Here is a 121,896-nt window from a genome sequence, read left to right on the forward strand (position 1 = left end):
CTCTTGATGGTGTTAATGCAGCACACATTTTTTGTAAAACAAATCTGATAGACATTAGCCAAATATATTAACATACACTATTAAACAGCTGATGTTAGCTTATAGTACCGAACTACACTGTTATGATACAAACTATTGTTTAGATCAGCTGATTGAGTAGAAGCATACAGTGCCTTCAGAAAGTAGTCACACCCTTGACTTTTCCCACATTTGGTTATATTATAGTAGGAATTTAAAGTAGATTACATTTAGAATTGTTGTCATTGGCCTATACACAATACCTCATAATGTCAAAGTGCAATTATGTTGTTTGACAATTTTACAAATTATAAAAAAATGAAAATCTTAAATGTCTTGAGTCAATCAGTAAAAATGTGCTTAACAAGTCACATAATAAGTTGCATGGACTCACACAGTTGTCAATAATAGTGTTTAATGTGATTTTTGAACGACTACCTCATCTCTGTACCCCACACATACAATTATCTTTAAGGTCCCTTGGTCAAACAGTGAATTTCAAACACAGATTCAACCACAAAACTATGAGGTTTTCCAATGCCTCACAAAGGGCACATATTGGTAGATGGGTTTAAAAAACGCAGACATTGAATATCCCTTTGAGGATGGAGAAGTTATTAATTACACTTTGGGTGGTGTATCAATACACCCAGTCACTACAAAGGCATCCTTCCTAACTCAGTTGCCGGAGAGGATTGAAACCACTCAGGGATTTCACCATGAGGCCAATGGTGACTTTAAAACGGTTACAGTTTAATGGCTGTGATAGGAGAAAACTACGGACGGATCAACAACATTGTAGTTACTCCACAATACTAACCTAATTGACAGAGTGAAAAGAAGGAAGCCTGTACAGAATAAAAATATTCCAAAACATTCATCCTGTTTGCAACGAGGCACTAAAGTAATACAGCAAAACATGTGGCAAAGAAATTACCTTTATGTCCTGAATATAAAGTGTTATGTTTGGGGCAAATCCAATACAGCACATTACTGAGTACCACTCTCCATATTTTCAAGCATAGTGGTGGAGTGTTTTTCAGGATAAAAAATAAACTTAATAGAGCTAAGCACAGGCAAAATCCTAGAGGAAAACTTGGTTCACTCTGCTTTCCACCAGACACTGGGAGATAAATTCACCTTTCAGCAGGACAATAACCTAAATCACAAGGCCAAATCTACATTGGAGTTGCTTACCAAGAAGACAGTGAATAGGTTGAGTGAATAGGGGCTGAGTTACAGTTTTGACATAAATCTACTTGAAAATCTATGGCAAGACCTGAAAATGGTTGTCTAGTAATGATCAACAATCAATTTGACAGAGCCTGAAGCATTTTGAAAATAATAATGGGAAAATGTTGCACAATCCAGGTGTGGAAAGCTCTTAAAGACTTACTCAGAAAGTCTCACAGCTGTAATCGCTGCCAAAGGTGCTTCAGTAAATTTGCAAAAATGTCTAAAGACATGTTTTCTGTCACACCCTGATCTGTTTCACCTGTCTTTGTGATTGTCTCCACCCTCCTCCAGGTGTCACCCATCTTCCCCATTATCCCCTGTGTATTTATACCTGTGTTCTCTGTTCCTCTGTTGCCAGTTTCATCTTGTTTGTCAAGTCAACCAGCGTTTTTTGCCTCAACACCTGCTTTTCCCAGTCTTTCTTTTTCTCGCCCTCCTGGTTTTGACCCTTGCCTGTCCTGAATCTGAGCCTGCCTGCCGACCTGTACCTTTGCTCACCTCTGGATTATTGACCTCTGCTGACTCTGAGCCTGCTTCCCGTCCGGTACCGTTGCCCCACCTCCGGTTTACTGACCCCTGCCTTTCTTGACCTGTCTATTGCCTGCCCCTGTTGGATTATTAAACCATTGTTAATTTGACGCTGTCTGCATCTGGGTCTTACCTTCATACCGGATAGTACGGATAGTACTAGTACGAACTCCACCTTCCCGGCAGCCCCGTTTACTTCCCCCGGAATGCTTTAATCGAGAGCCAAGCTACTGAGGGGTGTTTTTAGCTTAGTGTGCCCTCATTTGAGCTTCAGCAATCCTCCTTCCCCTCGAATTGCTCCAAGAGCCTACCTCCAAGAGCCTACCTCATCCTGCTGATGTCTGGGAGAGCTTTCACCTGGACTGCCGCCGTATGGGAACAGCCGGCCGTGTGCGTGAGTCTGCAGGGGTTCGGGGAAGAGGTGAAGGTTTTTGATGCCCCGTTCTCCGGGAGAGAAGCTGCCCGGAAGCAAATCCAGCTCCGGCAGGACTCCAACAGGGTGGCCGACGATGCGGTGGATTTCCACACATTGGCAGCAGAGTGTGTGGAACCAGGAAGCACTGTTCGACATGTTCCTGCATGGTGTCTCGGAGGAGGTTAAGGACGAGCTTGCTGCTCGGAGTTACCCACGGATCTTGACTCCCTCATCGCTTTGACCATCCGCATCGACGGGCGATTGTGGGAACGACGGATGGAGAGGAAATTCGATTTCGCTCGCACGTCCAGGGATTCCTCAGACATCCTCGATGGTCCGGTTGCCGAGAGCAACCAAGGTTTCCCGAACTTCCTTGAGGGTCACCGAAGACGGCTGAGGCATTGTTTCCCGAGCCTATGCAACTAGGCAGAGCCGGGCTATCACCAGCGGAACGGCAACACAGGATAAACACAAGGAGCTGTCTGTATTGCGGGACTTTTGGTCATTTTGTGTCCTCTTGCCCGGTAAAAGACCAGGCTCAACAGTAGGAGCGAGTACTCTGGTGGGACATATGGAGAACTTTTCTGCTTCCCTTACTCACACCCCTTCATGTCATTCTGCTGTGGGGAAACGAGCCCAAATCTCTCCGGGTCTTCATTGACTCTGGGGCCGATGAGAGCTTTGGACACCACACTGGCTTCCGAGCTGAACAGCCCCTCTCCATTCCCAATGGATGTTAGAGCACTGGATGGGTGCTCTATAGATCGGGTCACCCATAACACCACTCCCATCAACCTACGTGTGTCAGGGAATCACAGCGAGACCTTTCAATTCCTGCTCATCAAGTCCACCCATATTCCAGTGGTTTTGGGATTCTCCTGGCTCCAGCGACACAATCTCCTCATCAACTGGTCTATGGGTGCTATCATGGGCTGGAGTCCGTTCTGCCCCGCCCATTGTCTGAAGTCAGCGCAACCTGCCCCGGGATGTCTTCCTGGGGGCTCGGACCTCTCCACCATTACCGCAGAGTATCAGGTGTTCAGAAAGTCCCGGGCCACATCTCTTCCGCCGCACTGCCCCTATGACTGCGAAATTGACCTTCTCCTTAGCACCACGACACTAAAAGAGGTCTGTACTCTCTGTTGGGACCAGAGACCAAGGCTATATAGAGCTACATTGGGGACGCTGTCCACTCCGCGGGCCTGAAGTGGGCCCATTCCTCCAGGCTTGCCTGACACCCGGGCTTTTTGATGACCTACTATGATTCGGGATGTTGCCGTGCTTGTTGCCGTCTGCGCACAGAACAAGACTCTTCGTCACGCTCCGGCTGGTTTTCTCCAACCACTGCCTGTCCCTCACTGTCCCTGGTCCCATATATCCCTGGATTTCGTCACGGGTCTCCCCCTTGTCTGAGGGCAACACTGCCATCCTGACTGTGTTCGACCGGTTTTCCAAAGTCGCCCACTTCATTCCTCTCCCCAAACTACACTCGGCTAAGGAAACGACTCAGTTTATGGTGCAGCACGTCTTCCGGATCCACAAACTCCCGGTGGACATGGTCTTCGACCGAGGTCTGCAGTTCTCGTCCCGGTTCTGAAAGGCGTTCCAGATTCCAAACCCAGTCCAATGGCCCGTTGGAGCAAGCCAACCAGGACTTAGAGACGACTCTTCGCTGCCTAGTCTCCGCCAACCCTACCACCTGGAATCAGCAACTGGTATGAGTTGAGTACACCTACAACACCCTTCCTTGCTCTGCAATGGGTCTCTCGCCCTTCGAGTGTTCCTTGGGATATCAGCCTCCGCTCTTCCCCGAGCAAGAGGAGGAAGTCAGCAATCCCTCTGCCCAGATGTTCATCCACTGTTGTCGCCATACCTGGAAGAGAGCCCGGGCCGCTCTGTTGAAGATCACTTCCAGGTATAGGCGACAAGCGGATCACCACCGGGCTCCTGCTATCGGCTCTAGCAGAGGGTATAGCTCTCCACCCGGGACCTGCCCCCCATTTCATCGGCCTGTTCCCCATCTCTAGAGTTATTAGCCACACCGCTGTTTGTCTTTTGTTACTTCGTACCCTCCATATTCACCCTACTTTCCATGTGTCTAGGATTAAGCCCGTGTCTCACAGCCCTTTGTCTTCTGGGTTTCCAGTACCTGGTTGACTGGGAGGGTTATGGCCCGGAGGAGAGGTGCTGGGTCCCTGCTAGAGACATCGAATACCCAGCCCTCATCACCGACTTTCACCGCCGGCACACCGGTAAACCAGGTATGCGCCCAGGTAGGACGCCAGGTGGTGCCCCTAGAGGGGGGTGGGGGGTACTGTCACACCCTGATCTGTTTCACATGTCTTTGTGATTGTCTCCACCCCCTTCAGGTGTCGCCCATTTTCCCCATTATCCCCTGTGAATTCTCTGTTCATCTGCTGCCAGTTCGTCTTGTTTGTCAAGTCAACCAGCGTTTTTGCCTCAGCTCCTACTTTTCCCAGTCTCTTTTTCTCGCCCTCCTGGTTTTGACCATTGCCTGTCCTGACTTTGAGCCTGCCTGACAACTCTTCCTGACCACTCTGCCTGCCCCCGAGCCTGCCTGCTGACCTGTACCTTTGCCCCACCTCTGGATTATTGACCTCTGCATACCCTGAGCCTGCCTGCCGTCCGGTACCATTGACCCACCTCCGGTTTACTGACCCCTGTCTGCTTTGACCTGTCTATTGCCTGCCCCTTTTAGATTATTAAACCATTGTTAGTTCGACGTTGTCTGCATCTGGGTCGTACCTTCATACCTGATAGTTTTCACTTTGTCATTATGGGGTATTGTGTGTAGATGGGTGAGACCTTTTTTTGTAATCAATTATGAATTCAGGCTGTAACACAACAAAATGTGGAATAAGTCAAGGGGTATAAATACTTTCTGAAAGCACAGTATACCATTAGTAAACTAGTTTTTCCTGATTAACAACTTGTGTCATGACCATGTAAAGACAGCTGCCATAGTACCACACAAAGTACAGGCTACATTTCCTCTAAGAGTATATTTCCTGGTAGGACTATAGAAAACAGCCCAGTGGATCACTGCACCCACACACCGGAGGACAGGGCAAGCAGCGGCATCATTATTCAAGCAGTGCAATGCTGGGGCCGGGGCCTGAATAGTGATGAGTTCTCCTCTCACAGACACACAGCACACCTGAGAAGAGCAGGTTCAATAGGAGGATAGGATCGCAGCCTAAACTAAGGTCTCCACAAGTTAATATCCCATTAAACTGGAATGACGGCCAGTCACTTTAAATGTTACAGTGACTCGAGGACACTTAAATCAATTAAAATGTAAAGTATGGCTGTAAGGATATGCTCTGGTGTGCCAGCCTTTCATCATGGAAACGTTTTACTAAGTGAGTGCACGTGTATTTTATTTCCTAAAATTCTGAAAAGGGGCAAGTACACTTGCAACTTCAGTCTATTGTGGTATTCTCTGGACTGGACTTAAGCATTTTTCAAAGTAATAAATTAGGAACTTTGCGCCAAATTCAGCAGAAAAATTGAGCGTCTGTTAATTTGGTCTATTTGCTTTCTTGTCAAGGATGGAGGATGGGGAACGGACAATAAATAAATAAACCAAAAACATGTTTTGTTCTTCCTCCCTTTCATCCCACACAGTGTCTCGCTGTAGAACTGCGCTAGATAAGACGAGCTGAGTGGGATGGGAAAATGAAATGCCTTAGCAAAAATCGTGACCTTCGAAGAGAACTGTGCTTTTTAATCTTTAAACAACGTGGAGAGAAGGGGCAGGGCAATGCAGTGCAGGCTTCCTCTAAGAGGAGAGGAGATGCTAAAACTAGATCAGTACTGAATACAGCAGTAATTATTGTTCTAATGCTGCACAATGTGCCTGATATGAATGAACCCATAGGGCAGGTGTAATGGCCAAGGGTATGATGCTAATGATGCATAGTCCATTGGCTATTGTCGATGTAGATCGGCCTACTCAATTTTGTAGTATGAGCACTAACAGCACGTGGTCCTCAGAGATGTAAAGGCATACAGTAGTTCAACTATGGGCAAAGATATTGAAATATAATAGGCTCATGTGATCAGGTTCAATTGGATTATATGGTGTAACAAATCTCAAGTCTCCATCTGTCTGTCTCCACCTCTCCTTGTGAACTGATGTCATGTTTGATAAAGGAAGAGCCAATCAAAACCACTCAGACATTGGTGAAGTTATGTATCATGTAGGGTGTAACTTTGTGTTGGATATTGTGGGGTTCAGGGTCAGCAGCAATGGGTTCTCTAGAGTGGTTTAGGGCATCCCCCCCGTAATAAATACTGTATATATATTTTTAATAGCTTTGAAATGGTTGTTTCTGGTCAATTTTGAATGGAAAATGCATCAAAAAAGGTCCTAATAATTTGGTCAATACACCCCAATCACAACTGAAATACCAATATCTGTCTATATTACTTTAAACTGTGTTCTTAACAGTTCTGAAAGTCACCACCACACCCCTTTAAGTGCATTTAAATGTCAGAACACATTTTTCTATCTTTGTATCCTTTGTACCCTTGGCTCATACATAGTGTTGAATAACTCATTTCTTATTCCCAATAGTGTAGGTGCATAAAGATGGCGGCACCCATACACTTACCACAAATTCCTCGTTTTGCTCACCGTATTGTACATTGCTCTTTTTTTTTGTATGGTCATTAGCAGAGTATAAATGATCCCAATTTTAGATTCAAGATGGAGGCGATTTGAAAAGCATAAAAAGTAGACTGTGCTGATTTATTGGCACGTTGAACCATATCGTACACAATTTAATTGGAGTATTAATTCATGCATGTATTGCAACCTTATACAAAGGTGGGCATATAGTGGTACAGAGAGGGGTCAGATCTTCAGTCTCAATTCACTTAAATGCACCAAATACCTGTTTACGCCTGTCACTGCCAGCAATAACATTCTGGCATATTGTTTTCCTATCTATGGTATTCCGCTTCTCCTGGTGGATATGACAGACGGCAACATGGTTCAATCTGCTTTTTGTCATAGAGCGCAACCACGTCTTCAACCTACATGACAACCAAATGAAATCAGAATGTAGGCAACAACATTTGTAATAGCACTTGGGCTATAGTCAGCAAAGATGAGGAGCTGAAACGATAGATCCAATCTGTGTGCGATGTAAATAGCTGTGCAACGTACCCTATCAGACTGCCTTATAACTCAAATTCTCACCTGATGACCTTTTCATCCTCTCCCTGCTTCAATATGGCTGTGCCCTTTCTCTCTTTACTGTCTCTGACCCCTGCGGTGACAATCAATTAAATCAGAATGTAGGCAACAACATTTGTTATAGCACTTGGGCTACAGTCAGCAAAGATGAGGAGCTGAACTGATAGTGCCTTTATAAATCTAATTCTCAACTAATGACCTGTTCATCCTCTCCCTGCCTCTACATGGGCGGACTGGAACGAGAAATTGGCCCTGGCATTTCAAAAATACCGGCCCATTTTTTTCCTGTAGGTCTCCACAACGGCCCATTTTTTTCTTGAGCCCCGCATTATTAGCTAGATAATAATCATTTTGTGCAACAAAAAAAATAGTTAGACAGGACCACTGGGCTAAAAATGGACCAGCCCATCCATCCCTGATGGGCGGTGCCAGTGCTCTCTCTCTCACTCTCTCTATTGCCTGTCTTTGAACCCTGCCTTATTAATCATACTAATTTTCCCCTAACTTCGGACACCCCTGAACTTCGGACACAATTTTCATGGACTGGAAAATAATGGTACGTTTTAAATACACCCTTCAAGCTAGCTGACCACCAATTTATATTACAATTTATGTCAGTTAAGTTAGGTTATGAGAGTTTTTTTTAAAGTTTTGTGGGACACGCTGCAAAGCATAAAATTCGACTTGCGCAACAGACCCCAAATCATTTAATATCAAGCTTTTAACCTCTAAAAAATAGCTAACGGTTTTACTAAAAGTGATAGCTTATTTGCTCAATGTTGATAGGACTACTTAGTAATGAGAAATAAATCAATTGTAAGTGTTAGATAACACATATCATATCATGAAAACAGCTGAATGTTGTCAAGCTTTACCGTTTCAAATTTGAAGCGTTTTGCACAATCTGCAAGAATGAACTTTGAACCATTAACTTTTTTGACACCTATCACTGTGTTGGTTAAGTTTCATCTTACAACAGCTACATAGAGGAAGTATTTAGTAAAATGTTAGCTACAATGTGTGCATCAATATTAAACTATTTGTGACTGCAATTTTAATTACAGATAACAACATCAAACAAAAACGTGAGTATACTTTCAGTTTTTTGTGAGACCTATCATCTTCAAATTTCAATACCTTAGTTTTGAATTGTAAATGTTTATACATATTTAAATTATCTTTCTAAAATGAGTATATTATGCCAAGTTATTTAGCAAAATGTATTTCCCACCGGAGCATGGAGAAAGTAAAAAGGCAGCAGCCATGGAGGATTGCGGTGCACGGATGGCTATCCCCCGGGCTGCCAAGGTTAGTCATCTTTTGTTTCGATGAGATACCACGGGAATGGGAATTTCATCTGCTAATAACAGTTTTTCTTTTTTTATCCATGTACCTTGGCAGACCCTGGCAGGCTGAGCGGCTGGGTGACCCATGCTTGTTGTAGTGGACTATCCACATTGCTTACACCACAGAGAGGATGAAAATTCTCTGGTGCAGTACAGTATCTTCCCCATCACTAGACAGAGGCTGGCGAATTACGCAGACAAAATATGCAGGCATTTGGTGTTTTATGTGCTAGTGTATGCAGAATACTGGACTGACTGTTCTCAATGTGTGTGACCTTCAATGTGTATGTGTATGATGATGCCAAAAGACACATTTTCATTCTGGATGGACAATTAAGTTATATTATATTCTAGGTTTCGGTAACCAGGGGAGACAATTTCACCAGCGGGGAAGAGGTGTTGGAAAATGTTCAGGAGGAGGCACAAGAACCTGAGCATGAGGAGGCCGCACATTCTGGACAGGCCGAGAGCTGAGTGTGCCACAGTAGTTCTTGCAAGCGGGAGCGAAGGGCACTGTGTCACGTTGTTGTTGCCATTCATGCCCTCCCCATTGAGTAGTATGCAATGTATGTATCAAGGTCACATCTAGATGGTTATCAATATTAGTTATTTATTGTGTAGGCTCCTATCCTACTTGAAATAAAATCATGGGAGGGAATAAAATGGCCACATTAGCTATCGCCGGTGACACCCCCATGATACAGCTGCCCAATATGAAGCACCTCAGGTCAGCAGGCATGTCTATACACCAGTGCACTGGTCGCACTGGCATATCGACTTGTCATGCGGCCCAGTCAGCCACGCAAAACAGTCGAGTGGCAACAAATCAGCCCAATTAGCTGATTCTCTTTCCACACACCCACTCCTTTCGACACACCCACTCACCCATACGCCAGTCATCATATTGGGCTTCATGATCCCCTCCCACAGTCCCCCCACAAGTTATGCACCTTGTCTTTGTCTCTTATCAAGCATTTGTCCTGCAATGGTTTGTCGAGAAAGCACAGCGTTTTATTGCAGTAGATGATACTGCTGAAAGATGGCTCCCAAATAACATGGCTTGCTCACTAGTCTAAATATCTTTCCCTGTCACACAGTAAGTCATCCAGTTAAACTTGAGATTTGTCCTGCTTCCTCTGTGAAACCAATAAACTCAAACTGTAATCTAACATAGCAGGCATAGAAAGAAGCCTGAGCAGAGTAACCAGTTCCGATAGGAAGTTAGATTGAGAATACTGTTTCCCTGAAAACCAGAAACATCCGCTTTTTGCCAACGCAGCTAAGGTGCTGAAATCAAATTATATTTTATTAGTCATATGCTTCGTAAACAAACCTGTGAAGTGAGTAGTTCCATGTCATTGGCTAGATGTCATTGCCATGTTTCTTTACACACAGCATAGAGAAACAGAAAAGGGAATTGTCCACTATTCTCATACAAAATTTCTATTGCACAGCCTTGACTTATCCTGACTGTTGCCCATAGCACATGCACCAACTGAATCAACAAGTATAATGACCCCCTTTCCAATGGATATATTCTCCATTGGGTATTAACTTGAGCTTTACTAATGCTAACGCAATTATTGGTGATTTTCTCTTGGTAGACATCCAGAGCTGATAAAAGTGCTCTGCTTCTGATGTCTGACCACTTGTTTCTCTGAGAGGGGCATTGTCATGGTAGCCAGGGGTGTCACGCACCACAAAAATCTGAGGGGGCACAAAGTACGTGAGGATCATTATGCTTTGTTACGTTCCCCAGTTTCTGTTGTGATTGTGTTTGTTTGTATGGCTTCCTGAAATTCCCCAAGCAGCTGATTGGTCAGCCCATTGATGATTGGAGCTGACCCCGCCCTCTCGTCAGGAAACGGCTGTCTTCAGTTACCAACTCCTTCTCCAGCTATAAGCCAGTCTTCTGTTGCTCAGAAGACAGATGATTACTGAGAGAAGAGGGCAGATTCTTAGTATATCCTGTATTTTGGTTAGTGTTGTTGAGAGATTAGTGTGGCCTATGTTGGTTGTGGTTAAGAGAGCTGAGGGTTATATATTGTGTTGGTTGTTGAAGAAAGAGAGCCAATTATGTCCTTTGTATGAATTAGTTTGTATTCTGTTTCGTTTGTTCCCAGGGGGGAAGGCACCTAGGGAGTGTTTAGGCAAGAGGCCCACGGGCATACATAACCCGTAGTGTTCACTGTCTATGCACACTAGGTAAGACCTGGGCGGACCACCCCCTGTGTTTTGGTTAGTGCGCCAGGTGGTGCTAGTTAGGTAAGTAGTGGGTAGGCAGGTAAGGTAGGAGAGGGTAGGTTAGGTAAGTAGTGGGTAGGCAGGTAAGGTAGGAGAGGGTAGGTTAGGTAAGTAGTGGGTAGGCAGGTAAGGTAGGAGAGGGTAGGTTAGGTAAGTTGTGGGTAGGCAGGTGAGGTAGGAGAGGGTAGGTTAGGTAAGTTAGGAGAGGGTAGGTTAGGTAAGTAGGTTGACATTGACTTTCTTTGCTTTGATTCCGTCCAGCCCCTTTTCCCCCAAATTACCGTGTGATGGAATAAATTCCCAGTAAACAGTACATTTTCTGCCTATGACAACCTAGCTACTCTAACCTGTTAGCTTGAAATGGCTTCTTGGTACATAGTTACTCGGTTGGGAACCTATCCGGGCTAGCGAAAGCCAACTTCATAAAATTGCCAGGTGGCTAGTAGTATTAGAGAAACCACAAATGAAATAGTAAAATATTTTTTCAACAGGTCGGGTCAAATCTAATTGGGTGGGTGCCCCCTATCGCCATGACGCCTCTGATGGTAGCCATGGTTTGAGTGGAGCGTGCAGCAGGGGAAGAGATGATGAGACAGGACAGGGGGAAGAGAAGGCCACTGGCCAACAGGCTCTGGACTTTTGTTGTTGTCATTGTGTTGGAGTCCCCCTTGAAGTCACCCTGATAGAATTAGGAATTAGAATAATGGAATGGACATGAACCTTCCTATGATGGGGTAAAGGTTGGATATATTTGACAGGGAGTTGGTCAACCATGGTTTGCCAGTGCTGTGATAAGATATTGTGTCAAATAATTAATTTTGTCAGCTAGCTAGCCATCCAGTTTTAAAGGAATGATTCCATGTTTCAAATTAACTGCCAATATGACCACATTCCATTCAAACAATGCAGTCAATCCACTGCCGTACACTGGCTGAAGTCAGATAAGACTTTAGACAAGTTGTAAATGCAACAAGTACTGATATTGTATCATATAATAGCACTCTCAGCTTTTCAAGAACACTAAATTGAGACATTTATGGTCTGTTTACATATATTTTAGTGGCTATTTATACAGAAAATGTTTATAAAACCCAAATAAACTGTATTTATGATTATATGACAATATTTTAGTTTGACAATTATATTACACAATTCCTGAAATATCACAAGCCTTCGTTTTATTTGCCTGCATAAGTAAAACCAGGATTATCCCTACTGCCATTCATTCCAATTAGACTGGTTTGGATTTCTTCCTGACCTATATAGCTGCCATTTTAACCCCATTCTGGACATAGCCCCACCATTTATTTTACAGTACGTCACCTTGCTATAGTTACTCAGTGTACTGCAACACATCCGTCCTTTGTTTGGCGATCGCACAGTTGTAGGCCATCACTGTCAGGACAGATCCAGTCATATCCCAGCCTGACAATTAATATTTCAGGGCTAGTCGTCTCCCCCGTGTTCCCATCACCTCTGCTGTTGCCTCTGTGCCATTGGCAACCCCCTCTGCCCAAATAATCCCACTAGAATAAACAGAGGCACACCAGTCGCGTGTGTTTCAGACATGTTGAAAAGTAATCAGTTAGGAGGCTATTGTTTCCCAGGGAGGAAACTGTGGCTTATTTGTTACTTTTGTTTTGTATGTTGTTTTGGGGGCTTTTCTAGTTTGTTGTTTTAAAGAGCCAACAGAGACTCCGTAGAATCATATTGTCAATATCGTACAACCTGGAAAAGATCTATCTTATTTAAAGTCTCAGGCTGTTCCAACTTCCTCAACAGAGGCCTTTGTGGTTATAACTGAAAAGATTCAAGAGACGTACACTCACACAGAGCCAAATACAGTTAATGACTATGATGAGTATTCATTTTAAAAGAATAAGGATGAGTTCATGCTTCTTGAAAATGTAACATTTGAATGCCCCCTGATGCACATAATTAGGACAGTTTTTCCATCCACTATTTCTAAGACATGATTTTTAATCTGAACACATTGTTCAAAGGTAGAATAGGGAAAAAAGCCTTTAGAAAGAGCAAGAGAGTATTAGACACACTAACCTCAAAGCTGTTTCAGTTTTCATTATGCATTGACAAGCCACATCATTAAACCCCCCAAAAACATTGAATCGTTGTTGAGAAGCAATCAATATGGGTTATTCATTCATTGGAACAGGAGATATATATATATATAAAAAACCTTGTACTCTCTTAGAGGATAAGGGTAGATGGAGGCAGGTAGGGCTACAGTATACTAACAGTATAGTACGCGTGTGGTTGACTTGACCACCTCTGATGCATGGTCAACCTCTGCTCTCTATATCCCTTCCACATGAGCTATGTTCCTGGTCATGTCTAAGACCTACATCAGCTCAGCCAAGGTTACGCCTTATTGATGTGTTATTACACCATAAATTGCCAGGGCAAAAGCTCATATCAAGTTTCAACCTTGAGATGATTTATAATGGTGTGGTCCATGTTACTGATACCTGATGTTGCCGCCAGGATGCCCAAAATATGTTGCAGTTGAAAATGCATTGAAAATAGGACTTCTGCTGATGGTGTGTAGAGGGTCGATCTTACATAAAAACAGACTTGAATTGAAATGGGCATAAAATGGAGAGAGGGTAAAGAATTCAAATAGATTGAAGATGCAGCTCTTTTGACCTTAGAATCAACATTCAGGTGTTGCATTTACAAAAACTAATTTTAATGCAAGTGTGGGGAAGAAGCTTTTTAAAGCTTTTTTTTTTACATTCTTCGTGTAACACACCTGTACCATCTGTTTTTTATGTAAACATGAATCATTACTTTGTAATTCTATTGCATTTTCGTTTTGCAGAGTGATCACACTAACATTACCTCACAAAGCCTCCCTTGGACCAATTCATCTTCCAATGCAAAGAAGTGTATCAATTCTACCCGTTTGGGCCTTCTTGAAACCTTTATGGTGGATGTGTCCTCATCACTAGTCAGTTTATTGGGTTTGGGTAAAATAAATAGAATCCTAATCAGATTTTTTTAACCCTGGGCTTGGTTAATTTGACCCAGACATTTTCAGTAATGCTAAAGTAATATACAATCTTGCTGATAAAACTAACAGCTGCTGCACCATACAACCCTAGCAACCTGGCTAAGTTGCCAATTTAGTCTGCTCATCTAGAATGGTATGTTCTCAGACACAGGGAAAGTTCTAATTGTCCTAAGGGATCAGTCATTCTCTTGTTATCTCCTAATCTTCAATTACTCAATATCCAGAACAATTTGGCCCACAATCAATTGATCCAATGGAGCAGAGTCAGAGTTAAGCAGAAACAGATGACACTATGGGCCTCCAGGGCACATGCTGGTAACCCCCGTCTGGGGAAATTGAAGGAGGTAGAAGTAGGGGGACACTGGGGAACATTAAATCCCCACACTCTCCAAAAACACACAAACTAATAACTGAAAAATATATGATAGAGGAGTAGGAACACAGACACCCCACTGTTCTCCAGCCAGCAGACTTGTTTAATTTCTCATTCCTTAATATGTCTGCATGCTGTGTGAATGTTTACTTTCAGAAGGGTTGGTGATTATAAATGTAACCACAGAATTAATTTCACTTCAAACATGAACCAAAATGTAACTGCGGAAGCCATTCAGAGCATCTCTGATAGCAATATTAAAGTAATCTCTCTCTGCATTTTGGCCTAATAGCTGTGAAAATATAAAAAGGCAGATAATGAAAATTATAATGGGTCATATTTTATCGTGATTAGAATCTCCTAATGAAATGGAGGAGTTTTTGTGGAAATGGAATCCTGCATAACAAATAATGGTAATGGAAATGATTGTGCCTGGCATGCTGGGATAACATATTACCAGCCACCAGTAGCCGTGCGTGGGTAAAATCACTGGGGAAGCCAAGCCAGAAAAAAAACATATTACAATCTATGTGTTGTGATAATTGCATTGTTGGCTCTAAAACCTGTTAGTTCATATGCATTGAAACCGTGATATATAGGCCTAAGGCCGAGACAATGAGAAGACAGTGGCAGAATAAATTCAACCACACATTTGTTTCATCACAAAACCGGAGAGCAACCTCTGTCCAGTGAAGTCCACAAAGAATATTGCAATGTAACAAACAGTTACATGACCTACAGCAGGGTCAAGTAAGTTAATGTTTCTGACATCTTCTGACTATTAAACAAATATTGATTTAGAACCACGGCGAGTTACCACAAGTTGCAAAGAAAACAGCACCATTTCAACTTCAACATTTCAACATCATCAAATCACCTACTGTATGCTTAGTCTAATACAGTGACAACTAAAAGATAAAAACAATTTAGTCAGTCATTGTAAGCTAAATGGATATATATTTTTTAATTTAACCTTTATTTAACTAGGCAAGTCAGTTAAGAACAAATTATTTACAATAACCGCCTACTCTGGCCAAACCCGGACGATACTGGACCAATTGTGTGCTGCCCTATGGGACTCCTAATCACAGCCAGTTGTAATATATATTGAACCAGGGTCTGTAGTGACGTTTCTAGCACTGAGATGCAGTGCCTTAGACCACTGCGCCACTCGGGAGCTCCCAAATATGATGTGGCTGTCCGTGGTTCCGATTTGTGTGCTTGTGTTTGTGCAAGTAGAAAAACATGTTGACTCACCTTACTTGTAGAGAAATTCTAATGTGATCCTCCTCTCTATCATGTTGACAACAGTCTATGATTGTCATACAGTACACACTTTTATTTTTTGTTGTTCTAGGCTACCTGGCTAAATTGCTTGCTCGCTAGACTAACTTCCTTTCATGGGCAACGTTAGCTAGTTAACATTAGACTTCTACATCTAGCTACTGTTGAAGTCAAAAGTTTACATACAGTGCCTTGCAAAAGTATTCGGCCCCCTTGAACTTTGCGACCTTTTGCCACATTTCAGGTTTCAAACATAAACATATAAAACTGTATTTTTTTGTGAAGAATCAACAACAAGTGGGACACAATCATGAAGTGGAACGACATTTATTGGATATTTCAAACTTTTTTAACAAATCAAAATCTGAAAAATTGGGCGTGCAAAATTATTCAGCCCCCTTAAGTTAATACTTTGTAGCGCCACCTTTTGCTGCGATTACAGCTGTAAGTCGCTTGGGGTATGTCTCTATCAGTTTTGCACATCGAGAGACTGAAATGTTTTCCCATTCCTCCTTGCAAAACAGCTCGAGCTCAGTGAGGTTGGATGGAGAGCATTTGTGAACAGCAGTTTTCAGTTCTTTCCACAGATTCTCGATTGGATTCAGGTCTGGACTTTGACTTGGCCATTCTAACACCTGGATATGTTTATTTTTGAACCATTCCATTGTAGATTTTGCTTTATGTTTTGGATCATTGTCTTGTTGGAAGACAAATCTCCGTCCCAGTCTCAGGTCTTTTGCAGACTCCATCAGGTTTTCTTCCAGAATGGTCCTGTATTTGGCTCCACCCATCTTCCCATCAATTTTAACCATCTTCCCTGTCCCTGTTGAAGAAAAGCAGGCCCAAACCATGATGCTGCCACCACCATGTTTGACAGTGGGGATGGTGTGGTCAGCTGTGTTGCTTTTACGCCAAACATAACGTTTTGCATTGTTGCCAAAAAGTTCAATTTTGGTTTCATCTGATCAGAGCACCTTCTTCCACATGTTTGGTGTGTCTCCCAGGTGGCTTGTGGCAAACTTTAAACAACACTTTTTATGGATATCTTTAAGAAATGGCTTTCTTCTTGCCACTCTTCCATAAAGGCCAGATTTGTGCAATATACGACTGATTGTTGTCCTATGGACAGTCTCCCACCTCAGCTGTAGATCTCTGCAGTTCATCCAGAGTGATCATGGGCCTCTTGGCTGCATCTCTGATCAGTCTTCTCCTTGTATGAGCTGAAAGTTTAGAGGGACGGCCAGGTCTTGGTAGATTTGCAGTGGTCTGATACTCCTTCCATTTCAATATTATCGCTTGCACAGTGCTCCTTGGGATGTTTAAAGCTTGGGAAATCTTTTTGTATCCAAATCCGGCTTTAAACTTCTTCACAACAGTATCTCGGACCTGCCTGGTGTGTTCCTTGTTCTTCATGATGCTCTCTGCACTTTTGACGGACCGCTGAGACTATCACAGTGCAGGTGCATTTATACGGAGACTTGATTACACACAGGTGGATTGTATTTATCATCATTAGTCATTTAGGTCAACATTGCATCATTCAGAGATCCTCACTGAACTTCTGGAGAGAGTTTGCTGCACTGAAAGTAAAGGGGCTGAATCATTTTGCACACCCAATTTTTCAGTTTTTGATTTGTTAAAAAAGTTTGAAATATCCAATCAATGTCGTTCCACTTCATGATTGTGTCCCACTTGTTGTTGATTCTTCACAAAAAAGTACAGTTTTATATCTTTATGTTTGAAGCCTGAAATGTGGCAAAAGGTTGCAAAGTTCAAGGGGGCCGAATACTTTCGCAAGGCACTGTACACCTTAGCCAAATGCATTTGATCTCAGTTTTTCACAATTCCTGACATTTAATCCTAGCTTTGTGCTGGCCACCAGCTTTGCGCTGGCCACTCCAATAGCTTGACATTGTTGTCCATAAGCCATTTTGCCACAACTTTGGAAGTATGTTTGGGGGCCTTGTCCATTTGGAAGACCCATTTGCGACCAAGCTTCAACTTCCTGACTGAGGTCTTGAGATGTTGATTCAACATAGCCACAATTTTCCTCCCTCATGATGCCATCGGTTTTGTGAAGTACACCAGTCCCTCCTGCAGCAAAGGACCCCTACAACATGCCACCCCCATGCTTCACGGTTGGGATGGTGTTCTTTAGCTTGCAAGCCTCCCCCCTTTCCCTCCAAACATAACGATGGTCATCATGGCCAAACAGTTCCAGTTTTGTTTCATCAGACCAGAGGACATTTCTCCAAAAGGTATGATCTTTGTCCCCATGTGCAGTTGCAAACCGTAGTCTAGCTTTTTTATGGCGGGTTTGGAGCAGTGGCTTCTTTTTTTGCTGAGCGGCCTTTCAAGTTACAGTGCCTTGCGAAAGTATTCGGCCCCCTTGAACTTTGCGACCTTTTGCCACATTTCAGGCTTCAAACATAAAGATATAAAACTGTATTTTTTTGTGAAGAATCAACAACAAGTGGGACACAATCATGAAGTGGAACTACATTTATTGGATATTTCAAACTTTTTTAACAAATCAAAAACAGAAAAATTGGGCGTGCAAAATTATTCAGCCCCTTTACTTTCAGTGCAGCAAACTCTCTCCAGAAGTTCAGTGAGGATCTCTGAATGATCCAATGTTGACCTAAATGACTAATGATGATAAATACAATCCACCTGTGTGTAATCAAGTCTCCGTATAAATGCACCTGCACTGTGATAGTCTCAGAGGTCCGTTAAAAGCGCAGAGAGCATCATGAAGAACAAGGAACACACCAGGCAGGTCCGAGATACTGTTGTGAAGAAGTTTAAAGCCGGATTTGGATACAAAAAGATTTCCCAAGCTTTAAACATCCCAAGGAGCACTGTGCAAGCGATAATATTGAAATGGAAGGAGTATCAGACCACTGCAAATCTACCAAGACCTGGCCGTCCCTCTAAACTTTCAGCTCATACAAGGAGAAGACTGATCAGAGATGCAGCCAAGAGGCCCATGATCACTCTGGATGAACTGCAGAGATCTACAGCTGAGGTGGGAGACTCTGTCCATAGGACAACAATCAGTCATATATTGCACAAATCTGGCCTTTATGGAAGAGTGGCAAGAAGAAAGCCATTTCTTAAAGATATCCATAAAAAGTGGCGTTTAAAGTTTGCCACAAGCCACCTGGGAGACACACCAAACATGTGGAAGAAGGTGCTCTGGTCAGATGAAACCAAAATTGAACTTTTTGGCAACAATGCAAAACGTTATGTTTGGCGTAAAAGCAACACAGCTCATCACTCTGAACACACCATCCCCACTGTCAAACATGGTGGTGGCAGCATCATGGTTTGGGCCTGCTTTTCTTCAACAGGGACAGGGAAGATGGTTCAAATTGATGGGAAGATGGATGGAGCCAAATACAGGACCATTCTGGAAGAAAACCTGATGGAGTCTGCAAAAGACCTGAGACTGGGACGGAGATTTGTCTTCCAACAAGACAATGATCCAAAACATAAAGCAAAATCTACAATGGAATGGTTCAAAAATAAACATATCCAGGTGTTCGAATGGCCAAGTCAAAGTCCATACCTGAATCCAATCGAGAATCTGTGGAAAGAACTGAAAACTGCTGTTCACAAATGCTCTCCATCCAACGTCACTGAGCTCGAGCTGTTTTGCAAGGAAGAATGGGAAAAAATGTCAGTCTCTCGATGTGCAAAACTGATAGAGACATACCCCAAGCGACTTACAGCTGTAATCGCAGCAAAAGGTGGCGCTACAAAGTATTAACTTAAGGGGGCCGAATACTTTCGCAAGGCACTGTATGTCGATATAGGACTTGTTTTACTGTGGATATAGATACTTTTGTACCTGTTTCCCCCAGTATCTTCACAAGGTCCTTTGCTGTTGTTCTGGGATTGATTTGCAATTTTCGCACCAAAGTACGTTCATCTCTAGGAGATAGAACACGTCTCCTTCCTGAGCGGTATGACGGCTGTGTGGTCCCATGGTGTTTATACTTGCGTACCATTGTTTGTACAGATGAACGTGGTACCTTCAGGCGTTTGGAAATTGCTCCCAAGGATGAACCAGACTTGTGGAGGTCTACAATTTTTTTTCTGAGGTCTTGGCTGATTTCTTTTGATTTTCCAATGATGCCAAGCAAAGAGGCACTACTTTTGAAGGTAGGCCATGAAATACATCCACAGGTACACCTCCAATTGACTCAAATGATGTCAATTAGCCTATCAGAAGCTTCTAAAGCCATGACATTTTCTGGAATTTTCCAAGCTTTTTAAAGGCACAGTCAACTTAGTGTATGTAAACTTTTGACCCACTGGAATTGTGATAGTGAATTATAAGTAAAATAATCTGTCTGTAAACAATTGTTGGAAAAATTACTTGTGTCATGCACAAATAGATGTCCTAACCGAATTGCCAAAACTCGGCATTTGTGGAGTGGTTGAAAAACAAGTTTTAATGACTCCAACCTAAGTGTATATAAACTTCCGACTTCAACTGTACATGTTAAACGTCCATCCTCTCAATCCAGGGGCACAGTGTTTGAATTTATGGTTTGATCAGAATCGCTGTTATAATCATTGGCCAGTAAGGAGAATTAAGTAATTCCATTAAGGAGAATTAAGTCCAAATCCCTTATCTCCATCCATGGCTAATTTAGAAAAGGAACAATTTTAGCTAGCTAGCTAGCCACAGGAGAACAACAACACAACAAGGTGCAACAATTCAAGTTGTTTCTGTCAATTATATATTTATCTTTATATATTTCTCTTGATGCGATGTGATTGGAGTGAAGCCAAATCCAAACTGGCTTCCCTTGACACATTTTGTTGGTGAGCCAGGACTATTCACAGTTGAGCTCGCTCAGTTTAGTTCAACTCTGATTGGCTATTATTTTATATATATTTTTCTTATTAAGGCAGGCCAAATGCTCGCTGACTTCCCTTGCATTCAACGCTACAAGTGGCAACAATGTCATAATCTTTATGACCAGACAGCATCAGATGGATGGCCTACAAACACAGAAACAGAGGTGTGCTGTTTCTCTTGCTCGGATGCTTTCTCAAGTGAGATATTAAGCCTCTTGCGAATTGAAGAAAATTCTGAAAACACAGAGTGACGAAAGCTTAAAAAAAAAAAATTGGAAGCCTGGCTTCCCTTGGCATCCATGGATACACTCCACTGCCAGCCAAACAGAGAGACACATTGTTCTAGCGTTTAAAACAATGGGAAGAGCTTATATCATATGAACTCCACATGTCAGGGAATCATATCCTTTTTATCTACCTATGGACAATCCTCACTAGATATATTTTATAGAGATATGCTACATATGTATACCATACATTTTCTGTAAGCCTCACACTTGCATTTATAAATGCATCCACATGCCCTTCTCTTTCATCGGCTTCATAGTGGATTTACTCTCTGTTCTAAAATATAAAAATAAACTTGTAGTTAGAATTTGTTTAAAAGGATCCTCTCAACAAGTCTTCAATATGGGTGCCAAGCAGACTTGAAAGACCTTGCAGAGGTTCAGCCACATACAGCGAGTGAGGCTGCAGCACATTGGCCTCTCTTTGTGGGTAAAGAATGCCCTCTTCAGGTGTAGCTACCCATTGCAGTTAGTTACACTGCATTACACAGAAATAATGTACAAAGCCACTCTTGTTGCTGTAGTAATTATTACTTGCGTCACAGATAGAACAATGAGACAGATATTTCACCAGATGTATAAATGTGAAGCATCCGTTTCAACTCACTACCAAATTTGGTAGGAAAATGATGAAAGGAGATGGATTTTGGCCGACATTCTGAACATTTTCTCATCAATTAAATATTTGATCTCAATACAGTTTTCTGTTCACAAAACTAGAATCTGTTTTGAACAGAGTGGACTAAGTTTTGTAGACTTTGGCTCTTGACAAAGTTTTTAAAAATCGCGTTGTTTAGACGTGCAAAGGCGAATTGAGTTATTGCACACGCGCATTTCAGAGTAGGCGTTCCCTAACGGAAATATGCAAATGTTCACTAGAACAGGAAAATAGGATCTCGCTATTTCGTGCTTGGCTCTGCCCACCTCCTTACTTGTTCTGCCCACTATGACTCATTTGTTCCCACTGGAAACGACATGCTGTGGTCTATCTTGGTTTAGTTATACAAATCTTTGCTTGAATTTTAATCACGGCAACCCAGAAGCAAAATATCACCTTAACTACTAGATTAGGTTCTAGGCAGGGAAGAGGTGAGAAATACGAAACGTTGTCTACCACGTCAGACTTTCCACGATAGATTGTATTTATTTAGATTTTATTTAACCTTTATTTTATCAGGGAGTCATATTAAGATCACTGTCTTTTTTAAACTTTTTTTTAACAGATGAGTGCTGAATTACATACAATACTAAAAATACACACAATCAACATATAAATACAAAATATAAACAGAAAGAAAAACACGGTCATAAAAACAAATACTTAAGTTATTTACTTAATTACTAACATTACTTGCTAGTTAAAACTAGGAAGGTCGGATATTTCCGATTTACTAACTGCTTGCAGTTGTACAACAATTCAGGAAGTCCGAGTTTCCTTGTTCAGCCTATAATTTGAACGAGGCACTTAGTTTACCTGCAATGGCGATTTCCGTCATTGGTGTAGGTTGAAAGTTGTTCATGAGGCGTCAACATTAACCTAAATGTAGCAGGCGTAAAATAAACCGTCCCCATAGGCAATTGGCTTTCAAGACATAGGGTCACATATTTGACTGGCCGATGTTCGTATTTATTGCAGGTAGGCTATAAAACATAAATTATATATACAGCTACTTTGCATAGAACAAAATACCATATAACGTGAATTGAGGTAAGAATCACAACTGCAACGTTTGTAACAGTTTATGGGTCTTCAAGATGTAAATGATTAAATATTGCTAAGTCTAAATCATTTATTGACCCTTAAACCAGATTTCATTGAAGATGTGAGGCACCTGATTGCATTGAAGGGTAGGCCTAATAATCACAACAGATGTTCTGTGATTTTAACCGGCTTTATGAAATCAGTAAAACTCACGTTTGTGTGACATTTTTCAACACCTGATGATGCAATGTGAGGTTGTGTTCCCCATCTATTTATAATCTAAATGTATTAGCCTATACCAATAATTAGTCTCATCATCAATTATGACATGAACACAACACTAACATAAATAGAAATCCACAGACATTATAGATAACGCTGGATATTCCAAAATGTATAATCATACAGGCACAACTATTGATATCATAATTGTTAGGCTACATGGTTCCATGTAACCTAACTACATTCATTGGCTACTGTTCCGTATAGCTAGTTTCGTTTCAGTTTACAGTGATTGGTTAACTTTCAGGAACAATTTGACAACCCCGCCTTTGCTCTGCCCATGTTTTGCCAAGTGTGCTGTCAGGGTTTGGTCGGGTCACGGCTATCTGGGGTAAACTTCGCAGCCAAGTCAACGGAGGACAGGAGCATGCCAAATATATTATTTTTATTATCAGCGAGGTCAGTGACTAAATTGACAACCTGTCTGGAAACTAATATTTGGAAAAGCATGCGGAGCTGTATAATGCGGTAACATTAGAATAACAACTTGTAACCTTCTAGCTTCGTCTTTGACCAGGCTTGCTAACAAACTCTACTGTTATTCTAGATGTCTAAGTGCCTGTTTTAATGTATATTTAGATAGAAGTTAATCAAACTACTGTAGACTAGTTGCTCACGTTCTCTACCAGAGAAGCTATTCATTTTACGGTACAGGGAAAATCACTTTTGTGGGGTAAAGTTCAATTTTTCAAAACACTTAACGATGGCTTATTTTCAAATTGTCATTTGGGCACTCAGACCTCTTATTTGCTTATTTGTGAAGTAGTATTTTTTCACACTTTCACCTGTCATAATTGTAAATGATTTGACTGGAATTGGAACGTTGTAGGCTGCTGGGACCAATCATTTATATGACTGTGACCCAAGTCTTTCTTCATACAGTCAGTCATTGCTTGCATACCAACCTACTGCCACCTAGGCCTGCTCTACTGGCTTCAGGGGTCACACACAGGGGTAAATCCATTTGAATTCAATCACTTTTTGATAGAATTCCTTTTGATTTGAACGAAACCTCCCATACATACTTGCCCCTTGTAGAATTGTTCAGAATTTGTATATATGTATTTTTTTTTTTACCTGAATGGAAAAACATACAAGACACAAAGGTGTTCAAGGTTGACCCATATTTGGTGGGGTGTATGCATTTTTGCATACCCCACCATCCATGTCGAGTTTATTATTTAAAGTGGTGTTACCACCCTGCTTGCTGGTAGAAGGCTCCGCTACACTATCCTCAGCATGGCCAAGTGCAGGCAGCTGCATCAGTATGCACATGTAGAACTTCCTAGTGGAGAGCTCTGCTCATGTCCATGTAGTAGCATATCTGTTTCCACCTCCTCTGGCCAGACAGCTGCTGGTAGTACTGCATGCACCTCTGCCAGTACTCCTCCTGGCTATAGCACCCTGGGTGACTGAATGAAGGGGCCTGCCATGGACCAGGAGAGGGGCCTGCTGAGGTTATGAGCTGGGGATGTCCAACTGCTTCCTTCCCCTACGCCAGAAACGGCCTTGAGTGGGCTCAGCAGAGGGCTGTTCTTGGCCTGGTCAGGAGCCTGAGGGAGGTTTACGGTTCCCAGGTAGGTCAGTGTCAGAGGCTCATCCGGCTGGACCTTCAGACCCTGTAGAGAGCTCAGACGACTGATGAGAGAGAGGAGGCATGTGGAAGATCCTTCATGATGACCACATATCGAATATGGGTGTCTGGATGGGTCTCCTTTACCTTTGGGGCCTGCACTGAGGTGGGGGGCAGTTTGCCTGTCCCACGTAGGTCAGGGCATCCACCAGTGAGGCCTGGTGAACAGGGTCAGTACCAGAGCCACAGGGATGGTTGCTGCCACAGTATTGGTTTGACCTGAAAATGACAAATCCATATGGCTGTTGCTATAAAATAAAAAACACATCTAGACAGTAGGGATTTCAAATTGCTTTGAAGATCTAAGATTTTGGTGACATTAGAATATGTTTTTCAACTGTCCATTGGTGATATTTCCACCAAATGGATTTGTTGCGGATAAAAATCAGCTTGTAAATGTAGTGCACACAAAATATACTTTTCACTTAAGTTTTCATGTACCAAACAAATGTCTAAAGTTCAATGTGTTTCCATTGCATTTTTAACTTTACTGATAGATTTCTCACAAAAAATGCTGTTAACTGTTGTGCATACTCTGGTCTTGGCACATGCTCTCTAGCCAACAGCTTGCAGATACAGCAGGTAGTAGTCTACATGAGATTATAAAGAGTGAGAATATTTTTATTTGTCAAACGGCAGTCAAGCATCAATAATCATGTCACCAGAATAAGACCCCCGATATTTATTGTACAGGAGCATCAAGATTACCGTGCACTTTCACCACTTTATGAAGTCATAATTGAATCTGTAGCCTAAAACTGCGTGGTTTCCCGAGTCGCAGTAGAAGGACCACGCACCATATCATCACGTAACTCCCAAGTTTACTGCGATATGATGGTTATTATACACTATGTATACAAAAGTATGTGGATAACCGTTCAAATTAGTGGATTTGGCAATTTTAGCAACACCGTTGCTGATAGGTGTTAAAAATCAAGCACACAGCCATGCAATCTTCATTGACAAACATTGGCAGTAGAATGGCTTTACTGAAGAACTCAGTGACTTTCAGCGTGGCACTGTCATAGGATGCCACCTTTCCAACAAGTCAGTTTGTCAAATTTCTGCCCTGCTAGAGCTGCCCCGGTCAACTGTAAGTGATGTTACTGTGAAGTGGAAACGTCTAGGAGCATAAATTGTTCAGCCGCGAAGTGGTAGGCCACACAAGCTCACAGACTGGGACCGCTGAGTGCTGTAGCTGTTGTCTGTTCTTGGTTGCAACACTCACTACCGAGTTCCAAACTGCCTCTGGAAGCAACATCGGCACCAGAACTGTTCGTCGGGAGCTTCATGAAATGGTTTTCCATGGCTGAGCAGCCGCATATAAGCTTAAAATCACCATGCGCAATGCCAAGTGTCGGCTGGAGTGGTGTAAAGGTCGCCGCCATTGGACTCTGGGGCAGTGGAAACGAGTTCTCTGGAGTGATGAATCATGCTTCACCATCTGGCAGTCCGACGGACAAAGCTACCTTCCCAAATGCCTAGTGCCAACTATAAAGTTTGGTGGAGGAGGAATAATGGTTTGGAGCTGTTTTTCATGTTTCGGGCTAGGCCCTTTAGGTCCAGTGAATGGAAGTCGTAACGCTACAGCATACAATGACATTCTAGATCATTCTGTGCTTCCAACTTTGTGGCAACAGTTTGGGGAAGGCCCTTTCCTGTTTCAGCATGACAATGCCCCATGCACAACCAGGTCCATACAGAAATAGTTTGTTGAGATCAGTTTGGAAGAACTTGACTGGCCTGCACTGAACCCTGACCTCAACCCCATCTAACAACTTTGGGATTAGTTGACGCCAACTGCGAGCTAGGCCTATTTGCCCAACATCACTGGCCAACCTCACTAATGCGCTTGTCCCTGCAGCAATGTTCCAACATCTAGTGGAAAGCCTTCCCAGAAGAGTAGAGGCTGTTATAGCAGCATAGGGGGGACCAACTCCATATTAATGCCTGTGATTTTGGAATGAGATGTTCGATGAGCAGGTGTCCACATACTTTTGGTTATGTAGTGTATCAGTATTTGCTCATAAAGGCGTTTCCACTGCCATTTCTCGCATAATAAATTTACTGAGAAGATGCCAACACGTCAAACTAATTATCAGTCAGCATTTATAAAATTGTACCGAAACTTCCAGTTTCCATCATAGCAGTTTTTTTTACAGTATGACTTTACTCGCATAAAAACTGTGGATGGAAACGTAATTGGTACACAATAACCACGTCTCAAAGATCCTAAGACTAGACAAAGCAACAGCATCACCATACAATTTTTTACAGTGGCCCTGCCCTCCGGAGGAATAAAATGTTCTTAGCATTATGGATGAAAGTAGATGGTCTTGCTGGAAGATCTCCCTGTCCCATCAATGGTACAGACTGATCATATCCCTGAATATATATATATATATAAAAAAAATCGGTAATCTGTGTACCAGCAAGTTTGGTTTCATGTAGTTTCAAATTTGTTACCACCAAAACTGAGTTCAGAATCAAACAATCAGCACGTTCTTGGCCCAAACATTCAATTGTTATGTCATCCAATTTTACATTTGAATAATGATCACAATCAGAATTACCATGACATTAAGTTCTACAGGATTTAAATGTTCAATTGTGATGTCATCCAATTTACATTTTTGCCAACATTTTTCAGAATCTTCATAATAAAATACAATTTTGCCAAGCATTTAGTTTAAGGTACTGAAAAATCACATGATCAAAATGCCACATTATTATATAGACAAACATCAAATTGATGGCCTACATAAGCAAATTTGGTATGCAGTGAAACAGAGCCAGGGCCCAGACAAATGTGTAGTGGAGGAGCTCCTAGTGCTACTGTTTGTAATATTAGCAATTATTGTATCTGCCTCCATCATAATTATATATTTTGGCTATGTTTTTTTGTCCTTCCTATGGCATCAGGTGCTGTAGGTGTCCAGGATGGTGGGAAGTTTGCCCCCGGTAATGCGTTGGGCAGACCACCCACTGGAGAGCACCACCCACTGGAGAGCTTTGTGGTTGTGGGCGGTGCAGTTGCCATACCAGGCGGTGATACAGCCCGACAGGATGCTCTCAATTGTGCATCTGTAAAAGTTTGAGGGTTTTAGGTGTTAAGCCACATTTATTTAGCCTCCTGAGGTTGAAGAGGCACTGTTGTGCCTTCACCACACTATATGTGTGGGTGGACCATTTCAGTTTGTCAGTGATGTGTACGCCAAGGAACTTGAAGCTTTCCACCTTCTCCACTACGGTTCCATCAATGTGGATAGGGTGCTCCCTGTGCTGTTTCCTGAAGTTCCTGATCATCTCCTTAGTTTTGTTGATGTCAAGTGAGAGGTTATTTTCCTGGAACCACACTCCCAGAGCCCTCACCTCCTCCCTTTAGGCTGTCTCATCGTTGTTTGTAATCAAGCCTACTACTGTTGTGTCGTCTGCAAACTTGATGATTGAGTTGGAGGCGTGCTTGGTCACGCGGTCATGGGCCCCAGTGTTGAGGATCAGTGAAGAGGTGTTAGTTCCTACCTTCTCCACCTGGGGGCGACCAGTAAGGAAGTCCAGGACCCAGTTGCACAGGTTGGGGTTCAGACCCAGGGCCTCAAGGTTGATGAGCTATAGTCAATGAACAGCATTCTTACATAGCATTCTTTTCCAGATGGGACAGGGCGTCATTGTTCAGTCCTACTTCTGTCCAATGACGTGAATCATTCTATAATTCAGCCCTATCCAGTTCCATCCTGGCTGTATCCTGTTGCTTGACAAATGAAGCAGACGTGACTGGGTTGTCTACAAACGGATAGATGGAGGGACAGCGCAATAAATCCCCTCACTGCTGTTCAGCTGCATAATGAATATCTGTCTTATGAAGCAAGTAAAAGTTGTCTCATAAGCCAGGTAATTTGTGGTGAATCTCCTCTTTTTCATGTCAGAAATTTAAAGAGATATCCTTAAACACATCCTGCACAATGGCCGACAGCGGGAAGACTGATGAGCCCAGTACAGCCACAGCCCAGCCAACTAATGGAGACCAGCAGGTGAGGAGCACCATCACTACGACATTAGTTTACCCGACAACACAGCTCTGATGAAGGGTCTGATACACAAATAACATTGAAACCAGCATTCAGTATTTCACTCAAGTGGATAAATTGGATATATGCAAGCACTCAAGGATAATATGTGCAGATACACAAAAAAACTCCAGGTGCAGATTGAGTGATCAGTACAAATCAAACAAAATATGCAACATGCAATTGCAATAGTAACTCAGGCTAAATAATAACCATTGTGTTTTGTTTCCAGAGTGTTGTGTCCCGCGTGGGCAGCATCCCCCTGGTGAGCTCTGCGTGTGGTGTAGTGTCCAACGCCTACAGCAGCACTAAGGACAGCGTGCCCCTGCTGAAGGGGGTCATGGAGGCTGCCGAGAGCGGGGTGCGCACTCTTGGGGCAGCCGCCACAACCGGCTCCAAGCCACTCCTGGACAGACTGGAGCCACAGAGTGAGTTCTACTGCGTAGTGACCACAGAGGGACATCACAAAAAAACTATTTATTTATTTATTTTAGTGGATAACGTTTTTGTTCTGAGTTAATGAATGATTTGTTGCAGTTTCTGTGGTGAATCATTATGCTATGATGGGACTGGACAAGGTGGAAAAACTGCAAATCCTCCAGCAGCCAGCTGATAAGGTGAGTCTCCAAATCTAGTGTTGACTAGTCAACAATACTGCCTCGTGCATCCAATTCAACTAAAGTCCCCAATAAAACACTTTACTTGATTTAATACCTTGTATATTCATAACAGCTTTTTAATTGTTTCTCCCTCAGCTAGTTTCAGATACAATAGGCATAATGTACCAGTCTGTGAGTGGGACAAAGGAGGCCATGACTGGGGCTGTAACCGGGGCCAAGGAAACCATGACTGGGGCTGTAATGTCGGCAGTGTTCGGGGGTGTGGAGATGACCCAAGCAGCAGCCAGTGGATTGTTCAGCTCATTCATGGTGACCGGTGTGGGCCAGATGGTCAGCAGTGGGGTGGGCCTGGCCCTCAGCCATTCTGAGAACTGGGTGGACCATAACCTGCCTCTCAGCGACAGAGAGCTTGGTCAGTATGAATGAGAAAATAAAACTAATAACCTCTGAATGGACTGTACTTAAATGGAATTGAACCCATCCCTGGTGTGGATGCTGCTGAGTCGGGTCTAGAGCTGCAAGATGGTTAATTTATGTGTAGCTATGCACAGTTGGAAGTTTACATAAAATTAGGTTGGAGTCATTAACTCCTTTTTCAACCACTCCACAAATTTGTTAACAAACTATAGTTCTGGCAAGTCGGTTAGGACATCTACTTTGTGCATGACACAAGTCATTTTTCCAACAATTGTTTTAGACAGATTATTTCACTTATAATTCACTGTATCACAATTCCAGTGGGTCAGAAGTTGACATACACTTAAGTTGACTGTGCCCTTAAACAGCTTGGAAAATTCCAGAAAATTATGTCATGGCTTTAGAAGCTTCTGATAGGCTAATTGACATAATTTGAGTCAATTGGAGGTGTACCTGTGGATGCATTTCAAACCCTACCTTCAAACTTGGTGCCTCTTTGCTTGACATCATGGGAAAATCAAAATAAATCAGCCAAGACCACAGAAAAACAATTGTAGACCTCCACAAGTCTGGTTCATCCTTGGGAGAAATTTCCAAACACCTGAAGGTACCATGTTCATCTGTACAAACAATAGTATGGATAATTAGTATAAACACCATTGGACCACGCAGCCGTCATACCGCTCAGGAAGGAGGCGCGTTCTGTCTCCTAGAGATGAACATAATTAGGTTCAAAAAGTGCAAGTCAATCTTAGAACAACAGCAAAGGACCTTGTGAAGATGCTGGAGGAAACGGGTACAAAAATATCTATATCCACAGTAAAACGAGTCCTATATTAGCATAACCTGAAAGGCCACTTGGCAAGGAAGAAGCCATTGCTCCAAACCCGCCATAAAAAATCCAGACTACGGTTTTCAACTGTACATGGGGACAAAGATTGTACTCTTTGGAGAAATGTCCTCTGGTCTGATGAAACAAAACTGGAATTGTTTGGCCATGATGACTATTGTTATGTTTGGAGGAAAAAGGGGGAGGCTTGCAAGCCGAAGAACACCATCCCAACCGTGAAGCATGGGGTGGCAGCATCATGGTGTGGGGGTGCTTTGCTGCAGGAAGGACTGGTGCACTTCACAAAACCGATGGCATGAGGGAGGAAAATGATGTGGATATATTGAAGCAACATCAAGACATCAGTCAGGAAGTTAAAGCTTGGTCCGAAATGGGTCTTCCAAATGGACAATGACCCCAAGCATACTTCTAAAGTTCTGGTAAAATGGCTTAAGGACAACAAAGTCAAGGTATTGGAGTGGCCATCACAAAGCTCTGACCTCAATCCTATAGAAATGTTGTGGGCAGAAATTAAAAAGCGTGTGTGAGCAAGGAGGCCTACAAACCTGACTCAGTTACATCTGCTCTGTCAGGAGGAATGGGCCAAAATTCACCCAACTTATTGTGGGAAGCTTGTGGAAGGCTACCCAAAACTGTTTGACCCAGGTTAAACAATTTTAAAGGCAACGTTACCAAATACTAATTGAGTGTATGTAAACTTCTGACCCACTGGGAATGTGATGAAAGAAAGAAATCTCTACTATTATTCTGACATTTCACATTCTTGAAATAAAGTGGTGATCCTAACTGACCTAAGACGGAGAATCTTTACTAGGATTAAATGTCAGGAATTGTGAAAAACTTGAGTTTAAACATTTGTCTAAGGTGTATGTAAACTTCTGACTTAAACTGTATATGTAGACAAGGCGACACTAAAATCACTAGCTCTGATCTCAGACCGTGAATTATCGTTTATAGATTATCGTTATTTTTTTCTGCATACAGCTGCTTTGGCGGAGCCTGCAACAGGTGAGGTGACTACTGCACCAGTGGTGAGCTCTAGCTACTTTGTCCGTCTGGGCAAGCTGTCCTCCAAGGTGCAGGAGCGGGCCCTGGAGCAGTCCCTGGTGAGAGCCCGGCACGCCAGAGATGCCACATACGCAACTTTGGCACAGATCACCAGCACCCTGGACCTGCTGGAGAAAGCCCGCTCCACCCTGGCCACTGCCAACCACCAGCTGGGAGGGGCACCAGAGCAGCTGCTGCAGCGCTGGAAAGAGTGGCAGGAGAAACAACCTAAACATGGAGGGGTAGAGATGGGGGAGGTGGATGATCCCAAAGACCAGACTGAGGTAGGGAGTCCTGAGTTAGTATTTTCTGTCCAAGTAGCCATGTGAATGAAGGTACTTGAACTTTATAAACACTTATAGTTTCCACAGATACCTGTAAATGCCTATGTTTGTGTAGCAGTTGGAGTGGCGAACCCTCTCGATGGTGCGTGGTCTCAGTGACCAGTTGCGATCTGCATGCTCTGGGGTGGTGTCCAGCGCCCAGGGCTTACCCGGTGCTGTCCAGGACCAGCTGGCAAATGCACGGAAAGCGGCTGAAGAACTGCACTCCTCCCTGGGCAACACTAGCACCCTCACACCCCCCCTCTTGGAGCAGACCCGTCACCATCTAACACAGGTATACCAAACTTTGTTGCTCCATTTCTCCTGTGTGCATTCATTATGAATACACCAGCTGCTGGTTTCTCATTTAATATTCAGTTTCAATATTTCAACAAACGCATTGTATGTACATCACCTCAGAGTGATTCATAATTATCTGTTATTTGTGTTGATTGACACATTTTAAATGTTCACAGGTGCGACAGTCTCTGGATGGTGTCGTAGAGTATCTGCTCAATAACACTCCTCTCAACTGGCTGGTGGGACCCTTTGCACCCCAGATCACAGAGAAGGGGGAGGGTGGGTGGGCTGCGAATAAGGGGGCCCCCCAGAACTAGATTTAGACGAGGACCGAGAGGTTGGAGTAGATTACTCCAAAAAGGCATCTCTGAGGCCTGGCATGCCTGCATTTTTTGTACAGTGCAGTAAATGTGCTTTCTAAGAACTTACTGCCCGCATCCATAAGCTATACTGATTTTTTTTTAAACTTTATTTAACTAGGCAAGTCAGTTAAGAACAATTTCTTATTTATAATGACAGCCTAGGAACAGTGGGGTTGCCTTGTTCAGGGGCAGAACTACAGATTTTTTTTTTTACCTTGTCAGCTCGGGGATTTGATCTAGCAACCTTTTGGTTACTGGCCCAATGCTCTAAGCACTAAGCTACCTGATGCCCTGATGGTAACATATGGAAATCACAATACTGTGTTATAAGGGGAATCTACAACATAAAACTGCCATATTTGGCGTCTAGATCACACTCCAATCTGTGAATGTTGAGAAACGATTTAAAAACAAACAGTAATTTTGTTTCTGTAACTGAATGAAATACAGTATAAACCTCACATGCAACTGATCTTTAGTCCTCTGAAGTTTACAAATTGGTGTGTGACATTTGTATGTCCTCTCTGCTGTATGTGTAAGCTCCAGCAGGGTCTTGCTGTTGTTTCTGAGTACTGATACAGTAGGCTAAATAAAGTCATTTTGGCTCTGGTCCTGGGCTTCCATTCCATTATTTTAGTTATACAGGATTTAATTTACCTGCATCTTTAACTCATTATAGTTCATACTGCCTAGTGAATATTTTATAATTAATTGTTGTACTTTGCTGTCATTTTTCGTTATTCCTATAACTCAAACATGTTTCCAAGAACCTGTAACTTATTATAACCCTGTTGTCAATGCTGATATTGACACCAATGTTCAATGTCACAAGACTCATTAACAAGCATTTTGGATATAAGAAAGGGCCATTCCTTTATATATATTTTTTTGTGTGAAATCTCTATTTTATGTGATTTCGGGGGCCATTTATGTGAGGGAAAATAACGCTTAGAATGACGTCATGGTCGTTGTCTCGAATGTCGGGAGCTAGCGCTTGTTAAGAGGCCGCGCGCACAAAAAGGAAGGATTTATTACTACATTCTGGAGAGCAAGGTCGTCGGCATCTGCAGCACTTCGTATTTCAGGTACTGCTTTGCCGTCGTAAAAAATTGGAAGGTTTCGTTAATGTAAACCGATTCGATGCATTCTCCGACTAGCTTAGAGCTTCATGATAGCTAGCCAGCTAACGCAACGTTCGAAAGTCGTGTTATATTTTAAAGGTAATCTGTCTAATTAATTCCAGACATTACCCAGGTAAGCTAGGACAAATTACTTCGCTTGTCATTGTTTTCAATCAGCTAACGTTAGCAGGTCTCTAGGGCAGGCTAAAGTTATGTAGGCCGAAGTCCTTATGAGCTGAGAGGAAGGAATTGTTTTGAACGTAACCCGAACTGCGTTAATGAGTCAGCTGTAGTTACTAATTGAGCTAGCTAGTTAATTTTACTAGCCAGAGCTATTTGTATTGTCAGTTTATGGCAAGTCTAGCTAGCTAACTAGTTGGCAAGATAATGCAGACATCTTGTGTTTTCAATTTTGCTTGTCCAGACCTAGTTATGGACCGCTCAACTCCGTTCTATGGAGGAAGTGTTGTTTTGATAACTGGTCGCCGGAAGTCACCATTAGTCGATCCTTGTAAAAATTTCAATTCTGAAGACCCTTACCTATACCAATGTTTGTTCTGTAGAACTGGAGTCCTTCCGCGGTGTGCTGAAATTCATACTTTTAATAAACGTAGCGAATACAACCACCGACTTTTTCCTCATGTTTTGTTCATACAATGTAAACATATTCAATTTGCACATTCCAGTATGGAACGTTGTTTGGGTCTTTGAGTGTCAAAGATACACGTTAAATAACACCGTTTAGTTGTAGAATGTTGTAGAGAGTTAGCTTTAGCTTGGTACCTAGCTAGCACCAATACAACCAGCCTGAAAACAATGACCAGTAGAAACTGCAGTCATCATTATTCTTAACAATGGTTTAGGAATCCTTGTAAGTATTAGCCTGGTAGCCACTTGTTTTTCGCTTACTGAAATTAATTTTACTTAATGAAAATAAATAGCTAGCCAGCTACTAAACCGTGTTGCCCAAAGCTAACCTTATAAGCAGCCAGTTAGCTTCATGGGGCTCGACCAGACTGGGTTAATGTTTGTGAAGGTAGCGACAATAAGGATTTAGGCACCATAGTGGAATATGCGGTCTTGCTTCAAAATAAAAATATATATTTGAAAGTGAAGGATAGAATTGGTTGACTCATGCCATATTTAGAATAATGTTAAACAAGGTTGGAATGTGAGTCAATGAAATGGGGTATCGGTCTACTCGGTGACACCAACAGAACACAACTGTGAAGAGTATATGCAAATATAAGCGCTACAACACTAATCGCCTCCCCAGTCAGCCTATTGTGTGTCCACATTCATATTGCACTGTACAGCTTTACCTAAGGATTGGGTATCCGTCTACTCAATAACCAGTGTATTCCCCCCCCCCCCCCCCCCCTGTCCTCAGTTATCAGACTCCAAAACATCCACACAGTATTGTTTTTCCTTTGGAATAGTGTTCAATACATATAGGTTGACAGTAAATGTGGCTCATTTCAGTTGTTTGAGTCCCACAATAAGGGCTACGACGCTGATGTTTTCTGGGTGTCACGGAGTAGACCGATACCCCATATCATTGATCCACAATCCATGGGTAAGGTTGTACAGTGAAATAAGTATACCCCCAATGCAATTCTAGTCTAATACATCCAGCATGATTTGTCAAATTAACAAATTGTTTTATTTTGTGTAACATTCCAACCTCGTTTAGCATGATCTATTCAGTTATGGCATAGTTCTAGTATTCATTCGCATCACTGTCAATGACACTTATTTTGAAGGCTAACCTTCAAAGTCCATTTGTGGCTAATCCTTATTGTGGCTAGCTTCACATAGAATGGTCTGACCACCATTAAGAACTGTCTTATACATTATGGTTATTTTAGATGACACCTAGCTATATAGTTAGCTAGCTAACAATAGTTACTGAAACAGATTGTCGTTTTTTGGAAAGAACATCGTTTGCATCCATGAGCTAGCTAGCTTTTTTTTTATGACCAGCACTGTAGGTGCCGGAGACAACTTTACCAGCATCACAGCAATGAATCGTTGTGACATATGAAACTTGAGTGGTATTGTAATCAATGTGTAATATCTATGTCAAAAATCTATGAACTTGTTAAATTATGTGTATTCAGGTCCTGATTGGTCAACAAGCTTGTGACCAGTCAAATAGTGTTAATTGACATGTCAAATAGTCTTAATTGATGCATATCTTTTTGGACACGCAAAGACACAAATGAGGAAACCGTTGGTTGTATTCGATACAAGATGAAGAGGGGTATTGCGATATGTACAGTGCATTCGGAAAGTATTCAGACCCCTTCCCCTTTTCCACATTTTTTTACGTTACATCCTTGTTCTCAAATTGAGGAACATTTTAATTTCATCTACACACTATCACATAATGACGAAGCGAAAACAGGTTAATTTTTTGAAAATGTCTTAAATACAAAAAAAACATACACTGCTCAAAAAAATAACATCCTAGATCTGAATGAATGAAATATTCTTATTAAATACTTTTTTCTTTACATAGTTGAATGTGCTGACAACAAAATCACACACAAATTATCAATGGAAATCAAATTTATCAACCCATGGAGGTCTGGATTTGGAGTCACACTCTAAATGGAAAACCACACTACAGGCTGATCCAACTTTGATGTAATGTCCTTAAAATAAGTAAAAATGAGGCTCAGTAGTGCGTGTGGTCTCCACGTGCCTGTGTGACCTCCCTACAACGCCTGTGCATGCTCCTGATGAGGTGGCGGATGGTCTCCTGAGGGATCTCCTCCCAGACCTGGACTAAAGCATCCATGATGTCCCAGATGTGCTCAATTGGATTCAGGTCTGGGGAACGGGCGGCCCAGTCCATAGCATCAATGCCTTCCTCTTGCAGGAACTGCTGACACACTCCAGCCACATGAGGTCTAGCATTGTCTTGCATTAGGAGGAACCCAGGGCCAACCGCACCAGCATATGGTCTCACAAGGGGTCTGAGGCACTCATCTCGGTACCGAATGGCAGTCAGGCTACCTCTGGCGAGCACATGGAGGGCTGTGCGGCCCCCCCAAAGAAATGCCACCCCACACCATGACTGACCCACCGCCAAACCGGTCATGCTGGAGGATGTTGCAGGCAGCAGAACGTTCTCCACGGCGTCTCCAGACTCTGTCATGTGCTCAGTGTGAACCTGCTTTCATCTGTGAAGAGCGCAGGGTGCCAGTGGCGAATTTGCCAATCTTGTTGTTCTCTGGCAAATGCCAAACATTCTGCACGGTGTTGGGCTATAAGCCCAACCCCCTCCTGTGGACGTTGGGCCCTCATACCACCCTCATGGAGTCTGTTTCTGACCGTTTGAGCAGACACATGCACATTTGTGGCCTGCTGGAGGTAATTTAGCAGGGCTCTGGCAGTGCTCCTCCTTGCACAAATGCGGAGGTAGCGGTCCTGCTGCTGGGTTGTTGCCCTCCTACGACCTCTTCCACGTCTCCTGATGTACTGGCCTGTCTCCTGGTAGCGCCTCCATGCTCTGGACACTATGCTGACAGACACAGCAAACCTTCTTGCCACACCTCGCATTGATGTGCCATCCTGGATGAGCTGCACTACCTGAGCCACTTGTGTGGGTTGTAGACTCCGTCTCATGATACCACTAGAGTGAAAGCACCGCCAGCATTCAAAAGTGACCAAAACATCAGCCAGGAAGCATAGGAACTGAGAAGTGGTCTGTGGTCACCACCTGCAGAACCCCTCCTTTATTGGGGGTGTCTTGCTAATTGCCTATTTCCACCTGTTGTCTATTCCATTTGCACAACAGCATGTGACATTTATTGTCAATCAGTGTTGCTTCCTAAGTGGACAGTTTGATTTTACAGAAGTGTGATTGACTTGGAGTTACATTGTGTTGTTTAAGTGTTCCCTTTATTTTTTTGAGCAGTGTATTTACATAAGTATTCAGACCCTTCACTATGAGACTTGATATTGAGCTCAGGTGCATCTGTTTTTTTTTAATCATCCTTGAGATGTTTCTACAACATGATTGGAGTCTGTGGTAAATTCAATTGATTGGATATGATTTGGAAAGGCTGTCTATATAAGGTCCCACAGTTAACGGTGCATGCCAGAGCAAAAACCAAGCCATGAGGTCGAAGGAATTGTCCGTAGAGCACCGAGACAGGATTGTGTTGGGGCACAGATCTGGGGAAGGATACCAAAATATTTCTGCAGCATTGAAGGTCCCCAAGAACACCATGGCCTCCATCATTCTTAAATGGAAGAAGTTTGGAACCACCAGGACTCTTCCTAGGGCTGGCCAAACTGAGCAATCAGTGGCAGCATCATGCTGTGGGGATGTCAGTGGCAGGGACTGGGAGACTAGTCAGGATCAAGGGGAAAGATGAACAGAGCAAAGTACAGAGAGATCCTTGATGGAAACCTGCTCAGGACCTCAGACTGGGGGCGAAGGTTCACCTTCCAACAGGACAACGACCCTAAGCACAAAGCCAGACCAAGCAGGAGTGGCATTGGGACAAGTCTCAACGACCTTGGGGGGGTTATACATTTGCAAAAAAAATTAAAAGCCTGTTTTTGCTTTGTCATTATGGGGTATTGTGTGTAGATAAGAAAAACAATTTATTCAATTTTAGAATAAGGCTGTAACGTCAAAGTGGAAAAAGTTAAAGGTTCTGAATTCTTTCCAAATGCACTGTAGCTACTGGGTTTCCAACTGTCAATGATATCAGACCACTCAAGTGAAGTGAATAAGTTGATTTTGTGTTTTCAAAGTTAATGTATGTTATGGGTGTCAAATTCTAAACCTAATTTAACAGAATAAGTACAGCCTCTGGATTGGGTAGCCTCCCTGCTAGTAACAAGAAACGGTATTTGTATTGTATCTAACAAATTGATCACTCATATACTAAACCATTTATCAATCATTCTTAGCAGAACCGCTCCCCTGTTGGTCTCCAAGCTCCTTTAGCCTGTTAAGAATGTTAATGTACACAAATGGCCACTATTTTGACTAACTCTTCAACCTCATTTCAGGAATATCCTGTCCCCCCCCCCTCTCCCCTCCCTTTTTCAGAGAGCATGGCTCAGGAGACCAATCAGACGCAAGTGCCAATGCTTTGCACTATGGGCTGTGGTTTCTATGGTAATCCCCGCACCAACGGCATGTGCTCAGTCTGCTACAAGGAACACCTGCAGAGACAACAGGGCGTGGGCCGTTCCAGCCCCCCAGGTGAGAAAGGTAGGGAGAGGGACACAAAATGGGGGGGCTGGAGAAGGAGGTAGCAATCGCTACTAAAACCTTGGCATTATAAAGCAATAGTGATTTATCCGTTTGTGAAACTTTTTTTTTTTTTTCTTCATTGAAGCCATGATTCAACATAAGTAAAAGGTCAGTCATAGTCACAATCAACGAACATGTGGTTTGTCTACAGGCTCGGTTGCTTCATCGCCAGTGGGGTCCCTGGGAGCAGCTGGTGTGTCGGTGAAGCGCCAGACAGCGGAACCCAGCGCGGAAGGGGTCACTCTGCCCGAGGAAAGGACATCCAGGTATGCTGCCAGAGAATCAGCTTGTCTCTGCAAACAAACACAGACTGCTAAATGGAAGCCATTCAATTGACAGTAAGCTGTTGCTCAAGAGGCTTTGGTTTATCATCGTGTTTTGGAGTTCCCTAGTCTTCCTCCTGAGCTTAATATTAGATTATGGTTTCAGTTGATCAACTCATTATTGGTCTGAGTGTGTATGTGTGTCTTTAGTCCCAGCTCCCCCAGCCCAGTAACCCAGCAAATGACAGCCATGAGTATCTCCCAGGATACTGGAGCCACTGACTCAGACCAGGCTAATGGGGAAGAGGAGGGGACATCCAAAAACACAGGTTAGAACAACTGGGGGGGGGGGGGCTCAATACTTTCTTGGTTTCCAAACTGTTTCCCATGTCTATATCATCAGTAACATTATGTGGCATGCCTCCTGCCTTGTCTTGTAATACATAACTACACTGCAGCAACAGTCCTATATGGGTATCTTTGTTTGAAGTTCAGTCAGATGTTGTATTTTAACAGAGCCAGTGGGTGAGGCAGCCCAGACCTTGTCTGATGGTGATCAGACCCCTGACAAAAATAAGAAGAACCGATGCTTCACTTGCCGGAAGAAAGTGGGCCTCACGGGTAAGACTGAAGAGGGTTTTAAGCCAGGTGGACACTACACGTTTTTAGTCAGATCTACAGGCTCCTGATCGGCTACTGACACATTTTTCCAAATTGGAGTAAAACTTAGAGCTGCAGCCTGTAAAAGTGTAAGCACATACTTGATTTGCGTTTGATTGCTGTAATAGGCTCCCGGGTACCTGCGTGTTCCCAATAATTTAACATGTTGAATATATTCTACCTCAAATCGACTATTGTTTCCAAGTGTGAACAATGCTCAGAGCAGATGCGAGACATTTCTCACCACCAGCCAATAGCAGCTACTCGGGACAATAAATTGTTCTCTTCACCTACATTACAAGTTCATCTCTAACCATATTTCGTCCAACCTTTTTATGCAAGTAAAGTACATGTCGGATAAAAATAATGCTATGACAGCCCTGATGGAAACGGAACATTTTTCGCCAAACTTTGCAAATGTCAAAACAAAATACGCTGCCAGGGGCGTGCTAGAACTCTTAAAAAAAAAAAAATATATATATATATATATATATTATTACGTTAATGAAAGTTGGTGCCCAAATATAGCCTAAACCTATTGTTTGATAATTTGACAATGTACAGTACCATTCAAAAGTTTGGACATACTTAAACCCTGGAATGAGTTTCTTTATATTTACTATTTTCTACATTGTAGAATAATAGAGAAGACATCAACTATGAAATAACACATATGGAATCAAGTATCAAAATATATTTTGAGATTCTTCGAAGTAGCCACCATTTGCCTTGATGATAACTTTGCACACTCTTGGCATTCTCTCAACCAGCTTCATGAGGTAGTTAGCTGGAATGCATTAACAGTTGTGCCTTGTTAATTTGTATAATATTTTTCTTTAATGTGTTTGAGCCAATCCGTTGTGTTGAGACATGGTAGGGGTGGTATACAGAAGATGGCCCTATTTGGTAAAAGACCAAGTAATGGCAAGAACAGCTCAAATAAGCAAGGAGAAACGACAGTCCATCATTACTTTAAGACTTGAAGGCCAGCTAGTCCGGAACATTTCAATAACTTTTAAAGTTTCTTCATGTGCAGTTGCAAAAACCATAAAGGGTTATGATGAAATTGGCTCTCATGAGGCCCGCCACAGCAAAGGAAGACCCAAAGTTACCTCTGCTGCAACGGTTAAGTTCATTAGCATTAACTGCACCTCAGATTGCAGCCCAAATAAATGCTTAACAGAGAAAAGCAGCCAACAAATGCTCAGCATATGTGGGAACTCCTTCAAGACTGTTGGAAAAGCATTCTTCATGAAGCTGGTTGAGATAATGCCAGGAGTGCAAAGCTGTCAAGGCAAAGGGTAGTTACTTTGAAGAATCTAAAATGGAAAACATTATTTTGATCTGTTAAAAAAAAAAAAAACTACATGATTGTATGTGTTATTTCATAGTTTTGATGTCTTCACTATTTTACAATGTAGAAAATGGTAAATTGAGAATAACCCTTGAATGAGTAGGTGTGTCTAAACCTTTGATTGGTACTGTATTTCCACACTGAGGTTTGAATAATACTGTGAAAATTGTTATAATGCCCTTTTTAGTGTAAGAGCTGATTGAAAAGACCGCCTGAAGTTTCAGCCTGTTTTGGTGGGAGTGAGTTTTGGCCTTCCATGTTGACATCCTCATGTGGTGAATTAGTCAATAGACCAATAAAGAATTCCAAACCGCTCTACCAGTAACAGCTCATGTTCAGTTTTCCCCTTTCTACTCAAACAGGCAGTTAACCCACTGTTCCTAGGCCGTCATTGAAAATAAGAATTTGTTCTTAACTGACTTGCCTGGTTAAATAAAGGTAAAATAAAAAAAATAAAACCACTCCCAGAGAGTCCTAGCAAAATACTTGCTTGAGAAATTGCTCTTTTCTAAGAAGCCATTTTAATTTAACTTTGTCTATCTCCTCACTCACTAGGCTTCGCTTGTCGCTGTGGTAACCTGTTCTGCGCCATTCACCGCTACTCTGACAAACATGACTGTCCTTACGACTATCGAGGTGCTGCCGCAGCACGCATACGCAAGGAGAACCCTATCGTGGTGGCTGAGAAGATCCAGAAGCTATGAGGACTGAGTAGAAAGGTCTGATGTGCAAATTGTGGAACAATTGCGGCATGGAATAATACCAGATAAAATTGTTTCATGGTAGGATAAGGTGGGTGGGGTGGCGGTGTCACAGCCCCTGCCCAGCCACTTCCTTTAACATCTCCCTCTCTCTCCTAGGGTGACCGCTTGAGTGTGAATGCCTGTGGTGAGATGGTCTGTGTGTGTGCAGTAGGGTTTGGTGGGCATTAGAAGTCTACTGTGGGGAAGGAAGACATTTCATTTTTAACCTTTTTATTGTTTCTTAACTTGGGGGGGGACTTGAGTTAGTTTTTATATTACCCCCGTGTGGTGGTTAAAATGAGCCAGAAGTAACATGTTGAAGAGCATGCTACATCTCCGATAAGGACATCAGGGGGTCAAGTTAAGATCCATGCTAGGAGTTTCTGTGTATCAGCAATATCTTTTGAGGGCTAGAGATTAATTTACTCCCAGAGAAAAACCCTTGTCCAGTTTCTGACAAATGGGCCTTTTTGTTGTAACTTTTCTTTCCCTTCTAACCCTTAGATGAATAGTTCACAACATGGCAACATTTTTTCAAGAAATGTTCTTTGACTTACTGATATTGGGTGCATGAAAGAGCCTCGATATGAGTGATTGAGATTGTTTTTATGAGTGTATGACATCAGATCTATATTAATATATTGTCCTTAGTTTTTTTGAATATAGATTTTTTTTAAAAATATAATTTGGTTGGTTTGTACTGGAGGATTGGCAGTATGTCAGAAAATCACTTGTTTTGTACTGAACCTCTCAATGATATTTTAGCATTTCCATCTGATTTATGTAACCATTTAAAAAAATCAACTTCTGATATGTGATGGAGTAGAGTCCTGTTAATATGTTCAGATTAGGACGGTGCAGAAAATTCTATTTATTATGGAATCAAAGCACAACAATTAAAGTTAACTGCAGAGCATAAGGCATTGAATGTGCAAGTTAACTTACTCAGTTGTTTTCTTCAGCATCCGGGTCTTTATACACTGCTCAAAAAAATAAAGGGAACACTAAAATAACACATCCTAGATCTGAATGAATGAAATATTCTTATTAAATACTTTTTTCTTTACATAGTTGAATGTGCTGACAACAAAATCAAAAATTCAAAAACAAAAATTATCAATGGAAATCAAATGTATCAACCCATGGAGGTCTGGATTTGGAGTCACACTCAAAATTAAAGTGGAAAACCACACTACAGGCTGATCCAACTTTGATGTAATGTCCTTAAAACAAGTCAAAATAAGGCTCAGTAGTGTGTGTGTGGCCTCCACGTGCCTGTATGACCTCCCTACAACGCCTGGGCATGCTCCTGATGAGGTGGCGGATGGTCTCCTGAGGGATCTCCTCCCAGACCTGGACTAAAGCATCCGCCAACTCCTGGACAGTCTGTGGTGCAACTTGGTGGATGGAGCGAGACATGATGTCCCTAGCATTGTCTTGCATTAGGAGGAACCCAGGGCCAACCGCACCAGCATATGGTCTCACAAGGGGTCTGAGGATCTCATCTTGGTACTTAATGGCAGTCAGGCTACCTCTGGCGAGCACATGGAGGGCTGTGCGGCCCACCAAAGAAATGCCGCCCCACACCATGACTGACCCACTGCCAAACCGGTCATGCTGGAGGATGTTGCAGGCAGCAGAACGTTCTCCACGGCGTCTCCAGACTCTGTCACGTCTGTCACATGTGCTCATTGTGAACCTGCTTTCATCTGTGAAGAGCACAGGGCGCCAGTGGCGAATTTGCCAATCTTGGTGTTCTCTGGCAAATGCCAAACGTCCTGTACGGTGTTGGGCTGTAAGCACTACCCCCTCCTGTGGACGTCGGGACCTCATATCACCCTCATGGAGTCTGTTTCTGACCGTTTGAGCAGACACATGCACATTTGTGGCCTGCTGGAGGTCATTTAGCAGGGCTCTGGCAGTGCTCCTCCTGCTCCTCCTTGCACAAAGGCGGAGGTAGCGGTCCTGCTGCTGGGTTGTTGCCCTCCTACGGCCTCCTCCATGTCTCCTGATGTACTGGCCTGTCTCCTGGTAGCGCCTCCATGTTCTGGACACTACGCTGACAGATACAGCAAACCTTCTTGCCACAGCTCGCATTGTTGTGCCATCCTGGATGAGCTGCACTACCTGAGCCACTTGTGTGGGTTGTAGACTCCATCTCATGCTACCACTAGAGTGAAAGCACCGCCAGCATTCAAAAGTGACCAAAACATCAGCCAGGAAGCATAGGAACGGAGAAGTGGTCTGTGGTCCCCACCTGCAGAACCACTCCTTTATTGGGGGTGTCTTGCTAATTGCCTGTAATTTCCACCTGTTGTCTATTCCATTTGCACAACAGCATGTGAAATTTATTGTCAGTGTTGCTTCCTAAGTGGACAGTTTGATTTCACAGAAGAGTGATTGACTTGGAGTTACATTGTGTTGTTTAAGTGTTCCCTTTATTTTTTTTGAGGAGTGTAGTTTAGCTTGATCTCTCTCTCTCTGCAGGTTTGCTACTGAGAATAAAGCATGTTCTGCCAGTCCAGGCAGGACATAATGTAGTGTTCTCCTTGAACGCCCTCTTCTGTTCCATAAAGCCAACAGTGAACCACCTTGTTCCCTAACCACCAGCAGACCACTGATATATGCTGAATGATAACAGAACTGGTTGGCAATTAGTCCAAGAATTTGTATATGTGTGTGTAGTAATGTTTTCATAACTACCCTAAAGAAAACTGCCGTGGCACTGCTTTCTTTTCCTTGTATTTTCTTTCACCCACAGGTAATTCCTGTGTCTTTGAACAGGGGGTGGAATTTAGTCATAGGTCTAAAATCACTCTGGATGACATTTATTCAAAAGTGTCATTCTAGGTTGCTTTCCTGTTCCTCCTGACTGCCCACATTCGGTGAATCTATAGACAGACAAACACAACCCGTAGTACCAGTAATTTGGACATGTCTCAATCCTCGGCCAAGGGCCTTCGTGTCCCTGTGGTTGTTTTCAGGATTGGTCACACTAGTTTGGTTCCAAATAATTAGTGGCAGTTTTGCATTTTTAGGTGAATCAAACGTTTCAGAGCGAATGTCATTGAAAAAGAGTTGTGTGGAAAAAAGCAGATACTGAAAAACATCACGTGTGACACCTGGCAAAACAACGAGGCCCTTTTGAGAGAAAGTCTGAATTGAATGAGCTCTCTTATATGAACAGGAAAACATCGGGACTTGACGCCAGGCACCACAGGTTGAAATTACATTTTTGCATCTACTGATTGAGATTTGTTGGTATTTTTGGTCCATTTATTATTTGTATTTTCACAAAGTAAACCATTTCAAACTTGCTGAAAACTTATAATTTCTTTAGTTTGTTATACTACTGTCATCAAAATTGTTATTAATTTTAACCACTAAAATGAACACGCATCATTCATTTCTAAGCCCATTTCATAAGAGATTTACAAACTGGACTTTCAAGGGCTGTTCAATGGGTTTAAATAGACTTTTGGTGTTTGGTAGTCTTCAGTGTATTTGCCTTTAACTGTCATTTCCCAAAAGTCACTTTTCCCACACGCCAACAAATTTCTCAGCTTCAGAAGCATCTGCATTCACCAAATGTTTTGTGGTTATCCTTAGATACATTACATGACCAAAGATATGTGGGTACCTGCTCTGCGAATATCTCATTCCAAAATCATGTGCATTAATATGGAGTTGGTCCCCTCTTTGCTGCAATAACAGCCTCCACTCGTCTGGGAAGGCTTTCCACTAGATGTTGGAACATTGCTGCAGGGACTTGCTACCATTGTGAGGTCAGACACTGATGTTGGGCGATTAGGCCTGGCCCGCAGTTGGCATTCCAATTCATCCCAAAGGTGTTGGATGGGGTTGAGGTCAGGGCTCTTTGCAGTGAAGTTCTTCCACCCTGATCTTGACAAACCATTTCTGTATGGACCTCGCATTGTGCACAGGGGCATTGTCATGCAGAAACAGGAAAGGGTCTTCCCCAAACTGTTGCCACAAAGTTGGAAGCACAGAATTGTCTAGAATATAATTGTATGCTGTAGCATTAATTTCCCTTCACTGGGAAACATGAAAAACAGCCCCAGACAATTATTAATCCACCAACCATTCCTGTTGGCACTATACACTGGGGCAAGTAGTGTTCTCCTGGCATCTGTCAAACTTAGATTCGTCCATCGGACAGCCAGATGGTGAAGCATGATTCATCACGCCAGAGAACGCGCTTCCAATGGCGGCGAGCTTTACACCACTCTGGCCGACGCTTGGGATTGCACATGGTGATCTTAGGCTTGTGTTTGGTTGCTCGCCCATGGAAACCCATTTCATGAAGCTCCCGACTAACAGTTGTGCTGAAGTTGCTTCCAGAGGCAGTTTAGAATTCAGTATTGAGTTTCGCAACCGAGGACAGACGATTTTTATGAGCTTCAGCACTTGGCGGTCCTGTTCTGTGAGCTTGTGTGGCCTACCACTTCACGGCTGAGCAGTTGTTGCTCCTAGACATTTCCACTTCACAATGACAGCACTTACAGTTGACCAGGGCAGAAATTTGACGAGGGGTGCCACGTTGAAAGTCACCGAGCTCTTCAGTACGGATTGTTTGTCTATGGAGATTGCATGGCTATGTGCTTGATTTTATACGCCTGTCTGCAACAGGTGTGGCTGAAATAGCCGAATCCACTAATTTGAAGTGGTGTCCACATACTTTTGTGTAAATATAGTGCATATTCTCCAGACATGCCCAGAGGGAATTGTTTATATGCTGTCGTAAAAAAAACAAAAATCTAGTTAACATTTTAATTTGGAAGAATGTTCCAAAAATACATTTATCTACATGTCTTTATTTTACAGATAGAAAGATGGATAAAGTATTTATCCACAATCTTCTCTGGCCAAGTCCGGTCGTGGGTATCTTTAACAAAAATATTTATTCGGACTTTGTCCATTGTCCAGAAAAATGTATTTGTCTTATGCAAATATGAGCATATTTAATCATCTCACCTTTTTTTGCATATATATTTATATATATAATTTTTTTACTCAGACGAAAATGTAATAAAACAATTTTGTGTGTGTCTACATCCGACTGGTAAAAGGTGATTTGTGATATGATTGAGAGAGAAAAATCCCTATTGGGATGTGGTGCCTGGTCTGGATTTAGATGGACCTGTGATTGGAGCATTAGCCTGGGTTGTGTTGCCAGTTAAAGAACGGCTTAGTGAAGGAAAGGTCTAAAATGGCTCAGTCTTGGCATGCAAACACCAAGGTTGCCTGTTGCTGAGCCAAGCCAGGAGCTCAAAGCCCCTGTGGCAAGAGATGAGTCCTCTTGGTTCTCATTTGGAATTTAGGCACTTGGATCTTTAGGTTCCCACTATATAAAGTATCTGAGTGGAGATGGTGCAGTGCCTGTGATACCATGTAAGAAGGGCACGCGTATGATGGACTAGACTCCTGTCTGTGAGAAAAAGATATATACTTTGCTGTAGGTTTTATTCCCTATTGTGATGTTACTGTTTTAAGGGCATGCAGTAAACTGGCTTTAAAGTGGGCAGAGATGTGGCACCGGGGTTACCTGATGAGTATACCCTGTTTTAGGCCAAGGGAACAGAGTTGGTTTGTCCTTCAGTTTGGCTGATTTTGTCTTCTTTGCAATTATGTTTCGCAGGTTGATAGTTACCTTGACTACTCGAACTACCCCAGCATTTAAAAAGGTGAGCAATTTGAATGTTACCAACAGGGTTATCAAGCTATTTTTTATCAATGGAATTGACCAAACAAGATTTCTTTAAAATAAACCTGTATTTATATAGGCAAGCCAGTTAAGAACAAATTCTCATTTACAATGATGGCCAAACCCAGATGACACTGGGCTAATTGTGCGCCGCCCTATGGGACTCCCAATCATGGCCGGTTGTGATATAGTCTGGAATGGAACCAGGGTGTCTAGTGATGCCTCTAGCACTGAGATGCAGTGCCTTAGATGTGCTGCGCCACTTAGGAGCCCCTGTTGGATCATTGCAATTGTATGTAAATGAATCAACTTAACCAGCTCAGAATCAGCGCTTGATGTTATGAAAACATCCACTACAATTTCAATCTGTTATACTTTAACCTCTACAGGATCGGTGTCTCCCCGTTGGGAAATGTCCTTGTTACTTATGCTCAAGACAGACATTTCTTATATGGACAGAGAGCTTCAATTCTTGTTAATCTAACTGCACTGTCCAACTTATCAGTAGCTATTACAGTGAAAAAAGACCATGCTATTGTTTGAGGAGAGTGCAAAACAAAACTTATCACAGCAACTGATTTGATACATTCACCTCTGAAGGTAAATAATGTACTTACATTCAGTAATCTTCCTCTTTGTCATCCTGAGGGTCCCAAAGAGAAAATAGCTTAGTTTTGTTTGCTCAAAACAATTTTTATATTAAAATGTAGGAACTGGGTTCTACAGTTTGAACCCTAAAGTGTTTCCATTCAAATGGTATCAAGAATATGCATATCCTTGCTTCAGGTCCTGAGCTACCCAAATCTAACTGCCTGTATGTCATTTTAGGCTAAAGGGTCCGACCCTTTTAACAATGTCATTAAGCTTGTTTGTAGCACAACATAATCATTGTCTGCATTTTGAGGCCATTACTACAAAGCATTTGATCCATGATGATGAGTGACCAAATCTGGCAATATTTCTCTGTCACTGCAGAACTGATTTATTATAACTGACAGTGAAGTACTTTACTCATTTCACTGATGTATGAGAAATGATAGCGTGGACAATAATTGTGTTCCAGAATGTTCAAAGTAGTAGATCTGTCCTGCAGGAAATTGCAGAAGTGCAGTCAAGTCCTTTGGCTCAGAAACACCACCAGATATTTTTTGTTTTTAAAATGTAGGACTGTATGAGTAAGTATAAAAAATAAAAGTTTATTTTAAATTGACACCTGACTTTTGTATTTATTTGTACAACTGAGGTTAAGCAGTACAAATCTGGTAAAGCAGAGGCAGCCCTGGGATGCCAAAAGCAATTTTCCCGCATGGGTTCAGACTTTCCTCTCGAGACAGGTTAATCCTATAAAAAGTCAAACATTACATCACTACCTCCCAATGTACTGCAGTACATTCAATGGACAACACTTAATACAGTAACCTATTGTTTTACAGCTGTACCTTAACTTTTTTCTGCTGTGTTTCTCTGACTCAGCCAAATGCTTAGATGTAAGGTCTCCAGCTGCGTGGTTCTGGCACCGGTTCTGACTGACATGTTCTTATAAATTGATCTGTGGATACCGTACATCGGAATGGCTTGAATTGAGCGACAGCCCTGGTTCTCACAGAAAGTTTTTTTTTTTTCTGAGCCTGTGTGATGTAGGACGTTAGACCTAAAACCACTTCATGCTGGGATGTCCCTCCTACCACTCAATTCGCTCTTCCGACTGTCCATAAACTCCTGGCTGAACCCTACATCACAGGCAAATCATATGCCTGCAATCCTTATATCGTAGTGGTTTGATCATGGTAGCACATTCAGAGATCGATTTTATAGTCATTAACCTAAACTAGATTATATTTTAAACAAAACACTTTCCGTTTGTCATATATGAACAAGGTTAATGAGTGGTGCAGCGGTCTAAGGCACTAAATCTCAGTGCTAGAGGTGTCACTAAAGACACCCTGGTTCGAATCCAGGCTGTATCGCAACCGGTCGTGATTGGGAGTCCCATAGGGCGATGCACAATTGGCCCAGCGGTTTCCCGGTTTGGCCGGTGTAGGCCATCATTGTAAATAAGAATTTGTTCGTAACCGACTTGCCTAGTTAAATAAAGGTTAAATGAGATGAAAGGTGAGTTCAGGAACATATGCCATGTTTTTCTTGTGTGGGCCTCCCCTCTCTCTACGTACTCACTTGGTCCTGTCTGCTCCCCTCTCTTCCTTGCTGTCTGAAGTTCTGCTTTCCTGGATCTCCTACATTATTACAGAGATGGCATACTATCTGCAGTAGCAATATGGAGTATTCTGAACTGACCAACACACACACTTTGAACAACAGGCATCATTTTTAGCTAAATTGAGCTAAAGGTTAAATCCGGGATAATTTCCCCTATTCCTTAATTATAAGCAGTTCTCTCAATCTTAAACTTGATTAACATTCAACTGTCTTACCCGCCACATATTTTGTCTCCAATGTTTATTGAAAACATACATTTGCACAATGACCACTTGTATTTGAAACATTGTTCGTTTTTGGTTAGCTATCTAGCGAATTTTAGCAATAGTGGCATTGACATGAAATTAATCAAAACACCTCAAAACAAGACATGGTATCAATAACATGATGAAACAAGCCATTTATGAGTCCCCACATGGCAGTGTCATTCTTGCTAGCAATCTGGCCATCCAGAATCACAACAGGCTGACTTATGCCCCATAGAACAGCGCACATCGTTTTCGTGACATCAGCCAAACATCTGTTAGCTAGATGCTAAATAATTGTATTGTAAAAAAAACAATCTACTCACGTTAAATGTATTGAGCCATTTATTTAACTAAGCAAGTCAGATAAGAACAAATTCTTATTTACAATGACTGCCTACCAAAAGGAAAAAGACCTGTGAGAATGGGGGCTGCGATTAAAAATACAAAAATGTTAAAATATGTAGGACAACACACAAATCACGATAAGAGAAACACTACATAAAGAGAGACCTAAGACAACATAACAAGGCAGCAACACAACATGGTAGCAACATTGGGCACAGACAACAGCACAAAGGGCAAGAAGGTAGAGACAATACATCAGGCGAAGCAGCCACAACTGTCAGTAAGAGTGTCCATGATTGAGTCTTTGAATGAAGAGATTGAGAACTGTCCAGTTTGAGTGTTTGTTGCAGCTCGTTCCAGGCGCTAGCTGCAGCGAACTGAAAAGATAAGCAACACATGGTTGTGTTCTTTGGGGACCTTTAACAGAATGTGACTGGCAGAATGGGTGTTGTATGTGGAGGATGAGGGCTGCAGTAGATATCTCAGCTAGGGGGGAATGAGGCCGAAGAGGGTTTTATAAATAAGTATCAACCAGTGGGTCTAGCGATGAGTATAGAGGTGACCAGTTTACAGAAGAGTATAGAGTGCAGTGATGTGTCCTATAAGGAGCATTGGTGGCAAATCTGATGGCCGAATGGTAAAGCACATCTAGCCGCTCGAGAGCACCCTTACTATAAATTATGTCTTCGTAATCTAGCATTGGTAGGATGGTCATCTGAATCAGGCTTAGTTTGGCAGCTGGGGTGAAAGAGAGTGATTACAATAGAGGAAACCAAGTCTAGATTTAATTAAGAATGGAATGGTCTACTGTATCAAAAGCTTTGGCCAAGTCAATAAAAATAGCAGCACAACATTGCTTAGAATCAAGGGCAATGGTGACATCATCATTCAGGTCTCTGCTATTTGTTTGCTTGACCACCCTCCGTATAGCTTGGAAAAAGGAATCCTTGGTAGCAGTAATCCCTCCAGGTAATTTTGGGCAAAATTAAGTTGTAGGTTTGGAGTTTTGATCTGGAATGAAGGCCATGCTGTGGAGAGTAGCATCATTTATTTTTATTTAACTAGGCAAGTCAGTTAAGAACAAATTCTTATTTTCAATGACGGCCTAGGAACAGTGGGTTAACTGCCTGTTCAGGGGCAGAACGACAGATTTTGTACCTTGTCAGCTACCTTCCGGTTACTAGTCCAACGCTCTAACCACTAGGCTACCCTGCCGTCCCTGCTGAAAATGCAAGTTTATCTAACTCCAAATCTATAATTTTCTAAAAAACATGTTGAAAATATGAAAGCTCACATGCATCTGTTTCTCTCTCTCTTTCTTCAGTTTGCTATATCTTAATGTGTGGCCATGAACACACGTTTCCATAGTTGTCAGTCACCCAACATTGATCCCTCAGCAGCATTTCACACTACACACAAAGAGTTAGCAAATACACAGAGGCCAAAGAAAAATATTGGAGCCCAAAGACAATATCTTGCGCTGAGAGCTGTCTCACAGCATCAGTTCCCCAAAACATTATCCTGAAAAAACATTATTCTGTGCCAGGAATATTTCATTATGGAATTCTCCTAGAACAACAGTTTGCTGTTCCCCCGTTTGTGTGTGTGTGAGGTTGAAGAGACAAAATTTGGAATGTATGTCCATCTTCTATAAATTAATTTGAGAAAAAATTTACTCAGCTATCCAGCTTTGTTTTTTCAACAGATAGCTAGCTAATTGAGTTGCCTTTACCAAAAGTAGCTAACGTTATGTTAGCCTTAAGTTAACTAGATAGGTTATTAGCAATTTTTAGCATATTTGGACAGTTTTTGATTAGACAATAATTGTTAAGTTAATGATACTTTGTCGGGTGGTGAACAGAGTTCCAGCAGTTTGTTTCAGTGTCCAGATATCTAATCAATAACTGTACTGTCAAAACCCTACTCATAAAATGTGCTAGGTTGCTAATGAAGCAGCACTGCTAATGTTAGCTAGACTGGGTAGTCCCTCACGTAAATTACACTGCTCAAAAAAATACAGGGAACACTTAAACAACACAATGTAACCCCAAGTCAATCACACTTCTGTGAAATCAAACTGTCCACTTAGGAAGCAACACTGATTGACAATAAATTTCACATGCTATTGTGCAAATGGAATAGACAACAGGTGGAAATTATAGGCAATTAGCAAGACACCCCCAATAAAGGAGTGGTTCTGCAGGTGATAACCACAGACCACTTCTCAGTTCCTATGCTTCCTGGCTGATGTTTTTGGTCACTTTTGAATGTTGGCGGTGCTTTCACTCTAGTGGTAGCATGAGACGGAGTCTACAACCCACACAAGTGGCTCAGGTAGTGCAGCTCATCCAGGATGGCACATCAATGCGAGGTGTAGCAAGAAGGTTTGCTGTGTCTGTCAGCGTAGTGTCCAGAGCATGGAGGCGCTACCAGGAGACAGGCCAGTACATCAGGAGACGTGGAGGAGGCCGTAGGAGGGCAACAACCCAGCAGCAGGACCGCTACCTCCGCCTTTGTGCAAGGAGGAGCAGGAGGAGCACTGCCAGAGCCCTGCAAAATGACCTCCAGCAGGCCACAAATGTGCATGTGTCTGCTCAAACGGTCAGAAACAGACTCCATGAGGGTGGTATGAGGGCCCGACGCACACAGGTGGGGGTTGTGCTTATAGCCCAACACCGTGCAGGAAGTTTGGCATTTGCCAGAGAACACCAAGATTGGCAAATTCGCCACTGGCGCCCTGTGCTCTTCACAGATGAAAGCAGGTTCACACTGAGCAGGTGACAGACGTGACAGAGTCTGGAGATGCCGTGGAGAACGTTCTGCTGCCTGCAACATCCTCCAGCATGACCAGTTTGGCGGTGGGTCAGTCATGGTGTGGGGTGGCATTTCTTTGGGGGGGCCGCACAGTGCTCGCCAGAGGTAGCCTGACCTCCATTAGGTACCGAGATGAGATCCTCAGACCCCTTGTGAGACCATATGCTGGTGCGGTTGGCCCTGGGTTCCTCCTAATGCAAGACAATGCTAGACCTCATGTGGCTGGAGTGTGTCAGCAGTTCCTGCAAGAGGAAGGCATTGATGCTATGGACTGGCCCGCCCGTTCCCCAGAACTGAATCCAATTGAGCACATCTGGGACATCATGTCTCGCTCCATCCACCAACGCCACGTTGCACCACAGACTGTCCAGGAGTTGGCGGATGCTTTAGTCCAGGTCTGGGAGGAGATCCCTCAGGAGACCATCCGCCACCTCATCAGGAGCATGCCCAGGCATTGTAGGGAGGTCATACAGGCACGTGGAGGCCACACACACTACTGGGGCTCATTTTGACTTGTTTGAAGGACATTACATCAAAGTTGGATCGGCCAGTAGTGTGGTTTTCCACTTTAATTTTGAGCGTGACTCCAAATCCAGACCTCCATGGGTTGATACATTTCCATTGATAATTTTTGTGTGATTTTGTTGTCAGCACATTCAACTATGTAAAGGAAAACATATTTAATAAGAATATTTCATTCATTCAGATCTAGGATGTGTTATTTTAGTGTTCCCTTTATTTTTTTGAGCAGTGTAGTTAGCTTATCGTCACTGCAGCTTTTGAGTCAACATCTTGAAATGTAAATGACAAATATTGCTTACTGTGAGGTCAATAACTCTGAATAACATCCTCATGGGCTATAATAGTAGCAAGCTAACAAAGTTTACCTCCGGTTCTCCTTCTCATTTTTGTCTCTCTCCCCCAGAGAATGAACAGTCGCCCGCGTGCGTCAAAATATTATTTATTTGGACGAATTAAAATTCACTTTGGAAAATCACTTTGACTCCGCCTCCTAAAGTACACAGTAAAACTGGCTTCAGGCACCACTAAAAGGGCATGGCAGGCCGGCGCTTATGTTTGGAGTGTAGCCTAGCTTGTTTTACACCACCCCAGCAGGGCAAAAGACTCAGGGCTGAGACCAAAGCCTGGTCTGGTGACTTCAGTTCTTGCCACTCCTGTCATTTACCCCATAGCTGTGACTTCGGTTTTGGAGATGGAACACTCAACCATTAATGGTGATTGTATATCTTGCCTTTCATCTGTTTTATGTGTGTTGAGTTGCATTTACTATACATATATCGCCTATGAGACATAGCTTCTAATTTCTATGTGCTGGAAGAGGTCCATGCAACAACAACAGATAGTGAACATATGCTGACAACTATTTTCCAGAGAAGTAGTAAAACTCCAGAAATTATACTGTACATTGTAATCTGTTTGATAACATTACGAAGTTCCCCCTGCTTATCATTGGAAGCTGCCCTCTCCGTCACGTCCTGTACCTGTCATTTCCGGAGATGAAAGAACACTGCACGTCCAATGGATTAATAAATGACAGTAGCTGCTAATCATTTCAACCACTAAAAACCGATTTGATTATCAAAACGGATATTCGTGACGCTTGTTTTTTTTGTTTGTTCCCAGGCTATATATTTGCGTCGGTGTCCACAAATGACTGTCCTCCTAAAATGTGTGTTTTCAGGTCTGAATAACTTAACTAGCTAGCTAGTTTGCTAGCTACCCAATGCTAGCTGCTTAGCTAATATATTTCTGTGACCTAATTTAGCTAACGTTAGCTGGCTACTTAGCCATACAAAAGGTGTTGAAAATTAAGCTTTGATTTGGTTTCTGTGGTTAAAAATCATATTGTTTTTGTGTGTCGTCATTAGCATTGCCGGGATGTGTTTACTTATTCCTTTGCAGGCACGACTTTACGCTTTGAATCATTTGGCTGTACTAACGTTAGCAGTAGAAGGTCAATATTGTTGATGCCAGCTCCAGCTAGCTATAGTGGAATACTTCTCAACAAACCGTTAGGCCTATGCGCAATGAGATGTAAAGCTACTGTTAGGCTATTCGATATGAGATGTAAACAGAGTGGGGGCTTCAGCTATCCAGATTCACAGTTGCTCATTAGTTAGCTAGCTAGTCATTAGCTAACAGGGAAAGTAGCCATACCCAGTGTTGGCTGAAGTTAACCTTACTCGAACACTTGAAAACACCTCAATAATAACAGCCAATACTTGGAATATGGATTTCATGTGGACTTCAGCCATACTACAAAATCACCTGATTCTACTTTCAAAATAACATTTTCAGACGACCGTCTTAATTTCAGATTTTTGCTGACAGGAAAACTTTCATGTAGGGGTTGGCTTTGGATCAATTGTTGATTTTTGCATGTGTTATAGCTTAATATTTTTGCAAATAGTATCCTCTCACAGGTAGGCATAATTTTTTAAAATTCTTTAACATAAAATGTGTTTTATTGTTAGTTTGAGTTGACGATAACTACTTAAAGTATTTCTGAACAATTTTAACAGTAGTGTAATTGTAAAAACAACTTTGCGTGTCACATTTTTTTTGTACTCCTTTGTTTTGAAATCAGATCAACATACAATGTCGTCTTTGCCCCCACAGTAGAAAATGAATGGCCTATCAGTCAGTGAGCTATGCTGCCTGTTCTGCTGCCCTCCCTGTCCGAGCCGTATTGCCGCCAAGCTTGCCTTCCTGCCTCCTGAGCCTACATATTCCCTCTTGCCGGACCTCGATGGGTCTGCGGCCCCAGGGACAGCAGGGTCAGCGGGGTTGAGATCCAGGGGAGGGGTACCTGGAACAGCTGTAGGGGGTTCAGGCAGCACTGGTCCTGCAGAGGGAAAATGGAAGCTCCACCTGACAGAGCGAGCTGAGTTTCAGTACTCCCAGAGAGAGCTGGATGCTACAGAGGTGTTCTTCACCCGCTCCAGCCGTGGCAATCGAGTGGGCTGCATGTACATCCGCTGTGCGCCCACCGCCAGGTTAGTCGCGCAGAACAGTGTGTGTGCACGTGCGTGTACCTTTGCTCATTTAGGTCCTTTTGTCTGACCATGTGTCCCACTTCCTCTGAACTCGCCCCTTTTTCTCTCGTCTTCGTTTTGTAAAGCCATTATTTTTCCACTCCCTTGTGTCCTATTTCCTTTCTTCCTGTACTGGCATCCTCATTGTGTGTGGCTATCTCAAATCTGTTCTCTTCCTGCTTCTGGCTTTAATTTGTTTAGGCCATCTCTTTTGACCTACAAATACCATTCTACTTATTCTTACCCCAATTGATGCTAAAATGTTTGCCTGTGGTTCTGTCAGATTTGTCAATTTGTCTTTGATAATCTGGTTGGCTGAGTTTATACCTCAGTATGTCTTCATATTGTATGACTTCAGGTAGCAACATTTGTTTCTCTTGTTGTTGTGTTCAGTAATCAACTAAATTGCTTTTCGAAGACATGGACTGGGTCTTGTTACACTTGAGTAATATCAGTGTCACGCATGCAATGTAATATGTATTCCTTGTTCAGGGTCACATTTTGAGCAAAACACCCAAGAGCAAAGATATAACTTACTGTATGGGAGAGGCCCAGTCTATTTAAAGAATAGAGAGTATCCAGTTGCTTTAGGGAGCACAGTTCACATTCATGAATATAAAGCACATGGATGATGCCTGGGGTATAGCAACCCTGTTATTCGTGTAGTACAGGACAAGCAAAAAGACCTGATTCAAACTTAGTGAACTAGTCCTCTCTTGAGTCTGTGGCCATAACCAATTTACCTTATACAGCATATTCATGTCCCATGCAAAGAGGTCATTCCTGAGGTTTCAATGGAAATCTGCTGTTCACACAATGCAGGTTAGGATAGGTAAAATACCAGGTAGAGTCCATAGCCGCAGGAAATAGGGGTGTTGGTGGTGCTGCAGCGCCCTCTGATAAATTTGAAATACATTTGCCAAAATTATATAGTCTAATTACTCCTGTCTGTAGCCTACAGACATCAACAAAATCATTCAAAACACCAGAGATGCAATTTGGGCAGACAGCGCCTAGTACTTGTTGCTATGCAGCCATAGAAATATAATCTATAGAATGGCTTTGGAATCTCTAACCCTGGCAATTTGACTGGTAAACTCATGGGCACACTCACAATGGTTGCCAGTCATGACTTGAATCCGAACCTCCATTCTATGGATTCTATTTTTGTGGCTGTAAGTGAACAGCTATAATCTGCCTTTTGCACATTTCTAAATACAATCGTGGGAAAAACAACGTTTATAAAGCAAATGCCTGCTGCTGAAAATAGACTAATCTGTCTATAGAAACTACCAAATGTTTTCGCAACAACTCTACATCTTAGGCATAAGGCTACTCACCGGTGATGGCTAATGCTCCATCTTCATTATTGGGTGAGTCGGTGCCACTCGATAGTTTATTAAGTAGCCTGTACTGTAGCTTATTTATATTTCATCCTAATATTGTTCAATCTTTGTCTCCCCTCTTTTCATTGGCTTGGACTTTTGGTTGCACCCCCAACTCAAAACATCTTCCCCGCGGCTATGGTAGCGTCCATCTTTTTAACCTAGTCGTTGCTCTGTGGCCTCTCACCAGGTTTACAGTGCTGTTCTCCCATGGTAACGCGGTGGACTTGGGCCAGATGAGCAGCTTCTATATCGGCCTGGGCACACGCATCAACTGCAACATCTTCTCCTACGACTACTCCGGCTACGGTGTCAGCACGGGCAAGCCTTCCGAGAAGAACCTCTACGCTGACATTGAAGCCGCCTGGCAGGCCCTGCGCACACGGTACATACGGCACCGCCACTTCGCAGTCAGTGTGGGAGACCTTACAGAGAGAGGAGGAGGAGGGGAGGTGTGGGTGGAGTAATTTCACACAATAAGCTAATGGACTGTCATTAGATTGATGGGATGCTGTGCTATCAGCGGCTGCCCTTGGATGGATGTTAGAGTTATGGAGCTACAGCTGGTTTTTGTATTAGGCGTGCCATGTTCACAGACATGTGTTACCTGTCAACTCCTGAATCTATGTGATAATATGGAATGATAATATATATTTTTATCACAGTTTAGGTTTCATAGGAGTGATTTAGGTTCAAATTGTTTGCCACTACAAGCTTTTCCTTGACATTATTGTATTTTATTCCACTCTCTTCCTGGTTGTGATCAGATATGGCATCAGCCCAGAGAACATAATCCTGTATGGGCAAAGCATTGGCACCGTTCCCACTGTTGACCTGGCATCACGGTATGAGTGTGCTGCTGTGGTGCTCCACTCCCCCCTCACCTCTGGCATGCGGGTGGCCTTCCCAGACACCAAAAAGACATACTGCTTTGATGCTTTTCCCAAGTGAGTCATCTACCACACCTTCCTCTTATCTCCATCTTCACATTATTGCAGACTTGTCAAGATTAGCAGATCATTATAGAACTATAAATGTCAGTGAAAAAATATTTCTGTCCAACTGAAAGAAGAGCTGCAATCTCTTTCATAGCTTCCATGTATTTTATTATTCAGCCTCTCTCCCTCCTCCCTCCCTCCCTGGGGAATCAGCCTTAGTACATAACGAAGTCATCTCTCACTCTGCATCAGATCATAAGCAGATGTCAAACACTGACTCCTCCAGTCATTTGTTGTATCATCGCCCGTTATTATGTCAAATGGGGTTGTGTGGTATCTGAACCATTAAGATCACATGCTGGTTCACTGAATAGGATTCCATTACAGTCCAGTTCCAGTACCAGGCAGTGCAGTGTGGGAGTAGAGTAGGTGGTGGGGAGGGAGCTGGGGATGCCTCTTATCTGTGGTGAAAGCCTCTGGTGTTCTCCTCCACGATCCTGAATTCTCCCGCGCCTGTTGCCCAGTTGGCACTCCCCAGCCCACACAACACTCAACTCCTATACTCAATACTCCATCTAGTCAGAGTGGACTCCAAGTGAAGTGATACTAGCTTGGTTCAGATCTGAATTTGCTGTTATGTGGGGGATGGAGGACTCTCTTCCATCTGAACTAGCAGATGGAGCTGATCTGAGAGAGGCATTTACATGCAGTAGGATTGTGTTCTCATTATTCTCCCCTTCCTGTCCTGTTTGTCCCTCTACCTGTTAGAGAACAGTTGCTGCTCAGTGCTCAAGGCTGCAGGGCATTTTGCACTAACTGGCCATGCTAGAACAGACTGTACAATGCTTTCTATCCACGGTTATCCTTTAAGAACATACTTGCCCATTAGTTATAACAATGTTGTTACATAATTCCTACCGTACATTGCCGTCTAGGGACTACCTTTGCTTCCCTTATCCCCAGTCACTAACTCCTTTGCCCATTGTGTCTCTGTCAGCATTGAGAAGGTGTCTAAGATCACGTCACCGGTGCTGATCATCCACGGGACTGAGGACGAGGTGATCGACTTCTCCCACGGTATGGCTCTGTTCGAGCGCTGTCCCAAGGCCGTGGAGCCACTTTGGGTGGAGGGGGCGGGACACAACGACATCGAACTGTACAGCCAGTATCTGGAGCGCCTGCGCCGCTTCATTGGCCAGGAGCTGGCCGCACAGCACGCCTGAACACCCCCACACCGCCTCCAGGCTCCAACCCTCCTCTGGCTCTCCTCTGTTCCTCTGGGTCTCCTCTGTTCCCCTGGGTCTAAGTGGGTCAGGAGGAGTGGATGGCTGGGCTCTCAGAATGAATGATCCTTCACCTTTTGGGGCGACTTTGTCTGGATGTTCGGCAGCCCTGTCTTTTAGTTGTTTTCCTATTTTTCTGTCTCTGTCACCTGTCATTAATCCTGGTCAGAGAATCTATTCCACCTCCCGCCCCTTGGACAGTGCAAGAATGCACCCAGGCATGGAGGACTCTACCTTCTGCCTGTTTTATTTCTATCTGTCTAAAGCCCCTCTCTATTACCCCAGGCATGGAGGGCTCTCTACCTTCTACCTGTTTTATTTCTGCCTGTCTAAAGCCCCTCTCTATTACCCCAGGCATGGAGGGCGCTCTACCTTCTGCCTGTTTTATTTCTGCCTGTCTAAAGCCCCTCTCTATTACCCCAGGCAAAAACAACCTCAAACAGGTTAGGTGTTCTAAACACATGTACTGTATATCATCTTCTGAGACGTTTACACATGATTCAATTTTAACTAACAACCCTAACATGGGCAAATCCTTGAGTAATGAAAGTCTGTTTTGAGCACTGACATTTTGGTATTTAATTTGAATGGGGAATGTGTGTATTTCTCTTTTCTAACACAACGATGACACTGAGCCACTACTTTACAAATCCTGTGGTGTTGACGTATGAGTATAACTGTCCTATTTGAAAGCAGGTTTGTTGCTAATGTTTCTTGTGGAATCTTTTTTCTTTGCTCTCCTCTTGTCTCATCCTCTCCTCCTCTGTCTCATTTACAATTAAGCTGTCAGATTAATAGTCCGTGTCTATGAATAATTTCTTTCATAGACAAATCTTAAGTTTTTATAATTATTAAGCATGGTTTAATTCTAATCTAAAAAGTGATTAGAGCATAAGTCATTTTTAAAAAGTTGCTGAATATTGCTTTGGCTAAAGTCCAAAATCTCTCTGCCAAATGAATTGTTTCAAAAGCATCATTAAGTCGCTAACATCCCTCTAAGACGTGATTGATTTCTAACTCGGCAACCACTCTCATGTTTCACTCCCTGATTCATATTCTACAGTAGTTGTACTACAATTGATGTTATGGACATGTGAGTTTACCTTTAGAACACAAACTAAGTCCTGCCATGTTCTCTGAGTTAAGGAGGCATTAGTTGGCCTTTACTCACACAGAACTCAATTCACATCTTACTGGGTTTCTATATGGGATGTTTTCCAATGGATTTTTAAAATCTTTGTAAGTGATTTAAAGTTGTACATATTCAATTTCACTTGAGTTATTTCATCCCTCTAAAAACACAAAATCATTGTAAATTACTAGGCTTATGCTGGCAATGGCCATTCGCATAGTAAATTGGGTCAGGTCAGTTGAGATTAAGCTGGTTGGGTGGATGGAGTATTAACTGAACTTGCTGCTAAAGATGAGGATAAATGGATTGAAAAGGGTCAAACCCTCCACATCCATTGTATACATTAATGCTGCTTAGTTTGAGGGGAAATGTAACAGTCATACATGTTATTTTACACTGTACAGTGGAATGGATCCAGTGATGTACAGTAAGTATTCTTTGCTGGTGTCATGTTGCATGTTTGATTGGTTGCTCTTTTGCTTCATGTTAGGGGTAATAACACTTCATTATAACACTAGTAGAGCTATGGAATAAGATGTGCTCTAATTTATTATTCACTAGGTTTATTTCCAGCAGGCTCCCTTTTCAGCTCCAACTAGCCCTTTTCACTGACTTCCTACTGTTGCCACTCTATTTCAGACAGACTTAAGATTCCACAATTTCTGACTGACTGTGTGAAAGTCGACCAAATGCCCAACTTCCCTGGCATACAGGGTCCACCACAAGATAGTGGAGGTCCTTTTGTTTGGGTTGAGTTTTGGGGGAGTCAGGATTACTTGTACACAGCAATCAAATTTTAACAGTAAATGTTCTGTCTTGAACAAAGCATACCTCTTATATAGTTATGTTCATCAGAACCAAAGAAAGTCCTTCATCACCCATAGTACTTGGGTTTATTGTCCATCACCACATAAACATTTAGGGAACAAAAGTTGTGCGCCCTGAATCAGCCAGGATATGCTCTTGTTCAAGCTGCTAATAGTTTGGTTTGGGACAGCTTAAGCGTGTTTACTCTGGACAATTGTATGGAGAATACAAGCAATACAGCAGATTTGTGTGTGTCTGGGTGGCCTGAGAGAGGAGTGTGTGTAGCAGATGATGGACTGTACTTTGAGTGTGAGGAGTTCCAGACACACATTCAGAGCTTTTGTTTAAAGAAACTAAGTTATAGAAATGTATTTTTTATTCAAATGTGTTTACTATATTACATTGTTTGCAGATTGTTTATTTTTTTGCTGAGGGTTAGGATCCAAGTGGATGATGGAGTTTGGTATGTTATTGTATCCAGTTATGCATTGTTTATTATTTACAACTTTGTTATATTTAGTTTAAAATGTCCCCCCCCCCCCCCCCCCCCCCCAAAAAAAACATCTCCGAAAATAAAATAATGAATTGATAAAATTTGACTTCCATGTCTGACTTAATTTCTAGGATGTTAACCCCATTTGGTGTAGCACAGCTCTCTGTACATTTAAGGTTAAGTCCACTCTATTCACCAGTTTCCCTTTCATCTCTGTGATTCAGCTTTGGCATGCTGTAAAGAAAGAACAGAATGAGTGTTGGATCAGGTTTCAGAGGACTAGTCTACCAGATGCTATACATATACTGCTGGTTGGTGACCAGGTGACAGGGCATTGTATTGGGGAATGGGGAGCGCATCAAAATGGGCTTAGCTACTTATCTGTGACAAAAAGATTCAAATAATCTGTCTGTTTTTATTTTTGTAGTACAAGCCCTTCCAGTCTGTCCAACCTCTCTTCGCAGGCTAGGATGAAGAGTAGGGGGATGTAGCACTGCCAGATAGGATTTAAGCGCTGCTCCCCCTTCCCGCAAACACACACACACACACACATACACTTCTCCCAACTCTTCTCAATGGGCTACATACATGAGCACACAGTCTCTCTCACACAAATGTGCTTATCGCTTTGCACAGAGATTAAGGCAGATGCAACAGCACTCCCCTTCTGCCAGGCTGCAAACAGCACAATAGGAAGTTAGAGACTGAATGACCCACTGTAGCAGTACAATCACATCCACTGTCACCGCCTTGCACTTATACAGTCTACATGGACCATTCATGCATCCATGTTAACTTAGACATGCAACTAGCAGGTTGCTACTAGTAATAGTACTGCTACTACTATTGCAAATAGCAAGTGTGTCCTTTTTGCTAGACAGAGCAGTCAGAACTGTTCATACATTCTTTACATAAATTAATGGAAGATTTTGCAATTTATTAAGTCTATATAGGCTGTGTCTCCAATATTTTCCCTTAATGTCACTGATACAGATGGCTGAATAAACCATCTTGCTGCCACCTGGCAGCAAAATTATTGAGCCACAGCCGACCCTGTTGCAGGGCACATCAGATGTATATATTAAAGTGAAGTGTCATTTTCCAGGAAATAACCTTGTAGTTTTTTAACTTTTGTAAGCTTTTTGAATGGTATACAATGGGGAAAAAGTGGCAGAAGTAAATTCCTCAAACAGGAATATAATTGTATATATCTTAAATTACCTTGTTTTCACAAGTCTGATGACATAATCGTCAAGCCAATTCAAAAGATTAGGGGACAGGACCCGGAAGTATGACTTAGGACAACATTGTATACAGTGACCTCTGTAATTATTCAGACAGTGACAATTTTGTTGTTGTTCTGCCTCTGTACTCCAGCACTTTGGATTTCAAATTCTACAATTATTATGAGGCTAAACTGCAGACTGACAGCTTTAATTTAGAATTTACAACACTTTTTGTGCATAGTCCCCCCATTTTAGGGGACCAAAAGTATTGGGACAAATTCACTTGTGTAATAAAGTGGTCACAAGTTTAGTATTTGCTCACATATTCCTAGCACTCAATGATTACATCAAGCTTGTGACATTTGCTGTTTGTTTTGGTTGTGTTTCAGATTATTTTGTGGCCAATAGAAATGAATGATAAATAATGTATTGTGTCATTTTAGAGTCACTTTTATTGTATATAAGAATAGAATATGTTTCTAAACATTTCCATGATTACAGATAGTCCTGAATGAATCGCGAATAATGATGAGTGAGAAAGTTAGACGCACAAATATCATACCCCAATACATGCTAACCTCTCACCATTACAATAACAGGAGATTAGCATTTTGGGGTGGGAGGGGGGATGATATTTGTGCATCTGTAACTTTATCACTCATCATCATTCAAATCAAGACCTGTAAGTGCCTTACTAGTTGAGGCCGGTGAAATGCCTTTGGACATGTCATAGAATATTGGGCATGTCACTAGCATATTGGGTAAGAGGGTGTGATTCTGCAACCACAGAATGTCCTCGGGTCAATTTTGGGGATTTTATAAAAAATAAAACAAATACAAATATTTGTATGATAAGTTCACACTGGAATCACCCCATACATTTTAAAACACCTCTCTATCAAGTATTTTAGCTACTTTTCAGATGCATTTTACACCTCAATTTCACTATTTTGCCCTTGTCCCAGACCCAGACTTTTAAGCTTCTGCTATGTTTTTCTATGAGAAAACAATAATTACACATTATATAATGTTATGTACTACAGAAAGAGTCAATTAAATAAAATCTATATCAATATTTATTGTGAGTATGCCCTTTATATTTTTTTTACACAAAATATACCTGTCCTTTGGGAGTGGTGTTATTTCCACCACTGATGACAAATTCCTTATTAATAAAGTTTTTTCAAGAGAATGTTAATTTAGTTACCATGGAAACATATTGTGACACTGAAGCACATGGCTGCAGTGGAGAGTTGTTCCAGATGTGATGTCCAGAAGTTGAATCGAGGTAAATATTTATTGTGTAGAGAATATTTTAATTGTCAGTCATTTATTTTCTTTAATATGTGGTAGAACTTTTGAATTTGTAAAAATATTTTATATATTTAGTGTAAACGATATGCTATCTGTAATACTAACCAAAGCATGCTATGCAGTCTGTCAATTTCCAGAAACTGTAGAAGTGTCATTTCCATCACAAACATTTCCATCACAAACTTACAGTGCCTTGCGAAAGTATTCGGCCCCCTTGAACTTTGCGACCTTTTGCCACATTTCAGGCTTCAAACATAAAGATATAAAACTGTATTTTTTTGTGAAGAATCAACAACAAGTGGGACACAATCATGAAGTGGAACGACATTTATTGGATATTTCAAACTCTTTTAACAAATCAAAAACTGAAAAATTGGGCGTGCAAAATTATTCAGCCCCCTTAAGTTAATACTTTGTAGTGCCACCTTTTGCTGCGATTACAGCTGTAAGTCGCTTGGGGTATGTCTCTATCAGTTTTGCACATCGAGAGACTGAAATTTTTTCCCATTCCTCCTTGCAAAACAGCTCGAGCTCAGTGAGGTTGGATGGAGAGCATTTGTGAACAGCAGTTTTCAGTTCTTTCCACAGATTCTCGATTGGATTCAGGTCTGGACTTTGACTTGGCCATTCTAACACCTGGATATGTTTATTTTTGAACCATTCCATTGTAGATTTTGCTTTATGTTTTGGATCATTGCCTTGTTGGAAGACAAATCTCCGTCCCAGTCTCAGGTCTTTTGCAGACTCCATCAGGTTTTCTTCCAGAATGGTCCTGTATTTGGCTCCATCCATCTTCCCATCAATTTGTTGTCCTATGGACAGAGTCTCCCACCTCAGCTGTAGATCTCTGCAGTTCATCCAGAGTGATCATGGGCCTCTTGGCTGCATCTCTGATCAGTCTTCTCCTTGTATGAGCTGAAAGTTTAGAGGGACGGCCAGGTCTTGGTAGATTTGCAGTGGTCTGATACTCCTTCCATTTCAATATTATCGCTTGCACAGTGCTCCTTGGGATGTTTAAAGCTTGGGAAATCTTTTTGTATCCAAATCCGGCTTTAAACTTCTTCACAACAGCATCTCGGACCTGCCTGGTGTGTTCCTTGTTCTTCATGATGCTCTCTGCGCTTTTAACGGACCTCTGAGACTATCACAGTGCAGGTGCATTTATACGGAGACTTGATTACACACAGGTGGATTGTATTTATCATCATTAGTCATTTAGGTCAACATTGGATCATTCAGAGATCCTCACTGAACTTCTGGAGAGAGTTTGCTGCACTGAAAGTAAAGGGGCTGAATAATTTTGCACGTCCAATTTTTCAGTTTTTGATTTGTTAAAAAAGTTTGAAATATCCAATAAATGTCGTTCCACTTCATGATTGTGTCCCACTTGTTGTTGATTCTATAAAATACAGTTTTATATCTTTATGTTTGAAGCCTGAAATGTGGCAAAAGGTCGCAAAGTTCAAGGGGGCCGAATACTTTCGCAAGGCACTGTAAGTGTGGTGGAAATAACAGAAAGTGGTGGAAATGACACAAATCCATTATCTTATTTGTTTTTACTTGACTTTTTAAAAAACTTTAGGCTTATTAAATCATGTTTTAAATCAATTGAATCTAGAAAATTCTCCAAGGTGTGCGTGCACAAGTTGAAAACTAAGTAGTATTTGTCAGCACAGAGGTCACAGACATATATACACTGCTCAAAGAAATAAAGGGAACACTAAAATAACACATCCTAGATCTGAAAGAATTAAATATTCTTATGAAATACTTCTTTACATAGTTGAATGTGCTGACAACAAAATCACACAAAAATGATCAATGGAAATCAAATTTATCAACCCATGGAGGTCTGGATTTGGAGTCACACTCAATATTAAAGTGGAAAACCACACTACAGGCTGATCCAACTTTGATGTAATGTCCTTAAAACAAGTCTAAATGAGGCTCAGTAGTGCCTGTATGACCTCCCTACAACGCCTGGGCATGCTCCTGATGAGGTGGCGAATAGTCTCCTGAGGGATCTCCTCCCAGACCTGGACTAAAGCATCCGCCAACTCCTGGACAGTCTGTGGTGCAACGTGGCGTTGGTGGATGGAGCGAGACGTGATGTTCCAGATGTGCTCAATTGGATTCAAGTCTGGGGAACGGGCGGGCCAGTCCATAGCATCAATGCCTTCCTCTTGCAGGAACTGCTGACACACTCCAGCCACATGAGGTCTAGCATTGTCTTGCATTAGGAGGAACCCAGGGCCAACCACACCAGCATATGGTCTCACAAGGGGTCTGAGGATCTCATCTCGGTACCTAATGGCAGTCAGGCTACCTCTGGTGAGCACATGGAGGGCTGTGCGCCCCCCCAAAGAAATGCCACCCCACACCATGACTGACCCACCGCCAAACCGGTCATGCTGGAGGATGTTGCAGGCAGCAGAACGTTCTCCACAGCGTCTCCAGACTGTCACGTCTGTCACATGTGCTCAGTGTGAACCTGCTTTCATCTGTGAAGAGCACAGGGCACCAGTGGCGAATTTCCCACTCTTGGTGTTCTCTGGCAAATGCCAACGTCCTGCACGGTGTTGAGCTGTAAGCACAACCCCCACCTGTGGAGTCTGTTTCTGACCGTTTGAGCAGACACATGCACATTTGTGGCCTGCTGGAGGTCATTTTGCAGGGCTCTGGCAGTGCTCCTCCTTGCACAAAGGTGGAGGTAGCGGTCCTGCTGCTGGGTTGTTGCCCTCCTACGGCCTCCTTCACGTCTCCTGATGTAATGGCCTGTCTCCTTGTAGCGCCTCCATGCTCTGGACACTACGCTGACAGACACAGCAAACCTTCTTGCCACATCTCGCATTGATGTGCCATCCTGGATGAGCTGCACTACCTGAGCCACTTGTGTGGGATGTAGACTCCGTCTCATGCTACCACTAGAGTGAAAGCACCGCCAGCATTCAAAAGGGACCAAAACATCAGCCAGGAAGCATAGGAACTGAGAAGTGGTCTGTGGTCCCCACCTGCAGAACCACTCCTTTATTGGGGGTGTCTTGCTAAATGCGTATAATTTCCACCTGTTGTCTATTCCATTTGCACAACAGCATGTGAAATTTATTGTCAATCAGTGTTGCTTCCTAAGTGGACAGTTTGATTTCACAGACGTGTGATTGACTTGGAGTTACATTGTGTTGTTTAAGTGTTCCCTTTATTTTTTTGAGCAGTGTATGTATATATGTACAACATTTAAAAAAATATCCTATACGATACCAGGAACATCTGCAAAAAGACAGGGAGAGATACAAAGAAAAAAGAGAAGGGAGAAGTGAAATCTATCTCTGAGCTTACAAAGCGAGATCAAAGAAGCAAGAGATGGCAATGGAAATGCAACCAACGGAATAGAAGACAGACTTTAAAGAGAACAGTTGCAATGGAGACCTACCTGTCAGGCAACACATCACCTCAGTCACCAGATGACCTGCAGCCAGAACATGAGGCCAACATACCTGCCCCTAACTTACCTGCCCCTGATGCACACCCTGATACCCCTTCCTCATCGTCTGCAACAGGAAGGAGAAGTCGAATACTTGCTGGAAGGAAAAAGGTTGGAAGAGGTCGCTCAAAAGCATACAGAGATCTTAGTATGACAAATGTCAAACTTGATAAATCTTTACAGAAAGCTGAGAAATACAAAAAAAGGTCTGATCGACGGATGAATAAAATGGAGAGACAAGATTCCCCAAAGACAAAGACAAAACAGCAAATGAAGGGAACTCCGAAGAACCTGAGAAGGATTTTATTGTTTCAAAATGTCATCATTGCAGAGTTAAAACAAAAGTATAAAACAATTTGCAGTGACAAGGACAAACAAGTGGCTTCAAAAATGCTCAAAGGCAACATCCTGAGAAAGTATGGCCTGGTCAAAGCCGCAAAAAGAGAATTTGGATTTTCAGCAAAAGAAATGAGGGCAAATGAAAACAGGCCATCTAGTCTTCAATACTCCAGGAAAAATCAGTGTAACATAATTAGCACTGCCACAGAAGAGAAAATCACTAGATTCTATGAACGGGATGTCAACAGTAGAGCAAACAGGGAAAAAGGACACACTAACGAGGAACAAGAAATAAAAGCAGAAGCGCTTCTTGATTGGCACAATTCAGAACCTTGATCTGAATTTTAAGAGGGAATATTCAGAAATGTAAAAGTCCTACTGTGAATTCTGCAAAAGACGTCATTTTGGGTTGTCAAGCCAACAGTCCAGGATAGGGACACATGGCTCTGCAAAACCCACGCCAACCTCCAGTTCATGGAGGACAAACTACAGCATCACAAAGTGATCAGCTGCAGCAACAATGACAACCTTATTGAGTCTTTGTGCTATGAGAACCTGAAGAAAGAGTGCATGTAGACAGAGTTCTCCCTAAAACAAAGCTGAAGAGAGAGAGAAGAACAACAAAGAGGGAAACATGGAGAAGTTCACTGTACATTTGACAGTAAAACTGCAGATTCTATTGGAGTACTTCTCCAAAGGATTGAAAGAGAAGTTGGGGAAACAAGTGTACAACATTCAACACCAATACTCCAAACAGAGAATTAAAAGAGAATCTAGGGAAAGAGGAGATCATTGTGCATATTGACTTTGCAGAGAACTACATGTGTAAATACACCAGTGAATTCTAGCCAGTTCACTTTGTTTCCATGTTTTTTTTTTTTTTTTTTACATAGATGTCATTTCCACCACAACCCATATTTTTGAGGTACATTTGTATATTATGTATAATTTACATCCATTTATTTGTTTTAGATATGGAAATCATACAGTTGTTATCATAATCTCACAAAAAGGTTGGATGGAATATATTATTTTTCATGATAAATAAATGTTTTCAGCTGTCACCAAGGCAAGTTTATACATTCAGGCGTTGTGTTGAATTATGAATGTTAGGAAAACCTTAAAAATCACTTAAAATAATATTCAATACAAGTTCATGTACAAATGTATAAGAAATCCATTATAAATCAATTGTATGACATTTCATTGAACTAAAATGGATGTTTAATGACGTGATGGAAATGACATTTGTCTATGGCTGTCTAGGAAAAATGACAAAAATATATACATTCCTGAATAGTACGATAGCAGCCATTATCAGATTTAGTTTCTAGACAAATCAAAGACAAGTACAATACTGGTAAAATGGTGTTTGAATAAGTTTTAATTTCTGAAAGACAAAGTGCTCGAAGTTGCAGAATCACCCAAGACTGAAAGGCTGTGAGATTGGCCATCCCACTGCTATTGTTCAAGATCAGTGCTATTCCAACTTTTTCAGCAGAATTTCTGGGGACCCCATTTTCTCACAAGAATATCTCGTGACCCCTCCCCAAATCTAACAACACAACCTTAAAATCGGTGCATTTCGATTTTTGCATCAACAAATAACCTATTCATTACGTTTTCAAAATGAAAAGGAACCAATAAATATATTTACTCAATAAAATGTTATTTTCAATTATCTTTCTAAAAAACATTTGTATATTGTCCCATACAAGAATCTTACTCTTATTTATTTTTGGACGATCCCACTGTCGTTACCCCGCGATCCCAACTGAATACCACTGTTCTAGACAAACGTTAGGAGTATGCTAGTTGACCAGGCAGTGGATTTGGTTGGATAGTTGAAAAGCTTGCTGAGGAGAGCGGAATGAGGGAGTTGGAGGTGGGGCCGTCTGTGGTTATAGGGAATGTCCCTCTGTGGTTACTCCTGGCACCTTTCATTGATTTAACCTTGGTGGAAAAGAGAAAAGATTGGGAACCACTGATTTCTGACCAAACTTTTTATAGTCCTGTACCCCTTCAAACATTCAACCTCCAGCTGTGTACCCCCTCTAGCACCAGGGTCAACGCACTCTCAAATGTAGTTTTTTTGCCATCATTGTAAGCCTGCCACACACACACACTATACGATACATTTCTTAAACATAAGGAGTGTGAGTTGTCGTCACAACCCGGCTCATGGGAAGTGACAAAGAGCTCTTATAGGACCAGGGCACAAATAATAATATAATCAATAATTTTGCTCATTATTTAACCATCTTACATATAAAACCTTATTTGTTAATCAAAAATTGTGAATAACTCACCACAGGTTAATGAGAAGGGTGTGCTTGAAAGGATGCATATAACTCTGAAATGTTGGGTTGTATTGGCGTGAGTCTCAGTCTTAAATCATTTTCCAAACACAGTCTGTGCCTGTATTTAGTTTTCATGCTACTGAGTGCCGAGAATCCACACTTACATAGGTACATGGTTGCACAGGACATCAGTGTCGTAACAGCGCGATTTGCCAAGGCAGGATACTCTGAGCGCAGCCCAATCCAGAAATCTGTCAGTGGCTTCTGATTAAATTCAATTTTCACAGAACCACTTGTTGCAATTTCGATGCATCTCTCCTGTTCAGATATCGGTAAGTGGACTGGAGGCAGAGCATGAAAGGGATAACAAATCCAGTTGTTTGTGTCATCCGTTTCGGGAAAGTACCTGCGTAATTACACACCCAACTCACTCAGGTGCTTCGCTATATCACATTTGACATTGTCCGTAAGCTTGAGTTCATTTGCACACAAAATAATCATACAACGATGGAAAGACCTGTGTGTTGTCCTTGTAGACAGAGAAGAGCTCCAACTTCTTAATCATAGCCTCAATTTTGTCCCGCACATTGAATTTAGTTGCGGAGAGTCCCTGTAATCCTAGATACAGATCATTCAGGCGAGAAAAAAACATCCCCCAGATAGGCCAGTCCTGTGAGAAACTCGTCATCATGCAAACGGTCAAACAAGTGAAAATTCTGGTCAGTAAAGAAAACTTTAAGCTCGTCTCGCAATTTTTAAAAACATGTCAATACTTTACCCCTTGATAACCAGCGCACTTCTGTATGTTGTAAAAGCGTTACATGGTCGCTGCCCATATCATTGCATAGTGCAGAAAATACACGAGAGGTCAGGGGTCTTGCTTTAATTAAGTTAACCATTTTCACTGTAGTGTCCAAAACGTCTTTCAAGCAGTCAGGCATTCCCTTGACAGCAAGAGCCTCGGTGGATGCTGCAGTGTACCCAAGTGGCGTTGGGAGCAACTGCTTGCACGCGCATTACCACTCCACTATGTCTCCCTGTCATGGCTTTTGCGCCATCAGTACAGATACCAACACATCTTGACCACCAAAGTCCATTCGATGTCACAAAGCTGTCCATTACTTTAAAAATATCCTCTCCTCTTGTCCTGGTTTCCAGTGGTTTGTAGAAGAGGATATCTTCCTTAATTGACCCCCCATAAACGTAACGGACATATACCAGGAGCTGTGCCAGGCACACCTAGTCTGTTGACTAATCCGGCTGTAACGCATAGAATTCACTTGTATGCGAAGCAGTAATTGTTTCAAAACATCTCCTGCCATGGCACTGAAGCGTCGTGAAACAGTGTTGTTTGGTGAAGGAATTATCTGTATAGTTTTTGGGGCCTTTTCCCCCAGCATTGTCCCAGCTATATCCGTGGCAGCAGGAATAATTAAGTCCTCCACAATTGTAGGGGGCTTGCCTGTCCTAGCCACTCAGTAGCTCACCATATAAGACACTTCTAACCCCTTCTTATTAATGGTATCTGTTGCTTATATACGTCTTACTACTTGAAAGTCATTTTAAATCTCACTCAAAAAAGTCCTGTGGCTTATTTGTCAAATTGCCATGTTTTGTTTCTAAATGTCTGCGCACGAGTGAAGGTTTCATCAAGTTGTGAGATAATACTTTTTGCACATATAACACTGTGGCTGAGGAAAGGCACTACTCCCAATATAAGTGAACCCCAAATCAATGTAGTTCTCATATTTGCACCTCTTCGATGGTCCAATGTCCCTGTCTGCTGTTCGGTGCTTCCCGGGTAAGGGGGCAGTAGCTCTTCTGCTATGGAGAATTGAGAGACTGGGTGTAGTAGTGCATTTCTACTGGGTCCCAGCCCATTCAGGTGTGGGAGGACATTTAATTGAAGATCAAGTAGCCAAGAGGGCTTTAAAACAAGATACAATTTATATTCGTGCCCCTTTGGTAGAGGTGAGGCCAAAGGTTATAAGTTAGTAGGGATCTTTTTTATCGTCTTAGTAGCACATGATTAGGTAAATGTTTAAATGTTTGTTTTCTTTTATTGGAAAGTCTACAGGCTGTGATTGACCACAAACCCCAGTACACTAGGTGGCCGCATGCACCTCTAACGTTTGTTTTGCAGATCACCATTATTTACATAGGAGTCATTTAGCAGACACTCTAATCCAGGGTGACATACAGGAGCAATTAGGGTTAAGTGTCTTGCTCAAGTGCACATCTGCAAATTTCTCACTTTTTACTGTTGCAAAACCATGAATTAACACATATGGAATCATGTAGTAAAAGTGTTAAATAAAAATATATTTTAGATTATTCGAAGTAGCCTCCCTTTGCCTTGATGACAGCTTTGCACACACTATAAAATATAGATTACATTTTTTATTTTTTTTTGGTTACTGTGTTATTACATAGTTTTGATGTCTTCACTTATTTTACAATGTAGAAAATAGTCCAAATAAAGAAAAACCCTTGAAATCATTAGGTGTGTCCATACGTTTGACTGGTATTGTATTTCTGAACATATCCAACTGATTTCAAAATAAACCATCTATATTTTTCATGGAGGTGATCTCAACAATGAAAATATGTTCACCGAATTGTCTTATTAGCTGATGACAAACAAAAATATTGCTTATAAGATTTCCATGTATATTCTTTATCGACTTGGCTCTAGGATATTTATGTATATTTTCTTAGGGTTAAATAAATAACTCAAAATGCTTTAAAACACATTTGTCAATTCATTTCTATGAAATTGCACATGAATAGGATGTAGCTTCGAGAGGAGAGGTCATAACTGCATTGAAATCAGTTGAAATGCCTTAAACAATTTACAAAGCCCACAAATGATACGGTGCACTAGCTTTACAGGACTTCATAGTTACTTGTCATCTCATTGTAACATTTTATGGTGAAGAAATGACCAAGCATATTGTTAAATGGTAATTACAGAGTAATAATTTGAACTATCGTTCAACTCTGGAAATCTTTTTTGTTCAAGGTCAAACAAAAAGACAAATCATAGTAATGATAATAATTTATTTAGGTAGAGAATTCTTTGGCAGTGAAGAAGTACACAAAGTTCATGAGAGAAAAATCACAAGTGCTGAATGAGAATCAAGATAGGAGGAAATCGACCACAGAGTAAACCTTGCCCAGCCTTTAGTATGACCAATAACAGATCAGTACACTGCGTTCAGTGAGATGGCCAGAATGTCAGTATTAGCGAACGAGTGTTATAACCATAACCACAGTGTGCAAGGAGAGAATAGGTATTTATGGCACAGGAGGGACAGCATTCAGTGTGTGTGTGTGTGTGACCGATGGGGTGATGGTGTTAATGCTGGTTAGGCAGTGTGTGGGAGCCAGTAAGGGTTTCTGTTAAAGTAGGAGGTGTGTGTGTGTAGTGTGTGTAGAGGCCTGGGCACAGGAGGAACTGAGTTAGTGTCATAGTGTGGGCTGGTGTGATTTCTTTTCTTCATATCGTCTGTGACTCAAACTATTGGGAGTGAGTGATTGGCTGTGGCTCGGTGCACAGGTGGCTGCAATGTTGAGACTGTTGTAAGAGCAGACATGACTGCCTATTCCGAATGACAATTTCCATCTGAAAGTTTACGCAAACGCAGTACTTGAATGTCATTTTTCACCACAAAATGGGCGGCTCCTTGTAGTACGTAAGCCTACCTAGTCGCTTGCTATGCGGATTTTCTCCACAAAAACGTTGAAATGCAGCATATTATTCCTTTTGTGAGGGTGGGGGCACTGTTGTGTAGATAATGAGGCTGTATTTTACCACCAAACTCACTTGGTTGAAATTGAACCCAAAAAATGTGATTTTGTTCCTCTCTCTTTTGGCACAAAGCTGTTTCACACACTGATGTAGTGGTAGAAAAAAGTGGGGTTGCGGTGAAAAAAGTCAAGTTCCTTATACGTTGAATTAATTTTCCCGCAAAACATTTACTCTTCACTAAATCATTAACTCTACATCTATCAATTTGCTTTAAAAATAAGCACCAGTGTTGCTATAAATCCGTGAAAACAAAAGTGATCTGATGCTAAGAACTAAAGTAGCCTATTTTGCATTGATAACTAAATGTAATCTCAGCGACTGTTCGAACCATAAACATTATAGCCTTATTAGAATCCCCCCACAAACCATAAACATTATAGCCTTATTAGAATCCCCCCACAAACCATAAACATTATAGCCTTATTAGAATCCCCCCACAAACCATAAACATTATAGCCTTATTAGAATCCCCCCACAAACCATAAACATTATAGCCTTATTAGAATCCCCCCACAAACCATAAACATTATAGCCTTATTAGAATCCCCCCACAAACCATAAACATTATAGCCTTATTAGAATCCCCCCACAAAACATATTTTGTTTAGAAGTAATTACTTGATTTTAGGCTACTTCTAAATGGTAAAACAGCTGCTAGCCATGTGCTTTTTCTCCATGAGCAAAAATGACCACTTTCTATTTTTAGCTGATATGGGAGCGAATACATTCAAGCAGCAGATTAAACTGGAATAATGTCGTAGGTTACACTGGCAAGTAGAAGAATATTTGCCAGGGCATTTATTTAATTATAAATTGGGAAGATGTGGGAAGATGGAAAGGCTAGCTTGCTGTTTTTAGCCTACAGCCAACTGGCAGGCACAAAATGAGGTAATGTAAAACAAACTGAAACTTTCATTAGATTTAGCTATTATTCAAAAATGCAGTTGGTTTTCTTTTAAATTAGCCAACAGTGGTAGTTTTCAATGTGGTTCTTCGTTTTATCACAAATGGGAAGAAAATCTCTGCCATTGCAGCCTTGTGAATGTTTATAAAATCGGGGGTCTAGGAACACATGGACCGGCGAGGGTATCATGTTGCCATACGGCGCTGGTCTAAAAAATTCGACTCCACCCAAGTGCACATGATAAGTGACGGAGTGTTCAGCAGATAGACCTTAACCCTGCACCCTCCTGAATAAGCCCCAGTACTCATTAATGTAATGTGCACCCACTGAGCACTGGAGTGAGAGTCTGTCCCTCTGTCACGATTCCAAATGAAGCACAGCAAATCTGGCACTGTCTTCTTTCTGACAATCTGAATTCACATATAATTTAAGAACATCATCCTTTGGAACCCTCTCCAAGTTTGATACATATACTTTTTTCTTCTGCCCTGTAAAAAACAGAGGAAAACAAAACTATACTTCATTTTGTGCAGAGGTGAAAAGAAGAAGAGCAGGTCACTCATTCCACCCATTTCCCACCTCCTGACGTCACCTAGCCACCAACAAGTGCATCTCTATCAGGACTGCTAATCAGCGCGGCAGGCCGCTCAATCCGGGCCTCACATAGAGACCCATCCTATGTGTCACTACACCCTACAGATGAGATAGGACAGCTAAGCAATTTCAAAAGGAAAGGACTTGTTAAAACCAAGTAGGAACCTATCAGAATGCCTCTATAATGGTATTCGTCACACAGCTCAGAATATTAGAAGCGCAGTCCGGTGTGTTACACACAGTGCACACAATGAGGTGAAGGAAACAAAGAAGAAAGATAGTGACATCACACAGCTCCTGTCAATCAATCACCCAGATTAATACTGACACAGGAGTTCATCATCATTAATAAAGGCAACAGGACTGGACATCACAGTCTCACTCTCCTTCCCATCTCCCTCTGAATGGGAAACATAACAGGCATCACAGGAAAGAAGAGAGTTGATTAAAAAAAAGCTGAATACTGATGGAGGGCAGGAATCACTCCTCCTGCATGTGCAAAACCTCTTCATGTGGAGAGCGGAAGGTTGCGGGGAGGGGGGCACTGTCTCGCTCTGCCAAAGGCATCTATATTCTATATGGCACTGAAGTCCCACTACACATCCATAATAGTCCATAGGGGTTGGGGGGTGGTAGGGACAGGGATTGGAAGGCCACAGGCTGCTTCTGGAGTTGGGGGATGTACGTGGGCACTGAGAGGTGGGGGTCCGATTGGGGACAGGGGTTTTGGGAATAGGGTATTCAGAGTCTCATTGACTTCAACTCACTCCCCCATGCTTCCTTCTCAGTCTCCCACCCCCTCAAGTCTGTGGTCCCTCCAGTCCTTGTGCCCCTGTCCTGGGAGTCACAGTGTGACCTTGCTGAGGCGCAGAGACAGGCTGGAGCGCTGCTGGGCGCGGGGGAGTGTGGAGGCGCAGCGACTTCTCAGCTGGACCGGCCTCCCCGCGGTGCCTCGCACACGCAGCAGGAAGTCAAAATTGGCTGAGGTGTTCATGGCGTAAAAGACGTTGGCGTTGTCTGGAATCACCAGCTCTGAAAAAGGAAGTTTTTTTAAGTGACATCATCACAACTCAGAAGCTAAAGAGTGTCAGGGAGAATGTTGTACCTCTCTCGTCAGAGATGACCTGCACCAGCTCATATCCCTCCCCAGGCTCACTCTCCAGGTTGTGTTTGGCCACAGCTCTAGAAATCACTGCTGGAGTCTTATCCTGACTCGTCAACTGGGGAGGAAACAACATATTTTAATATCAAAATTAAATCAAAATCAGGATGAATCATCACTTCTGAAACACCTTTAGAAGACATTTTTTATAATCTCACATCTTAACATGAGACGTACCAGGATGCTCTTGTAGAGGTTGCCATTGCCCTGCTCCAGGCTGACTCTGATGATGCAGGCGTCCTGGGCCTGGGTGTTGTAGGCCGGGGGCAGGGGGGAGGAGGGGGACATGGGTGTCAGGGAGACAGAGCGACGGTGCATGCAGGGTGGCCCGGGGAGAGAGGGAGAGGCTGGGGTCATTGGAACACTGGCTGATGATGAGGTGGTGTCCATGGAGTGGAGAGAAGTACAGGAAGAAGACTCAGACAACTGGAGAGACAGATGAAGCACAGTAATTAGCACATATACGACCTTCATATTGCCAACCTTTTGGAAAGAATTATAACTTTATTTGCACACATTGGTAAACAAAACACAGAATAGAAAGAAAATAAAACAATAGGGCTTGTGCAAAACCAATCAACTAAATACAACAAAAATGTATCAAGGCAAAAAAAGTGAAGTATCTTAGTGCCATACCTTGTTCTGCTGAGTGTCGGAGGTGTGTATAGGGGTCATGGCCATGCCATCGCTTTCTGAAGGGCTGGAGTCACTAGACGACACACTTACTGAGTCCATGCTCTCCCCAGAGCTGCCAGTAGGGGGCGACCGAGGTGTTTCCCTCAACGGGGAACTCGCTGCCGAGGAGTCTACACCCAGAAACAGTCTGACAGAAAAAAGTCAACAAAAAAAACATCACAAAACAAAAAAGGACCAATATGTGTCAGATAGATCTAATATAAACAATGATTTAATGGAATTCTGTTAAAACTTTAATATTATGGCAAAGGCTCCACAACTGATAGTAGAATTCTACACCATTACAATAATGTCTATATTATTCAGGGTAGATTTATTGTAAATCAAAATATCAAGTACAGTATATGTTATAATTCCTCTAGAGTGTGCTTACAGGCTAAGTCTCTTGACCATGCTCTTGCGGGGTTTGGGTGAAGTAGGACTGCTGTCTCCCACTCCTTCAATGTCACAAGACATAGCATAGCTGCAAGAGAAACCGAAAAGAATCATGACATCACTGCTATCAGTCCACTTAGCCTGAGAAACAATCAGAAAGAGAGGATAGCAAGAGCTGATCTAGTGATATATATATAGTGTGAATGATTGATGATGTTTGTACCTCTCCTCCTCACTGTGCTGGGGCTGGCTCTTGAACCAGCGCAGGAAGGCAGCGTCAGCACTCAGACAGTAGCTGTTACACGCAGACTGCAGCAGCTTGATCTGAGCAATCACCTCAAACTCCTGCAAGAGAGAGGTCAATGTCAATCATGTCAATTGAGCTGACACTACCAACATTAATGACTTTTCCTAATCACCTAATTAGTGGTTTAGAAACAGGTTGAAAATGACACTCACCCTCCGTCTCTTCTCAAAGTTGATGAGCCCACCCTGCAGAAGACACAGAGGACACTGAAAGACTGAACTCTCATCCCACGCTGGGCTGGCTAGACAAAGAGCAGTGGACTTCTCTAAAAACTGCCAAACTAATTCCTCACATACTCATGGAAACTCATGCTCTAGTTGCAAACAGTGGTCACAACACACAAGTCTCTACAACCAGAGTCTCTACACCCAAACAGAAGGAGTGAGTAGGATGATAGTAAGGCTCACCTCTACTAGGTCTGGTAGAGCAGTATCTAGCATGGTCAGGTCTGTCAGGAAGGTGCCCAGGTAAGGTATCGTCCCCTGCATGGCACCCTGGGAGGAGAGACAAAGCATAGGTTAAAACATACCAATCAGCAAGCACAGCTAAGCTACTCACTTTTACCCCCTTCCTGAAAAGGAAACAAACAGGGCCGCGAACCCATAGTGGCTTGTAGCTTGTTCCATCGCTCACCATTTCCTTCTGCAGCTGGAGTCGTTTGTGAATGCGTTTCTGGTGCTCCTTAGCACAGCCTTCCAGATTGGCAAACTTAGAGGTGCCCTCCTGTAGGGGAAATATCAAATCACTACTAAAATCAATCAATTCATCATCAATTAACCACTTCCTCAACATCCACAATGTCTGGTATGCAGGCATTCCCAGAGCAGTCTCACCCTCATCAGCAGCTCTCGGCTGGTCAGGTAGTTGTTGTGATCTGAGAAGATGTCTGATAGTTCCTCGAACGTAGAGATGCCGTCTCTGTGGAAATGACAGAGAAAGGTTAGAATTAAATTGGGAATGCATAAGAACTCTATCACATGAGTTGTGAGTGACTGATCAGTTCATATGCATTCAGCTTGTGAAACACCCACTTGTGCACGCAGGACCAGGCCCTCTTCAGTCTGTAGAGTGGGTTGGACTGCAGTGCAGATACGATGGCGTGCAACGAGGAGAAGTTCTTACGCATGCGACACTCCTGAGCGACGTCTATCCAGCGCTGGATGACCCGTGCCCTGAGGTGCGGGCGGATCTGGCGTCGGTGCAGTATGGTGCTGACCACACATGCTGCCACAGCATTGAACTGGGTGATGGTGGCACGGATGGTGGAAGCACTGTGCTTGTTTTGCTTCTTATCCCTCTGGGACCAGATGGAACCCAGACAGTGGTGAGGAACCACCTTCTTGAACAACAACTTGAAACAGACAAACAATGACACTATTAGTATTCAATATTTTAAAGTAACTGTCCAGTGAAAATATTACTTAAAAAAAGTGATTATTCTGCTAACGCATACCAAAAAATATTGTGGCCAAAGCATAAATTGGCAAAAAAATATATATATTTTTTAAACACACCTCAAAAAATTGTATCATAAAAATGCTTGCTATTTCCTCATAGAACATGAAGTCATGTTGGCTCATTGGCTGAGCTCGCCAAATCAGCGGTCTACTCGCATTAATATTTTGTTGGGGTCCGCACACACCCTAACAACACAGAAATGCTTATTTATAACCTACTTATCATTTTTAAAAAGGAAAACTACTCCACTCGTATTATAATTATTTATAGGTCGTATTTCATAGAAATATGGTAATACTGGACAGTTCCTTTATAATGTATATTTATCCTATATTGTTCAAATACATTGGAAACCCATACTCCCACCCAGCCTCCCTCAGCCTCTCTTACCGCATCCATATAGGTTAGCTGCTCGGCCACCAAATCTGCATCAAATGACAGGAAGTCTTCCTGGACCTCGATCTCCACTTCCTCATCCTCACCCAGGCAGAAGGAGCTGTTGCCATGGAAACCGCCAGAGAAACCTAGGAAGAGGAGAAATGATCAGATTAATGATTTCATTCATGATGGCATGGTTGCCAACTTTTGAAGATAGCTTGGAGTTCAATCTTCTTTCGTGAAATCTTTCGTGAATGTCATTGGCTCAAACCCCTAGCCTGGGTTAAAGTTCATTTTCTGCATTTCTACATATGGCTTAGGCCCATGACCAGGGTGGAATATATATGGTTTTCATTATTATTATTCAAGATTCTCTTACAGTTTGCAAAAAAATTGAAACAAAATCATTGTCACATGCACCAAATACAACAGGTGTAGAACTGACTGAAATGCTTACTAGCAAAGTACTTAACTCTTATGTTTCTTAACTGCATTGTTGGTTAAGAAAATATTTACTAAATAAAGGAAATAAAAAGTAACAAAATAATGAGGCATATACACACATACATACACACACACACACAGGGGGTACCGAGTCAATGTGCGGGGGTACAGGTTAGTCGAGGTCATTGAGGTAATAAACTCAGCAAAAAAAAGAAAACGTCCTCTCACTGTCAACTGCGTTTATTTTCAGAAAAGTTAACATGTGTAAATATTTGTATGAACATAAGATTCAACAACTGAGACAAACTGAACAAGTTCCACAGACATGTGACTAACAGAAGTGGAATAATGTGTCCCTGAACAAAGAGGGGGTCAAAATCAAAAGTAGCCACAAGCTGCATTAATTATCGTAGTGCACCTCCTCCTCATGGACTGCACCATATTTGCCAGTTCTTGCTGTGAGATGTTACCCCACTCTTCCACCAAGGCACCCTGGCCCTCCCCCTCCGATCCAACAGGTCCCAGGCGTGCTCAATGATATTGAGATACGGGCTCTTCGCCGGCCATGGCAGAACACTGACATTCCTGTCTTGCAGGAAATCAGGCACAGAACGAGCAGTATGGCTGGTGGCATTGCAATGCTGGAGGGTCATGTCAGGATGAGCGTGCAGGAAGGGTACCACATGAGGGAGGAGGTTGTCTTCCCTGTAACACACAGCGATGAGATTGCCTGCAAGGACAACAAGCTCAGTCCGATGATGCTGTGACACACCGCCCCAGACCATGACGGACCCTCCACCTCCAAATCGATCCCGCTCCAGAGTACAGGCCTCAGTGTAGCGCTCATTCCTTCCACGATAAAAGCGATTCCGTCCATCACCCCTGGTGAGACAAAACCACGACTCATCAGCGAAGAGCACTTTTTGCCAGTCCTGTCTGGTCCAGTGACGGTGAGTTTGTGCCCATAAGCGACGTTGTTGCCAGTGATGTAAGGCAGGTCCTCACCAGACAACAGGCCTCCACCACTCAGTCCAGCCTCTCTCAGCCTATTGCAGACAGTCTGAGCACTGATGGAGGGATTGTGCGCCTGGTCAAAATCAAATCAAATCAAATTTTGACCAGGCGCACAATCCCTCCATCAGTGCTCAGACTGTCTGCAATAGGCTGAGAGAGGCTGGACTGAGTGGTGGAGGCCTGTTGTCTGGTGAGGACCTGCCTTACATCACTGGCAACAACGTCGCTTATGGGCACAAACTCCCCGTCACTGGACCAGACAGGACTGGCAAAAGGTCCTGATTTGATTTGAGACAGTCTGAGAACTGATGGAGGGATTGTGCGCCTGGTGTAACTCAGGCAGTTGTTGTTGCCATCCTGTACATCCTCTGTACCATCCTGTACTGTCCCGCAGGTGTGATGTTGGGATATACCGATCCTGTGCAGGTGTTACATGTGGTCTGCCACTGCGAGGACAATTAGTTGTCTCCCTGTAGCGCTGTCTTAGGCGTCTCACAGTACGGACATTGCAATTTATTGCCCTGGCCACATCTGCAGTCCTCATGCCTCCTTGCAGCATGTTTAAGGCAAATTCACACAAATGAGCAGGGACCCAGGGCTTCTTTCTTTTGGTGTTTTTCAGAGTCAGTAGAAAGGCCTCTTTAGTGTCCTAAGTTTTCATAACTGTGACCTTAATTGCTTAAGCTGTTAGCTGTTAGTGTCTTAATGAGCGTTCCACAGGTGCATGCTCATTGTTTATGGTTCATTGAACAAGCATGGGAAACAGTGTTTAAACCCTTTACAATGAAGATCTGTGAAGTTGAGTTTTTACAAATTATCTTTGAAAGACACAGTCCTGAAAAAGGGACGTTTATTTTTTGCCGCGTTGATGTACATGTCGGTAGAGGTAAAATGACTATGCATAGATAATAAACAGCAAGTAGCAGCAGCATAAAAAAACAAAACAAAAAAGGCAAATAGACCCGGGTAACCATTTGATTAGCTGTCAAGTAGTCTTATGGCTTGGGAGTAGAAGCCGTTAAGGAGCCTTTTTGCCCTAGACTTGGCGCTCTGGTACTGCTTGCCATGCAGTAGCAGAGAGAACAGTCTATGACTAGTGTGGTTGGAGTCTTTGGCAATTTTTAGTGCCTTCCTCTGACACCGCCTGGTATAAAGGTCCTGGATGGCAGGAAGCTTGGCCCCAGTGATGTACTGAGACGTAAGCAATACCTTTTGTAGCGCCTTCCGGTCAGATGTTGAGCAGTTGCCATACCAGGCGGTGATGCAACCAGTCAGAATGCTCTCGATGGTGCAGCTGTAGAACTTTGAGTATCTGAGGAGCCATGACAAATCTTTTCTGTGTCCTGAGGAGGAATAGGGGTTGTCGTGCCTGCTTCAAGACTGTCTTGGCGTGTTTGCACCATGATAGTTTGTTGTTGATGTGACACCAAGGAACTTGAAGCTCTTGACCTTCTCCACTACAGCCCCGTCGATGAGAATGGGGGCATGCTTGACCCTCCTTTTCCTGTAGTCCGCAAATACACACTCAAAATGACTTGGTTTGAAGTTACTCTGAAATTATTTGGGCACGAAATTTAGAGTATGCTAGCTAGGTAACATTGAATTACATTGGTTTTTGGTTAGAAAATGCTAATATTAGCCTCCTGAGTGGCGCAGTGGTCTAAGGCACTGCATCGCAGTGCTAGCTGTGCCACTAGAGATTCTGGGTTCAAGTCCAGGCTCTGTCGCAGCCAGCCACGACCGGGAGTCCCATAGGGCGGCGCACAATTGGCCCAGCGTCGTCCGGGTTAGGACGGCAGGGTTATCCTTGTCTCATCGCGCACTAGTGACTCCTGTGGCGGGCTCCGTGCACGCTGACACAGTCGCCAGGTGTAGTGTGTTTCCTCCGACACATTGGTGTGGCTGGCTTGTGTCAAGAAGGAGTGCGGCGTGTTTGGGTTGTGTTTCGGAGGACGCATGGCTCTCGACCTTCGCCTCTCCCAAGTCTGTACGGGAGTTGCAGCGATGAGACAAGACTGTAACTACCAATTGGATACCATGAAATTGGGGAGAAAAAAGGGGTGGAAATACAAAGAAAAAGAGCTAATATTAATGGTTGGTGGCAGTGGCTAACCATAGGATGGATTGCAGACTCTCCTTGTCCCTAAGAAACAAACATGTAAATATGTAATTCATTTGTGTGAACTATCCCTTTAAAATAGGACCGTAGAAAATCCTGCCTAGAAGTAGCACTCCAAAAGGGTTGGCCACCCCTGATCTGGGGGTTTCAATATATTAATGTGACTTCCTTTGATTTCTGCACAGTAGCCCACATTCAAGAAAAATCTCATGAATATCAATCTTCAGGTGTTTTGAGGCTGATTTGCAAAACATTGCCATCATCTTACTCTACATTAGGCAAGATATTTTCCATTTGTGTCTACCATCTTGGGCACAATACTAAAATGACAAAACAGAATATTTGAGGCAAGGGGCATTTCAACATAGCACATTTTCCTTTTTTAGCCCATTGTAGGGGATGGCAATTGTTCTAATGACTTACAGCAGCTATTGTAAAATACAAAATAAATTAAAAACAGAGATTCAAATATCCTGAAGACAAGAGGACATGGCTTAAATCTGCCCCTACACCAAACCCAAATTATCTTTCAATGTATTGTTGTCCCCCCACAACAATCATAAACACATTTGGGTTCACAATTTGTTTGTGCAAAATAATGTTTATAATACATACAAATCAAGTCACCTTACCAAGATTCCTGCTGAACGCTGCCTTTTCGTTGTTGCAGCCAAACAAAGTAAATAATGTAGCATATGGATCTGCGCTCATGCAAGTGGTGGATTCAATCACTATAGTAGGCTAGGCTATATTATCACATGCTGTCAAAAGCATTCTGCGACAGGAGTGACAGAAAATTCACTTGTTGACAATTATGCGTAGAAAACAGTTGCCGTGCTACTCTTCTGAAAATGTTGTTCCCCAACTTTGATCAGCGGAGAACAAAAGTGCCAGTCCAGTCTGCCGTGGTGCTCCCATAGAAATGCTGCTCCACGCTAATTGTGAGGGAATTTTTTTTTTTTTACCAACGGGCATCCATTCGCCTTGGTCCTGGACCCTTACTAAACTAATCACAGGCGTCAATCTACTGCGGTTCACAATGTGGAGGTAGGAAAATGATGGATCTCCCGGGTGAAGGTGCTGCAGCTACAACGCTTATGATATACAGTTGAAGTCGGAAGTTTACATACACTTAGGTTGGAGTCATAAAAACTTTGTTTTTCAACAACTCCACACATTTCTTGTTAACAAACTATAGTTCTGGCAAGTCGGTTAGGACATCTACTTTGTGCATGACACAAGCCATTTTTCCAACAATTGTTTACAGACAGATTATTTAACTTATAATTCACTATCACAATTCCAGTGGGTCAGAAGTTGACATACACTAAGTGCCTTTAAACAGCTTGGAAAATTCCAAAAAATGATGTCATGCCTTTAGAAGCTTCTGATAGGCTAATTGACATCATTTGAGTCAATTGGAGATGTACCTGTGGATGTATTTCAAGGCCTACCTTCAAACTCAGTGCCTCTTTGCTTGGCATCATGGGAAATGCCGATTTGGAGGCACAATTGAAAAGTTAACGCACGGAACAGGCACTGTATTAAATCAGAAAATGAAAGCAGCAATCCTACTTTTTTAAATGCATGAGAAATAAGGTGTGGCGTGTGAAGAGGGGCAAATGTGTCTCACACACACCCAATGGAGAGAAAGAGATGGGGAGAGGGATAGAGACATAGAAAAAAAGACTAAAGAATTGAGGGAGGATAGAGTACTAATTAACTAGATATCTTAGACTGTTCACCCACCCTCGGAGTCTGGATCCAGACTGGCCTCGGCTTGTAGCTGCCCCAATAGACTCTGGGCTCTACGAATGGGCTCCGATCCAGGCAGGGCCCTCTGTAGATAGGCCATGACTCTGTGGAGGCAGGGGTAAGATGGAGGCTCCTGGAAGTCCTCTGGACACTGGTCCAGCCAGACTCGAAGGATGGAGGCCAGGGCACTGAGGGTGAGGAGGGAAGGGGGGCAGAGATAAAGTCAAGGAAGCCTGCTGGGAGCAAGCTTCTGCTGACAGAGGGAAAGGCAGACTGAGGAGCTACACAGTAACAACCCAGCAGCAACTTGGCTTGAATCCATATGGAAAGCAATTAAAGACAGACAGACTAAGAAAGCAGGAGATGTTGAGAAATCGTACGTTCGAACGGCTCCTTTGGTTTCAGAGGGTCTACATCGCTCCATCGGTCCTTCACTATCCTCTGGAATTCCATATCTGAGAAAAAGAACAAGATAAAATAACATTTCAGCATCAATGTCTACCATCAGTCTGTAAAAGAAGTGAGACCAATAGGTTTCCTTAGCCTCTCAATGTAGAGCGGCAGTGTTCTTCAGTCACAGTGTGTCACAGCCCAACACTTATACATAAAATTGACCTCATAAAAATCATGTTGATTAGCTAAATTATTTTGAACCAGGTCTTATAGCACTATGGCTGGGAGAAAAGCCTGAACACACTTGGGCCCACTAGGACCAGGAGTTGCCAGCCTCTGCTGTACACTACAGCCCCCAGACCCAGACGTACTTGTCCAACAGCAGCTGCAGCACGGTGTGTGTGCTGGCGAAGGCGCGGTACGTGGACAGGAAGATGCTGGTGTAAGTGAGGTCATTGTCCCCGAACGCCGTCAACAGGGTCTCCACCAGCCGTTCCAGCGTTCCTGCACGGATACTCCGGATCTTACAGGTTTCCAGCTGGCTCACTGTGTGGCCAGGGGGCAGCCGGTCCCCCTCAGCCTGTGATCAGACAAGATTGAAAGAACCAAGGATATTAGAACGGGGAGAGAAATGGAGGGAGAGAGAGGTGTTGAGACAAAGGTACCCTATATTTAATTCTTAAGCAGATGTGTCCGAGTATTGTGTCTGCTGGGAGAACAATTAGAAGAGAGGAGAGAGATATTTGGTGCTGCTAGCACACTAAAACAGGAAACTCTCCAATCTGCTTCTAATCACAGTGGAGCACCCCTCCTCCACCCTGTCCTCTGGCTGAGAGGGAGGCAAAGAGGACAGCAGACTCAGTCCAACTCACAGTAGCTCTCCACTCTCAAAGTCAGTACTGCTCTCTGGCAAAAATCTCACCACAAATGTACTGACTGTCAAGTACCAAACACATACATTCACATTTGTATAGCATTTCTTCAGATAGCACTCTATGGGCAGTGCCACAACAGTAAACAAAGCACCAGTGTGGCACTGTGGCTCGCTGTTTACATTATCTTGCTTTTCCACTAAAGAAATGAAGGGATTACAATCACCAACAACCAAGACACAATCAACAGAACAGACAATCGTCTTGTTTTCACTAGCTTACTCATACAGTCACATATACAGAACTCCCACTCCCTCCCACTCAGGGGCTACAATAAACAAGCACTCCAAATGTATACTGCCATATGATAATGTGGGGTAGTTGTTCTCATCCATATGCTTTGCTTTAACAGGATGCAACATGCAGGGAAAGAAGAATTATGGTGGCAGTTGGGTCGTTCCACTTCAAAAAGCACAAGAAAGACGATTTCAACACACACCATCTCAGATTGTTCTGAAATCGTTTCGGTTGTTAGAAACAGATAAGATTAGCATTCCTGCAAAAAAAATATATATCTATAATTTTTTCCCCTGAGAAATTAAGCTGATTGATTGCACACAAATTGACCATTTTCATTTCTAGGATTCATATAACATTCAATATTCAACAATTATAGTACCCAACATCCTATTTGGACCTAACTTTTTTCTAACAATGTGTAAGACATGAGGACTCCAAAAAAGTGGTCAATAACCATCCACAGACACACCAACAACGAGTGTATTGGATCAATTCTCTATGTTTGACAAGTAGTATGCCGCTGCAGCTCAGAGTATTGTTTCTTAATCCTATGTCATGATTTCTCAGTGAATTTGGTGATGGTTTCTTTCCCCTGTTCAGAGAAATTAGTAATTGAAGTTGTTGGGTGTATGTCCCATCCTACATCCTGATAATACCAGGTTCTGACCACTAGATGGCACTGTTCTTGCCATTAGACATTTTTTTAAAGAATCCCCCATTGTTAAAGGGATAGTTCACCCAAATCACAACATTCATTTTTTTTTCTTCTTCTTTTTCTTACCCTGTAAGCAGTCTATGGGCCAGGTATGACAGCAACCCATGCTTTGGGTTTGTTTACCTGGCCACAATTTAAAATGCTTTTTGGCATTTGTGGCACAAATCCAATGCAAGTCAATGGTAACTATATTAGCATTTCCGCACTTCTTATCCCAAAAAAATCTATAAGTAATATCCTTGAGTTACACAATCAATTTCTAGATACTTTAGGATGATTTGCAAGAAAATGCTAGCATTAAGTACCATTGACTTGCATTGAATTTGTGACAAAAAATGCAAAAAAGTTTGCATTTTAAACAGTGACTTTAAATGACTCATTTGTCTGACCAGGTGGGGGGGGACAAGTTCACTGAGAATACATTACATAGGATGAAAAAAAACAATAAACAATACTCTGAGCTCCATACTAGTCATCAAACAGAGGACTGATACTATATACACTTGTTGTTGGGGTGAGATTGGTGTGGGGTGTTGGATGTCCGTGGATGGCTTTTGACCACTTCTTTGGATTCCTCATGTCTTAGTCATTGTTAGAAAAAGGTTTGGTCCAAATCAGATGTTAGGTACTATAATTATTGAATATTACATTAATCCTATAAATTAAAATGGACAATTTAGGTGCAATCAATTAGCTTAATTTTATCAGAGATCAAATTATATTTCAACAAAACAATGTTTCCGGAATGCTTATCTTATCGAACTACAGAAACAATTTCAGAATAAATCAGACGGTGGGTGTCAAGGCTTGCTGAAATGACATGGAATGACCTAATTAGAACCAGACCGAGATCATCAGAGGACGCTCCATTGCACCCGTCTCATTGTGGCATCTGTACGAGCATGGGCAGTGCCATAGTGGCCATCTCCATTTTGAAGTAGTACATTTTCTTATTCTGCTGCTACTTCTATGAGTTGGTAAACAAACTGAAAGGGTGCATACTGCCACCTGGAATGTGCTGTTTGAACAGGTATAAAGCCAAGGTCTGGCATTTGACTGCCACCTGCAGTTATGGAATGTGAGTATAATTGACTATAATTCATGAGTATAATTCATTGGCTGATCCCTCTTGACGATATGGATGGAATTTTGTGATTCTTCCTTAACCCATAGGAAGTCCCTCCCAGTTGACTACTTCAAAATTGTAAAAGTCCTCAATGGCGCTGCCAGTGCTAAAACAGGCTTTTGGGCACTAGAGTACTCTCTCTCTATGGAACTGGCAAATCAGGAAATCACATGACTTTGACAAACAGTTGAGTAGGCTATTTGTGTAAAAGTTTTTATATGGCCTGCGCAGGGTGTTGGCAAAAATGGGAGAATTCAACAGTTTAAATGTTAAAACACCCTGTGATTGCAAATTGACACTACTGCATATCTTACAATGAAACAGACAAGCTCTATCCACAAAACTACTTATTGTACCCCTCTCCTTTCAAAGAACTATAGACTTATCTAATTGCAAAGTGATTCAATCTGTCCAATGTTGCCATGTTAACTAGTGATTATATCATCAATTCTCCAATGGAAAGATTCAATCTGTCTATAGATATAATGCATTGATCAGGGTTATTGTTTGAGCCTGATAAAGTCTCTCACAAGTTTGCGTGCTTTCAACCAGTGTGTTGTAGTGAAAGAGCAGTGGTCCACTCACCCCCAGCCATCTTGCTCCCTTGTTGGCAGCCTGCTGAATCTGGACCCTCTTCAGTGTCACGTTGTATATTGCTCCCTCCTCCACTTCCTCCCCCCAGTCCTGCACCGAGCTCTGTGGGAGAGACATAATGAGCTGTTGACACACAGACAAACCATCTTCTAGAACACAGGACCACAACAAAGCTGAACAAACCAAAACTGTAGTAAAATGTATCACATTTAAAAAATATGTGAAGTGTGTCTAGAAACAAAAGAGGAGTAATTTTGTTGTGACTCAAGGACAGCGTGAAAGAGATAGAGAATGAAACCCATACTGAGCAGAGTGCCACTGAGTAGGAGAGCCTGTCTCCCTCACCGCCATACCTTTCACCCTCTCTGAGAGCTGAGGTCAGAGCTGGAGCGGGCCACTGGAGCGCAGGAGATGAGAGCTAAAGCTAAGAACTGTCTGTAGACTAAAGACAATCAAAAATCCCCTGCCTGTCTGAGACTGGCTCAACCTGAAACCTCCCTCCCAGAGCCTGGAACTGGTGGAAATATAGTACATGTCCTGCTCACTGCTCCACACACACACACAATATAGTCTACTCTCTGGCTCTGAATCCATATTGGCAACATATTGCCTCTCAGCTTTGCAGTTCACTCAAATCAAAAATCTGCCCAGTCAAGGAGGAAGGCAGCCACATGCAGTGTAACAGTGACCAGAGCTAATTTCAATCCCATAAAGAGGAGCTGTTTAGAGGACAGAAGCACTCCAGCAAGTCCAAACTCTCACTTTCCACCACTGCCATAACAGGACAATGGCAAAGTCCACTCCCTCCCCAGACAGAGTGGTGGCAGCTAGAGTCAAAGGTTACAGCTAGCCGTTAACAGGCTTAAAATGCCAGCTCTTAAGGCCAGTGGCACTTAGCCCGGGACTGTTGTGGGTAGATGTTTGGGTTCTAACAAAAACACAGCACAGAGGGCCATGCAGGGAACCCACCCCAAACAATCACAGTCAGGCACTAATAAACAGTGTGTGGTGGCAATGGGCTCTGGTGGAGAGAGAGAAAGTGTGCCACAGAGGAGTAACCGAGTGCAGGAGATAAAACAGGCCAGAAGGTCTGTATTTTCCATCCGTTTCCTGTACAGTGCTGCCGCTCTGCCTGCGAGATAAATACTTCACTCAGTGAGTTATGCAGTCCAGTCCACTCCAAAACAATAGCAGGAGGTATTTCTGCTCTGTGGCCCAGCCTGCTGAGTCCACAGTCTGCACAGAGCCTGCTCTTTGTGCCAGGCATAAATGTTTTTCAGACTGGGGTTTAAAGGCCTGCCTGCTTTGTGGACCAAGTTGGGGCTTATGGTGTACCAAAGGCCTCGGGCGGGAGTTATAAAAAGAGAGACCAAACAAGTTATTCTGTCACAGGGGACATTTTAGCTCTGTTGTCATCTAATAGGCCTATAATACAAAAGCTGAGATAAACACGGTTCTGAATAGGAATGAGTTTAGAGACTACATGGCATATAAATGACCCCAGGATATAAACAGAAGATGGCTTGTTTACTAACTCCAATTTCATAATTGCTGAACAGCCTTCAGTTTGGAAGGATGCTCCAATTCAGCGGAGAAGGATGCCGACTACAGAATAGACTATTTGCTCGGGCAAATAACAGTAGTCTGTCTCCGACCCGCTTCTGCTGACATCACAGAACACGGGTGTTGAGCCAAGTGAAAACAATACGCTCAAGATAACAACAACGGTGTCAAGTCTTTGGGCTGATCCGTAGGCTTTGTGCTTGCTCCAGACGCAGCTGCAGGGACCCGTGAAAGGAGCTCACGCCCCAGGGCCAAGGCAATTGTTCTACCATTTCACTCTCCGCTCAGAGACAAAAGTTTTTCATTTCTATGGGGAAAAACGAATGGTATCATATATATTCGGACACTAGTTACATTTCCATAGCGCGGCCGCGTCTTTACGCAAAATGTTTACGCGCAGGCGATACAGACCATTTAAAGTGCACCACGAGAGCGTTGTGGGAGAGAAAACAATTAAAAATCAATGTTCAAATTCATCGCCCGCCACCCCCCCGCTTTCTTTCCTTTATTCGCTACTTTCCCAAGCATACCCCCTCCCTCTCCAGCCGCTCTGAAAGCTGACTCTCAACCCACAAAAGCAACAGTCTGCAGCACGGAAACAGTGGAACTTTTTTTTTTTTTTTACCATCTTAGCTTTCCAGGCGAATCTCATGGTCAGCGCTTCTCTCATGATCCGGGGACTGCATCAGAACATGGTATAAACAGTCAACCCAGGCAATAAATGTTTCCAGTCCACAGCGACATACGGTGCGGTCCTGCTCTGTAAAATATTTTCTTCACTACACAATCCGTCACAGCTCTCTTGTCTGTGTTGTCCCCCTCTCTCAAATCCTCCTCCTCTCTTTCAATCTCCCTTCTTCCTCAGTCCCCTGTTGAATGGCTGAGCTCCGCCCACCGCACTCGCGGTCCTCACAATAACCCCTCCCGTTACCATTTTCTTTAGATTTTGAATTTTCAGGGAGAACATTATGTGAAAGATACAATCTGTAAATTTAAGATAATATTTTAGTGCCCGTCGAGATTTTCGTTGATATTACGCATACATGCTTGTGTGTAAAGTTTAAAGGGCAATCTGAAGTTCCTTCATCCATTTTTGGACATTCATTAATAATATGTACATATTGATTATTGAATAACATAATTTATAATTGCCTCATAAGCTTAGTTCAACTGTCAAACCCCATCAGAACCCCAAATATAAGCTTTTTTTACTCCAGTGTTTGTAAACATTGTAAATAAACGCTATATACCCCCAAAACATGCTTGAAACTATAATTTTTATATCTTGGATGGTCAAGTCCTAGCTCTGTCCATGAATTTGAGTGGTTACATTTCTCCAGGCCCACCCTTTAGCTTTTAACCAAAACAGAGGCGGGGTACGCTTTGTTATTGTTTCAACTAAGGATTGACCCTTTAAGCCAGATAGTCCTTGTTCCAGTGAGACAATACAAGAAGGCTGGAGATGCAATCACGATTGTGTATTGTTTATGTGAATAGGGTATGTGTGTGAGAATAGTCAACAACTGTTCCACTGTTTATGTATTTGTACACATAGTCAACCACCAGTGGTGTAAAGTACTTTAGTAAAAACACTTTAAAGTACTACTTAAGTCGTTTTTTTGGATATCTGTACTTTACTATTTATATTTTTGACAATTTTTACTTTTACTCCACTACATTCCTAAAGAAAATGATGTACTTTTTACTCCACTACATTCCTAAAGAAAATTATGTACTTTTTACTCCATACATTTTCCGAGACAATCAAAAGAATGGTCCAATACATGCACATCAAGAGAACATCCCTGGTCATCCCTACTGCCTCTGATCTGGAGGACTCACTAAACAGAGAACATCCCTGGTCATCCCCTGCCTCTGATCTGGAGGACTCACTAAACAGAGAACATCCCTGGTCGTCCTTACTGCCTCTGATCTGGAGGACTCACTAAACAGAGAACATCCCTGGTCATCTCTACTGCCTCTGATCTGGAGGACTCACTAAACAGAGAACATCCCTGGTCATCCTTACTGCCTCTGATCTGGAGGACTCACTAAACAGAGAACATCCCTGGTCATCCCTACTGCCTCTGATCTGGAGGACTCACTAAACAGAGAACATCCCTGGTCCTCCCTACTGCCTCTGATCTGGAGGACTCACTAAACAGAGAACATCCCTGGTCGTCTCTACTGCCTCTGATCTGGAGGACTCACTAAACAGAGAACATCCCTGGTCATCCCTACTGCCTCTGATCTGGAGGACTCACTAAACAGAGAACATCCCTGGTCCTCCCTACTGCCTCTGATCTGGAGGACTCACTAAACAGAGAACATCCCTGGTCGTCTCTACTGCCTCTGATCTGGAGGACTCACTAAACAGAGAACATCCCTGGTCATCCCTACTGCCTCTGATCTGGAGGACTCACTAAACAGAGAACATCCCTGGTCATCTCTACTGCCTCTGATCTGGAGGACTCACTAAACAGAGAACATCCCTGGTCATCCCTACTGCCTCTGATCTGGAGGACTCACTAAACAGAGAACATCCCTGGTCCTCCCTACTGCCTCTGATCTGGAGGACTCACTAAACAGAGAACATCCCTGGTCGTCTCTACTGCCTCTGATCTGGAGGACTCACTAAACAGAGAACATCCCTGGTCATCTCTACTGCCTCTGATCTGGAGGACTCACTAAACAGAGAACATCCCTGGTCATCCCTACTGCCTCTGATCTGGCGGACTCACTAAACAGAGAACATCCCTGGTCATCCCTACTGCCTCTGATCTGGAGGACTCACTAAACAGAGAACATCCCTGGTCATCCCTACTGCCTCTGATCTGGCGGACTCACTAAACAGAGAACATCCCTGGTCATCCCTACTGCCTCTGATCTGGCGGACTCACTAAACACAAATGCTTTGTTTGTAAATTATGTCTGAGTGTTGGAGTGTGCCCCTGGCTATTCATAAATTGTCAAAAATAATAATAATTTGAAATGATTTATACTTTTTACTTTGACTTTTGATACTTAAGTATATTTTAGCAATTACATTTACATTTGATACTTAAGTATATTTAAAACCAAATACTTTTAGACTTTTACTCAAGTTGTATTTTACTGGGTGACTTTCACTTTTACTTGAGTCATTTTACTCAAGTATGACAAGTGAGTACTTTTTCCACCACTGTCAACCACTTCCTTGAGTCAGTGGAGAGATAGAAATCAGCAGGTGGTCAAACATTTAGAGAGTTATTATGAAGCCATTAGGATGATCAGTAAAGGAACGTCTCATGTAATAACTTCAGCCACCAATACCCACACAATGCACTGTGAGTAATGTACTGCACCAGTAGTAGGACTAGACTTCCAGTGGACAATGGGAGCCCTCTGTAGGAGAGTAGGCTGGCCATGCCGTGACCCGTGTCCTCTGACTCTCATACACTGGCCCATGTAACACACAACGTCACACAGCATCACACCAAACGTCACACACAGTGTCAGTCGGTGCCCACAGACGTACAGGCCGGCCAGGGTGTCACTGCTCTCCAAACAGCCCAGTCCAGGTTGGCTGCAGGCCGGGCCAGAGGCCAGAGGCTGCCTGCCTGGAGGGCCAGGGGTCCAGGGAAGCCCTGTGTAGCCTGGCTGGAGGCCAGTTCCCAGGCTGGCTTGCCCCACCATCCACATCAGTCTCCAGGGCTCTGGGAAGCATCGACAGGCAGTGGGAAAGGTTGTGACCCCTGGCTCTCCCCCGGGGACTGTTGTGCTGCTCTCAGAGGTGAGTGATGTCATCCTTCTGTGCGACAATACTCCTTCTGACAAATGTGACAGGCACAGCTCAACTCTACTGGACCGATGAGCACACATCTCCCATTTCACAAGGACTTGGTTTGGGATGCAGAGAGAGAGGGCTAAGATCTTTGGTGCAATCTACGGAGTCTGGCGCTGCACTGTTCAGATTAAATAAGAGACTGTTTGTATTGGCCCAGCTGCTGGGGATAATAAATAATGCCATATATCCGGTTGATTTACAGTACTAAGATCCTACTGCTGCTCCAACAGATCTTATAGTCTGGAGCAAGTCTCTATGGAAAAGGAGGTTTGTTTGTCTGGGGGGCCGGAGGAGGGGTGCTGTTCATCCTGAGATCTGGAATAAAATATATCTCCAATATCACAGCACAGACTAGGGGACTGCACAGAAGGGTCAGCTCTCCCCCTGGCTGGACCCCTGGACCCCCGGCCGCCAGCATTCCCTCTGGGGGACCCCTATCTACCCCCCCCATCCTCCCCTCTGTCTCAACAAAACCAGGACAGGGAGCTGCAGCGCAGAGTGGAGCCGGACAAAAACAGGAGGCGCACGGTGCTGTTGTTGCACCACTGTGGGGAAAAAGGCACATTCCAGGAAATCTCCCACTTCCTGCCTGCAGCCTCCCGACTCCACAAAGCCTGCTGTCTTCATACATGACGGGTGGGGCTAGCAGGGCTAGAGCCATAACACACTACTACTGCTATAGAGGGACAGGAGAGGAGAGGAGAGGAGAGGAGAGGAGAGGAGAGGAGAGGAGAGGAGAGGAGAGGAGAGGAGAGGAGAGGAGAGGAGAGGAGAGGAGAAGAGAAGAGAAGAGAGGAGAGGACAGGACAGGAGAGGAGAGGACATGAGAGGACGGGAGAGGACGGGAGAGGACGGGAGAGGATAGGACAGGAGAGGACAGGATAGGACAGGACAGGACAGGACAGGACAGGAGAGGACAGGAGATGAAAATAAAAGAAAAGTAGAGGAACCATAAAACTCTACATCAAGGGGACAGGATTGCATCAGAACACTCACTTACAGCGAGAAGAGAAGAGAAGAGATGAGACACTCAGTAGAGCACTATAGGGATCTAAATATCCATCTCAGAGCCAAGAGAGTTTAGCAGATAAGACAGCCAGACCATTCAGGATGGTTTGAAGCTGCTCTGTTTAAGTGAAGAGGATCAAGAGGTCATTGTCAGAGAAAGTGTACTGTACTGTTTAGTGGGTGTTGCCAGAGCTGTGTGTGTGTGTGTGTGTGTGTGTGTGTGTGTGTGTGTGTGTGTGTGTGTGTGTGTGTGTGTGCATGTGCTCGTGTCATAAAGAGTTCACAGCAAGGTCAGGAGCTCATGGAGAAGCCATTTAAGCCAGAAGAGATCAAGCCAAAACAATAACAAAGTCATTAGTGGAATTCATAGGGAATTTAGGAATAATTATTATATTTTGTACATCAAGCTGGATGGACATTTTAAGTTGAACCTTTATTTAACTAGGCAAGTCAGTTAATTAGGAACAAATTATTATTTACAATCATGGCCTTTCATTAGCCTGATATGAGCAAAAAATAAGATTCATCCTCACTATTAAAGTATTGGCAGCTGTTAGAGCCAGAGACTCCAGTGGAAACTCTGTCATTGCATCATTGCATAACAAGCAGTACTTGGAAGGTCCTGTCAGCGTCCAATACCAGTCTGTCTGTCTGTCTGTCTGTCTGTCTGTCTGTCTGTGAGACACATGGAGGGATCACTTCCCCGAAGCCTCTACTCCCACTACTACTGGCACTATTGTGACTACGTTATGTCAGGTACACTTTGTGCCTGTGTGTGGGTGGGCCATGTGTCCTGCTATATGTGTCTGTGTGTAATTTACACTGTCTGCGCATGCAGATCAGTGTGTGTGTGTGTGTGTGCGTGTGTGTGTGTGTGGTTGTGTTTTAACCACACTATCCAGTAGGGAGTGGTATATACTGTATGTAAGATGGTGAATTTATCCAGAATCAGCGCTGGGTTTTCCAGCCACAACGCCAGAGGAGTTGGTTGTTTTTAGGACTTTATGATCTTCTAGCTTTGTAAAATGCTCCGCCATTTCCTGGTTGCTAAAATTCGAATAGTTCGCCTAATCTCAGTTTTTGTGACAAAACAAGCATTGCATAGTGTAGAGAATCATTGTACCATCTAAACTGCTGTGAAATATATTTTCTATAACCAAAAATATTGTATTTTCAGCTGTTTGAAGCTGGTGTACAAAACTGAAAGTGAAAGACTTATATTTCCCTCACTAACTTTAAACATCAGCTGTCTGAGCAGCTAACCGATCGCTGCAGCTGTACATAGCCCATCTGTAAATAGCCCACCCAATCTACCTACCTCATCCCCATATTGTTTTTATTTACTTTTCTGCTCTTTTTCACACCAGTATCTCTACTTGCACATCATCATCTGCTCATCTATCACTCCAGTGTTAATTTGCTACATTGTAATTACTTCACTACTATGACCTATTTATTGCCTTACCTCCTCACGCCATTTGCACACACTGTATATAGACTTTCTTTTTTTTTCTATTGTGTTATTGACTGTACGCTTGTTTATTCCATGTGTAACTCTGTGTTGTTGTTAGTGTCGCACTGCTTTGCTTTATCTTGGCCAGGTCGCAGTTGTAAATGAGAACTTGTTCTCAACTATCTTATGTGGTTAAATTAAGGTGAAATAAAAAAATAGTATTAAAAAGGGCACAGTCAGTAACCACCAACAGGTCAGGAACTGGTCCAACAGATATTGTGACCTCTCAATCATGCAGATTACAGTTTCCACTCTCTTGCTCATGTTCCTCCTCCTCTCCTCTTCGCTCTCTCCCTCATGTTCCTCCTCCTCTCCTCTTCGCTCTCTCCCTCATGTTCCTCCTCCTCTCCTCTTCGCTCTCTCCCTCATGTTTCTCCTCCTCTCCTCTTCGCTCTCTCCCTCATGTTCCTCCTCCTCTCCTCTTCGCTCTCTCCCTCATGTTCCTCCTCCTCTCCTCTTCGCTCTCTCCCTCATGTTTCTCCTCCTCTCCTCTTCGCTCTCTCCCTCATGTTTCTCCACTATTTTCCTATCTTCCTAAGTTGTCCCCCTTTCCCATGTTTCCCCCCCACTCTCCCTGTAGTGCATGTTTCCCCCCCCACTCTTCCCGTAGTGCATGTTTCCCCCCCACTCTTCCTGTAGTGCATGTTTCCCCCCCACTCTCCCTGTAGTGCATGTTTCTCGCCTCACCTCTCATTTTTCTCTCCCCTCTTTCTCTCCCGTCTTCTTCTCTCCTCCTCTTTCCTCCTCAAACTCAAATCAAATTGTATTTGTCACATGCGCCGAATACAACCTTACCATGAAATGCTTACTTACAAGCACTTAACCACCAATGCAGTTCAATGAATAGAGTTAAGAAAATATGTACTAAATATAATGTACTAAAAATGAGGCTACTTCCCGGGGGGGTAAATGTAGACTTGGCGCTCCGGTACCGCTTGCCGTGCGGTAGCAGAGAGAACAGTCTATGATTCCGGTGACTGGAGTCTGTGATACATTTTTTTGGGCCTTCCTCTGACACCGCCTAGTATATAGGTCCTGGATGGCAAGAAGCTTGTCCCCCCTATAGTCCACAATCAGCTCCTTTGTCTTTCTCACGTTTAGGGAGAGGTTGTTGTCCTGGCACCACACTGCCAGGTCTCTGACCTCCTCCCTATAGGCTGTCTCATCATTGTCGGTGATCAGGCCTACCACTGTTGAGTCAGCAAACTTAACGATGGTGTTGGAGTCGTGCTTGGCCATGAAGTCGTGGGTGAACAGGGAGTACAGGAGGGGACTAAGCACGCACCTCTGTGGGACCCCTGTGTTGAGGATCAGCGTGGCAGATGTGTTGTTACCTGCCCGTCAGGAAGTCCAGGATCCAGTTGCAGAGGGAGGTGTTTAGTCCCAGGGTCCTTAGCTTAGTGATGAGCTTTGTGGGCACTATGGTGTTGTACGCTGAGCTGTAGTCAATTAACAGCATTCCTTTTGTCCAGGTGGGAAAGGGCAGTGTGGAGTGCAATTGAGATTGTGTCATCTGTGGATCTGTTGGGGCGGTATGCGAATTGGAGTGGGTCTAGGGTTTCCGGCATGATGGTGTTGATGTGAGCCATGACCAGCCTTTCAAAGCACTTAATAGCTACTGACGTGAGTGCTATGGGGGGGTAATCATTTAGGCAGGTTACCTTTGCTTTCTTGGGCACAGGGACTATGGTGGTCTGTTTGAAGCTAGTAGGTATTACAGACTCGGTCAGGGAGAGGACTCTGATCCATTGTTACCCTGTGAGGCCCTGTGTGAGGCTCTATCAGTGGCCTCCTGGCCTCATTAGCATAGTGATTCATACAGCCGGCCAGACTCCAGAGGAATGACATCATCACCACTGCCAGTAAACCCCACTAAGACCCTGAGAGCCCCTCCCCTCCCTCTGGATGGTCACCAGCTGGGGCTGCAGTGTCTTTGGGAGCACAGACAACATTACACCATGGCTTATACAGACTGATCCTAGAACTGCCTCAGAAAAGAGTAAGATGAAATTGCTCCTAGATACTGAGGTCAGTTTTACATTTCCCCCCACCTAAGCTGATCCTAGATATGTGCCTAAAGGCAACTTATAGGCCTATCCAAAGCTTTCCGAGAGGCAATATTACAGGCTGATCCGGAGTGTTCCACAGTGTTCATCTGGGGTCAATAGGCTTGAGCCGCCCTCGGCACCAAAACAAGGATAATCCTCAGTTCTAGGCTGTGTTTTATGATGACTCACACTGTACTGCCATGTCTTATAGACATTACGGTAACTTGGGGTATCCCCAGTAGCCCTCCATCCCCACCCCTGACCCCCTGCCTATAAGCCCCAATTAAGAAGTGTGGGTCTGCCTGTCTGGCCTCCTGTTACAGTCAGAGCCATCTGTTTCTCATAGCCTCTGTAGCACTACAATTCTGCTGAGATGAACACCCACGGATGCATAGAACCACTGACTCCGTTCTATATTGAAAACCTAGAAATGGACACACTAGATCTACAAACATTTTATGGCCTGAGGGTTCAGACTACAAGTGGGTGAGATGCTGACATGCCAGATTGCCTGACCATTCATATTAATAACTGTCCTCAGTACACCACCCTGCACTGCCCACTTGGACATCGGCCCCCTCTCTACCCTCTCCTCCACACACACACACACACACACACACACACACACACACACACACACACACACACACACACACTCTGCCTGCTCAGGCAGAACACACAGTAAGCTGGGACACATGACTGGGATCAGGCTGGGCTGTTGTGGGGAGGGGATGGGGCTCACATTGTTTACCACAGTCCTCTTGCACAAGCTGCCAGGGGCTGGGGTTTTTGTGGTGTGCAGTCCAGGTTTTGTGTGCGTGTGCATGATTTAATGCATCTATTTGATTTAAAAAGGTTAGTGTGCTTACATAGCCTACAGCCACTGTACCACTATCATCCGCAGCCTGAAGCCCATCCAAATGTGTGATCAACATCGACCCCCCCCCCCCCCCCCCCCACTTGCACACACAGCTGCGACACTATCAAAACCACTCAGAATTGTGTTACCCAGTAGGGGGGCCCCTATGGTGTGCCCCTATGGTCTGATGAGTTTCTGCCCCAGTTGAGTGATCTGATCCTCTGGTGTGATGTGTGATGCCCAGGCCTGGACAGGAGGATGACAGGGACAATAGCCTGACTATTGACTCTTCACAACTTCTCTATGCCACAATTAATCCAGGACCCATAATACAGTATGAACCATGGAGCAGCTAGCTAGACTTGTAAGATGCTACCCAAGAGTGTGAAATTAATAGGATGCCAACAAAGAGGTGTACTTTGAAGAAAATATTGCAGACCCATGTATTTGGTAAATGGATCTGCAATATACCAAATCAAATCAAAGTGTATTTGTCACGTGCGTCGAATACAACAGGTACAACCTTACAGTGAAATGCTTACTTACAAGCCCTAACCAACAGTGCAATTGTTAAGTAAGAAATAGGTATTAGGTGAACAATAGATAAGTAAAGAAATAAAAACAGTAAAAAGACAGTGAAAAATAACAGTAGCGAGGCTATAACAATAGCGAGGTTAAATACAGTAGCGAGGCTATAACAGTAGCGAGGTTAAATACAGTAGCAAGGTTAAATACAGTAGCGAGGCTATAACAGTAGCGAGGCTAAATACAGTAGCGAGGCTAAATACAGTAGCAAGGCTATATACAGTAGCGAGGCTATAACAGTAGCGAGGCTAAATACAGTAGCGAGGCTATAACAGTAGCGAGGCTATAACAGTAGCGAGGCTAAATACAGTAGCGAGGCTATAACAGTAGCGAGGCTATATACAATAGCGAGGCTATAACAGTAGCGAGACTATAACAGTAGCGAGGCTATATACAATAGCGAGGATATAACAGTAACGAGGCTAAATACAGTAGCGAGGCTATAACAGTAGCGAGGTTAAATACAGTAGCGAGGTTAAATACAGTAGCGAGGCTATAACAGTAGCGAGGCTATAACAGTAGTGAGGCTAAATACAGTAGTGAGGCTATAACAGTAGCGAGGCTATAACAGTAGCGAGGCTAAATACAGTAGCGAGGCTAAATACAGTAGCGAGGCTATATACAGTAGCGAGGCTAAATACAGTAGCGAGGATATAACAGTAGCGAGGCTAAATACAGTAGCGAGGCTATAACAGTAGTGAGGCTATATACAGTAGCGAGGCTAAATACAGTAGCGAGGCTATAACAGTAGCGAGGCTAAATACAGTAGCGAGGCTAAATACAGTAGCGAGGCTATAACAGTAGCGAGGCTATAACAGTAGCGAGGCTATATACAATAGCGAGGCTATAACAGTAGCGAGGCTATAACAGTAGCGAGGCTATATACAATAGCGAGGATATAACAGTAACGAGGCTAAATACAATAGCGAGGATATAACAGTAACGAGGCTAAATACAATAGCGAGGATTTAACAGTAGCGAGGCTATATATAATAGCGAGGATTTAACAGTAGCGAGGCTATAAACAGTAGCGAGGATATAACAGTAGCGAGGCTATATACAATAGCGAGGCTATAACAGTAGCGAGGATATAACAGTAGCGAGGCTAAATACAGTAGCGAGGCAAAAACAGTAGCGAGGCTATAAACAGTCCCAAAACATATTCCAGTCTGTGCTAGCAAAACAGTCCTGCAGTTTAGTATCTGCTTCATCTAACCACTTTTTTTTTATAGAGGCACTGGTGCTTCCTGCTTTCATTTTTGCTTGTAAGCAGGAATAAGGAAGATAGAATTATGGACAGATTTGCCAAATTCAGGGCAAGGGAGACCTTTGTACACGTCTCTGTGTTTGGAGTAAAGGTGATCTAGAATTTATTTGCCCTCTGGTTGTGCATTTAACATGCTGATATAAATGAGGTAAAACGGATTTAAGTTTCCCTGCATTAAAGTCCCTGGCCACTAGGAGCGCCACCTCTGGGTGAGCGGCTATTGTTTACAAATATGAACAGACCGCCCTCCTTGTCATATCAGAGTGTGCTGTTCTTTCTTGCCGGTGCAGCGTATATCCCACCAGCTGAATATCCATGTCGTCATTCAGCAATAATTTGGTGGAACATAAAATATTACAGTTTTTGATGTCCCGTTGGTAGGATATTCGTGACCGTACCTCGTCTAATTTATTGTCCAATGATTGTACGTTGGCAAGTAATACTGATGGTAAAGGCAGATTTCCCATTCACCGCCACCGTATCCTTGCAAGGCACCCCGCCATGTGTCTGTAACTGTCAGCAAACCTGCTGTCTCTCTCTTGCCAATGACAGGGATTTCGGCCTTGTCGGGCGTCTGAAGTACATCCTGTATGTCCTGCTCGTTGAAGAAAAAATCTTTGTCTAATCTGAGGTGAGTGATCGCTGTCCTGGTATCCAGAAGCTCTTTTTTTGCCAGTAAAATACGGTGGCAGAAACATTATGTACAAAATAAGTTACAAATAACACGAGAAAAAACCCCATATAATAGAACAATTGGTTAGGCCCCGTAAATTATGTGACTTGAGTAGTCAGCCTTTTTCTGTACTTTTGTGTAACGGTTTTCTTCTATCTCCTCCTCTGATGAAGAGGTAGAACAAGGATCGGACCAAAATGCAGCGTGTCGATTGTGATTCATGTTTAATGAAAAAACACACTAAACACAAACACTACAAAAACAATAAACGTGATGAACGTAACGAAAACCTAAAACAGCCTATCTGGTGAAAAACACATAGACAGGAACAATCACCCACAAACACACAGTGAACCCCAGGCTACCTAAATATGGTTCCCAATCAGAGACAATGACTAACACCTGCCTCTGATTGAGAACCATATCAGGCCAGACATAGAAATAGACAAACAAGACATCCAACATAGAATGCCCACCCAGTTCACACCCTGACCAATCAAAACATAGAAAATACAAAGTAAACTATGGTCAGGGCGTGACAGTACCCCCCCCCCAAGGTGCGGACTCCGGCCGCAAAACCTGAACCTATAGGGGAGGGTCTGGGTGGGCATCTGTCCGCGGTGGCGGCTCTGGCGCTGGACGTGGACCCCACTCCATGACAGTTTTAATCCCCCTCCTAAACGTCCCTAAATAGGTTACCCACCACAATGATAACATGGGACAGAGGGACAGCTCGGGACAGAGGTAACTCGGGACAGATGGGTAGCTCAGCCCTGAGAGGAAGCTCAGCACTGAGAAGAAGCTCAGCACTGAGAAGAAGCTCAGGCAGGTGGTTAGATCCGGCAGATCCTGGCTGGCTGGCGGTTCTGGAAGATCCTGGCTGACTGGCGGATCCGGAAGATCCTGGCTGACTGGCGGATCTGGGAGAATCTGGACGACTGGCAGATCTGGGAGAATCTGGACGACTGGCAGATCTGGGAGAATCTGGACGACTGGCAGATCTGGGAGAGTCTGGCCGACTGGCAGATCTGGAAGAGTCTGGTCGACTGGCAGATCTGGAAGAGTCTGGTCGACTGGCAGATCTGAAAGAGTCTGGACGACTGGCAGATCTGGAAGAGTCTGGACGACTGGCAGATCTGGAAGAGTCTGGACGACTGGCAGATCTGGAAGAGTCTGGACGACTGGCAGATCTGGAAGAGTCTGGACGACGGGCAGATCTGGAAGAGTCTGGTCGACTGGCAGATCTGGAAGAGTCTGGTCGACTGGCAGATCTGGAAGAGTCTGGACGACTGGCAGATCTGGAAGAGTCTGGACGACTGGCAGATCTGGAAGAGACTGGTCGACACAGACTGGCTGCTCTGGCTGCTCCATGCTGACTGACAGCTCTGGCTGCTCCATGCTGGCAGACTGCTCTGGCTGCTCCATGATGACTGGTAGCTCTGGCTGCTCCATGCTGACTGGCTGCTCCATGCTGACTGGCAGCTCTGGCTGCTCCATGCTGACTGGCTGCTCCATGCTGACTGGCAGCTCTGGCCGCTCCATGCTGACTGGCTGCTCTGGCTGCTCCATGCTGACTGGCTGCTCCATGCTGACTGGCTGCTCCATGCTGACTGGCGGCCCTGGCTGCTCCATGCTGACTGGCGGCCCTGGCTGCTCCATGCTGACTGGCAACTCTGGCTGCTCCATGCTGACTGACTGCTCCATGCTGACTGGCTGCTCCATGCTGACTGGCGGCCCTGGCTGCTCCATGCTGACTGGCGGCCCTGGCTGCTCCATGCTGACTGGCGGCCCTGGCTGCTCCATGCTGACTGGCGGCCCTGGCTGCTCCATGCTAACTGGCAGCTCTGGCGGCTCCTTGCAGACTGGCAGCTCTGGCGGCTCCTTGCAGACTGGCAGCTTTGGCGGCATCCTGCAGACTGGCAGCTCTGGCGGCTCCTTGCAGACTGGCAGCTCCATGCAGACTGGCAGCTCTATGCAGACTGGCAGCTCCTTGCAGACTGGCAGCTCCTTGCTAACTGGCAGCTCTAAGCTAACTGGCAGCTCTATGCTAACTGGCAGCTCTATGCTAACTGGCAGCTCTATGCTAACTGGCAGTTCTGAACAGGCGGGAGACTCCGGCAGCGCTGTAGAGAAGGCAGGCTCTAACAGCGCTAAACAGGCGGGAGACTCCGACAGCGCTGAAGAGAAAGGAGGCTCTGGCAGCGCTGGACAGGCGAGGCGCACTGTAGGCCTGATGCGTGGTGCTGGCACTGGTGGTACTGGGCCGAGGACACGCACAGGAAGCCTGGTGCGGGGAGCTGCTACCGGAGGGCTGGGGTGTGGAGGTGGTACTGGAAAAACCGGACCGTGCAGGCGCACTGGAGCTCTTGAGCACCGAGCCTGCCCAACCTTACCTGGTTGAATGCTCACGGTCGCCCTGCCAGTGCGGCGAGGTGGAATAGCCCGCACTGGACTATGCAGGCGAACCGGAGAAACCGAGCGCAAGGCTGGTGCCATGTAAACCGGCCCAAGGAGACGCACTGGGGACCAGCTGCGTAGAGCCGGCTTCATGGCATTAGGCTCGACGCTCAATCTAGCCCGGCCGACACGCGGAGCTGGAATATACCGCACCGGGCTATGCACCCGCACTGGAGACACCGTGCGCACCACTGCATAACACGGTGCCTGTCCGGTCTCTCTAGCCCCCCGGTAAGCACAGGGAGTCTGCCCAGGTCTCCTACCTGGCGTAGCCATACTCCCTGTTAGCCCCCCCCCAAGAAATTTTTGGGGGTGCCTCTCGGGCTTCCTTGCCAGCCGTGTTCCCTCATATCGCCGGCTCCTCTCTCCGGCTGCCTCTGCTCTCCTAAGTGCCTCCACCTGTTCCCATGGAAGGCGATCTCTTCCAGCCAGTATCTCCTCCCAAGTGTAACAGCCCTTGCCATCTAAAACGTCCTCCCATGTCCATTCCTCTTTACGCTGCTGTTGCTGCCTGTTGACACGCTGCTTGGTCGGTTGGTGGTGGGTGATTCTGTAACGGTTTTCTTCTATCTCCTCCTCTGATGAAGAGGTAGAACAAGGATCGGACCAAAATGCAGCGTGTCGATTGTGATTCATGTTTAATGAAAAAACACACTAAACACAAACACTACAAAAACAATAAACGTGATGAACGTAACGAAAACCTAAAACAGCCTATCTGGTGAAAAACACATAGACAGGAACAATCACCCACAAACACACAGTGAACCCCAGGCTACCTAAATATGGTTCCCAATCAGAGACAATGACTAACACCTGCCTCTGATTGAGAACCATATCAGGCCAGACATAGAAATAGACAAACAAGACATCCAACATAGAATGCCCACCCAGTTCACACCCTGACCAATCAAAACATAGAAAATACAAAGTAAACTATGGTCAGGGCGTGACAGTACCCCCCCCCCAAGGTGCGGACTCCGGCCGCAAAACCTGAACCTATAGGGGAGGGTCTGGGTGGGCATCTGTCCGCGGTGGCGGCTCTGGCACTGGACGTGGACCCCACTCCATGACAGTTTTAATCCCCCTCCTAAACGTCCCTAAATAGGTTACCCACCACAATGATAACATGGGACAGAGGGACAGCTCGGGACAGAGGTAACTCGGGACAGATGGGTAGCTCAGCCCTGAGAGGAAGCTCAGCACTGAGAAGAAGCTCAGCACTGAGAAGAAGCTCAGGCAGGTGGTTAGATCCGGCAGATCCTGGCTGGCTGGCGGTTCTGGAAGATCCTGGCTGACTGGCGGATCCGGAAGATCCTGGCTGACTGGCGGATCTGGGAGAATCTGGACGACTGGCAGATCTGGGAGAATCTGGACGACTGGCAGATCTGGGAGAATCTGGACGACTGGCAGATCTGGGAGAGTCTGGCCGACTGGCAGATCTGGAAGAGTCTGGTCGACTGGCAGATCTGGAAGAGTCTGGTCGACTGGCAGATCTGAAAGAGTCTGGACGACTGGCAGATCTGGAAGAGTCTGGACGACTGGCAGATCTGGAAGAGTCTGGACGACTGGCAGATCTGGAAGAGTCTGGACGACTGGCAGATCTGGAAGAGTCTGGACGACGGGCAGATCTGGAAGAGTCTGGTCGACTGGCAGATCTGGAAGAGTCTGGTCGACTGGCAGATCTGGAAGAGTCTGGACGACTGGCAGATCTGGAAGAGTCTGGACGACTGGCAGATCTGGAAGAGACTGGTCGACACAGACTGGCTGCTCTGGCTGCTCCATGCTGACTGACAGCTCTGGCTGCTCCATGCTGGCAGACTGCTCTGGCTGCTCCATGATGACTGGTAGCTCTGGCTGCTCCATGCTGACTGGCTGCTCCATGCTGACTGGCAGCTCTGGCTGCTCCATGCTGACTGGCTGCTCCATGCTGACTGGCAGCTCTGGCCGCTCCATGCTGACTGGCTGCTCTGGCTGCTCCATGCTGACTGGCTGCTCCATGCTGACTGGCGGCCCTGGCTGCTCCATGCTGACTGGCGGCCCTGGCTGCTCCATGCTGACTGGCAACTCTGGCTGCTCCATGCTGACTGACTGCTCCATGCTGACTGGCTGCTCCATGCTGACTGGCGGCCCTGGCTGCTCCATGCTGACTGGCGGCCCTGGCTGCTCCATGCTGACTGGCGGCCCTGGCTGCTCCATGCTGACTGGCGGCCCTGGCTGCTCCATGCTAACTGGCAGCTCTGGCGGCTCCTTGCAGACTGGCAGCTCTGGCGGCTCCTTGCAGACTGGCAGCTTTGGCGGCATCCTGCAGACTGGCAGCTCTGGCGGCTCCTTGCAGACTGGCAGCTCCATGCAGACTGGCAGCTCTATGCAGACTGGCAGCTCCTTGCAGACTGGCAGCTCCTTGCTAACTGGCAGCTCTAAGCTAACTGGCAGCTCTATGCTAACTGGCAGCTCTATGCTAACTGGCAGCTCTATGCTAACTGGCAGTTCTGAACAGGCGGGAGACTCCGGCAGCGCTGTAGAGAAGGCAGGCTCTAACAGCGCTAAACAGGCGGGAGACTCCGACAGCGCTGAAGAGAAAGGAGGCTCTGGCAGCGCTGGACAGGCGAGGCGCACTGTAGGCCTGATGCGTGGTGCTGGCACTGGTGGTACTGGGCCGAGGACACGCACAGGAAGCCTGGTGCGGGGAGCTGCTACCGGAGGGCTGGGGTGTGGAGGTGGTACTGGAAAAACCGGACCGTGCAGGCGCACTGGAGCTCTTGAGCACCGAGCCTGCCCAACCTTACCTGGTTGAATGCTCACGGTCGCCCTGCCAGTGCGGCGAGGTGGAATAGCCCGCACTGGACTATGCAGGCGAACCGGAGAAACCGAGCGCAAGGCTGGTGCCATGTAAACCGGCCCAAGGAGACGCACTGGGGACCAGCTGCGTAGAGCCGGCTTCATGGCATTAGGCTCGACGCTCAATCTAGCCCGGCCGACACGCGGAGCTGGAATATACCGCACCGGGCTATGCACCCGCACTGGAGACACCGTGCGCACCACTGCATAACACGGTGCCTGTCCGGTCTCTCTAGCCCCCCGGTAAGCACAGGGAGTCTGCCCAGGTCTCCTACCTGGCGTAGCCATACTCCCTGTTAGCCCCCCCCCAAGAAATTTTTGGGGGTGCCTCTCGGGCTTCCTTGCCAGCCGTGTTCCCTCATATCGCCGGCTCCTCTCTCCGGCTGCCTCTGCTCTCCTAAGTGCCTCCACCTGTTCCCATGGAAGGCGATCTCTTCCAGCCAGTATCTCCTCCCAAGTGTAACAGCCCTTGCCATCTAAAACGTCCTCCCATGTCCATTCCTCTTTACGCTGCTGTTGCTGCCTGTTGACACGCTGCTTGGTCGGTTGGTGGTGGGTGATTCTGTAACGGTTTTCTTCTATCTCCTCCTCTGATGAAGAGGTAGAACAAGGATCGGACCAAAATGCAGCGTGTCGATTGTGATTCATGTTTAATGAAAAAACACACTAAACACAAACACTACAAAAACAATAAACGTGATGAACGTAACGAAAACCTAAAACAGCCTATCTGGTGAAAAACACATAGACAGGAACAATCACCCACAAACACACAGTGAACCCCAGGCTACCTAAATATGGTTCCCAATCAGAGACAATGACTAACACCTGCCTCTGATTGAGAACCATATCAGGCCAGACATAGAAATAGACAAACAAGACATCCAACATAGAATGCCCACCCAGTTCACACCCTGACCAATCAAAACATAGAAAATACAAAGTAAACTATGGTCAGGGCGTGACATTTTGGGTCAACACAGAAACACAGTTCTATTTAGGACAATCAAGTGTCAGTTTCCTTCCCCAGACTGTAGCAACGGGAGGTTTGTTGAATGGCAGTGTTTTTACAGACAACCTCAGTCCTCCTCTGTGTCATAATAAATCACTCCCTAACAAACCCAACTCCATTGTCGTGTCATAATGGCACATGACTGTCAAGAAATGAAAGGTTAGCAGCTAACGGTTAGCTAAAAAGGAAACATTTGAACGTCACATAAAAAGAAAATAAAAGAAAAGAAGACGAAAACGGGAAGGAGGACTGCTTGGTCAGCTTTTCTATTTTTCCATGGAAACCACATCATCATTGTGGATTTACTCTCGTGGTCTGCTATTGCTTCTGCTATTTCAATGTCCCACTATCGAATGGCCCTGCTTGGTTTATTACCAGTCATTGGGTTTTGTTGAATATTGCCTGCATTCTAGTTTATTGAGCTCTGTGCTTTATCACCAAACTGCTCTGCTACACTCTCTGTGGCTGTGAGTGGAAAAACAGATCACAGTATCATCTTCCAGGAGTCAGGAGCCAGGAGCTAGGATCTAGGAGGCAGCTCTATCTGTCTTTATGAGGCTCTAAGTCCCCAGTAACGTTGAATAGGGACACCTCAGCATTCTCTCTTTCTGACCTGCACTTTGAACCTGGCGGCCATCATCCACAGACCACAGGACCACATAACAGCGCCATTAAAACACATTAGTTCAATCACTGCTTTACTTTATGGCTGGCCTGGTTTCGTAACCGATCATTAAGAAGAGGAGAAGAAAGGAGGGGAGGGAGGGAGGGAAAACATGTATTACAACAATGCTTCACAAGCCAAGGGAGCAGAACTGTCAAAGTTTCAAAGTTCTACTGGACATAAATGCATAACAGGCATAACTGTTATGTAACTGTAGTCTGTAAAATTGGAGCAATTTTTCTCTTGTAACCACTAACAGGAGGAAGAAAATGTTATACTAAATGCACCTGTGACATTCAAATAGATAGGGAGGAAATAGTCTAATATAGGGAAACAGAGTGTGAATAGATAGGGAGGAGAGAGTCGAATATAGGGAAACAGAGTGTGAATAGATAGGGAGGAGAGAGTCGAATATAGGGAAACAGAGTGTGAATAGATAGAGAGGAGAGAGTCTAATATAGGGAAACAGAGTGTGAATAGATAGGGAGGAAATAGTCTAATATAGGGAAACAGAGTGTGAATAGATAGGGAGGAAAGAGTCTAATATAGGGAAACATAGTGTGAATAGATAGGGAGGAGAGAGTCTAATATAGGGAAACATAGTGTGAATAGATAGGGAGGATAGAGTCTAATATAGGGAAACAGAGTGTGAATAGATAGAGAGGAGAGAGTCTAATATAGGGAAACAGAGTGTGAATAGATAGGGAGGAGAGAGTCTAATATAGGGAAACAGAGTGTGAATAGATAGGGAGGAGAGAGTCTAATATAGGGAAACAGAGTGTGAATAGATAGGGAGGAGAGAGTCTAATATAGGGAAACATAGTGTGAATAGATAGGGAGGATAGAGTCTAATATAGGGAAACAGAGTGTGAATAGATAGGGAGGAGAGAGTCTAATATAGGGAAACAGAGTGTGAATAGATAGGGAGGAGAGAGTCGAATATAGGGAAACAGAGTGTGAATAGATAGGGAGGAGAGAGTCTAATATAGGGAAACAGAGTGTGAATAGATAGGGAGGAGAGAGTCTAATATAGGGAAACATAGTGTGAATAGATAGGGAGGATAGAGTCTAATATAGGGAAACAGAGTGTGAATAGATAGAGAGGAGAGAGTCTAATATAGGGAAACAGAGTGTGAATAGATAGGGAGGAGAGAGTCTAATATAGGGAAACAGAGTGTGAATAGATAGGGAGGAGAGAGTCTAATATAGGGAAACATAGTGTGAATAGATAGGGAGGAGAGAGTCTAATATAGGGAAACATAGTGTGAATAGATAGAGAGGAGAGAGTCTAATATAGGGAAACAGAGTGTGAATAGATAGAGAGGAGAGAGTCTAATATAGGGAAACAGAGTGTGAATAGATAGGGAGGAGAGAGTCTAATATAGGGAAACAGAGTGTGAATAGATAGGGAGGAGAGAGTCTAATATAGGGAAACATAGTGTGAATAGATAGGGAGGAGAGAGTCTAATATAGGGAAACAGAGTGTGAATAGATAGGGAGGAGAGAGTCTAATATAGGGAAACATAGTGTGAATAGATAGGGAGGAGAGAGTCTAATATAGGGAAACATAGTGTGAATAGATAGGGAGGAGAGAGTCTAATATAGGGAAACATAGTGTGAATAGATAGAGAGGAGAGAGTCTAATATAGGGAAACAGAGTGTGAATAGATAGAGAGGAGAGAGTCTAATATAGGGAAACAGAGTGTGAATAGATAGAGAGGAGAGAGTCTAATATAGGGAAACATAGTGTGAATAGATAGGGAGGAGAGAGTCTAATATAGGGAAACAGAGTGTGAATAGATAGAGAGGAGAGAGTCTAATATAGGGAAACAGAGTGTGAATAGATAGGGAGGAGAGAGTCTAATATAGGGAAACAGAGTGTGAATAGATAGGGAGGAGAGAGTCTAATATAGGGAAACAGAGTGTGAATAGATAGGGAGGAGAGAGTCTAATATAGGGAAACAGAGTGTGAATAGATAGGGAGGAGAGAGTCTAATATAGGGAAACATAGTGTGAATAGATAGGGAGGAGAGAGTCTAATATAGGGAAACATAGTGTGAATAGATAGGGAGGATAGAGTCTAATATAGGGAAACAGAGTGTGAATAGATAGGGAGGAGAGAGTCTAATATAGGGAAACAGAGTGTGAATAGATAGGGAGGAGAGAGTCTAATATAGGGAAACAGAGTGTGAATAGATAGGGAGGAGAGAGTCTAATATAGGGAAACATAGTGTGAATAGATAGAGAGGAGAGAGTCTAATATAGGGAAACATAGTGTGAATGGATAGAGAGGAGAGAGTCTAATATAGGGAAACATAGTGTGAATAGATAGGGAGGAGAGAGTCTAATATAGGGAAACAGAGTGTGAATAGATAGGGAGGAGAGAGTCTAATATAGGGAAACAGAGTGTGAATAGATAGAGAGGAGAGAGTCTAATATAGGGAAACATAGTGTGAATAGATAGGGAGGAGAGAGTCTAATATAGGGAAACATAGTGTGAATAGATAGGGAGGATAGAGTCTAATATAGGGAAACAGAGTGTGAATAGATAGAGAGGAGAGAGTCTAATATAGGGAAACAGAGTGTGAATAGATAGGGAGGAAATAGTCTAATATAGGGAAACAGAGTGTGAATAGATAGGGAGGAAATAGTCTAATATAGGGAAACATAGTGTGAATAGATAGGGAGGAGAGAGTCTAATATAGGGAAACAGAGTGTGAATAGATAGGGAGGAAATAGTCTAATATAGGGAAACATAGTGTGAATAGATAGGGAGGAGAGAGTCTAATATAGGGAAACAGAGTGTGAATAGATAGAGAGGAGAGAGTCTAATATAGGGAAACAGAGTGTGAATAGATAGAGAGGAGAGAGTCTAATATAGGGAAACATAGTGTGAATAGATAGGGAGGAGAGAGTCTAATATAGGGAAACATAGTGTGAATAGATAGAGAGGAGAGAGTCTAATATAGGGAAACAGAGTGTGAATAGATAGAGAGGAGAGAGTCTAATATAGGGAAACAGAGTGTGAATAGATAGAGAGGAGAGAGTCTAATATAGGGAAACATAGTGTGAATAGATAGGGAGGAGAGAGTCTAATATAGGGAAACAGAGTGTGAATAGATAGGGAGGAGAGAGTCTAATATAGGGAAACATAGTGTGAATAGATAGGGAGGAGAGAGTCTAATATAGGGAAACAGAGTGTGAATAGATAGGGAGGAGAGAGTCTAATATAGGGAAACATAGTGTGAATAGATAGGGAGGAGAGAGTCTAATATAGGGAAACAGAGTGTGAATAGATAGAGAGGAGAGAGTCTAATATAGGGAAACATAGTGTGAATAGATAGAGAGGAGAGAGTCTAATATAGGGAAACAGAGTGTGAATAGATAGGGAGGAGAGAGTCTAATATAGGGAAACATAGTGTGAATAGATAGGGAGGAAAGAGTCTAATATAGGGAAACAGAGTGTGAATAGATAGAGAGGAGAGAGTCTAATATAGGGAAACAGAGTGTGAATAGATAGGGAGGAGAGAGTCTAATATAGGGAAACATAGTGTGAATAGATAGGGAGGAGAGAGTCGAATATAGGGAAACAGAGTGTGAATAGATAGGGAGGAGAGAGTCTAATATAGGGAAACATAGTGTGAATAGATAGGGAGGAGAGAGTCTAATATAGGGAAACAGAGTGTGAATAGATAGAGAGGAGAGAGTCTAATATAGGGAAACATAGTGTGAATAGATAGGGAGGAGAGAGTCTAATATAGGGAAACAGAGTGTGAATAGATAGGGAGGAGAGAGTCTAATATAGGGAAACAGAGTGTGAATAGATAGGGAGGAGAGAGTCTAATATAGGGAAACATAGTGTGAATAGATAGGGAGGATAGAGTCTAATATAGGGAAACAGAGTGTGAATAGATAGGGAGGATAGAGTCTAATATAGGGAAACAGAGTGTGAATAGATAGGGAGGAAATAGTCTAATATAGGGAAACAGAGTGTGAATAGATAGGGAGGATAGAGTCTAATATAGGGAAACATAGTGTGAATAGATAGGGAGGATAGAGTCTAATATAGGGAAACATAGTGTGAATAGATAGGGAGGAGAGAGTCTAATATAGGGAAACATAGTGTGAATAGATAGGGAGGAGAGAGTCTAATATAGGGAAACAGAGTGTGAATAGATAGGGAGGAGAGAGTCTAATATAGGGAAACATAGTGTGAATAGATAGGGAGGAGAGAGTCTAATATAGGGAAACATAGTGTGAATAGATAGGGAGGAGAGAGTCTAATATAGGGAAACATAGTGTGAATAGATAGGGAGGATAGAGTCTAATATAGGGAAACAGAGTGTGAATAGATAGAGAGGAGAGAGTCTAATATAGGGAAACAGAGTGTGAATAGATAGGGAGGAGAGAGTCTAATATAGGGAAACATAGTGTGAATAGATAGGGAGGAGAGAGTCTAATATAGGGAAACATAGTGTGAATAGATAGGGAGGAGAGAGTCTAATATAGGGAAACATAGTGTGAATAGATAGGGAGGAGAGAGTCTAATATAGGGAAACATAGTGTGAATAGATAGGGAGGAGAGAGTCTAATATAGGGAAACAGAGTGTGAATAGATAGAGAGGAGAGAGTCTAATATAGGGAAACATAGTGTGAATAGATAGGGAGGAGAGAGTCTAATATAGGGAAACATAGTGTGAATAGATAGGGAGGAGAGAGTCTAATATAGGGAAACATAGTGTGAATAGATAGGGAGGAGAGAGTCTAATATAGGGAAACATAGTGTGAATAGATAGGGAGGAGAGAGTCTAATATAGGGAAATATAGTGTGAATAGATAGGGAGGAGAGAGTCTAATATAGGGAAACATAGTGTGAATAGATAGGGAGGAGAGAGTCTAATATAGGGAAACAGAGTGTGAATAGATAGGGAGGATAGAGTCTAATATAGGGAAACAGAGTGTGAATAGATAGGGAGGAGAGAGTCTAATATAGGGAAACATAGTGTGAATAGATAGGGAGGAGAGAGTCTAATATAGGGAAACATAGTGTGAATAGATAGGGAGGAGAGAGTCTAATATAGGGAAACAGAGTGTGAATAGATAGGGAGGAGAGAGTCTAATATAGGGAAACATAGTGTGAATAGATAGGGAGGATAGAGTCTAATATAGGGAAACAGAGTGTGAATAGATAGGGAGGAGAGAGTCTAATATAGGGAAACATAGTGTGAATAGATAGAGAGGAGAGAGTCTAATATAGGGAAACATAGTGTGAATAGATAGGGAGGAGAGAGTCTAATATAGGGAAACATAGTGTGAATAGATAGGGAGGAGAGAGTCTAATATAGGGAAACAGAGTGTGAATAGATAGGGAGGAGAGAGTCTAATATAGGGAAACAGAGTGTGAATAGATAGAGAGGAGAGAGTCTAATATAGGGAAACAGAGTGTGAATAGATAGGGAGGAGAGAGTCTAATATAGGGAAACATAGTGTGAATAGATAGAGAGGAGAGAGTCTAATATAGGGAAACATAGTGTGAATAGATAGGGAGGAGAGAGTCTAATATAGGGAAACAGAGTGTGAATAGATAGAGAGGAGAGAGTCTAATATAGGGAAACAGAGTGTGAATAGATAGAGAGGAGAGAGTCTAATATAGGGAAACAGAGTGTGAATAGATAGGGAGGAGAGAGTCTAATATAGGGAAACATAGTGTGAATAGATAGAGAGGAGAGAGTCTAATATAGGGAAACATAGTGTGAATAGATAGGGAGGAGAGAGTCTAATATAGGGAAACAGAGTGTGAATAGATAGAGAGGAGAGAGTCTAATATAGGGAAACATAGTGTGAATAGATAGGGAGGAGAGAGTCTAATATAGGGAAACATAGTGTGAATAGATAGAGAGGAGAGAGTCTAATATAGGGAAACAGAGTGTGAATAGATAGAGAGGAGAGAGTCTAATATAGGGAAACATAGTGTGAATAGATAGGGAGGAGAGAGTCTAATATAGGGAAACATAGTGTGAATAGATAGAGAGGAGAGAGTCTAATATAGGGAAACATAGTGTGAATAGATAGAGAGGAGAGAGTCTAATATAGGGAAACATAGTGTGAATAGATAGGGAGGAGAGAGTCTAATATAGGGAAACATAGTGTGAATAGATAGAGAGGAGAGAGTCGAATATAGGGAAACATAGTGTGAATAGATAGAGAGGAGAGAGTCTAATATAGGGAAACATAGTGTGAATAGATAGGGAGGAGAGAGTCTAATATAGGGAAACATAGTGTGAATAGATAGGGAGGAGAGAGTCTAATATAGGGAAACATAGTGTGAATAGATAGGGAGGAGAGAGTCTAATATAGGGAAACATAGTGTGAATAGATAGAGAGGAGAGAGTCTAATATAGGGAAACAGAGTGTGAATAGATAGGGAGGAGAGAGTCTAATATAGGGAAACAGAGTGTGAATAGATAGGGAGGAGAGAGTCTAATATAGGGAAACAGAGTGTGAATAGATAGGGAGGAGAGAGTCTAATATAGGGAAACAGAGTGTGAATAGATAGGGAGGAGAGAGTCTAATATAGGGAAACAGAGTGTGAATAGATAGGGAGGAGAGAGTCTAATATAGGGAAACAGAGTGTGAATAGATAGGGAGGAGAGAGTCTAATATAGGGAAACAGAGTGTGAATAGATAGGGAGGAGAGAGTCTAATATAGGGAAACATAGTGTGAATAGATAGAGAGGAGAGAGTCTAATATAGGGAAACATAGTGTGAATAGATAGGGAGGAGAGAGTCTAATATAGGGAAACAGAGTGTGAATAGATAGAGAGGAGAGAGTCTAATATAGGGAAACATAGTGTGAATAGATAGGGAGGAGAGAGTCTAATATAGGGAAACAGAGTGTGAATAGATAGAGAGGAGAGAGTCTAATATAGGGAAACAGAGTGTGAATAGATAGAGAGGAGAGAGTCTAATATAGGGAAACATAGTGTGAATAGATAGGGAGGATAGAGTCTAATATAGGGAAACATAGTGTGAATAGATAGAGAGGAGAGAGTCTAATATAGGGAAACAGAGTGTGAATAGATAGAGAGGAGAGAGTCTAATATAGGGAAACAGAGTGTGAATAGATAGGGAGGAGAGAGTCTAATATAGGGAAACATAGTGTGAATAGATAGAGAGGAGAGAGTCTAATATAGGGAAACAGAGTGTGAATAGATAGGGAGGAGAGAGTCTAATATAGGGAAACATAGTGTGAATAGATAGGGAGGAGAGAGTCTAATATAGGGAAACAGAGTGTGAATAGATAGGGAGGAGAGAGTCTAATATAGGGAAACATAGTGTGAATAGATAGGGAGGAGAGAGTCTAATATAGGGAAACAGAGTGTGAATAGATAGAGAGGAGAGAGTCTAATATAGGGAAACAGAATGTGAATAGATAGAGAGGAGAGAGTCTAATATAGGGAAACAGAGTGTGAATAGATAGGGAGGAGAGAGTCTAATATAGGGAAACAGAGTGTGAATAGATAGGGAGGAGAGAGTCTAATATAGGGAAACATAGTGTGAATAGATAGAGAGGAGAGAGTCTAATATAGGGAAACAGAGTGTGAATAGATAGAGAGGAGAGAGTCTAATATAGGGAAACAGAGTGTGAATAGATAGAGAGGAGAGAGTCTAATATAGGGAAACAGAGTGTGAATAGATAGGGAGGAGAGAGTCTAATATAGGGAAACATAGTGTGAATAGATAGGGAGGATAGAGTCTAATATAGGGAAACATAGTGTGAATAGATAGGGAGGAGAGAGTCTAATATAGGGAAACAGAGTGTGAATAGATAGGGAGGAGAGAGTATAATATAGGGAAACAGAGTGTGAATAGATAGAGAGGAGAGAGTCTAATATAGGGAAACAGAGTGTGAATAGATAGAGAGGAGAGAGTCTAATATAGGGAAACATAGTGTGAATAGATAGGGAGGATAGAGTCTAATATAGGGAAACATAGTGTGAATAGATAGAGAGGAGAGAGTCTAATATAGGGAAACAGAGTGTGAATAGATAGGGAGGAGAGAGTCTAATATAGGGAAACAGAGTGTGAATAGATAGGGAGGAGAGAGTCTAATATAGGGAAACAGAGTGTGAATAGATAGGGAGGAGAGAGTATAATATAGGGAAACATAGTGTGAATAGATAGGGAGGAGAGAGTCTAATATAGGGAAACAGAGTGTGAATAGATAGGGAGGAGAGAGTCTAATATAGGGAAACAGAGTGTGAATAGATAGGGAGGAGAGAGTCTAATATAGGGAAACAGAGTGTGAATAGATAGGGAGGAGAGAGTATAATATAGGGAAACATAGTGTGAATAGATAGGGAGGAGAGAGTCTAATATAGGGAAACAGAGTGTGAATAGATAGGGAGGAGAGAGTCTAATATAGGGAAACAGAGTGTGAATAGATAGAGAGGAGAGAGTCTAATATAGGGAAACAGAGTGTGAATAGATAGGGAGGATAGAGTCTAATATAGGGAAACATAGTGTGAATAGATAGGGAGGAGAGAGTCGAATATAGGGAAACATAGTGTGAATAGATAGAGAGGAGAGAGTCTAATATAGGGAAACAGAGTGTGCTATCAAAGTACAGTGAGGTTGGTCATTCTCTGACAAACAATCAAACAAACACGATTCAGACTGCATTTAACACACACAGACTCGTTGTTTGGTGTATCAATGCCAAAACGAGCTTAGACCTATTAGCCTACACACTGTGATTGTGTACATGTGCGTATGTACACAAAATCTGTGTGTGTGTATTATTATTTCGTGTGAAATCACAAATCTGTGTGTTTGGAATATGTATGTTTGGAATATGTATGTTTGGAATCTGTGTGAGCAGTGGTCAGTGGGAGAGGCCTGCCGTCCGGCCTGGCCTTTCTGTCCGGGAAACAATGGGCGGAAACTGTCCAGCGAGTCGGGAAGAGACGTCAGCCAGGATGTCAGATAAGAGGACCAGGGGAGGACCATCATAAACATTCACAATGTCACACTTTATATCCACGGAGCACACACAGACCTCCATTCAGATTATATCCATACTCACCATATCAACACTATGTACTTTAGTACTGAGTACTGTTGCCGTATCTACATTTCATTGGTTAAACATACACAGACCACCCAAACATCTCTATTCTTAGATACCACATCAACAATGTTTAGGCGAATGCCAGATTCAAAAGATTCAAGGCTCAAATAGGTACACAAAACATCTCTCTCATGCAAACAGTCAAAGTGACATGGTTAATAAACTGTTATTACCTCTCTATAAACACACACTGATAGTACATCATATGTAAACACAACCATGGTTCATGTTCCAGCTACATTGCTGATAGACTCTGATGTAACCACTTCTTGGTAGTTGGAACTTAAACTGTGTGGAAGGCAGCAGTGAGGCAGGTTCCCTGAATGGATGGATGACCAGCAGGTCAGTAGCGGTCAGGAGTGGTCAGAGAGAGCGACCGTGTGTTACCAGTGGTCAGCACTACCTACATGCTTCTGTGCAGCAGAACTGCTGACAGAGGCTAGAGACGAGGCTTCGCTTCCCGCTCAACAACAACCCCCTCCTTCTCCTCCCCTCTTTCCCTCCTCCGTTTCCTCAGAATCACCACAACCACACAGATTGATCTTTGAGGAATAAACAGAGCTCAGCAGAAGTACAGGTCACACTTCTCTGTGAAGGTAGAGCTGTCCCCCTGTCTGTCTGCCATCTGCCTTCACTACTGTACACAATCACATTGGACTGTTCCTTCTAGTACACTAAAGACTTTGGACATTGAATGGTCTGCCATCGTCTACTTTTCTGTCAATTTCCTGAATCCCTTTGTACAGTGTCTCTCTCACACCTCAGCCCAACAATGAAACTACCAAAACATATCTCCTTGAATTTGGCCCTGCAGACCTGAACACAGCATCACTGAGAGATTGAACACAGAGACAACTCAGACAGAGAGACAGAGCAGGAAAGTGTATAGACCCACTTCAGATGAGAAGACCAGTCCATCGTACTGGAAGGACACAGCAGAAAGTGTGAAACAATGTTTCCCTAACATTAAAGACTATCCACCATAGACAGAGACACACAGAGAAGGGTACATGAAAGACAGCTACACACACACACACACACACACGCACGCACGCACGCACGCACACACACACACACACACACACGCACACGCACACGCACACACAAACACACACACTCCGGTAGTGACTGACCCAGTGTCGGGGGCTGCTCTCTGGTGATCGAGCCTGGTACCTCTGCAGGGCCACCCCTCCCTCCCCATCCAGCAGAGAGGCCTCCATGTCGGAGCAGTGTCCGTGGGGACCGGGGGGCCAGGGCAGCAGGATGGCCAGGGGGTAGTGGGATATCATGGTGCCCCAGCGGCTCAGCGGCAGGGTTGGCTGGGCTGGCAGGACATATTCTACTCTGGAAGGCAGCGCGAGGGTGCTGTTGGGGGTCACTCTGGATCTCTGGATCTCTGCTTCCTCAGTGTCTGGATCAGGGTGGCAGAATGTTGTTGTGGATCCACTGGCTCAGAGTGGCTGTTGTCACGGGTCTTCTGTACCCCAAGGGCTCAGGTTTTATTCTCTGTTATATTCTCTGCCTGTGTGGTTCAGTAGGCTGGTCAGTCCTCCTGCTCCCAGGCTAGGTTGCTGTGTCTCTGGTCTTGCAATTCCCTCTTCGCTATGTTCCTGGAGGTGTGAGTGAGGCTTCCTCTCCAACAGACACCGTTTCCTCTTTCTCTTCTCCTTTAAACTCACTCCTTCTCTCTCTTTTCCCCTCTCGGTGTGTGTGGAGCTTGGTTGTAGCCTACCAGCTCTGACCAAATGAGTGATTAAATTCTATTGTCTATCTCTCTTTCTCTCCCTCACTCACTCTGTCTCAGCCAAGAGTGGGAGGAGCTTAGGATAAGCCCCTTAACTATCCAGTGACTAAAAATGTGGATGAAAGACGAGAAAAGAGAGAAGGGAGGTTGATGTTATGGAAGGAGGATGTCAGGATTTCCAATATATTCTAATAGATGTTTTCCATGATGTTAACTTGGATGGCCTAATTTATGTGGTACCTGAGCCAAAATTAATACACCACTCAAACCACTAAGCTCCATAGCCACAGCCAATATGAGAAAAGTAACACAGATCATGTTAAAGTATGATAGAGGTCTGGGTTGTCCCAGAGATCTGAGAGTAACAGTACAACCCTAACTGCTATGTGCTTCAGCAGTTACTAATTCTACTGGTTAACCAACACCCAACAAAAAGTGGCAGATGATGCCCTTTGAGACTGGAAGCAAGGTTCAAATGGTCATAAATGGATAACGTTGGAGAATAGGATTTAATAGGGACTGAGAGAGAAAGAGAGAAGAGTGTGTGTCTGTGCGTGTGCGTGTGTGTGTGTGTGTGTGTGTGTGTGTATGTGTGTGTGAGAGAGAGAGAGAGAGAGAGAGAGCGTGTGCAGTAGGGAAGAGAGTCAGTCATGTGTAAAACGCAGCCGTTGCTGAGGAGGATTATCTGGGACCAGGCACCGCT

General features: G+C 43.5%; 4 protein-coding genes across 25 annotated transcripts; 3 read left to right on the top strand and 1 right to left on the bottom strand.

Moving 5' to 3' along the window:
* Positions 1–5,451: 5,451 nt before the first annotated feature.
* On the top strand, positions 5,452–33,071 carry plin3 (perilipin 3). Of its 6 annotated transcripts, none has more exons than XM_090235616.1 (8): positions 5,452–8,729; positions 28,402–28,506; positions 28,775–28,970; positions 29,080–29,159; positions 29,298–29,574; positions 31,414–31,760; positions 31,876–32,094; positions 32,276–33,071. In XM_090235616.1, exons 1-8 carry the CDS (start codon positions 8,640–8,642, stop codon positions 32,414–32,416), a joined length of 1,455 nt encoding a protein of 484 aa, XP_090091742.1. In that variant the 5' UTR covers positions 5,452–8,639; the 3' UTR covers positions 32,417–33,071. The 6 variants fall into 6 exon arrangements, with proteins under 6 accessions (XP_090091742.1, XP_021459584.1, XP_021459586.1 ...); XM_021603909.3 differs by lacking the exon at positions 5,452–8,729 and adding an exon at positions 22,238–22,494; XM_021603911.3 differs by lacking the exon at positions 5,452–8,729 and adding an exon at positions 22,297–22,566.
* Positions 33,072–33,390: 319 nt separating this feature from the next.
* Positions 33,391–48,818, top strand: zgc:77486 (zf-A20 domain-containing protein). 10 transcript variants are annotated; one of them, XM_090235618.1, is made up of 7 exons: positions 33,397–33,546; positions 38,617–38,821; positions 39,015–39,129; positions 39,337–39,455; positions 39,643–39,747; positions 41,696–41,859; positions 47,543–47,610. In XM_090235618.1, the coding sequence occupies exons 2-6, from the start codon at positions 38,662–38,664 to the stop codon at positions 41,842–41,844; spliced, it is 648 nt and encodes a 215-aa protein (XP_090091744.1). In that variant the 5' UTR covers positions 33,397–33,546; positions 38,617–38,661; the 3' UTR covers positions 41,845–41,859; positions 47,543–47,610. The 10 variants fall into 10 exon arrangements, with proteins under 10 accessions (XP_036833992.1, XP_090091744.1, XP_036833993.1 ...); XM_090235620.1 differs by having other exon boundaries at positions 33,405–33,546; positions 38,617–38,812; XM_090235623.1 differs by having other exon boundaries at positions 33,485–33,546; positions 38,617–38,812; positions 39,015–39,201.
* Positions 48,819–54,270: 5,452 nt separating this feature from the next.
* On the top strand, positions 54,271–62,427 carry abhd17ab (abhydrolase domain containing 17A, depalmitoylase b). 7 transcript variants are annotated; one of them, XM_021603918.3, is made up of 5 exons: positions 54,271–54,467; positions 55,873–56,249; positions 57,864–58,058; positions 58,441–58,620; positions 59,609–62,427. In XM_021603918.3, the coding sequence occupies exons 2-5, from the start codon at positions 55,879–55,881 to the stop codon at positions 59,832–59,834; spliced, it is 972 nt and encodes a 323-aa protein (XP_021459593.2). In that variant the 5' UTR covers positions 54,271–54,467; positions 55,873–55,878; the 3' UTR covers positions 59,835–62,427. The 7 variants fall into 7 exon arrangements, with proteins under 7 accessions (XP_021459593.2, XP_021459589.2, XP_021459590.2 ...); XM_021603914.3 differs by having other exon boundaries at positions 54,281–54,467; positions 55,876–56,249; XM_021603915.3 differs by lacking the exon at positions 54,271–54,467 and adding an exon at positions 54,724–55,676.
* An 11,605-nt stretch (positions 62,428–74,032) lies between these two features.
* rgl1 (ral guanine nucleotide dissociation stimulator-like 1) lies at positions 74,033–121,596 on the bottom strand. Of its 2 annotated transcripts, none has more exons than XM_021603919.3 (17): positions 120,583–121,596; positions 89,995–90,105; positions 86,768–86,976; positions 86,384–86,458; positions 85,998–86,191; positions 80,684–80,817; positions 79,867–80,186; positions 79,669–79,753; positions 79,469–79,558; positions 79,243–79,329; positions 78,988–79,020; positions 78,752–78,873; positions 78,527–78,616; positions 78,094–78,280; positions 77,635–77,883; positions 77,401–77,515; positions 74,033–77,327 (listed from the first exon to the last, which is right to left on the bottom strand). In XM_021603919.3, the coding sequence occupies exons 1-17, from the start codon at positions 120,736–120,738 to the stop codon at positions 77,140–77,142; spliced, it is 2,445 nt and encodes an 814-aa protein (XP_021459594.1). In that variant the 5' UTR covers positions 120,739–121,596; the 3' UTR covers positions 74,033–77,139. The 2 variants fall into 2 exon arrangements, with proteins under 2 accessions (XP_021459594.1, XP_021459595.1); XM_021603920.3 differs by lacking the exon at positions 120,583–121,596 and adding an exon at positions 92,192–92,481.
* Between the last annotated feature and the right edge of the window lie 300 nt (positions 121,597–121,896).

The sequence above is a fragment of the Oncorhynchus mykiss genome, chromosome 5 (genome assembly GCF_057628025.1).
Source record: "Oncorhynchus mykiss isolate SJ-2025 chromosome 5, ASM5762802v1, whole genome shotgun sequence".
Lineage (NCBI taxonomy): Eukaryota > Metazoa > Chordata > Actinopteri > Salmoniformes > Salmonidae > Oncorhynchus > Oncorhynchus mykiss.

Excerpts from the sequence above, each read along its gene's own strand:
- rgl1 (XM_021603919.3), bottom strand. The coding sequence starts at position 120,738 with ATGATATCCCACTACCCCCTGGCCATCCTGCTGCCCTGGCCCCCCGGT. Across the intron at positions 86,977-89,994 it reads AGGGAGCAAGATGGCTGGGG|GCTGAGGGGGACCGGCTGCC; the intron begins GTGAGTGGACCA and ends GTCTGATCACAG. Across the intron at positions 77,328-77,400 it reads GGTCATCTCTGACGAGAGAG|AGCTGGTGATTCCAGACAAC; the intron begins GTACAACATTCT and ends TTCCTTTTTCAG.
- zgc:77486 (XM_036978097.2), top strand. The coding sequence starts at position 38,662 with ATGGCTCAGGAGACCAATCAGACGCAAGTGCCAATGCTTTGCACTATG. Across the intron at positions 38,822-39,014 it reads CAGCCCCCCAGGTGAGAAAG|GCTCGGTTGCTTCATCGCCA; the intron begins GTAGGGAGAGGG and ends GTTTGTCTACAG. Across the intron at positions 39,456-39,642 it reads GGGGACATCCAAAAACACAG|AGCCAGTGGGTGAGGCAGCC; the intron begins GTTAGAACAACT and ends GTATTTTAACAG.
- plin3 (XM_090235615.1), top strand. The coding sequence starts at position 24,303 with ATGAGCTGGGGATGTCCAACTGCTTCCTTCCCCTACGCCAGAAACGGC. Across the intron at positions 29,575-31,413 it reads TCTCAGCGACAGAGAGCTTG|CTGCTTTGGCGGAGCCTGCA; the intron begins GTCAGTATGAAT and ends TTCTGCATACAG. Across the intron at positions 32,095-32,275 it reads CCCGTCACCATCTAACACAG|GTGCGACAGTCTCTGGATGG; the intron begins GTATACCAAACT and ends AAATGTTCACAG.
- abhd17ab (XM_021603914.3), top strand. Across the intron at positions 56,250-57,863 it reads CGCTGTGCGCCCACCGCCAG|GTTTACAGTGCTGTTCTCCC; the intron begins GTTAGTCGCGCA and ends GCCTCTCACCAG. Across the intron at positions 58,621-59,608 it reads TGCTTTGATGCTTTTCCCAA|CATTGAGAAGGTGTCTAAGA; the intron begins GTGAGTCATCTA and ends TGTCTCTGTCAG.